The sequence below is a fragment of the Phlebotomus papatasi genome, chromosome 3 (genome assembly GCF_024763615.1).
Source record: "Phlebotomus papatasi isolate M1 chromosome 3, Ppap_2.1, whole genome shotgun sequence".
Classification (NCBI taxonomy): Eukaryota; Metazoa; Arthropoda; class Insecta; order Diptera; family Psychodidae; genus Phlebotomus; species Phlebotomus papatasi.
The window spans coordinates 87167969-87312147 of record NC_077224.1 but is presented as its reverse complement, the minus strand read 5'-3'; the positions used below and the strand labels follow the sequence as shown (position 1 = coordinate 87312147).

General features: G+C 34.3%; 8 protein-coding genes across 12 annotated transcripts in view; 4 read left to right on the top strand and 4 right to left on the bottom strand.

Moving 5' to 3' along the window:
- Positions 1 to 530: 530 nt before the first annotated feature.
- On the top strand, positions 531 to 1402 carry LOC129806219 (uncharacterized). Its single transcript, XM_055854642.1, has 3 exons — positions 531 to 781; positions 851 to 976; positions 1034 to 1402. Exons 1-3 carry the CDS (start codon positions 733 to 735, stop codon positions 1231 to 1233), a joined length of 375 nt encoding a protein of 124 aa, XP_055710617.1. The 5' UTR covers positions 531 to 732; the 3' UTR covers positions 1234 to 1402.
- Positions 1403 to 13422: 12020 nt separating this feature from the next.
- LOC129806218 (uncharacterized) lies at positions 13423 to 14456 on the bottom strand. The gene is made up of 2 exons (XM_055854641.1): positions 14239 to 14456; positions 13423 to 14157 (listed from the first exon to the last, which is right to left on the bottom strand). Exons 1-2 carry the CDS (start codon positions 14294 to 14296, stop codon positions 13829 to 13831), a joined length of 387 nt encoding a protein of 128 aa, XP_055710616.1. The 5' UTR covers positions 14297 to 14456; the 3' UTR covers positions 13423 to 13828.
- A 1238-nt stretch (positions 14457 to 15694) lies between these two features.
- Positions 15695 to 17198, bottom strand: LOC129806217 (uncharacterized). 2 transcript variants are annotated; one of them, XM_055854638.1, is made up of 3 exons: positions 17138 to 17195; positions 16925 to 17053; positions 15695 to 16870 (listed from the first exon to the last, which is right to left on the bottom strand). In XM_055854638.1, exons 1-3 carry the CDS (start codon positions 17193 to 17195, stop codon positions 16677 to 16679), a joined length of 381 nt encoding a protein of 126 aa, XP_055710613.1. In that variant the 3' UTR covers positions 15695 to 16676. The 2 variants fall into 2 exon arrangements, with proteins under 2 accessions (XP_055710613.1, XP_055710614.1); XM_055854639.1 differs by having other exon boundaries at positions 16242 to 16870; positions 16925 to 17050; positions 17138 to 17198.
- Positions 17199 to 73636: 56438 nt separating this feature from the next.
- LOC129806212 (serine/threonine-protein kinase Smg1-like) lies at positions 73637 to 122302 on the top strand. 2 transcript variants are annotated; one of them, XM_055854634.1, is made up of 10 exons: positions 73637 to 73827; positions 73891 to 73977; positions 74045 to 76736; positions 80755 to 83103; positions 86789 to 87851; positions 107007 to 107206; positions 110074 to 111370; positions 114115 to 114996; positions 118418 to 119144; positions 121735 to 122302. In XM_055854634.1, the coding sequence occupies exons 1-9, from the start codon at positions 73800 to 73802 to the stop codon at positions 119105 to 119107; spliced, it is 9288 nt and encodes a 3095-aa protein (XP_055710609.1). In that variant the 5' UTR covers positions 73637 to 73799; the 3' UTR covers positions 119108 to 119144; positions 121735 to 122302. The 2 variants fall into 2 exon arrangements, with proteins under 2 accessions (XP_055710609.1, XP_055710608.1); XM_055854633.1 differs by having other exon boundaries at positions 107007 to 107242.
- On the bottom strand, positions 91428 to 99887 carry LOC129806213 (alpha-2 adrenergic receptor-like). The gene is made up of 3 exons (XM_055854635.1): positions 98932 to 99887; positions 94090 to 94387; positions 91428 to 92303 (listed from the first exon to the last, which is right to left on the bottom strand). The coding sequence occupies exons 1-3, from the start codon at positions 99318 to 99320 to the stop codon at positions 91830 to 91832; spliced, it is 1161 nt and encodes a 386-aa protein (XP_055710610.1). The 5' UTR covers positions 99321 to 99887; the 3' UTR covers positions 91428 to 91829.
- On the bottom strand, positions 122136 to 131779 carry LOC129806215 (uncharacterized). The gene is made up of 3 exons (XM_055854636.1): positions 131622 to 131779; positions 125231 to 126103; positions 122136 to 122459 (listed from the first exon to the last, which is right to left on the bottom strand). Exons 2-3 carry the CDS (start codon positions 126053 to 126055, stop codon positions 122361 to 122363), a joined length of 924 nt encoding a protein of 307 aa, XP_055710611.1. The 5' UTR covers positions 126056 to 126103; positions 131622 to 131779; the 3' UTR covers positions 122136 to 122360.
- Positions 131780 to 132032: 253 nt separating this feature from the next.
- Positions 132033 to 136322, top strand: LOC129806216 (uncharacterized). Its single transcript, XM_055854637.1, has 2 exons — positions 132033 to 132634; positions 135707 to 136322. The coding sequence occupies exons 1-2, from the start codon at positions 132156 to 132158 to the stop codon at positions 136035 to 136037; spliced, it is 810 nt and encodes a 269-aa protein (XP_055710612.1). The 5' UTR covers positions 132033 to 132155; the 3' UTR covers positions 136038 to 136322.
- A 4114-nt stretch (positions 136323 to 140436) lies between these two features.
- LOC129806211 (keratin, type I cytoskeletal 9) overlaps positions 140437 to 144179 on the top strand; it is a 9898-nt gene continuing 6155 nt past the window's right edge. For 2 of the 3 annotated variants that reach the window (XM_055854632.1, XM_055854631.1), the window contains exons 1-2: positions 140437 to 140505; positions 140914 to 140998. In XM_055854632.1, the coding sequence (XP_055710607.1) occupies positions 140944 to 140998 (55 nt within the window). In that variant the 5' untranslated portion in view covers positions 140437 to 140505; positions 140914 to 140943. Of the gene's footprint in view, positions 140999 to 144179 lie in introns of all 3 variants that reach the window. The other variant, XM_055854630.1, reaches the window with a different exon arrangement.

The window sequence follows — 144179 nt, the reverse complement described above, 5'->3', positions numbered from 1 at the left end:
TACCGATTCGAAAGCGCGGAATATTGCTTTTGCAGAATTCTGCAGAAATTCGTCAGATTTGAAAATGTAACTGCCGAAAATTCTGCAGAATTTCTGCATTTCCCCTACAGTAGAGCCTCGCTAAAGGCCATATTTGGTTCTAGATTTGACACTTAAGTCGCACTATAGTCCATGTCATTTTTTAAAATTATCATCTACTTTTAGTATTAAAATTGCTCGACGGTTTCCACTTTCTTTGCGATTCTGGTATTTGTCCTCGCTCTCTTCATTATGGATCACAATTACCACAACTACTCAATAAAGTTTGCCAAAAATATTAAAATAATTATGACAACATTGCATGTCGCGTACTAATAAACATAACCTAACTTAAAATCAGTGTTTTGAAATCAACGGTCGATAAATTGTGGACTATAGAGCGATGGCCTATAGCGGGGTTCTACTGTATATCGAACGAATTATCACTAGATACCGGCAATAATTTATTTAAATGAAGCAAAAATACATTAAACTGTAGGAAAATTTAGCCATAAGGTATGCCTCCACCCTAAGCCCTCTGTATTCCTCAACGTTCATTATTAATCCCTTCGCTTATCATTTTATCAGGAATTTGAGGAAATTTTCCCAAAGTCTCAGACCCACACCAAAAAATCGAACAAATGTAGTCACTAACGAACCTCCATCAAGAGCAAGCAAAAAATCTAAGAAGTGCTATAATTAAATCCCTCAACCATGAAGGTTCTACTTGCATTCCTCACGTTCTCTCTGGCTGTTTCAAGTGGTAAGTGGTTCATAGTCACAAGAAAAGTGTGAGGTTTTTGGTCTAAGAAATTCTGTGAAATTCTTCCAGTTTTTTCCCTGAGATGCTACTTCTGCGTCGGAACAAATGGCACGAGTTGTGCTTATCCACCAAATCTTCCGCAACTTCAGCAAAATTCTTGCAATAATGTTTGCACAACATTAGTCTATCATTCGGGTGAGTCTTTAAGGAGTTTTTCCCCTTGGAAAATGGCTCATAAAAACAATTTTCCAGGCAATTCAACAACCACAACAATAAGGGGATGCAACCCCAACAATTTCTGCAGAAATCCTCCAATGCCAAGTCACCAAATCATCAGTTGCAACACGTGCAACAGGAATTTGTGCAATAATTCCAACATTTTGAAAGGAAATATTCTATCAGTGCTCTTCATAGGAATCACACTATTCTTCACAAAAGTCTATCTATTTTAAACATAGATGAGTAATATTGTTTTTTTATAATGGAAATTTTATTTGTTTTTCTAATTAAAAGTGAATTCAGAGTCAAAGAATTTTAATACTGTGTCTTATCATTCGGGTTCTTATGGTAGAAGAATTTAGATAAGCATTGGAAAAGCGCTTGAAAATAAATTCAAACTTCCAAATGAATCTGTCCCAATTTAATTGTTTTCTAGATTGGAAATCATACATTTGAATTTTTCAAAATTCTGATATTCTTGATGATCTCACTGCGCCGAGTTTTATTATAATGTTCATGTTCACTCTTTCTCGCAGACAGCTTTTATCCTTTAGGGTAAAATTACATAGGGTAAGTGTGCCAAATTTCGGCCAGTTTATAATTTCGGCCACTTTGAGTGTAATTTCGGCCATGCAAATAAATTAATTAATATTATGTATGTAATCTTCGAATAGTCAATGAATTCATTTTGCTTTTAAATATTTATTCATTTTAGGATGTATTAACACAAAGATCGTTAAATTTTAGGTATAATTTGAATTTAAATTGCGTTGTGTGGAATAGTCTTACAAAAAATGTGACAGATCGATTGTGTTTTTAGCAGTCTTGTGATTTGTGATGAAGTGCAGAAGATTTTCCTTCGGTGTTTTTCATGAAAATTGATTAGTTTTCATTAAAGATTGTTTCTGTTTATGTTAATAGTGAATCAATCTTTAAATTTCGGGTAAAATATCCCAGCTGGATCCTGTATTTCGCGTAAAAAAAGTATATACTTTGTGAGCGTCTCTCCGGTGAAGTAGTGTTGCCTATTCCGGCAACATCTTTTGCTTTCTTAAATTTCTTATTCGTTTTGTGTTTTTTTTTCAATTTCTGAGTTCTACAATATCCAGAGAAAAAACCATCGCTTTTATGAAAAAGATGATGTGGAAAAGGCATTGGAAGAGTTCAAGAAAGGCAAATTGCTACGTGAATCTGCGCGTAAATTTGAAATGCTACTCTCCAGGTCTTTAGGACAAATTATACGGAAGATCTCAGGTCTTGTGGGTCATATAAACGTATTAAACTAAATATTAAACTCGTTCCGTTTGACGTTTTGAAATTTTGTATCCGTTGCGTTAAAAAAGGTGGTCAGAAAAAAGGTGGCCGGTATTTCACACAAAGTGGCCGGAATACTACCCAAAGGAATGTCCATATTTTTATTAATTTTTCAATATTTTAGGAAGTGATTTAAATAAAACAAAGATGATAAACTAGTCTTCAAGGTTCCACTCAACCCTCCCGAAAAGAAAGTAACAAAAAATATCAATATGAATTAAAAATATTGCATTTCAAACTTAGGACTTCGGTGCTTATATGCAACTATGCCGAAATTTGGCACACTTACCCTAAGTTGGACATAGTGTTACAAGTTGGACAGGGACTTTTTCTTGATAAATACAGTACAAAATTTGTTTTTAAGCACAAGGCATCAAATTTATTTAACTAAATTTATCAAGAAAAAAAAGTACTGTCCAACTTGTACCACTTTACCCTACTTTGACTCCAAAAGACCTATTTTTAAAGATTTTTCTGACCTATTTTTTATCAAATTCACATAAATGAAAAATCCCCATGAAGAGTATCAAAATGAAGCAGGATTGAGATGTTTTTTCCTGGATGCTACACCTCAGAGCTACAACGTAATTCATTGGGTGCCAAGCCAATGCTGAGCACAATTTCTTCCACCCCCTGTCGATACAGAGTGACAATGACTGAGGCAATTACACTCCACAAGGGGTCGATTTGTATTCAAAGTGGCTGACACCGCCAATAAATAACATTTATTTCACCTTCACGCATGAACTTTTACCAAAGTTTTGCCATCCACAAGACCCCACTTATTTTCAAGTTATTAAACAACGTGACACTCTTCCACGAATCGTGAAGGATTTGTCACATGACATTCCACCACATGTGGCAATATTATTCTTTCTGGGGTTACACTGGGGTCCCCAGTGTGCGTGTCATCCTTTGGATGGGGGGATCTTGGGCAAAGAATGGCATTAATTTTGTCAAAAGAAAAAAATAATGGAGGAAAATATGAGAGGTGAGATGGTAAGCCTTTTGACACCTGGATATTCGCAATAAATAATGATGCGACACATTGTCGAGGGAGAAATTTAATCAGTCCGGAAAATTCCTTGGGCAAGAGGTTATGGTGAAAAAGTTGTTTGTGCGTTTAGGGATAACCAAACATAACCTAAGTCAAAAAACATTCCAGTTACATAAACAAATTGGTAGATTTATAGTAAGATGGGGTAACTGGATCGTTTTCCGAAGAGTGCTACTTAAACGCTTGTTTTTGGACTGATGAAATTCTTTTTTACTTCTTCTAAATCCATAGAAATATTCAATGTTTCATTCAGAAACATGATATAAAAAAATATCAAAAATATTAAAGAATATTTATAAAATAATGATAATACTGAAATAAGTCAGCATGCGCTAACTGGGACGCCTTTTCGCTAATTCATTTTTAATAAAACCTTTGGATTTAAAATACTTTTTTTCACAAAGGAAAAACAATAAATGTTTTCAATCAACCAGCTGTCATTAGCGAAAATATCACTGTTAGAAAATATTATATACTATACTTTACTATATTACGAAAATAAAAATAAAAATATTATTTTATTAACACCTTGCTTGTAATTTTGGACACTTTGGTTGTAATTTTGGACAGCTAATTCACCTCAATAGGATGCCCTTTGTTCTCCATTTTGAAGAACCTATCTTACAAAATCGTCTTCCCGTTTATATAAAGGAACCGTAGAATGTGATAAGGAGCCCAGAAACTTTCCATAGCATTCACTCGAGTGAGTTGACTTCGGTACACGAAGTACGCGCGGATTCGCTCATTCCGGGAGCCCTATAAGGCTTTCCTCACTACATTTCGCCCATAGAGATGAGGCTTTTTTGTTTCTTCAGACACTTGAACAACCTAGTCATCACAAAAGCCAAAAATTTCGCGAAATTTCGAGAGAAAACATTTTATTTTTAGTGTCCAATTTTACCCTCAAAGTGTCCAAAATTAGAAGCTGTCCAATATTTTGAGCTTTTCCCAAACATCTCAAAGAAATTGTTTGTCATTGATTCAATAACATAAATTCATTAATTTCCAATCATAATCAGTATTGATTTTGGAGTACTGTAGTATTATTTTTATCCAATTTTGGTATTATTAATCGTATCAAAACACTTTATTTGGTATTACAATGTAATCATTACAATGTGGCTCGCGATGGAAGAGTTTGCTGATCGTAAATCGCCCAGGAACGCCTTCCCTGTAGTGAATGCTTCTTCAATGCTCCTGAAGGTTTTTTGGCAGAGGCGGTGCAATTTATTACATTTTATCACAGTGAAAAATGTTTTTTCTCGATATTTAGATACACGAACCGGGCGGGACTCAAACTCACAGCTGTGAGAGTCGAGTCAGGGATCTCAACGTCCAAGAGCAAACGGTCTTGCCTATTGCGCCACTGAGATCCTCAATTTTGGTACTGATTTTAAAGTATCTCCGGCATTGGTTTTATTCCATTCTAGTATTAATTTTTTTCGTATTGATTTTGAGGTATATCCAGTATTGATTTTATCTCTATTTTGATATTGATTTAAGCGTTATCCGGTATTAATTTTATCCCATTTTAGTAAGTCTTCTTTAGGTATTTCGGTATTCATTCTCGGTTGTTCCGGTATTGATTGCATAGTATTTTGGTATTGAATTAAATGGTATTAAATTTAGGGTAGTTTGGTAGTGAAAAGCGTATTTTGGTATTGATTTTATCCTACTTCTGTATTGATTTTTAGGTGCTTCGTATTGAATCTATCCTATTTTGATATTGAATTAAGTATTCTTCAGTTCTGTTTCCATCCTATTGAAATATTGATTAAAGTGTTGATCCTATCCTCCGAAGGGATATAAAAAATTCTGTAGTGTTGTAAAATCAATACATCACTGGGATAAAATCAATACCGAAACACCCCAATACCGGTATACCCTAAAATTAATACCGAAGTAGGCTAAAATCAATACTGAAATACCATAAAATCAGTACCAAAATGGATCGACCCAATGCCGAGAAAACCTGAAATCAATACCAAAAGAAACTCTAAATTCAAAACCGAAATATTATGGAATTAATATCGAAACACCCTAAAATCAATACTCCAATGAGATAGAATCAATACCAGAACGCTCTAAAATTAATACCTAAATAGGATAAAATCAATACCGAAACATTATATTCCCAATACCATTTCCCCTCAGAAAATTACTTTTCAAAAATCAATACTGCAGTGAGGTAAAATTAATTCCACTATTTCTTAAAATCAATCCCAATTTTAGGTAGAATCAATGCTTTTTTTCCTAGACAATTGATTTTATAAAATTAATGTCACAAACCTCCTAAAAAACAATCCAAATTGTTCTTGGCTTTATTCCAGAATTGAAAATCAATCGAAATTCAATATATTTTTCTAAAAAATTAATACATTTTGGTATAAAAACTAATACCATGGGTATTGAGTAAGGATACTTCAAAAATTTTCTCTGTGTATGAAAGATTAAGTGAAAGACGTATTGAGTTGTGAAGTTACCTACTTCAAAACCTTTCTGTTTTTTGACAGAAAATTGATAGAAACACATTTATAGATATTGAACTCCTTTAGTTACGCCACTGAGAGGGTGCGATTAACTTTTTTTCCTCATAATTTTAACACTTTTTAGATGTAAAAATTTATCAACATTTTTTAATGTTAATTTTACACATTTTTAAGGGTAAAATTAACATGAGAAGGATAACTTTAACCCACAATACACCTAAAAATGGTAATATTTACACCGATTTTGGATCAATTAACATTTCCGGAATGTTATTGTAACTTTTTCGAATTTCTCTCAGTGGATAAAGTCGTATGTTTGATAATACATTTTGTATGAAAAAATACGATGTTTTTCGAAACGGAAAGAGTATTTAAATTGAAGTAGTCTACATTCCTTTTAAGGCAATTGATGTCATGTCAAAGCTCTTGTCTTTATTAACGTTCGATTTATTATAAACATTGAGGTTATGCCAAAAGAATTTCGGAAACTCCAGCGCCACCTGCCTAGGTAAGAGAAAGTTAAAATTTCAGCAGTATACTATCTTATTTAAAAGACTAAATAATTCTTTCAAATACAGGCAGTGTTACAAATGATATTAATAATTACACTTAAATAGTTCCGAGAATTTTCCTCATTGGCCTAAATTTTTATTCTCTCATCAGAACTTCCTTAAGTTAATTAGTTCCATTTGTAATATTTCAGTTAGTTGTCAAATTAGCATTGTTTAAAATTTTCACGGTTTAGTGAAGAAAAGCTGATGAGGATTCAGTAAATTCGAATGGATTCTGTGGAGTGTGGACATTTAAAATTAAGCTTCTGGTAGAGTCGTTTGTGATGCAGAGACTTTTTCACTCTTTGTTTAATTTTCCATTAAATTTCCAATTATCTCTAGCACAATTTTCGAGCATTTCACTCTCAATAGAGTTCTTTTTTCCATCAATTCATTATATGAGTAACTTTATTTACCACAAACTACAAATATTTGAACATTTATTAATTGATGCCCAAAAGCTCAAAAGCTCTAATGAAGAAGTTTTTCAGCCTATGTCAAGCCCCATTTTCAGTGGAGTTTAGAAATTTGCAAATTTATTGCAACTGTCTAGTATTTGGCTGTTATTGCTGTGGCGCTAGATGAGAATATTGAGTTGAATGCAACAGCATTCCCCTGGCACAGTAAAAAATACATCCACCCCCCGAGCTTTCCTCCCACAAACCATGGAGAGCTTTTTTTTCCTGGTGCAGAAACTTGGCACTCTCTGTGGCCCATCGTTAGCTTTAAAAATTAAAATTTATTCCTGTTTGCCGTTCTCATCCTCCGCTGGCGTATGTGTCACACTTGTGTTGTGTTATGCATGATAGAAATCTCCCTTGACACCACATCCCAAATTACATTTCATCCAGAAATTATTGCACACCCCAATTCTCTATGAGTGGGTTTCACATGTGAGTTTACATGTGATTCACTTTGTTGTTCTTCCAGCCTCCCAGGCTCTAGCTTTCCACAAACACACTCAGTATATTTTCCCACCAAAAATGAGACGGATGTGGAGGCGGCCTCCACAAGCTCCAACTTCCCTTTTCTGGGGTTACATATACACACAGAAAAATTTGTACACAAAATTGTTACACCGAGGGCTGCCCAGATTTGAAAAAGTGTTTGGTAAAATTTTAAGCAAGTGTTTGGTACACAATTTGTTAACTTTTGGTACACAACTTTTTACCATTGGGTAAACAATTTTTTAACATTTGGTGGAGAAATTTTTAACATTTGTTAACATTTTGCGTATTTTTTGTTTTATTTTTTTTTAACCACGGTTAATGTTTTGAGCAAATTTTAGAAAAAAATATTTTGTAAAATTGTTCGTAAATGTTTGTGAATTCCTATTGAGGATTTACTAAATGCTCATAAATCATATAACTCACTAAAATGTTTCTAAAGTATTATATTTTTTCGCAAATACTGTCTGTAACATGATCAACCAATGAACATTTTTTTTCTTTTACAAACATTTGTTCGTACATTTTTGTTTGTAAAAGAACAAAAAATGCTCATTGGTTGATCATGTTACAGACAGTATTTGCGAAAAAATATAATTACTTTAGAAACATTTTAGTGGGTTATATGATTTACGAGCATTTCGTAAATCCCCAATAGTAATTTACAAACATTTACGAACAATTTTACAAAATATTCTTTCTGTATGTAGACTAATAGCATTTTTCAACGATAACTCAGATTTTTAAATTATAGCTTCCATTGTGTGACTTATCGCTAAAAGAAACATTATTCAGTCATTACTAAAAATATTTTATTTAAATATAGCTAAAATATAACAACTTCTCTATACACATTATATATATTTTTTGGAAACTATATAATAATAAGAGTTAATTATGCAAAGTGAGAAATATTTCTTGTGTTTAATTTTGTCAACATACATATTTTACATACATATTTCTTTCTTTGTTTTTACCTTAAAAAGTTACGTGGGTCAAGAAGACTTAAAAATGAAATATTTTCTGTAATTTTTTTCAGAATTATAAAAAAAATGTAATTGAAGCTCTCAAGCATATAAAAAGTACAATATTTGAATTATATTTTCTAAATTTTTTATTTAAAGAATTTAAAAATTTAGCCATGGTAATACCTGATTTTTAGAGATTTTTTTGGAAAAAATATACTTTTCAGTGGAAAAAATTTCTCATAATTGGTTGATCTGAAATCTAAAAATCATATATTCCCTGTTAATCGATGAGTTAAACCAGTCCTTGAACGAAGAATTTTATGTTTGTTTGATCAAAACTTATTCTAAATTTTCCCTAAAATCAATTTTTTTTTCAAAAATCCTTCGTGGACTAATTTGACTCATCAGATAACAAAAAATATTTAGTTATTGGATTTCAGATGAACCAATTCCGAGAAATCTTGTCCACCGAAAAGCATATTTTTACAAAAAAGGTCTCCAAAAATCCCCAGAAAGCCCCAAAAGCTGAATTTTTAAAATTTTTGATTGAAAATGTTTGAAAATATAGTTCAAATGTTCTTTTATATGCCTAAGAGCTTGAATTAAATAATATTTTTATTATGTTGAAAAAAATTCCAGAAAAATATTATGTTTTTTTATCAAAATTATATCATTTTACTTGGATACTACAGTATCGATTTAAATATATATATTTAGATTTTTTCAGCAATTTTACTTACAATTCATAATAATTAGTGATTCATCAACTGACACATAAAAGAGCCTTATATCTAATCGTGTTCCACCTTAAATAAGTATGGTTGGAGACGATTTTGGAGTTATTTATTAATTTCCCGACTGGAATACTATAAAATCTTTGAATACTTGCTTCATAGATGGTCGCTTAGTTTCACGGCTACTTCCAGTTGAACGTAGAAGCGTTATTCAACAACTCGTATATTTCTGGGGACCATTCTGAAACAATTATTTAGAATAAGTTAATTCTCAGTCAGTCTATTAGTAACATCAAATGGAAAAGAGGAGGTAAATATGATCCAAATCAGTGAAGAAATACGTTTTCTACCATATTACTAACTTTTTGCATGGAAAACCCATTATTAAGAGTGGTTCGACAAAAATTGGTATAGAAAGTTGTTTGGATAATTAATAAATTCATTTAATTGGTTCAAGCAAATGTTTTTCTAAGAATTTCATTAACTATCGAAACATATCACATCCAGATAATTAAAAATTTGGAAATAAATGGCATAAAATTATTTTTATGTTTATAAAAATTATTTTTATAGCAGTAGTATAAAATTTCACAAAATTTCAAGAACGATCTGAAAATTTCAACATGTGCTTCTTTAAAATTTTTGAAAAGAATTAGGATAGAAAATTGTTTGAATCATGACTAAACTTATTAATTTTAAAATCTTAAACATATTATACAATAAAATTTAAAGAAAAAATTATGTTTGTTTTTTTCTTCAAAATAAATAATTATTTAATTTAATATTTCGAAAGTTTCAAATTTTTCTTGAAATTATCATATGCCTAATGCACTAACTGAAAACTTGGACACAATGGGGCCCAAATGGAGGCTTGGGTGCCGCTGTCTTGTAAGGTACAGCCCCCTTTCTAATCTAATCTGAATTGGAAACCTCGAAGAGAGTAAATTTTAAATTTAGAAAATGTGGCGGATTACCTTTACGATGAACTTGTAGAAAGGATCTGGCGATTTCATAAGAGCTGGTGGAGCCACCTCCACAGTGACTTCCAATTTACTGCCACTTTGTGGAGCAAGGGATGGCCTTGGTTAATCTCAATCTGGCAAGGGAGCAGCATTTGAAATAAATATATTTCCTGCCAAATGCTGAGAAAGTTGACGGCGTCAGTTTCAACAGACATCTTCAGCTTTCCGGAGTTATTCTCGAGCTGTAGACAAAAAAAAAACATAATAAACCGCTTCTCTGAAGAATTTCACAGATGGATGGAAAACTTACCTGCTTTTTCCAGGTCTAAAAACACTTTTCTCACGGAAATCGACACTAAACCACGCGTTTTCACCATCATATTTGATCACCGTATTTAAAACATCCGCCATGATTCGCGAGAAACTGTCAAAAGATGAGAATATTGTGCTAAATTCTCCGTACTAGTACCATGCGACTTACTTTCTCTCTCTCTTTGTGCTATGATTTGTCTCAATCTCTCTCTCGCTGAGAGAGAAAAACTGCTAGAGTACTAAATGTACACGATCTTAGCTCCTTTCGGTGAACAAATCATTGCGTACACTTTTTCGTGTTCTCTTGGTGTAGCAAATAATGTGCACAAAAAGTTATTGTTTTTATGTACAGAAAATTTTGTGTACAAATTTTTCTGTGTGTAATATAACAGGTAAATTTGCGAGGAGCAAAGCTTTTTAATTCCCAAATTCAGAGTTTGCTCTTCCTCGATGGGTGTCTTCTGTCTAAACAGACGAGAAGGGTCTAATGAGAAGTCTCAAGGGGAAAATCGATGGAAAATTGTTGGGAAAATAGAGTCATTTAGTTGTAGTTCCTTTACTAAAGTGTTAATGTAATTAGATATAATAAATGGGGAGTTACAAAGGCATCTATTAGCATAGTTATTCATGAAAGCTCGAACTACTACTTGTGACTGGATTCTGATCAATATAGAACACGTAGTGAAAAGGTTCGTTTAAACTGGGGCATTTCGAAATGTACCTCACTGTGCCTTGCACCTGTGTGGTTGGTACGAAAGTGACGAAAGATATTTTAAATACCAAATGGGTGCGAACACAAGAAAAGTTTGTTTCTCCAATAGTGTCTTGGATAAAAGGCAAGTGTAATTGTATTTACACAAAAGATCGTGATGTTCAAAGAATTCAAATTCAGTTACGAATTTTCGCACCAAAATTTTCGCACAAGTTTGGGAAAATATATGAAGCATCGCACTAAAAAGCTTGCAAAACAGTTACTTAGTGATTAAATCTCATTGATTTGTGTTTTTCTTCAGAACAAAGTGAAGACTTACACATTTTGATACTTAAGTCCTTCGAAATTTGAACAGGATGTACTTTAACTACTTTGCAGAATTATCAAGAATTAAGAATGTCTCTTTTTAGCTTTTCAAATAGATCTTCAATTTTTTCAAATTTTACTTGTGAATGATAAGAATAGAGCATTTAATCTCACAAATGTTACAGGAAGTCTCGGTATTATGCATATTATCTGGACCGAAAAAAACCACGCGAAATGCCTTTATGCTTTACGTCGCGACGTATGCAAACATTTATGGCGCCAATTTCGTTAGCTTTCTTCAGCAGAAACTGTTCGTAAGAAATACATTTCAAATTTACTGCTTCAAAAATATTTCCAGTCATTTAAGCTTGTTTTTTTTTAAATGATTCCACAAATAAGCTGCAATGGTAAGTAAATATGCATAAGGAATATTTGCATAAGAATGGTTACATAATCAACAGTACGGGGTTCCGGAAGTCGTCGGAAAACCAACAATCACTCAGGGAAACGCATCAGCTGTCTCCAGAGCTTTCGGCTTGGTCTCCAAGCTCGATAACCAATAGGCACGCATCAGCTTTATACACGCACACACTGAACACTGGACACGAGACAAGACATTGAAAAGATCTCCACGATATACACAATCTTTATTGGAGGAGATGAAATAAGTGGGATTTGATGATTTTACATCTTGATGATCTCGGCAGATCTCTGTAGAAAAACCAGAAACGAATTTAAATCACCAACGGTTGAATAGATCGTTTCCTCTCCTCTAGACGCCCAAGTATTAACAAAGGATTACTCCCGGCAGAATCCAAGAAGAAGGAAAAAAATTGTTAAAGGACAGTGTAAAGTAGTGCGCCAGTTCGCCTTAATGCCTTGTTGCAATACTGACCAAAAACCCTAAACGAGTCCCAGAGAAAAAAATTACAAGACTTGGCCCCTGTTGAAGGCTTAGAGACCGAGCCGGAAGTTCTGGAGAAAATTGATGTGTTTCCCTGAGTGATTGTATCCGGAACCCCCTACTGTTGATTCCATTTCGCGTCAATTTATTCCCACAATGAATTGTTGCATAATCCCATTATATACATCATATCAATATGCATAATCCCGGAACTCCAAGTGTCGTGCTCTTACTGTGATGTCATACTACGTAATAGTTTGAGAACTACGCAAAATTAGCTATTTATCCGAGACACATTTTTGTAATTTTAGTAATTGTGGAAGGAAGCTTACGTTCCACACCGGTTCCACATGAAGGAGTGCATTGCTCCACAACTCCTAATTGTATTGAAAATCGGTATGAAATCATCCCAAGTGGAGATTTTCTCAGAAAATGATTTCCTCCGCATGATTCTAAGGGAAATTAGGAAATTAATCGAAACACAAAAACTTTATTTTTAAAATTTAGTTCAAATGACAACTTTTAACAATTTAACGTGAGAAAAAAAGTTCGAGTTTTATTTTGAAAAATCCTAATGTAGAATAGCTACTCTCTTTTTTTATTTTTTAGATCTAACGAAAAACGAAACTAAATTTGCGAAATGCTTGAACTTAAATGCTATACCTTAACTTTTGCATTATTTACCGTTTACCGGTTCTCAACCGATTTAAACCGATTCATACAATCACTCTAAAGATTAAAAGAATAGTTTTGAGAGTAATAGAATTTTTCGAGGTCGCTACCTCTAACCGTTTGGGCTCAAGGTTGATAATAATCTTGGAGGATGCATCATGGACCCAAAGATAGAAGCCTGGGTGTAGCGGTCCCAAATATATTTTTAGTCACCACCCACTTTTATAATCTAATAAAATCTAATAAAATAATTTTGTTACCGATCAAAATTTGATATTTTACTTATCATTATTCATTTTTTACAGCCCATTTTTATTTTTTGACTGATCGCTTTTTTTGTTTAAAGAAAATTGAACTCAGCTTTTGGTTAATTGGATATTTTTTTATGTTTTTAAATTTAAAAGATAGCTAGTAATATGTTTTAAAACCTAAAAGTGTAAATTTTAAATCTTAGGAGTAGTATTTCAGTTTTATTTCGTATTAGAAGCTCTTGATTTTGATGCATTCCAAATTTTCAGAAGTATTTTATTCAATTTGGACTCGGACAGTTTATATACGAATTTGATAATTTATTAAATTTGTAAATAATATAGAGACTACCAACATGTGAGTTGTTGAGAGTAAAACCAATCTATCGTATAAGACTTTCCCTATTAAAATAGCCGATTTTTGCTTCGAAAGTCTCATGTAGAAATTTTGCGTAATAAATCATTTATTTTTTTTTCCTATGTAGCAAAATATACTAAAAATCATTTACATTTGGTTTTCTCAAAAATGCCCAATTTTTTTTACACAAAAACCACACATTATTGAAATTTTGTTGAAATTTTTGTAACAATAATTTTTTACTGTGTATTTTAACATCACTGAACACACAAACATGAGTCATAATTTAGAAAATCACACTGCAAACATTCTTCTGAGTACCTCGATAGAGGCCAAAAAGGCAGTCAGGATGACGAGAGCTTGAGAGCTTTTGAGGAAGCTTGAGGAGTTGCAGAGATCCGTGAGACAGAGGGAACAAGTGGCTATTGATTCATCGACATTTTTGCAGAAATTTGCATCTCCGCACCATCTGGATACCACTGTCTTGTCAAACACCGTGAGAATCTCCTTTGTACAGACACCTCCATTCCCACAATCCACCGGTTGCAGACTACCCGTATCCGGAGGATCATTGCAGTATTTGTTGTCACTGGAGGAGCACTCGTAACATCGGATTGCAGTAACTGCGAACAGAAAACACTCCCATTGAAACTTTTCCAACACACAAATTTGGCATCCAACAAAGCTCCCCAACCAACACTCACCGTATTCCAGGTGCAACGCAGAGAGAGAGAATAGTAAAAGAATTATCTTTGATGCCATTTCACTTGATTTATCACAACGAGAAGATACTAATTTTCGGTCGGAAAATCTATGAAATATTTCACTGGATTGGGCAGGGAAAATGGTCTGGTTAGTGTGTGGATAAATTCGACTGAAAATACCTCACATTAGAAACAGAGATAGGAGTTTATCTCTAACCAACTCAATTCGCTGATTAGATAACGAAAACGAACACATGAGAATCACTCTATAGCCATTGATTCAGCAGGAAATGGGAAAAGGTGCAATTTTCACAGGAAATTTTCCAAGAGAACTGCACATTCAACGATTGAGTCATTTGTTAATTGGAATACGAGACTGAGAATAAATTTGACTTGGGAGATTTATCATGCTAAAAATGGTATTAGTCTTTGAAAAATCGCAAATAATTCATATAAATGGTAATCTCCGCCAATCCTTCCTATTTTCTTTTTTTCAATCAGATTAAGGAAAATCCAAGAAGCTTTTGATATTAGAATATTTGATATCTAAAAAATATCCAATATATAACTTAAACCCTATTTTTGTGATTGGATATTAGTGATAATAATAATAATAAACTAATTGATATAAAGAAAACGTTATATTTTCTCTAGAAATGTAATTGATATATTTTGGTTAAATTATGGATATTTTATCCAAAAAATGACCAACATTTTATATCTTCATAAACCAGTTATTTTTAAAATATAATTAGGGTAAAGTGATATAATTTGGAATTAGTGTTACAAGTTGGACAATTCGCCGGTACAAGTTGGACATGGCTTTTTTCTTGATAAATACAGAACAAAATTTGTTTTTAAGCAAAAGGAACCAAATTATAAAACTAAAGCATTAAAAATATACAAATAAAAATGAAGTACTAAATTTATCAAAACAAAAAGCCCTGTCCAAATTGTACCATTGTCCAACTTGTAACACTGTCCAACTTGTACCACTTTACCCTACAGTGAATTTGTTTACAACTTGTGAACAATTTCAATAATATATTTATCTGACATATTTTAGGTATTATGTTGGTATTATTTCCAGAAATTATTAGGGATACAAAAAAGTTCGCGCTGTTAATCAGAGAAAGTATAGGGACAATTTTTTCAATGAAATAAGATTTTCTAATTTTGTTCAATAAAACTTGGATTTTCACGAAAAACAGCGAGAACTTTTTTCTGCTCCCAATATATTAGTTTTTTATCAATCAATGTTTTTCCTTTTAATCTTCGTATTATTTTGCTTTAAAAATGTTGATAATGATTTAAATTAGAGGTCCTGCCAGAGAGAACGCACACTCTCCAAAGACTTTTCTCTCCTTAAAATAATTGTTGAATGCATATAACTCAAAACAGATAGCAATAAACTTTAGATCAATAACAGCTTTAGATTATTAGTTAGTAAAAATTATTTAGAAAAAAATTGCTTATATTTTTTTTATATTACATTTTATCCAACAAACGTCATCCAAAAAATTGCGATTACGGTTAGGAAAATATTTCTTGAAAAGGGGCGGAAAGACAAAAAATTAAAAAATTCTACCTGTATCGTTACAAATTAATAATTTTAAATGAGAAAACTATATCAGTAAAAATGCACAATAAATGACAATTTATCAATTGAAAGTTAAAATCTCGGTATTTTCAAGTTATTTTTTCTTCAACTGAAATAGATATATTTTGGATATAAAAGTTTCTAATTCACCAAAATATCGATAGAAAAACATAGTAAAACCTTCAACATATTTTTCCTACAGTTAACCGTCCTTTCATTTACTTTATAGTAAAAAGTGCTACTTGGGGTAGGACTGAAAATCTTAGAAAAAATAACTAGGAGATTCCTGAGCCAAATTTAAAGAATTATCATAACGATTTAGAGTTATGGTGGTAGTGTTTGGTAAAATAGCATAATTGCAAGTGGAAAGAAGAACTTCATTGCATTGCCAAAAGAAGTAAAATTTATTTAAAAATCCAGCATAAAATTCTACTTATTCCGTCAAATTTCTAAAGACTTAACGCATATAATTTTAAGATAATATACTTTTATCATGTCCATATATTATATTTTTTTTTTAGAAATAGCTCAATTACGATGAAAATATATTGATTACATTTGAGATATACATTATTTGGATATCAAATGCCGCTTGGGGGTGCTCCGGTCTCCCCTACATAAAATAGTTTGAGTTTCATGTTTTTTTATTGAAAATTTGAATGATAAAATACCTTTCAGACAAGCCTAACTCATTATTCACCTTATCTTATCTTATCATTTTTACCACTAAAAAAAGATGGAAAGTTGTTTGTAACCAAATCGTCAGAGAGATTACGCCCTAAGATGTTTGTTTGATGATTGATTTCAGCGAAAAGTTTATCAGTTGTGTCTTCAACATTCATACTAAAAGTCTTTTGAGGTAAACTGCAAGTGGAAGTGTCAAGATCAGGTGAGAAATGATCAGGATTGAGCTGGAATTGCAGAGATTAGTACTGCAGACATGACATTCCGCAAATCCATCGAAAAACTCATCCGCCGTCTGACAAACTTCAGGTGGTCCACATCCTCTAATGGTAAAGTCTCCTGCGGAAGCTGAAAAATGATTTTCCTAGAAAAAGATATTCTTAAAGAAGTGAACGCACTCACAGTTTCCGATAATTTTGATGCACTCTGTGTAAACTGGAGGACAAGTCATGACACTTAGGGCGTGAATATTGGGCTGAGAGCATTCCTCGACAGTGGCATGGTCACAGGAATAGCACTTGAGTGCGTCTACTAAAGATCAAAGAGACAAAATACTTCATTTAATTCACTGTAATTAGATGCTCCGTCAACTGGGGCAGACTTCTGCAAATTTACCATGAAGTTCAAGAACGGAGAAAAGCATCCAAAGTGCCAGAAATTTGAGAGACTGCATCTTCACCTGATTTTCTCCAAAGAACACAATGGAATGTACCTCACAGTCGTTGATGTTTTGGTACTGAAGGAAATATCAGGGGATTTTCTCTACGGAAGTATAGAGCTTATCGTGCGGTTTATAGCTTCAATATGTCTCAATAATACATCAACGATAATGATATTTCATCATAACCATCACATCACATTCAGAGAAATTATTTTATTATTTTACTAAAATTGTAGTCTGAATAAATCATATTGCAGAATTATTTCCACAGAATTAATTATGATCGTAAATACTCTTTTGTACCTGGAATTTTGTAATATAAAACCGTGTCTGTTTTTTATTGAAAAATAATGATAAAGGTTGCAACATATAATAATAGAAAAAAATGTATCTGACATATTTTGGTTAAATTATGGATATTTTATCCAAAAAATAACCAAAATTTTATATCTCCATAAACCAGTTATTTTTAAAATATATTACAGTGAATTTGTTTACAACTTGTGTAAAAATTCAATAATATATTTATCTTACATATTTTAGGTATTATGTTGGTATTTTTTTCCAGGAATTAGTTAATTACTTTTCAACTCGTCTATCTTTCATGAAACACTAAAACACTGTCAAATATTTTCTTGTTTGATAAAAGGTTCATTCAAGAGAACTGCATTGTAAGAAAATGTGGTTACAAAGTTAGTACACTCAGTCCCGGCATTAAGTCACTCGGGATTATGCACCTGACGGAATTATGCACATACAATTATGCAAATTTGACTACCCTTGAGAGCCAATTTATGAAATCATTTTTGAAATACGCCTGAATGTATACTATTCTGTGGCGCGGGAAATTTGAAAACATTTTGCTACTTTTTCAGAATAAAACTTTAATTTCTTTTATTAAGGTAATTTTTTTAAAATATTCTAACCATTTATTGAAGAATTCTGGCCAAAAAGTACTGTTTGTTAATGCATTTCTATTAGACAGTTGAATCTTTTTGATTGAACTACTTTTAATCCGCGCGAAATTCGTTTTACGGCCGAATTTATTCAAAAGAAAACCCCTGAGGGTATGCAAATTTTCTCGATGCATAATGGCATTTTGCGCATTTTTTTCGGTCCCGAAAATGTGCATAATCCCGGGACTGAGTGTATCAAGTATTTGCCTCCGAACATTCAGGTTGAGAAAACCGTCATGTTTCCCAAACCGGAAAAGGCACCCAATTTAGTTAATTTAATTAATCATTTAGTTAATTATCCTGTACTTCATCACAATTTTAATTTTTGTTTTACACATAAAATAAAAGAATTTAAAATAAGTTATTTATATCTTAAAAACTAACAATAAACAAAAACAAAAGATCTTTTTGGTGAAGTATATGATGAATGATGTTTTTCAAGTTAAAAGGCACGTTCAAAGATGGGTATTTCGAAATGCACTTCATTACGGAAGTCTTGGAAAATTTCTTCCAGCGGATTGTTTCTAAGGTAAAATCTCACTATCAAAGGGTATAGTGTCCTCTAATAATGTCTCGGCTAAAATAGAAAGTCTGGCAGCAAAAAATGAAAATAAATTACAAAAAAAATTAACCTCCTTGCTAGTTATAATTTTACGAAAGTTCAATATTTCTGAGAAGACAATTCACAATCCAAAGTACATGGAGTTCCGGCTTGAGAGAAAACGGACTGAATGAAATTGATATAAATTGCCTACTATTGGGAGTTCCTTTATAAAATAATTTTTGAAATGCCCCCATATGTATGCAAATATTTTTCACGAGGTAGATTTGAAATACATTCCTTATGAACCGTTGGCGCTGAAAATAGGTTGAAAAACTGGCCCCGAAAATATCTTGCATACATCACGACGTTTCCATTACTTATCCCAAAGATATCTTTTGCAGACATGCAATTGTACTGTGTCACTGGAATTAATTCGCGGGCTTTTTGCTGTCTCGGAAAATTCTTTCAAAGCGGAACTCCCTGTATGAGAAAAATTCGAGCACCGAATGCTTGAAGTTCGAAACGTTTCGAAATAAAACAGAAAGTCTTCCAGACTTTCTATTTCAGTCAGGACACACTTGAGGAACTTATAACAGAGTTAGTAAGTGTTTGTGAATTCCTATGGGGGAGTTACGAAATGCTCGTGAATCGTATAACCCACAAACAAGTTCGTAAAAGTTTGTACTTTTTCACAAACATAGTTCGTAACATGATCACTTAACGAGCATTTTTTGTAATTTTACAAACATTTGTTCGTAAGTTATCGTAAACACACAAAAAATATGCGTAAAATTTTGTAATTTGTTCGTAAATGTTTGTTTTCCTGTCGAACATTTTACGAACATTTACGAACAAATGACAAAATTTTACTTTTCTTTTACACAAGAAGAAGATTCGAAATTTCGGCAATCAAATAGGGTCGGAGGAACGTCTGTTCGACAGGGAACCCCTATTGACACTTTTGTCAAAAATGTTGAAAATTATTTAATGTAGGATGAAAGGAACACGTATTGACACTTTAAGAACTCGGGTCAGAACCTATTGACACCTTATTCTATACGAATCTATTCTATTTCTTATTCTATACGAAATTTGAATACTTATCCTTATCGAAGAACGTATATTAATGAAAAAATGCCATATTGCTTACATTTTATTAGATACATTAAATAAATTTTAACATTTTGATAAAAGTGTCAATATGGGTTCCCTGTCGAAGAGGTGTTCATGCGACCCTATCTAGTAAAATATAAATAATATAACGATTTTTCTGTAATATACCTTTTACTATAAACAGAGATGTTCAAATTTCATATCCCAAATGGTACAGAGTAGGGTGTCAATAGGTGCTGACACGAGTTCTTAAAGTGTCAATACACGTTCCTTTCACCCTACTTGAATAAAAAAAACTAATATATCTAATAAATCTACAATGAATTAAAGGTTCACAAAATATTTTTCTTTTTTTTAATATTATGTAGACTTCATTTTAAAGCATTATTCTTCGGTGCAATCTTAACGTGCACACGCTTTAGCTAATTCAACAGTTCTTAAACACAAACAGGCCTCTATATGCAAAGACATATGCGCCGCCTTCCCGAAGTATAAACTTATGTGTAAAACTCGACTTTCGAGCTTTTATACTTGTAAATTGAGTTTTAGGCGGATGTGCAGAGCTTATGAAAAGCCCAAAGGTGTATTGTATATTATAAGTAGGGCGATAAATAAATTCCACGTAATTTAACATCTCTGCAGACTGTGTTATGAATTTGATAATGAAAGAAATGTCCAATAAAGAGCAGGAAGTCTGGAAGAAAAACTGTAGAACTTTTTTCTGGTCGTCTGAAGTGAAAAAGTTAGTGCAAATAATGAAAAGTAGAATGTTAACCCTCATTTATTCCGCGTCTTTTTGTTGCAAGGAAGAAAAAAACAGAATGACATACAGACCATATTTTACTCTCGGAAATAATTTATAGTGAAAAGTGGCAATTAGGAGTAATTTCTGACTCGCCAAAGAGCTTTCCACCATCCATAGATTATGAAAATAAACCCATTGCAGAGCAATAAATTGTGGCATATTCCTCTTGGAATTTCCCGTCGATTTCTACCGATTTCTTGGAATTATTTTTTCAACATAGCAAAGATTTATATATCAATTCAACTTGGTACTCCTCGCAAGATTTTGCATCTTTTTTGTCTCCACCTTTTCTCTCAAATTGCTTGTCTTATCCGCCCTTCCCAAAAAAAAAAGCTTTCCAGCAAACTTTTAGCTACAAAACATTCACATTTCAAAGTTTCTGAATTGCTCTCAATATTTACTGAATTATTCATCTTGCTATTGTCTTCCATTTGATTTTTTTCCGTTGAGTTGAGAAAGTTTTGCTGAGAAAGGCCGGTTGATGTTCTACTTACAGTTGCTTACAAAAACATTTTGAATATTAGTTTAGTTCCATATAATTTCGCAAAAAAACGAAGTAAAAAATAATTTTTATCGGTTGATCGGTAAAATGTTAAAGTTTTGAAGGTAAAATGAAAAATTTTCGGTTCATCTCCTTGACCTTCTTAAAATAAAAAAATTCTTCATTTTTAGAACGTTTCCCAAATAATGTCCAATATACTTTTTATACCTTTATCAATGAAAAGTGAACATGGTTTTTAGAACTTCACTGTTCTTAAGTGTTTCTGCATAATCGACTTTACTTGGTTCCTGTCACGACTGTTTAGTAGTTTTAGAACACGGAGAGGACTAGGAAAAACAGTGCAGACTGGAACCTATACAAATAAAAGTCGATATTGCAGAAGCACTTGACAACAGTAAGGTGCTAAAAAAATGTTAATTTTTCCAATGAAAAATTTCTAATGAATAGTGAAAAAGAGAAATATTTCTCCTGAATATTTTTTTTAGTACATGACTGCACTTATTGGCTTCTGCGAAAATAACTTTTTTGGTATTGCTTTTTACCACGACTGTTTTCCTAGTCCTTGTCGTGTACTAAAACTACCAGACAGTCGTGACATGAACCAAAAAAAAGAAAAGTCAATTATGCAGTAGCACAAGAAAGTAATCATGTAGCTAAAGACTAAAAAAATTGTTCATTAGAAAGATTTCCCATAATAAATTTTGAAAAGGAGAAATATTTCTCTCGAACATTGCTTTTAGTACATCTCTATTCTCGTGTGCTTCTACGTTATCGACTTCTCTTTGTGTTGGTTTTTGTCACGACTGTTTTTCCCGGTCGTTATCGTATTTCTAAACCACTAAACAGCCGTGATTAGAGATGGTAAAATTTCAGAAATTTCACAGCAGTCGCTACCTACTTTAGGCGGAAATTCATGAAATTTCTTGAAATTTACCAACTCCATCCGTGATACGAACCAATACAAAGAAAAGTCGGTAAAGCAAACTGTTTTATTGAGAAAGCACCATTACTTAAACAGAGATCTGTCGACTTTTAAGCAAAAACTTCTGAGACTATGATAATTTTATCAATCGTCCAGATGAATTTATATATCCACTTTATCATTTCTTGTGATACTATAAATTTAACACAAAAAAAATTAAAATGAGGACAAAAATTGATTCAAATAGTTGAATTTATTAATTTTTACCAATTTAAAATGTAAATAAATGTTTCATTAAAAATGGAAAAAGGCAAAGTTTGACCCAGTTTCTTGCCCAGATTCAAAGTTCTCACTACTTAAATTTCTTCTATAAGTATCTTTTGGATGGGAACCAAAAAGATGTAAGAGAGAGAACATTCTTCATGGTATTAATTAGTAATAAATTTTCCTACCTGTCATACGTACCTTGCCTGAAAGACTATCTCGTTGAGTGAATTTTGAAAAGATTCACAAAGAGAACGAGAGCTATAAATATTAAAATGCAAATCACCTCATTTTCCAGCATTTCCAGAAAAGCTGGGTAGTTGGTGTTCCTTTTGTGAGTCATGGCAAACACAATTATTCATATTTGTCTTGGGGGGTGTTGAGACAGGAAAAACAATTACATGGAGGATTTCAAATGGTGGTACATGACTAATTTACCCCATACCCCACGAATTTTCCCGCAAGAGAAAAGGAAAAAAAAACCACCACCCAGCGTGTGGCAAATGATTCTGGTACACTTTTCTCTTTTGAAGGAAAAGCTATGAAACTGCGGAAACTTATTAAATATTTATGATTTATATTGCGAATTAATTTTTGTGTCATCCCACCGACATATTGATGTCATTAGAGATGTCTTACAATTCCCAGTATCCAACTCCAACCCCATACAGATTGATGATAAATGGTGCTGGAGGATGATGTTTCTTTCGTATCTTTGACCCCCATCACAGAGATGTATCTCCAGAGAGCTTTCAAGCTTTTCACAACAATATTGCGAGACAAAGAGATCAATTTAATGCAAATGGAAAGCACTCAAGAGACCACAATCATCAAGAAGAATTTATTAATACTTCTATGCAATGAAGTTGAACTAAAAGGGGATATATGAATATAATATTAAAGTCAGTGATAATACCAAAATAAGCTTATATTAAGTAAGACTGTTAATGCAATCCAAATTGAAATGTGACTAAAGATAGTTTGGGGCTGAAGTTTTAAGATCTAATGCAAGAATTTTCCATTAAATTGTTATTAATGTTATTATTTCCATAAACGATATGTTATTGAAAATTTGAACGAAAATGAGAATGAAATCGAAATTCATGTTCTTCTCCTTTCCAAATGTATGTTTCACTCTTTAACACTCAAATTAAATTGAACAAAATTGAATTTATTGTGACGTTCAGAAGAAGAAGAGTATGAAAGAGTAGGACAAATATATGCAAAACTCTAGAAGACGGAAAGGGATGTGAATTTTGATTTTATGAAATTTGCCTGATCGAAAATTAGTATAGTGTATAAGTGTTGTGGTTAGTGGCGGTATTACTTATAGTCTCCACGCAAAAACCTTCACACTGTCGGAAAATGATTTCGAAATACCTCAAAATTAAAAAAGGACAGATAATCCTAACCGGCTTATGTAGGTGAAATTCTTAACGTGAGCTAACTCGAAATGCATGCAAATTCGATTTAGAGCTGAAGTTGGGGGACACCATTCAGTTATTGTGAATAAAATTCGTGAAATTATACAAATTTTGTATTTAAACCAAAATATCAAGGATTTGGATGAACTGGCACAAAAGTGATATATGGGTGAAATGTAGACCAGAATGTACTCTATAATTTTGCAGAAGAACTTGGTGTTATTGGTTGCTCAGGAGCCGAGATAAATAAAGTTATTTGTTTCTGAATTAAATTTTCGACCAGAGCGACCCAAGTGTTCATTTCATGAACTTCAACTATATCGAAGAATTGTTGTATTTTGTGAAACTTTCCATTTAAAACCCTATTTTAAGTGTCTTGGTCGAGTAGAAGTAGTCAAATTGGCATCTGAGTTGTTTCAAAGCATTATTATGGGAAAAATTAAGTTTTGTCACACTTAAACGACAAAATCGTTGTCGTATTGTCTGATCGAAAAATGATGTATAGACGAAATATAGACACAAATGTCCTCTACAATTATGACGAAGTAATTATTAAAATCGGTTCAGCGACAGTCGAGATAATTGAGTTTATGTGATATTGAAATTGGTTTTTCGACTGTAGCGCCCCTGATGTTGGTTCCACGAAGTTCAAGTCTTTTAGAAAATTGTGACATTTCGTGAGGTCTTTCGTTTCAGCCCTCACTCATCAAAATCGGTCAAATAGACCCGGAGATATGATTTTTTGAATTTCGTGAACTTTGATCCCTCATATGTCCGGTTCTATTACAAACACAGAAAACCTACGCCACGTTTTGGAAACGTCCTAGACTGGATTACAACATACTAAAACTCGATTAACTTGCACAATGCCGTTTTTGAGAAAAATGAGTTTTAATTTTGATGAATTTTGACGCTATCGCAGCGCCACCTGTGGTGACTTTTGAACTTTCATCTGAAAGTGCTCATTGAGACGAACCCAAAAACTCAAAATTTAGATCGAAATGTTGATTAGAACCGGAGATAGAGGCCGGTCAATATTCGAACTTTGACCACTTATAGCTCGAGTCAGGGGTTATGGATCGACGTAAGTATTTTTTATTAGATAGGTATAATCAGCGGCTATAACATACTAAAATTTCAGCCCGATGCACAAAGGAATTTTTGAGTTATGTAACTTCGAGAATTGAAAATTTTCTTTTTTAAATAGCGCCTCTAACGGTGGCTTTACGAACTTGTGATGTTAGAAGGGGAAATAGAATTTCACGAGATCTTTCCAAAATGCTGTCAGTTTTAAAATTCTGATAATTGGATTGGAACCCAAGTTATGGCCATTTTAAGAAATTTTTTTCGAACCTTATAGCTCGGGTCAGGGGGGTCGGGGGATCTTAAGTTTTGTATTAATCGAATGTATGTTATGTTATGTATGTTAAGCTATAACACACTAAAATTTGAACCCGATAGATGCCATAGGGGCGGAGCTATTGAGAAAACAAAAAAAGGGTGGTATTCAAAATGACGGAAGGAGGGGCTGGGGGTGAATGCACCGAGTTGCAATTTTCACACGATATATAACCTTTACCGGAAACCGCAAGTCTTAGTTTTAGCTTAGGAGCTATTAAGCTCCAAAGACCAGACCGGACGAACGGACGGACGGGAACGTAAAATAGCCACATATATATTCGTGATCAGGAAGTTATGAAACACATTTTGGCCAAGTTTGAGCTCGATCGGACGACATGAAATTTTGTTAGGATTATATTACGTGAGATTGTTAAGAATCTCACCTAATACCGTTGAATCATTTCTAATAACGTTTTTTTTTTTTCAAAGTCAAAGGTTAAAAAAGGCTCTTGAGAGTGTATTAAACGGACGAATGGGATCATGTTTGGGGATCGTTGGAAAGGTCTTAGAATTTCCGTCAAAATTGTACAGGTTCCAATCGGTTTTGAACCGGTAATGAACCGGTTCATAAGCGACAACTAATTTTTGTTCGAAATTCAATTATATTAGTACTAAGTTATTTTGGGCAATGTTTTGTAAATCCGGTAATGAACCGGTTATGAAACGATAAGTTATTTTTGTTCGAAAATGAATTTTATTACTCTTAAAATTATTTTTTGGGATCTTTCGAGGGATTTACAAATCGGTTTAAATTAGTTGTGAACCGGTAAACCGTAAATATTGCGAAACTATTTTTGAAGTATAGCATCTAAGTCACAAGTTCGAGCACTTTGCAAAGCCTGGGACGCTTTGCTATCCCTTTTTCTCCTTGAAAATTGAAAAATGTATGAGAGATTGTTTTAGTCTAGATTCTCTATTGATTTTTCTCCTAAAGAAATCATCTGTAATATTCAGGAATTCCCTAAGAAAGTTATTGAATGAGAATTTATTCAGCATAGTTATTCTTCATGATGAAATTGTAAAGAATTGCAAGTGATTTTGTAAATCAGTGAAGTCTGTGCATATTTCCCAGGAATAATATCCCGACGACACTCATAAGTATCACTTGATAAAAAATTGAACATGAGATAGTGAAAAAAGTCATGTATTACATTTTTGAATTCTACATTCTGACATCTGTAAAATATTTCAAGAGAGAAGAGTGGAGGTTTTGAATAAATTTCCATGAGGAAATACAAGCTGGGATTTCACCATCTACATCCCCAATGCATTGATGGGAGCACGTGTTGAGAGATAAAAAACACTCCAACAGAAAATTGATATCAATTCAGTTGAAATAAAATTTTCATTTCACCATTGAGTACAGATCGATGCTTTTTAATAAAAATCTCTGACTTATGGCTAAGAAAAACAAGGAAAATTATGAAATTATTCCGAGGAGTTTTTCTCTATTAGATTCACCTCAATATAGTTATAGGCTTTCTGGGATGGAAAGGAACCACTTGATATTCAGGCAGTGCTTTGCTATATAATCTCAGTTTGTCATTTGCTGAATCGATTTATTTACCATACAAACACCACAAGGACTCAAATGGACAAAGTTTTTGGGACAGAGTTGTGTGATTTTCGCAATTTGTGCAATTTTTCACTGCACTCCACCAAATGCTGCAATACACTGTCATGTGCCCGTACCTTAGACATCGATCGCAGTTTTAGCAATTAATCTTTTCTGAAAAGCTGCAAATGATTTCCCTGAATATGCTGTAATGGACTTATTCCCCAAAATCATTAATCTGCAGTCCTTCCAACTCTGCTACGGACAAATAAATGAAAGTAACATGACTAATTTATGAACGTGCAAATGAAGAAGAATCAACCATGGCAGCTTATGTTGCAAGTGAGAGAAATTCTTTTGTGTCACATTTCTCGTTGGAAGTCATTTGTATCAATTAGAAGGAAAAAGCTTGGGGAGGACGAATGGGGATATTCACATGCTATTGAGTACAATACACTTTTTTTCTAGACGGCCGAATAATTATTTCACTCTCATTGCTTTTCTGATTAATTATTCCAGGCATACACCTTCAATATTCATTCCCACAGACTTCCAATGATTTTTATTAATCACTCGTATTGCATTGCAATTGAGTATTATTTGTAGTATAAATCGAAATGATTGTTCGCAGTGTGGAAGGCACTAATGAAGGGAGAAAATGTGGGTGTTTTTGATGGTTATGTATGATATAACATCATGGGAAAATATGTTATCGAATGAAATTGTAACAATATTTTGGGGAAAATTGTACGAGAAATCTCTGCAATTAATCAATGTCTATTTAACTTTAATTGTTGTTGGATAAAATTTGTTATATGTTATGAGATTTCTAATATTCTCACCTGTTGAAACCGGTACTAAATTAAATGTTCGCTCATTGTGCTGAAACTCTCTCAAAGTGTTGCTCGAAACCTCTAATTACAAAAAAAAAAAGATTTGTATTTTCGGAACATAATGGTTCCGTTCAGCAATAACCTTTCGAAAAGACAAAGCCGCTGCGAAACCAAGACAAACCTATTCGAAAATCTAGCGAGAGCCTAAAATGGTTCACGTACTCGCCGCTTAAGCGCTGATTGTTCTGCCATTTCGAATTTCGATAGTCTTGAAATATCGTCAACAAAGTCAACAACAGTACGTAAACGTTTCCTGCAACAAGTGAATTTTTGTGTAGTTTTGTGGAATTTCAGAATGGCAGAGCCTTTGATTTGCAATTTCATTAAAATAAATGTCCATTTGTTCTACATTTTCAAATTTCGGTTGATAAACATTTATATTAGTTACAGGAAGTGTTATCATTTAAATTTTTCAGAATCGACAGTCTATAGTATCGAAAATAAGTTATCATGTCACTCCAGTAGGGGAATTCTGTAATTTTCGTGGCATTGTCACACGTGAGTTCGAAACGTGACAATGCCATTCGAGCTTTTTTGTCATATCATATGAGTTCGAAAATGCAATTCACTGATTTTTTAATTAAATGCCTTTACTTAGTGATATTATGCAAATACAGTCTGTCTTGGTTGATTTGTAACAACATTCATTGTCATTTTAATTGCCAGAAATCTCAAATATGTGACTTCTGACAATGTCACGTCAGTTGAAATGACAATGTCACGGCTACAGAATCACATTTTCGAAAAAGCTCTCCTGAGATTCAAACCCAAGTTGTCATATGGCATTGGCAGAGCGTTACAGAATTCCGCTACAGATGTCATTTTTTTCTTGAAAAATTAAAATAAATTTAGATTTGATCCAAACAGAAATAAATTTATTATTTTAAGGCGCTGGGACACCTTTTCAATTGAGTGATATTCAATTTATTGGAACTTTACCTCTTACTTTTCCAAACTGAAATCAGATAGCCTTCTCTTTCTGTCAAATGAAATTTAAATTTTCATTTGACAGAAAGAGATAAACGTATCTTATTTTAGTTTGAAAGAGTAAGAGGTATATTTTCAATCGATTGAATTTCACTAAATTGAGAAGGTGCGCCAGCGCCTTAAAATATTAAATTTATTTCTGTTTGGATCAAATCTAAATTTATTTTAATTTTTTAAGGAGAAAATGACATCTGTAGGGGAATTCTGTAACGTTCTAGTAATGCTATATGTCAAATTGGGTTCGAATCTTAGGAGAGCTTTTTCGAAAATGCGATTCTGTAGCCGTGACATTGCCATTTCAGCTCACGTGACATTGTCAGAAGTCACATATGTTGTCAGTACTTACCGTTAATAAATGACTTAATTAAGGACTTTGTAAGTACTTATTAAGGACTTATTTTATGGAAGTTGACGATCTCATATTTAATAGTATGGGCAATATCTTAACATTGCCCTTACACCTTGTGATACCCCGTATATGACCATTTCAGTATTTGTAGGTTATGTTAATACTTAGTGACACAAACGCCATCTAGCGTTAAAAAGAAACACAGTCTAAATGAATTCAAAATCCTGTTACATTTGCCCTACATTTTAGTTACAAGATTGTCTTTTCAGTGTGCAGAAGTACCAACTAACTTCTTAAGAATCAATAAACCCGTCCACAATAATATTTCCAAAACTTTACAATTGAATGCAAAACTCAACCAAACTCCCATGGTGAAAATTTTGTGGTGAAAATTTAGAGAAGACTTACTTGTTCCACAGGGTAGTATCTTTTAATAGAGTTGCACTAATTTGCTGAAAGTTTACATTGCTGTGAATTATTTCTTTCCATCTCCATCATACTGCAAAACTTTATCTAATTGTAAACTTTATTAATTTTCCCTTCAACATTCACTATCTAAATGGCAAAATGGTTGAAGAAAATTAGCTACAGCTTTAGACAGGGGGGTGACATTAGCTCTGAAAAATGCGACCAGTTTTAGTGTAAATTTTTTCCTGTTTTCGAACACATTTCACGAGATATCTCCAAAACTGCGTAGGTTGCCAATTTAAGATTTTCGGTTGCCTCTTCGTTATTAAATTGGCTTTTATTTTGTATTAGTATATTTTGCTAATTTATTCTACAATGACAAAAAACAGCTAATAAACTCAAAAGTTTTTTCGGCTCGCTAGAAACATATGGGAAACATAGGAAATGTCATGCCCCTGGCTTTAGATATCAATGATTTATTAGGTTATCAAATATCAAATGGAGACAATGATTTCGGAGAAGATTTCTTTCGGAGAAGAAGAGAAAATGTCAGAGTAATGAAAAATTTAATAACTCTGACTTTCATTAAAAAAAAATTGAATATAGAAAAGGGGAGTTTTATTCAAGTGGGAGATGGTTTTAAATTTTCACATCTTCTGATTCATCAATTCGTTAAATTTTAATCTCACAAATCTGCACACTCAAACATCTAAATGGGATCATGTTCCATCATATCCCATTCCCTAGCTCATCTTCATCCCTTAAACATTAACTACACAAACATCCCCTTTCATCCTCCCAGGGAAAAAAATGAGAAATGACTGAGAATCTGAAGATTGAGAAAATTCAACCAAGAAATATTCAAGCATGATCCCCGGAAAAAAAGAGACATGGGCTTCTTATAAATGAAGATATTATATCATGTCGCATATTAAATTTTCTCGAGGGTGCTCTCTAAAACATCCACTCAAGAAATTCACCCCTCAAACTACCCAATAATGTGGTTTTTTCCACGGGGATGTGTGAATGACAAAATTTCACCCAGTTAGAAAGTTGAGGTGAGAAAGGTGAAAGCTCTCTCCGGGAGTCTACATGGAAAAGTTGTGGCAAAAGGTTTCACCATGTTCAATATTCTTTAGCATTTTTTTGCAGCCACGTGTGCTTCTTTTGAAAAATCACCAAACTCAGGGGTTTTCGAGGTGTTTTTCACAGGGGAGTGTGACAGAAGAAAAACTTTCAGCAATATTGAGACACTTGAAAAGCAATTGATGCCCGTTTATCTTCAAAATACAGGTAATTTTGCATTGAAACACTTTCTAAAAGCACTTTGCTATCAGTTTGTTTGACTTTCAGAATTTTTTTTCCTCCTACCAGAAAATTTTCACTCTCACAAATTAGATATCAACTTTCACATACTTTTTCATCTGCTCGTCTCATCATTTTTCCCGCGGATTTTTCGCTGAATCCAGCCATTTGTAAAATGTCACACATGCAGAAAAATTTCAGTAAAAGAACAGTGAATAATTACGCAAGAAACTCGATATCATTGAAAAAGATCAAAACATTGATAGCCAAAACTGCAAGGGATGTCAAACACATAGACACATTGCAGAGCATTGCATTGCCAAAGCGGACTGAGAAATTGCGCAAATTGCTAGTCACTAAACTTTTGCAATGTACTCAAACAAACATAAAAGCCATCAAAACAAAGGTCGTTTAATGTTATTTTATAGTCTGGTTAGGGTAATTATTAGAGAACCGACTCATTATACTTTCGAAGTAGCGAATAACTCCCATATCTGTCGTAAAGAAATAATTATTAGAATAAAAAATTATAATATGGTAAGTTCGTGAATGGGAATTCCACGATACTTTTACTCTCTCTCCTTCTCATCCTATAGAATAATCCAGGGGCCTATCAAGCCTAATAAAAGTGAAGCTGTTTTTCATTTTTCTTGTAATATTTCGGCGAACATTATGAAATATGTATTTTCCAATAATACATATTTAGTTAATTCTCTTTAGGAAAAACTTGCCAATAGTCTTCAGTGCCTCTGCTCAAAAACGTATGGAAAAATTAAATTTCGAGAGGCCCCTGGAATAATCACATTTGACCCTTAAAATAGCAGATTTATTTTGGTGTGACCATCCAACCTTCGTGGTCGATACATGGATACATGCTTCATTTAGCTTATTATGAATTATTAACTTACCATTTTCAAGTATTCAAAAAAGTAAAAAAGAATAACTTGGCCTGGTAATCGCAAGAGAAAAGAGTTAGGGGATGGTGGGGTACTTTCACACATGCATTAATTTTGAGAATAAAGATTTTCAGGATGAAATATAATTATTTGAGAATTGTCCTGTACATTGTCAGATAATAAATACTCAAGAGAAACTAACGAAACATAATTGGATGGAAAACTGGCGTGATATGTATCGATAGAAGACCTTCCGGTGATGGCCAGTGGATTTGGAGTCACTTCACAAAGAAAAACACTTCTTCAATCTTGTCCAGAGCTTTCGGTTATGGATATGGACCTTCTTCAGTGGTCGAGTGAATCACATAATATCAAATCTGTACCTAAAAGAAAATTGCTAAAAAAAAAGTTTAAAATCTGTGAAAAAATTTCCCAAAAAACCTTCACAATTGATAACTTGAAAGTGATGATATCTCCCAATCCCACACAAAATAACGATCCTCATAAAGTACAAAAAAAAACATAGCTTAGTCGACCACTGAAGAAGGTCCATACCCAGCACCGAAAGCTCTGGGCAAGATTGAAGAAGTGTTTTTCTTTGTGAAGTAACTTCAAATCCACTGACCATCACCGGAGAGTCTTCTATCCAACGAAACATACAACATCGGCCAAAAGTTTCTTGACACATTTGAAAATGTTACTTAAATGGTAAATTTTCGTATTTGTAAAATTTTAAATGGTCAATATATGCACATAAAATTGATGACAAATAATAAGAAATAAAGTGTGTTATTGTTAATTTATATTTTAGGTCATTTACATCATTTTTTACACAGTAAAAAATCCTTTAACGTCTGATACATTTTTATCATGTAAAGTTAAAATGTAAAAAATGTAAAATTGATTGATACCCATCAAATATCAAGTTCAATTTTTTTTTTTTAATTTTTTACTCAATCAAAGATTGCGCTGTAATCAGTAAAATATTTTGCGGCTTTTTGCTGTAAAGCTTGTCGTCTAAAATTCATGATGAAATTTATTGGCCAATTCAAATTCGATTTTTAATAAAATCTGCACAGAATCCGAGTAAAAACGATCTAAATTGCTAAACGTTTCATTCGAAAGCTATGAGGATTTTATATTTAATTTTAATCGTTTTGTGTTGAAGCTGTGCGCCCTTTATTTGCAATTTTAACCCTTTCGTGTTGAAACTATGAGTGTATTACACACAAGTGAAGCTTAAGTTAAATGATTTTAGCTTAAGTTGTACGGGATTTGAACATAATATTAACCAATATAAACCGTTTTATGCTGAATCAGTGCCGGTTCTATGACTTTAACCATATTTAACTTAAGTAGTGCGAGTTTTATGTACAATTTAATCGTTTTTTACATTGCAATTATTGCAAATGTTGCAAATACACTATATCGCAAGTTCTTTCACATGTCATTATATCAAAGTCTGTTAAAAATAATCTATGTATATTAGTATAATAAATTACTAAAGATTTAGAATTTAAAAATTAATTTTAATTTAGATTTTAAAAATTATTTGATCAAGTCATACTATTTCCCTTTTTGGGAATAATGGAAAAAATTGTATTTTATGTCTCATTGTTTTACATGTTTATTAACAATATCAATTTTGGTTCTGTAATACGTTAAAGGTAAAAAACATCAAAATGTTGAGGATTTAATACAAGCAACATTATGAAATACCTATCTGTATAAGAAGAACGATTACTTAGAAAATAGTAACGTTGTTTTACCACAGAGAGTATGTTTTATGTGTTCAAAATCGTTGACTTACTTCACATCAATAGGTTTTTATAACAAAATTTTGTTCATGGCTTTCTCAAGAATGTTTTCTTAATATTCCTCGTAAGCTATCAATATTGATATTGCTTACAGGAAATGTTTAAAAGATTGAATAATGCTTAATTTTCTTGTTTTACATTTTACATATTATTTTACATTTTTACACATTTTTTATATGTAAAATGAAAAAATATTTTTTACTATGTAAAGGCACAACCCTGACTGTTCCTAACTCTTTCTGCATTATCGACTTTTCTTTGTGTGGGTTCCTGCCACGACTGTTTTCCACTGAAACCAACGCCGAGAAAAGTCGATTGCGTAGAAGCACATGAGAACTATAAAGTGATAAAATCATGTTGTTTTTTCATTGGAATAGGACCACAAGGCGTTCACGTTCACATATCACGCTAAGTAATTTTAATGACGTAAGTTTTACGATTTTTCGACTTTTTCTTTACTCATGAAAGATAGAGGAGTATATCGACAAGGTACCTGTAAAAGTAGATTGTTACTTTATAATTAATTATCTAAAGAAAAACTGAGTTTTTTGCATGATTTCGTGTATTTATTATTTAACCTAAAAATAACATGAATTTCAAGTTAAAGGACGGACAGTGCTCATAAACTACTCCAAGTAATTTGAATGACCTGCTTTTTTTACGTTTTCTTGATGTTTCTTTATAAATGAATAAGAGCAAATTGTAATCATAAACGCAATAGGAAAAACTTTCGTACTGACATCAATTTTTTATCTGTCAAATAACGTAATTTATGCAATTATTTCTAGTAAAAATAGCGTAAAATTTCGGACAAAGTATAGATAGAGCTTTGAGCAACCTGGAAGTCAGTCATATGCCAAAAATGTAAATTTTACGTTTTCTTGACGTCTTTCTTACACAAATATTTCATTGCCTATAATTTGTGAAAATTATATTTGAGTACGACTGATAAATATTTCAATGGTCGATCGAATTTCCTTTTGAGAAAAATTATAATACTCCTCTGACTAAATCTGCCCCGATCTCCCTTAAGATAAAATGGTTTGCAAAAATTTCCCAAATCGATATTCCACCTTGGGGAACATTTTAATTACCAAGACTTTCAATAGCCACTGAATTATCTTTGTAAAAAATCTCTCCAGAACTCTTCAACAATGAATTAAAAGAATTCTGTTGTAATTAATGAGGCATATAAATCTCTGTGGATGCAAAGTTAAAAAAAAAGAAATGTGAGAAAAATGTTTGGGGAAAAAGTCCCCTAAGAAACTCTCAGAAAATGAAGACCAGTTTTCTGTAAACCTGGGGGGGAACCCCCAATAAACAATGAGGGAAAATGGGGAAAATTTTCAAATATTTATCGACCATCTCTTATCACTCTCAGCACAGGGAAAACAGACAGCACAGAGATCATCATTTTCCCAATTATGAAATATATTTTGTTGAAACAGAGAGGGTGAAATACGAGAAAACTTTAAAGTTAATACAAAGTTTCCTATATCAACTTTTTTTTCATCGCCCCAAGAGCCAAACTTTTGTGCTGCATTTTGTGCTTTTCACCCAAAAAGCTCCCTTCAACCATCTGAGAGAGAGAGACTTTTCTCCATTCCTCCCCAAAATGATGGAATTTTCTTCCTTCATCAAAATGTGTTGCAAATGCTAGGGAAAATTTGCATTTTATTGCATGAAATTGAACAGGAGGACAAGTTCTCTGTGAAATTGGCTGAATAAAAAATAAATATTAAACATGCATCGATAAGGAAATTGATTATATTAAAAACTTCCTACTGTGGGGAGGAAGAAAATGCCATGAGGGAGTTTTTTTCTTTCGGGAAACTTATACGAAACAATCTATACTGGAAAATAATTTATTTTGGTAGGAGGAGGAGAAGGAAAAAAGAAATAATTTCCTTTATTAATCTCCTCTTCTGATAAAGACGCTTGAGAGAGATTTTCAACAATTCATCTTGTGAAAAGTTTTAACAAGGATTTTCTCAGATTAACTTAATCCTTTCCTAAGAAACTCTGAGAGTGTCTCAAAAGCGAGAATCATGAATATGTTTTATTAGTCAAATTTAAATAAATTCCACGAAAGACAATCTCTCTCTTCTCCATTATTCATACAAAATGACTGAGATTTTACGAATAAGTAAATTCTTCTGCAAAAGCATCTTTCGGTCATCTCAATTTCATTTCTTTTTGATAAACTTTCTATTTGTAGAGTACAGTGTATTTGTCTTAAAGTACTTCTGAAAGTTTATAGACATTTTGAGAACATCATTGCAATTTAATTCCTCAAACAGTTTTTAGTGGAAAACATGTTTTTGGAGCAATTTTCATTGTAAGTAGTTTTGCGAGCTCAATTGCAAAATCATTCTGAAAATGGTATAGTTTGTAGAGGACTATTGCCACTTTTTGCTAAATTTTAAAAAGTATTCAAATACAGTGTATGCAGTGTTTTTTAGAATAAGTACTTTATAGGGGAAAGCGCTCTACTTTCGGATAACTGAAACTTTGGACAAACCAATTTCTACGCTCATGGATTTGATCCATAGCTCTTTTCAGGAAATTTGAAGCACTACTGGACTACCTATTAAAACACAATATCACAATGGATCAAATTTTTTAAAAAATATCGAAAGATTAATTGCTCGAAACTTGAAACGTCCGAAGATACAGTAGGTGTCAAAAGTTTGTTGCCTCATGTGTGCAAAAAACGATACAAAAAATTACTTTTCAAAATTTTTCTTTTTGCAGGTTAGTTGCCTGTAATCCGTAGATCTTATTTATGTATTTCGAAAAAATTATTTTATTTTATTTCATATAAAAAAATAATTGTTTTTCAAAAGGAGTTCGTTTTTCATGCGTCAAAAGTTTGTTGCCTCATTTGAAAAGTTACTCAAAATGATCAAAAACATGCAACTAACTTAAAATAGAACTGTTACATATTGAGTTTACGTCATTTGAGAGCCAAATGATGGGTTTGGACATTTCCAAAGTTGTCAATGGTAAATACATGTGTATAAAAGTGATGATAAATAACAAGAAATAAACTGTTTTTTGATAATTCATAATTTTGGTTAAATTGGCAAGTTAAAAGGAATTAAAAGATGAAAAATCGTCCAAAGATACTGCCGGTATGAATCTGCGTCATTAATTGTCAAATTTTATGGAAAATCACGAAAGGTTATAGATAAAATATTCAAATATTATAATAATGAGGTACGAGTACATCTGAAAAACGCTACTGGCAGACCTAGGGTATCGACTCAGAGGGTTGATAACAGCATTGTAAGTATCTCTGATATTGACCCAATGATTTCTGCTCCAAAAATTCACAGTCAGTTGATTGCTGAAGGGATACATGTCCTTAATGTTACAAAAACAAGCCCATATTGAAAGAAATTTGCCTCTCAAATGTCATAAAATCAAAATGTAACCGATTTTCATAAAGTTGGTTGCATGTTTTGACCATTTTCAATTAGTTTTTCAAATGAGGCAACAAACTTGATGATCAACCAAAATGATCAACTTTTGGAAAAGAATATTTTTTTTAAATGAAATAAAATTAATTATTTTTTTATAAATATATATAAATAAGATCTACGGATTACAGGCAAATAATTTGCAAAAAGAAAAATTCGAAAAAGTAATTTTTTTCTATCATTTTTTGCAACTAGTTTCCCGGTCATACATGAGGCAACAAACTTTTGACACCTACTGTAGCTAGGCTTCCCCTAATCAAGCATAAACTTTCTCAAACTTTTTCCATTTAAAACCCATTAGAGGAAGGCTTTCAGGCTTCGTACACATTCTGGCTTCGAAATCTTCATATTTTCTCATATTTCTATAATGAATCTGACCGATCTGACCGATCTGACCTAATTGTAACGTATTTTAATAGCCGTCTTAAGTCACACATTTCCTGAATAAATAGAAGCTGCACAGTAAAAAAAAATTAACACTATTATAGTGTGTAATCTTTCACATCACACTACTATTATAGTGTTTTAAATTTGGAAAAAGTGTTTAATTTAAGATTGTTTAATTTAAAGTAGTTGAATTTCAAGTTATTGAATGTAAAAATTGTTGAATTTTCATTTCATTTCGAAGATTTTAATTTTTTTGCCTTTTTAGACATTTGTAATGTTTTTTTCCTATACTGTGAATCCCCCTTTAATGTCAGATGATTACATCTGATGCTCGAATCTTCACGATATACTTATTATGCATATATAAATATTTGATGTTCTATATTACTTTTCCCCATTGAAATGCATCTCTACTGAAGTATATGTCTTAAATGGAAATTCGAAAAATTTTACACAACTTTTGTTTAAAAATTCAACAACTTTCGTTGAAATATACAAAGATTCAGACAATAATAGTGTTAAATCTTGATCATGTGACAATAAATATCATAAAGTTGTGCATTTTTTTTCACACTATAATAATATAAAAAACTATAATCATACTATATTAGTGGTAATTTTTAAAATTTTTTCAACAGTTTTAACTCACAAAACATTGTTGAAAATTTTGTATGACTATAACAGTGAGAAATTTTACACAGATCGCAATTAAATAATTAATTTATCCGATTTCACACTATTAATAATGTTAAAATTTTACACATTTTCAAATTAAACAACATTGTTGACATTTTTTCAACTATAATAGTGGTAATTTTCAATCACGTGACAATAAATTACCAAAATGTTGTGCATTTTTAATCATTTTTAAATTAAACAACTAAAATGATCGATTTTTGCACTATTATAGTAGTAAAATTTTACACATTTTTTAATGTGTAGAAGAGTGTGAGCGAGCCTAATAGCCTTGCCCTACATTCAGAACGATTAGGGGAAAGCGCGCTACCTTCGAACGACTTAAGCTTCGGACAATTGAATTTTTTCTATATGTTCCTTACATTTTTCACAAATAGCTTTTTTCTGAAAAAATTGAGGAATTGGACTAAATATTAAAATATAATATTATACTGGATAAAATTCCTTTATAAGATATTGAAAAAAATGAATTGTTTGAAGCATAAATCGTCGAAGGTAGCACGCTTTTCCCTAGTAAACACCAATGTAAAATATCAATACAGCATTTATAAAATTATTATAAAAGAACATTTAATTAATAAATTGGCATTAATGAGATTATAAACAAAAAAGTGGCGAAATGGAAAACACTCTGAATTGAAAGAGCATGGAGAAAGTATAAATGTTAAAACACGCTTGAATGAACAACTAATTTTTTGACATTATTATAATTACTTTATTCCACTCAGGTTCTTTTTTTCATAATTTTTTGATGTTAAAACAGATTAAACTCATTCATTATGTATACGAAATGGAATTAATTGAAAAATCATTAAAATAAATAGAATAAATAAATATTGTATGAACATTACTCTTTCATCTTTGAATTTTAATACGAGTTAACAAAATATTTAATTATATTTTTCAGTTGTTCGCTTTATTACAAAATTTTGCACGAAAAATTATTTTCACAGAAATGTATAGAGTTTGGAACACTATTATGATGTAATTCCAATATTCATTAGCTTTTTTTCATATTTCTTTAAATAAACTTTCAAAGTTTTAGATGAAATTACTAAAAATAAGCCTCATATAAGTTTAAATATGTTAAATCATATAAACAAGTCATTTATTTCAATTTTTGTTCTTGGGTTTTTCTCGTTCAACGATTGTAAAATTATCATTTAGAAAACATTCCAAGTGGCATGTGGCATTTTATCTACAAATAATGTAAGCATCAAATATGTGCAATATATTTACATACCATACACCGAGAAAAATTTGGATGGTATTTTCTACAAATCGTGTCTTTAAATTCTACTGCCTCAAAAGATAGTAGAAAATACCATCCTCCATAGATACTTTCCTTTAGAATCTACCATCTTGACATTTTAAAATTTACTATCCTATGGATAGTAAATTCTAACAGCCGGATGGTAAAATCTACTATCCTCCTTTAGATTTTACATTGACCTCTCTTAGATTCTAATATCCGGGAAGTAAATTTTACTGGCCGCATATTTGATGTTAAAATTTAACTGGAAGACAGTAAATTTTAACGGAGGATAGTAATTTGGATTGAAATTACTATCCAAGCCAATAAAATTTGCCATCCTACTGTTAGAATGTCATTTTGGAATATCGTGGGTGCCGATGCAACGGTTCCCGATATGCTTTGAATACATTATAGCAATTCGTGGCGCAGCTGGAAGATGCTGGACTGTCATCACAAAGGTCGCGTGTTCAAATCTCGGCTGAGTCGTCAATGTTGGAAAAAGATTTTCACACATCAAAATGGCTTGAAATACAGAGAATGTCATCCAGGAAGGGCCCCAAGCCCTCAAACAATGGCCAAAAATGAATGAAAATAAGGAAAAATTAATTTTTCCGACATTTTTCATTCTAATATCCGGCTAGTAAAATTTACTATCCTGCCAGTAAAATTTACCATCCGGATAGTAAAATCTAATATCCGGGGATATTAGAATTTACCATCCGGCTATTAGAATTTACTATCCATGCAATAGATTCTACAATTTTTGACAGTCCAATTTAATATCGCGTTTGCTGGGTGACTTTTTTACTATCCGGCCATTAGAATTTTGTATGGAGGATGGTAAATTTTACCATCCACATTTTTCTCGGTGTAGTCATCAAACGAATAACTTAAGGGGGTTCCCCAATTTGAAGACGAAGAATTATCTGATTTCACGAATATTCTTATTTATTTATTTTTTTTTTTTGAAAGACAAAAAAATGAGATAGCACCTCCTTGAAATTTTCGGTATATCCCGTCTGACAAATTAATTTTTTTAAATACATAAATAATAATTTAACATAAACAATAATTTATTTATATTTGCACAAATATTTGGCGTATGATCTAACATTAATAGGTCAATTATTCCATAAATAAATACGAATCAGTGACAATTTTATAGAAATTCACCATTAAAACATTCAAATATTGACCACCAGTCGACACTGAGAGAAATTCGAAAAAGTTAAAATAATATTCCGGAAATGTTAATTTTTCCCTGCAGTATTGATCCGAAATCGGTGTAAATATTATGCTTTTTAGGTGTATTAGGAGTTAAAGTTACCCTTTTTCATGTTAATTTTACATTTAAAAGGGTGAAAAATTACCATTAAAAATGTTGATATATTTTTACACCTAAAAGTGTTAAAGTTCTGAGGAAAGAAAGTTAATCGCACCCTCTTTTTTTTCCCAGTGGAGTCGAGGAACCGGTCGACTCGAGGGCACATTACCTTATTTACGATTTACAAACATTTCGTAAGTTTCCAATAGAAATTCACAAACATTTACGAACATTACAAACAATTTTACTAAAATTGTTTTTCTTTGTAAATAACCGACATTTCCACCTGTTTATGGTAAAGCTCCCTTAAGGTGTCTGTCTTGAAACTTTGAAATTTTTATTCTCAATCAAACTACCATGTAGTTTATCACTTCAATGGGAAAGAAATAAGGAGTAATTTGCAAATATGTGGTACCACAGCCCTATATAGCTTCTCCTGTGTGAGCTTTTGCTCGTAGGAGCAACACCCCCACAAAAAAGGGAGACGGTTATTGTTCGTGGGAAGAAAATAAGTGTAAAAGGAGAAAACTCAATTATTCAATATGCCCATCATTACTCATTTTTGTCACGTTCTGCCTTTTAGATCTCGCCTTTCTTCCTCAGCAAAAGTCCTCACTCATCTTCTTCTCCTTCAGAATTTTCCCCGCTTTTCCACACACAATATTCCGTGAGACAATGAGTATGTTTCTTCAGGGAACAACCATCTCATATGACACGAATATGCCACCCATCCTCCACAAAAAAAACGAAGGGAAAACTTGGAACTAAGAGAGAAAAATTCATATGGGATATTTCTTATGTAATTTACTTTAAGACTCTCTCTGCCAGGCGTCAGAGGAGGAAAAATCCCCGTAATATGGGGAAGAAAAGTGAGAAAAATTGTAGCTGATAAAGCTATTTGGGTGTTGTTTTGTGGTGAGAAAAAGGTGACATATGAAGGAATAAAATAGATGATGTATTTACTTTTCCTGGCGGGCATCTCACATCATTTTTACTTGGCTTCAGGCCAGGAATATTATGTCTTTTGCACTAGAAAAATCCCTCTGTGATTCACTTTTCAATCTCAATTTTTTTTTGCACTGCACCAATCGACCTGTTTTTCCATCAAGGTAATTGATTTTTTCTCCACTAACACTACCTCATTTCAATTTGTGTCCATTTTCCCAAATTTATTTATTTTCTGCTTTGAGCAATTTTTTTTTCAGTTTATGCTCCAGAATAGAATGAGTTTACCATTCACAAATTCACACCACACAAAAGTTTATAATCAAACTGAATGCTGATGCATCTGCATTGAATTATTTTCAATATTTGCTTTGCATCATGCAGCAATAGGTAGATTTTAGTGGTATTAAAAAGCATTTTCGATATCCTAAAAATACCGCAGATATCAAAGGGGATTATTTGATTGAAGGTGAAAACTGCAGGCAATGTTTAGGTTTCGGATACACAACAGAGCACTGTAGCATGCTAGCGTGCTGTGAAAAAAATGCGCAAAATTGCGTCATAAGTCTGTACCATGTTCAACTTTAAAGTATCAAAAAATATCCAAAAGAACAATCTATCTTGAGGCATTAAATATTTCTCAAGTGCTATCCATGCTTAAATTGCAAAGTTTTCCATGGAATTACTGTAACATCCTAACTTCAATATCAGAAAGCCCCATTGTAGAGAATCCTTGGATGTATAGATCTTCCAGGGGGACTCTCAAGAATTACGAACTTTTGTGAAAGAACTTCCTTAGAACACCCTCGTAGTTCTCAGGTGCATTTCTTCGCACTCACTCAAAACTTGCCCACAATCAACATCGAGGGTGGTTCAAATAGGGGCTTTTGGAAAAAAAAACAGGCAAAGAAAAATTCGCGAATTGCTCGAATTTTGATCGTTCTGATTTTCCATTGGCCAATAAATTATACGGTATGTCTTCTAATTTTTGAACAAAATTAAACTGCTGTGACCAAGTACGGAAATTCAGTGACAGTATCACAATGTCATATGACAAATGAAAATTTTTTTGTTTGGTAAATTCGGAAGAAGTAATCTTAAATCTGATTGATGTCAGCCACTGAAAACTTCTTTGAGATTCTTAGAGTAGCCATTCGATGCTTACTGGGTTTCAATGATGCCTTGCTTATGAATTTACCACAAAAATTTATCATATGACATTGTCATAATTTTACAAAATTTCCCTACAGGTGTAGTCGGATCAGGGACTTCAAGACCTTTCAATTAAATCCAATTTTAATCAAATCGGTCGAGAAATAATCCTTTTGGAGTGGTTTGAATTTCAATTTGGAAAAAAAATCAAGAAGAAGAATAGAAGCTTTAGGAAATTGCATCTGGAAACTCCCGTAACTCCTTATGGCATTTTGGACATCAAGAAAGCATCTGCCAAATTATATTTTGACGTTTAATGATCCTTATTATTCAAGGATTAAACCTAATTACGTGTAACTAAAATTAGGATTACAAAAAGTGAAAACCAAAAGGCTTAGCGTATATATTCCTTCTGGAGTGGATTATATGGAAAATATCAGTTAAGTTCAAAAAATTTGAACAACATTCCATGGAAATCTAGCGTCACTTTCTAGTGGAAGTCCATGGCAAGTTTAAATGGAAAATTACACGTGAAATGCCCGCGGATTCCACTGGAATTTTCCATGGAATATTCAAAAAAAATTCCTATGGATTTTCCATGGATTTTACTGCAACACGCCCCCTTTTTGTAGGAATATTCCTGCTTATTTCCTGTGAAAAATCCAAGGAATAATTCCACGGAAAATTCCACTACCTTTCAATACAGTTTTCTAAGAAAATTCCACATGTTTGTTTCTTCGCTTTACTGCTAGAAAATGTTTGTGGCGCTACAAAATAGATTAATTATTTTGCTCGCAAATTTTATGCAAAGATCTTAGTGATTTCTGCGTTACCTATAATATTTATTAATAATGCGACGCTGCGTTTCGTGTAGATCATAGTGAAGTGATAACATTAAACAGACTGCGGACCTAAAATACGTGTTTTTATTTTATGAAATGTATTTTTTTAGGAAAATAATTTTTTGTACGATATCTTTTTCTTATCTAAAGTGTAAATTCGTTATCGCTGATTTAATAAAACATATCAAAATCCTCGTGAAATTTACTAGTTTTTTAATATAGGGAAATGGAAATATGAGATGCATGTGACAGCTTCATTTGTTCTCCATTTTCTATGGTGGAAAAATCCATTTTCATTCCACGTGAATTTCCTGGGAAATATTCCACGCAAAAAAATCACTATAAATCCATGGGAATTTCCTTGGAAATACACTATGGAGAATTTCCGTGGAATTTACCAAGGAAAAATTATGGAAAATTCCGAGGAATTTTTCCTTCTTATTCCTTATTTTGCTTTCTTTTGCTATGTGGGGTAGTTTTGTGGAATTTCACGACGGCTGAACGTTTGATGAACTTGCTCACTTTTGTATAAATCGTCTCTCTGATATACCTTCAAATCGGTACAGAAAAAACCTCAACCGTAGAGGGCTCTCATATCGGGAAGGATATTACTGATCGAGGGAAATATCAACCTCTCCATAAAGCTTCTTCTTCTTCACTTCATAGTTTATCCCTGTTCGGAATTCCCCTGTATGATTGCCTCATGAAAAAGCCCGTAGGTCCGTCGCAGGACCCATCTCACAAAGACCAGCAGTTTCCTTTCATTTGTATGGATCAACTATTTTTAGTATGTGGATACTATTTCCAGACTATACAATGACTGCATTCTGGCTTCAGTATGGTTCTCTATATTTTGATCTTTGTTTTGATCTCAATGTCAATGTTGATTCTGGATTGGCTGAAACCAATCTGAACCTGATAGAGTCATTGAGGAATATCAGGAACTAAAATTAACTATCTCCCAATTAAATAAATAAACAAATGGAAAATTTAATATTCAAAAACCACATGTTTTCTTCCAATAGCAATGCTATCACTTTGAGTTCGAGCAATAACAATGTAAAGATGGTGTGGGAAAATTGTTTAGGAGAATGTGAAAATGATTCCAAGTGGAGACATTTCCAGTGTCCCCAGGAATTTATTGGTTTAAGGAAAAGTCTGTAAATTTCCTTTGAGATTGAAGCAGAAATTCCTATTATGATTTGGCGTAGGTAAGGTAAGACGACTTGTTAGATATTATTGGTCAATTGCAGACAGTAAGCGAAATTACTTAGAATTAAAAAGGAGAATCTACACCTACACGCTATTGGGCACGAAATCTGTGCTTGAAGTTTCGTGAAAATCTTAAAGTTTGTTTAATGTTTTATAAAGTTAAATTGTTTTCTTTAATCTACTGATACTTCATGATACAAGTTCTCAAAGTGCCAATAGGTGTTCTTTAAACCTTCCTTTTGAATTTGAAAGAGGCAGACTCTACAAATAATTGCTGTAGTGTTTCGCCACTTGCGCAATTTTTCAGCATGTTCTCATGCTGCAATTGTTTATTATATGCCCCTGCTTCGGACATCTACAGCAGTTCAAAGATCAATCAAAGAAGTGCGAAGCATCTTATCATAGAACATCTTTCTCTATCAAATGGACAAAAATGTATTGTATAGATACATCTAAACATCCTCAGATCAGTTAAGATAGTAGTGCAATGATGAAATCGACAACTCAGAATATAAGTTGAAAAACTCGATTTTTACAAAAATCATTTTATTCGCTTTTTGGATACTTTTATACCCTCTACCTTCCCTGTGAATATTATACTTGAAAGATAATTATTTTCAAAGTTATAGAGATCTTAAATCTTGAAACTCCTATACATGTAAAATCTCAGCTTCAAATCGCTCTCCTGTAACATTTTCCTACTGCGAGTTGTTCGTTTCTCATTCTGAGCGATCGAAATATAATCTACGACAGCATTTTTGTAAATTCACATTCTCAATCCACATTTTACAAGGTATTCCTGGCAAACGTTTGCATAAATCTGCACTTTTAATTTTTGAATGTTGATTCAGCAAACATAATTCCACGTAAAACTAATCAAAATTCCATTAGGAATTAAATATTTTAATTGCCATTCATAAGCTCCATGAGACAGCCCTTGTCAGCACAATTAGATAACATTGGGATTTGAATTCCCCAAAGGGTAAAATTCAACCCTTAATTAATAGCCTAATGACAAATATTGTGATTAGCAGAGATGTTAATATTTGCATAAATGCATCTCATATCTACAATGTTGGTATTTTATAGCACAATTGTTGCTTATTAGATGCGAATTCCCAACAACGTGCCTCAAGGAAACACCCTTTGGGAAGACAACTACCTAACATCTTTCCCCAAATTTATGTCTTTCCAGGCATTTCTGCATCTCCCCAAGAATTTCACACAATCCTCCAGTCTTGGTGAAAGTTCAAAATTCCTCAGAATGTTGAATTCTCAATAGAGTTGTGGATGCAATTTTGTATTTGAATTATATTGCAGGCAGACAGTATTCACTTTGCTCTAAACTTATTTAACAAAATTTTCATGTACCATAAGGTGAATAAGAAGCTTGAGAGATGCATTCAAGAATCATGGTTAAATACCCACAAAAAAACCCTCCTTTGAACTGTAGCAAAAATCTTATGAAAATTAAGCACTTCTGTCTAATTTTCAATAAAATTCAAAATAATTTAATTAATGCACTCTGCACTAATGAACTTTCCAAACAACTTAAGCGAACGTACTTGAATATGCATAACATTTGACTGATTAATATTACATTTGCTTATTGAGCTCTTAAGAATGTTTACGCTTTCTCTCTCTCTCTCAATTTAAGCACGTTCTAAGGAAATTGTCTCTAAAAGCTCTGTCATTTAATTACTTGTAATATCGTGGATTGATTAAATGTTTAAGTGTTTCAAGAAGGTATTTGAGTAAGTTTCTCTTAAAAATTTAAAGGCAAACTAAAAGAATATATATTTGTAGTAGGATTGTTGAGCCTAGAGGAGTTAGAGGGATAAAGCCCATCCTAACGAAGACTCTTCCAAGCCAACGGTAGCAATACCAATCACTGTTCAGCTGGGGTAGTAACTTTGAGGGGTTCTATAACGGCGGCTGTCTTCAAGTTACGATATAGCTATAGTTCCGCAAGATGGGGTTGTGAGTACTCGACGAGTTATTCCGAAGGCACAATCGTGCTCACTCCCTGAGACAAGCGCTAAAAGATGCTCCAGCATGTTCTGGTGTGAGACCCGTGACAATCTTGCTACATAGGGTAGAGTCAGCCCTTTTCGCCATGTAAGCACTTTTCGCCAACTAATATAAAACAACTAATTTAAGGCATTTAAGAATAAGTAGCATTATAACACTCATAATATGTTCTGTTCTAATATCCCAATACGTTATTACGTCTCTTAATTAATTGAAATTCGTTTTAAAACAGGTGGCGAAAAGTACTGAAACGAGCATAATTGGGGAAAATGCATATTTTCCAAAGAGATTCTCTAAAATTCTCGAGACGTATCCTAGATATATAGATAGATATTGCTTCAAAGTATCTTTATACAAAAATTCATTTTAGTCTGACAAAAATATCACACCTTACGAGGCCCCTAAAGCTTAATGGTGGCGAAAAGTACTGACTCTACCCTAGTGATAATTATGATCCATAATGAAGAGAGCGAGGACAAGTACCACAATCGCAAAGAAAGTGGAATCCTTCGAGCAATTTAAATACTAAAAGTCGTTGATAATTTTAAAAAATAACATGGACTATAGTGCGACCCAAGTGTCAAATCTGGAACCTAATATGGCCTATAGCGAGGCTCTACTGTAGAAACAAGCGAAATCAAGATCTAACATTCATTATATATGTATCAATAGGTGTTCCTTTCACCCTAAAGCAGCCGAACATACTCATTGCTCAAAAATTGAAAGGACAAACAATGCCGAATTTATCCCTATTATTTATGAGTGTCGCATTGAAGTTTAAAGCAAGTCGTAGTCTCAAATTTTAAGTTACATTGTTGACCAAACAAGAAGTAATCTTAGTTGAGGGTTTATGAAGTAGAAAACCCCTTTGATTTTCTTTCGAAAAGTGATGCAGCTACGAGTGGCAACAACAACCTTCAAGAGCCACAAATCACATGAAGGAGCATGTTGAACCACAATGAGAAACCAATTTTTCCCTCATCATAAATCCTCTTCCAGTGATCTTCCAAGTCCCTCCCTGTGTTTCCTCTGCAAACCCTCTATTTATTGCCTTTTCTGAGCTTTCGTTTTTTCCTCCTTGACGGGTACTTGAGCATGGAATGAAGCTTGCAGCTATACTGAGAGTCCCTTTGAAAGTGAAACATCTTGCAAGTAAATAAATAAATTGTTCAAGACTTGCATTTGGAGAATGTAGTGTTCCCACAATATACTGACAATTTTCGCAAAGCTTTCAAAATTTGCGCAATTTTTCAGTATGTTTTTTCATGTTACAATTGTCTGCTGTATGCCCATACTTCGAACATCTGTAGCAGTTTTAGCAAGAAATATTTCTCCCATGCAATTTTGCTGGAAATCATCATTCCTAACACCACCAGTCTCTCAGTTTAATTTATGACTATTTTTCTTAGCTCCTTCGAGATGTTTTACGACTTTTTCTCCCACTTGCATCAATGTTGTGCAGAGTGAGTGCACAAAAAAGTACATACAATGTCTCTGTTGGTGCTCCTTATAGTGCAGAGGCGTGACTTTCGGGTATGGTTGCTGGGTGGAATACCCATCCTACCCCAGTATCCAACCAGTTCTACACATCGATGTCATTTCAATTTCCGCAACCGCAAGGCCCGTATCAAAATGCCAATCGGGATGTGCGCGTGTTTTGGGAGAAAATTATTCTAAGGAAAACAATATTGAAATTCAGAAGATGTTACCCCGAAGAGATGGAGTTTTCACAGGGACAGCATATACCCCCCAAAATTGCCAGACTAATGGGATGAATGTGTTTTTGAGGAAAATGGGCTGTGGATTCCAGCTTGAAAGACCCAAAATTCTGCAGATTTATTTACTTAACATTTTACTTTATTCGTACACTCGGAAAAAAGTATTTTGCAATGCGAACTCAATATAAGTAATCATTAAATTAATGACAGCAGAAAATTAAACACAAATGAAATTACAATTAGCACTTTGTGCTTCATTTTAGAACAGTATGCTAATATGTGTCACATATGAATTTCAACAAGCACATCGTTGTTAAGTATTATACTACTTTTGGCCATTTACACCATTACCTCGAATGTAGGAAAGTAATCAAGTCACTTCGATACATTTTCTGTGTTTTGGGAAATTTTTAGTTTCGTCCTTTGGGACAAAGCGGAATTTTCTATGTTTTGGGAAGTTATCAGTATGGCCTGTAGGGGGCAAAGGGAAATTTTCCGTGTTTTGGGAAATTTATAGTTTCATCCTTTAGCGCAAAGGGAAATTTTCCGTGTTTTGGGAATATTTTTATTTTCGTCCTTTAGGCCAAAGGGAAATTTTCTGTGTTTTGGAAAATTTTTAGTTTCGCCATTAGAGGCAAAGGGAAATTTCCTGTGTCTTGGGAATGTTTTTTAGTTTCGTCCTTTGGGGCAAAAGGAAATTGTCTGAGAAAAGTAAAATTTTTGGAAAGTTATAAAATATACTTGTGCAAAATTAGTCACACACAAAATTTCCGATAATTGTGCAAAATGCATAAAAGACAAAATTTCCAAAGACAAAGTTTCCAAAAAACAAAAATTACCGAAGACAAAGATTCCAAAGACAAACTGGGAAAAACAAAATGGAAAAAACGAAGATTCCCGATCCCATCACTTTTATATTACTATTGAATTTACAAGATTTTATAACAAAAAATATAAGCTGTAGGAAAATAAGCACGCCCGTGCTTAATATTAGAACAGCATGCTAATATTCGTCACACACGCATATATATTAGCGCATCATGCTGTTATACTACTATGCTACTGTTCAATATACCAGACGTTACCACATATACTTATGGGCTTATGAAAGTAACCACGTCCGTGCTTATTACTAGAAAGACATGCTAATATTTGTCATACACGAATTCCTCCCAGTGCATCTTGCTTATTATACTTTTATTTACTTAAGCACATACACTTATTGACTGTAGGAAAATGTCTATGTCTGTTCTTAATATTAGAACGGCATGCTAATATTTGTCACACGCATATAGAATAGCACGTTATGCTCTTAAGTTATTTGATTCCATTTCGAAAACAGATAATCAATCAATTTAAATTCAGCACGTCATTCTAATATTAACAATCTTTCATTCTGAATATAAGAAATATGGAACAATTTCAAAATTCGCGGATAGATCTTTTGGAGAGCTTTGCTCGTCAATGAAACTTTGAGGTAGTTTAGGATGCTTCGAAAGGAAGAAGAGGTGAAGTATTCAGGACGTGTGTCGTAAAATTTTATTCCAAAGTCGGGACTTTTTTTCAAGTTGAACACAAAGAAGATGCCTTAGGGTAGCTCTTAGGCACTCTGTGGGACACACCTTTTGACTGTTGTTGAAATAACAATAAAAATATGGTAAAGAATCGTTCCAATGGCCCAAATTCAACAACATCCCTTTTGCATTTTGAAAATGGAAGGAAGAAGAAAGTGAAAGAGGAGGAAAAAAAAGGAAAACCCAGAAAAGCTGACTAAAGGGGTATCGTGTTAATTTCCAAGACTTTCATAATGATTTTCCTCTGGCATTGTGTAAAATTCGTGACTTGACTCTTTGAGATGGTATGGCTATTTAATTGATTTAATTAAAAAGTTGAAGCTTTTCAATTGATACCTATGGTGTTCGATTGTGTAGAAAGGCTAAGATTAGCCCCAGGCTGTCCCATGGAAAATGGTAGAATATAAAGTTTTAACTTTAAATCCTTATTAGAACTTTATCTTATGGGATTGAGAATAATCCCAGTGAGTTGGATAATGTTGTTCCTTTCACAGTCTTTAATGGACAATTATAACAAATTGTCTGTTGAAACTGAAAGCTTTTGAAGAATATTAATGATCAATGTCCTTGTGAAACTGATTAATGGGGAAATGATATTAAATCATGAATTGCCACAAATCTAATTAATCAGCCAAAAATTTGATAAGTTGAGCTTGTGACTTGATTTCATTTCATCAATTTCTCCTCGGGAATTTTCAATGACCCACGAAAACTTGCCATCAGTGAAAGTCTTTTCAGAAATTCCGCGAAAGTCTCATGATGATAATTTTGCGTTGGTGGGAAAAAGTCTATATAGGGGGTCCCTGCAACACGTTCAAATTTAATAAAATAAAATTGGTAAGCAATTGGCGAGCTTTCTCCAGCATTTCACCCTCATTTCCACCCTCCGTTCATTTACATTCTGGCAAAATTTTCCCATTACAGCACAACATAAGCATAAATGTTTATCATCCACCCACCCATTTGCCTAATTCACCCACAAATGGACCAAAAGAACAAAAAGACAAGATGTACACCAGAGGAAAAATGTTGATGGGTGGGCTGAAGAAACCAATAAAGTAAAACTTTGGAATAATAGAAAATTCAGCAAGTTTACTTTTATTTTCAACCCCCGAAGCTCATCTGGGGTACGTGAAGATGGAAAATCCTGAAATGGAAAATTCATTGGCTACGTTTATACGCTAATTAAACTCAGATTGAAACGGTTCTTGGATTAAATTTTAGTCCAATGAATAGTTTGGAAAACAATTAATATTTAAGGTCATTTTTAAGACCTGAGAGACGTTATTCATTAATTCGGTCAAAGTTTGTTCTAGTTTGAATAATCTATACACAGATGTCTCCCATATCCGGCTGACAGGGGTACAAAATGATATTTGGGTTTTTTGAATCTGGTTAACGTTTTTTTTTTTCTATTTTGCACTGTGTGAATTTATTTTCTGACGAAAAACAACAGAATTTTCTTTGTGGTGCGCTTATGCTTCGTTTTGTACCACAATTAAGCATCAAAGGCTTTGATAAAGTGAATATCACATTTTATTTCATGCTGGACAAGCTGGACAATTAGTAAAAAAAAGTTTGAATTAATCAACCGCCAGTGTTTGGCAGCTGTCAGCCGGATATCTAAGTGCCGGATACCGGAGAGATCTGTATAGGAAACTTTTTTGCCAGTTGGTCATGTTCCTGGTAAACTAGAACAGTGAAACATCCTAAATCAGAACCTGATCCAAATACAATTTTTAATAAGCTTTTTCTTAATGTTGTACTAGGTTTATTAAAAGCCCCTACACTGAATGTACCTGCACTGCTGTAGTTGGAAACGTCAAAATTCTGTCAAAATGCAATTTTTCGCGAAAATTATTCCTAATCTGTAGAGGTTTTAATAGTGTTTACACAGAAGCGAATCTGACAGTTCTGACAGAATCTGACGTTTCTGCCTACAAGGATAGTGGAAATTTTCTTTAAAAAAGCGTTTTTTAAAGAAATTGCTCATAGTGTGTAGGTAGAGGCCTTTAATGTGGAAATATTTTTCTTCAAAAATTCATTCAACAATTTGTAATTATTCTTTCAAATATTTTTGAAATAATTTTTGATGAAATCACCTTATTGTAGACACCTTAAAGTAAAAAAATTTAAGTAGTTTTAATCAGTAGCAGTGAGTGGCTAACCCCGATTCTCTTTTAAGACTGTCCTCCATTCCAGAAGTAGTTCACAAAAATCACGCAATAGAGACAAAAAATTAAGTCATGATGATGTTTTTTGAATGTCAGTAAAGTTACTTCAACAGAATGCCCAAACCTTTACTACTTTGGCAGCTGTCAAAGCAGCTTTCAAAGAATAATCATGCCAGTGGAATTGTTTACATAAATGCTGTGGTTTGGTACCTTCGGAATGAAGAGGAACAATTAATTAATATAATTAATTAAATTCCTGAATAATCAGTAACCAGTCAAGAACTTATCTGGTTACGTTCGTGAATTACCTCTCAGGGGTAGAATTAGACAGTGGGCTTTTCTAGTTTGCCTTACAATGTACATTGAGCAAAGTATTATTTTTTAAAGTAGGAATACATCCTCATATTCTCTAAATAATTACAAGTGAGACTATTCTAATGGAAACTGAAATGGGAAAATTTCTCTACTAAACATATTTTTAGAACTTTTTTGCTATCAAGTATTTCTGCATTAGCGATTTTACTTTGTATTTGTATTGTCGCAACGAAGAAAGAAGTGTTCCCAACAGCTTCAAGTGTCTCAAAAGGGAAATAGGGAAATTCTGTACCGATATGACAATGTCATATGGCAAATGTTCGTAGTATATTCGAGAACAGGATAACACTAAAGTCCAGTGAGCATCGAATAATCATTCCAAGGGGTTCTATGAAACTCTTAGTGCCTAATATGAATCTGATTACCACATAAATATATTTAAAGTTACTACCAGAACTTCACCGAAGACCAGAAGTCAATATCTCTTACCGTTTGGCAGCCAGGATGGAAACAAGTTGAAAAAAACACAATTGTTAAAACCAGGGGCATGACATTTCCTATGTTTCCCATATGTTTCTGGCGAGCCGAAAAAACTTTTGAGTATATTAGCTGTTTTCTGTCCTTGTAGAATGAATTAGCAAAAAATACTAATACAAGATAAAAGCCAATTTAATAACGAAGAGGCAACCGAAAACCTTAAATTGGCAAGGTACGTAGTTTTGGAGATATCTTGTGAAATGTGTACGAAAACAGGGAAAATTTTACACTGAAACCGGTCTCATCCTTCATAGCTAATGTGGCCCCCCTGGTTAAAACTGCTCTCTCGTGGAGTTCCAGAAGTTAAAATGTTCATTTTAAATTTGAATAGCACCAAAATTCAGAATCACTAAATGAATACAAAATAAACCGATTAGCATATAAACATATCCCATGGGCTGGGATTTTCTACTCACGTGCAAATTGACTCGTGATGATGCCTACAATGGACTCCTTTTGCCTTTTTGCTGAAGTGGAAGAATTAAGCACAGATTGGAGATTTGTTTTTGCTATTTTTTTTTTGACAAATGACTGATCATTTTCAACCATTTTCTCGCAACAGAAACAAATCCAAGGAAAAAAGCACCAAATGAAATTCTCCAAATTGTTTCAGGGATATGTTGGGAAAAGCTTACATTGTAATTCAACTTTGAAAGATTTACTCTCAATCGATGAACATTCTTTGGAAATTTTTCAAACAATTCACCTTTAGCGATTTTTTTTCCTCAGTAAATTCCTTTTCGATAAATGCACCCTCAAAAGTTTCCGTTGAAGTTTTCTCATTGCATAAACTTTGTTGGAACTTTTAGAGATAAAATTGCAAGAAGAAAAATTATTTAAGTGATCAAACTTAATCATCTTCGAGAAATATTTGCCATAGGTGCATTTTTTTATTATCCCGGGTGGACTATAAAGCTATTTCAAGTATGACTTTGGTAACCACTATTTGTCAGTTATTGTATTAAAATAATTGAAAGTTTTTGTAAGGATTTGTAGCTGAGACCGCTAGACTCGTTTGAGTCCATTCTCCCAGCAGTCAATGTAGTGCTTACTGATGTAATATCTAGAATGACATTTTTAATGATTTGGCTGCATTCCGCTGTGTGGCGCTAATTGATACCTTGCCTCTGTTGCAAGTCCGCTATTTCAGGTTATGTTTAATAATAATTCATTTTATTTTTCATTTTCCATTGTTGTCGGGCTTCCGAACTGAAAGATTCTGAATTGTCAGTCAGCGCCCCAGCTCTGTACCTCCATCCGAACACTTCCAGGCCATGTTACCGACTGACTGATAGTGTCTCCTGTCAGCCAATCCCCCACACGGCGGGCAACAGAACTTTGAAAAATAGAAATATGAATTTCCCGCGAACAGGGACGGAAATTCAGCAGCCGGGCTCTATTTTGCTATCAGGACGAAAATCTCGACTCACTAAATACATTATTTAGTATTTTACTCATTTATGTTATCGAAATAAAGTCAATGCGTAAATTAGATTAACTTAGTACGAATATCCATTGTCTGTCGGGATATGGGAATTTAAAAGCTCTGAGAAATCCACAACAACAATAGACGATTTGGGATGGATTTGGAAGGATTTCCGCGGGAAAATTTACATCCGACGATGAAGAATGGGTTTCTGGGGAGTACCACAGAGAAGCTGCAAATTCATTTTCGCAACATTCTCTCGGAATTTCGAAGGATTGAGCAGCTATTTTCCTCCAGAATGGTCTCAACTAACGCAAATTTAATGTCCGCTTGGGAATTTTCTCTGGGTAGCCCCAGAGAATCCCAAAAAGATCCCTATACCTCTTCCCATTTATGGGTTACGAGTTCACCAAAGGAGAGAGAGAGAGATGGGAGCTTTAGAAGTATTATTTGTGACCCAGAACAACCCCATCGATGAGCTTTGAGGCGAGCTTATCGAATATATTGCTGGTGGTTAGACAATAAAGATTTTCATCCTGTTCACAGCAAACTTTCCCACAAATGCATTTGCCAACCTAGTACAGAGGTCTGCAAAATTAACCACTTCCTTATATGCATCCCCAAGAATTTCTAGAGAAAATCCCACACAGAGAGATTTATGAAAGCAATTTTCGATACCATGCTATACACAATACATCTTGGCACGTAGCACATTGAAGGACCTAGGATGGGTATCTCACACTCTGCCACCCAGTCAAAATCTTCCCAGGAATATCTCTCAACTTCAGATAACTTAGGGAAGGTCCAAGAGAATTTCTAATGTATGCTCTTTAAAGTCTCCTCTACCTCAATTACTCTCATCTTTTGAATAAGTTTTCAATGAATGACCATCGTTTATCATTAATGATAACAATTGATTTTCCATTATTACAACCTTCGGGATAAGTAAAGAGAAAAGCTTTTAGAATCAGTTATAGTACATTTATTAAATAAATCACACACCCTTTGCACCCTTTTATCCCTTTCAAAAATCCTGTAGAGAGTAAATGGACGTGGCTTACTCCAAATGGTGCATTATTTAAGTCTCTCCCACAATTTAATTTTTAGGTGTAGCTTTAACTTTTGAGATGTAGCCGGTGTAGCCTAATACATAGACAGTACTTATTTGAAAGTTTTAACAGGAGAAGGTGTGTCTTAATAAAAAGGGGCGAAAAAGCGTCCCAGGCTTTAAAAAGGGCTCTTTCGCATCATTTACTGTTTACCGGTTCTCAACCGATTTGAACCGACTCATAAATCATTCAAAAGCACGCCCAAAATGCTTTTAAAGGCAATGGAATAGATATCAATTTATTACCGGCTCGAAACATTGCTCAAAATACACCTCAGGGATTATTGAATTACGAATAAAACTTTGTAATCGGTTATAAACGGTTCATAACCGATTACATAAGGGAAAGATGCACGAGATCTACAAGATGACGTGGTCGTCATATTGATTTGACGTTTCTGTCCGCCATTTTGAATAACTGTCAAAACTTAAAACTTATCCTATTGGGCTGAAATTTTAGTATGTTGTAGCTCATGTAAATACCTTTTCATAATGTATCTTTGTTCCGAATGAGGCCAAGGAATAACATCAGAGGCGTGCAAGAACCGTTGAAACTGAATAAACGTCAAAAGAAACATGTACATCAATGGTCAAAACGCTAACACAACAAACTTATTTTGACGTTTATTCGGTTTCAACGGTTTTTGCACACCTCTGAATTACATAAAAACAGAGGTTAAAAGTTCAAAATTTTGAAATATTTATATTTTGGCGATCTTTATTTTCTAATTCTGAATTTTAAAATCTGAACGAAATGCCTCAGCAACCATTAAAAATACTCTTACATAATTAAAAAAAATAAACGAAAAGTGCATTTTTTTATTTTTTCATCTTTGCAAAAACAGTTTTTCAAATACTCAAATAATACGCTGTTATAAACAAAAACATTACTTTCCTTCTTGTTTGTTTGTTAGATCTCATCGCCTAACGATAGTGCTGTCTTTTTTGTGATGGTTTCGATAAAAGAAGCTCTCCGTAATTCATGAAAGTGTCAAAATTTTGAACTCGAAGCCCATGTGTCCAGACAATCGCTTGACGTAGGTCAGATTTTATATATGTTCTGAAAAGGCCTTGACATCAGCTAGAACATACTAAAATTTCAGCTCAATCAGATGAGATTGTAGTAGAATTATTGAAAGTCTCACGAACAGCAGAGTGCAAAGTCACCCCCAATGACGGAAATCTATAAAACATATCCAAAAATGAAATAAATCGCACAGCACGTTTTCGAGCAATCACGAATAATTTTTGTTACATAATAACTGAACTTTGTTTATCTGACAAAACTTTACAAACACAAACAAAATTTTACGAACACTTTTCTCAATGTTTACGAACATTTACGAACAAAATGTTTGTAGAAGAACAAAAATTACTTGTTAAGTGACCATGTTACAATGTTTGTGAAAAAGTACAAACTTTTACAAACTCTTTTGTACTCTGAAAAAAAGTCTTGTCACATTATCAAGACAAGTTTGTCAACAAAGATGTTCTTCTATAGTGAATATGGAAAAAAAGTGGTGGCAAGCGTTCCAGGCTTTGCGAAATGCTCGAACTCATAACTTAGATGCTATACCGCAAAAATACTTTCGCATCATTTACCGTTTACCGGTTCTCAACCGATTTGAACCGAATCATAAATCTCTCAAAAGATCCCTCAAAATAGTTTTAAAAGTAATAGGATAGATTTTCAGATAAACATTTTTTATCGATTATGAACCGGTTCATATAACCGATTGGAACCGATTCAGTTTTATAGGAAACTCCAAGACCTTTCCAACGACCCCAAAAATGACCCCATTTGCTTGATAAATGCGCTCTCTAGTGTCTTTTTAACGTTTGACCTTGAAAAATCGTTATTAGGAATGATTCAACGGTATTTTCGTCTAATGGCCTCTACACATTAGTAAAAATTTCTTTAAAAAATGCCTTTTTAAAGAAAATTTTCCCCTATCGTTGTAGGCAGAAACGTTAGAATTTTGTTTAAAAAAAAGGCAATTTTTAACGAAAATTGCTTCTAGTAGACACTATAAGGACGAAATGTCCGCCTGGGTAATCTCTAAAACATATCCAAAAATTAAAAAAGTGAAAAAATAGAAAATGAATAATGAAAAGTGTTACTCGGATCGTCACGTTAATACCGTGTCGGTGTTCCAGAAAAAAAATGAATTTCTAAAATTTATTAGCTACTTTTTATCATTTAAATCTCATAATAATGCACTGCATTAACTCAGATTTGATTTATAAAACAATTTTCTGTGAGACACCTGATTAAATTCGTGATGATCCAAAGTACAGAGTGCCAGTTTCCAATAACATCAATTTTTTATTACTTTATTGTAAATATTTAAAAATGAAATGCATAGATATAGTTAAATAAATAATTAATAGACTAATTAGCAAAACAAAAATACCAAAAAGTGTTTTAAGACTTATATTTTCAATTAAATATGGATCATGTCTCTAAACATTCGGATCCGTGGTGTTTTTACCTTAGTAAACATAATCTTGACAACAAATTAGAACTTTAACTTCAGTGAATTTAATGAAAGAAATGTAATATGTTAAAAAAATAAGTGTTTTACAATAGTTTTCTTAAAGGGGGCGTGGTTTAATTTACGTTGTGAGCAATGCTTACCCAGACAAGAGCTCCATTAGAAAATGGGGAGGATATTTTAACCCGAAATCGCTAATACAAGTTATAGAATTAAGATAAAAGAGGATATTACGTCAAATGAAAAGCTTGAATAAAGCTCTTGAGGAAGGCGTGGTCTAATTTTTCTTTTTTTTGGGAAAGCTGCCTAAGGACCTGTACCAGGAAAAAATAGAGAAGTACAGATTGAAAATTTTAATTACAACTTTAATTATTAAAAAAAAAATGATGATATTAAAAGATAAGTTCAAACGCTTGATATTCAAATTTAATTTTTTATAAGTTCCCAGCGAGCACCAAATGCTAACCGATTTCAATTCTGCTGAAAACTTATGTATTTTCAGCAGAATCTTGCTAATCTTAAAATGAATTCGCGAGGCTGTGCCATTTCCTTATATTGGGTTAGCACTTATTGTTCAAAACTGCTGACAAGTTATCATATTTTTCGATAGATTCAGCAAAAATATTCTGAAAACGCTGGCTTTTCTTTTCAGCTAACTGTGACCGCTGGGTCTAAAAGAAATATAACCTCTTTAAACGTATAATTGTTCTTTTTTCAATTGCATTGTGTCTATATATCTTACTAATCCACACAGAGACAAACCTAACCTATAAATTTGACAGATAAATTCGCTGGGAGTGACAATATTTCCAACCGACAGAAGCTTTTAAAAACATCAGCACTATATTTCGATAAAGACAATGTAATTTGGTTGAATTCCCATGAGGATTTTCTAGAACTGAAATGTCGCTCAAAGGATAAGAAAGTGATCCTGGTGTGAACAATATAGTGAGGTTCTCACGTGTCAAGGAAGAGTGACAAGGAGGAATTTCCAATGGTTCGCACGGAGGAATCCCTCGTAAATTGAAAAGCTCTGTTCGGTACGACAAAAAGGTGGAGAGACTCGCCTTTCCTGGGGTTGGAAGGGAATTTTTTTCCCATTCTCCTTCCTATCCCAAGAAAAATCTACCATTCTTCTCGATATCGAGGGAAATCCTTTTCTCGCGTGAAAACACGAAGAAGCACTTTATGGACCTTTTTTTCTCTAATTGATTCAAGAAAATTGTCGACAATTATTGCATTTTGTGCCTCAGGAAATTTTAAACAGAAATTTTCATTGAGAATTTAAATTAATGCCGAAAATGAGAAATAAGGTTAGAATTTTTTGAGGTTAAGGGACTAACCTTACAAGTCTTTTTGCAGTTAATAATGCGACAAAATCTCTGTATGAGACATTTCAATTAAATTTCAGGGTGAATTCGTTGCAATCGTTTAAATTTGAAATTCTCATTGGAATTTCACATTGGAAATTCCTCATTTATCAATCAATTGAATTGTAAGTGTGTACATGAAATTGGCAAGAGCTTTTGTACCCCTTTTCCAAACGCTACATGCTATTTTGTATGAAATCATGCGGCAAAATATTGCTCAATTAGGCTTGCATAATGCAAAATTGCAATTTGGCAGACAAGTGAAACACTTCCTTTGTAAATCATGCACAAAATTTAAACAATTTCAAGTAATACTTTTGAAATTTAGCAGATCTAAATTAAAATTTGATGGACTCCTCTGTGCATTCTCAATCAAAAAACGCTAAATAATATCCAATTTAAACTAAAGAGTCTAACATAACCTGAAAAATAATTCGATTGATTTTTAAAAAAATTTATAACCCTAAATAATTACCCTATATTTATAATTCATTCTTAACGTTGCATACTTCAAATTATTAACAGGAATTCAAGAATAAAAAACAGAAATATTAATTTGCAAAGTCCGGAATAATTCTCCAAAACTTTTCCAACCTGAAAGTAATTCAAAAGTAGATTTGGAAACTTGCATTGCTTTGACTGTCTACTTGGCAGATTTTAATGTACCTTAGTCGGCAAACTTAAGTCGTCCGGAAGCTTTCAAGTGACTGTGGATTTCGTACTAAGGAGAAGTATTATTTAATATAAAGCGAATCTAATTATCATTTGGTTGTTGAAGGAGAGTTTGTGAGAAAGTGTGAAGTGGCAAAATTTTAATTACTCTCCACTTCAAATGTACCATAGTTGGATTTTGGAATAATTTGCATATTTCTTGTATATGCATTTAACGTATAAAATTATCTCAGCAACATATAGAAGAAAATCAAAAATTCCACCCTAAACCATAACCTCATTTGTAAAAGTTAAGTTTTCTTTGCACAAAATGGCTATGAAAGAATTTGTTGAAAACTTAATTCAAGGGACAGACATTATGGCTGGATGTGGTGTACTGTACAGTGTACACTGTACGTGTACACCCTATAGCCAATCGGCCGCAAAGTTTCACTTTAAAAGAAAAAATCCGTGTAATTTATCTGCTATTTTTACGCGTGAGCCTTTTAGGGGGAAGTGGGGCACCTTTGAAAGCAGGGCATCTTTAAAATTGGGATTTTAAAATGTTTGCTGGAACCATAGAAATCAACTTTGATCTATATGATAGAAAATTCGCTCAGTAGGAAAACTCAAATTTGCTTAGTAAACTTCTGGCACATTATTTTAGCTCGGTATAAATTCATGAAATCAAAATTCGCGTCCCTTTCTTTCTCAAAATATTTGAATAAGTGTCCCACTCTTTCGGTCTCAATATTGGATTGAACTAAATTTAATTTGGTGTGATGTTCAAAAGAAGAAGAAGAGTACGAAAGAGTAGGATAGACATATGCAAGGCTTATAAGAAAAAACGGAATGTGAATTTTGATTTAATGAAATTTTCCTGATCTAAAAGAAGTGCCTGAGTCATAAAAAATTATTTTTATTCTTTTATTAGGAAAATTTCGTGAAATCTAATTTCTTTTTTTTCTCAAACATTTTCTACATGCGTATCGCAGTCTTTCGCAGTCATTTTCTTCTTTTTAACATCATAACAAATTGAATTCAGTTCAAAGTATTTTTGAGTACGAGAGGCATATGGACAACATTTAAAAATGAAGATGTGAATTTTGATTTCATGAAATTTTCCTTATCTAAAAGTTTGGTCAGTGAAAAATAGATAATTTCCCATGATCAAATAAATTTTAGTCAGTAAAAAAAATCAACAATTATGGTTAGGGAAAAATCATTTTTTTAGATCAGAAAAATTAAAATTGTGTAGTGGAATGCTCGATCAGCATTCCATATTGTACTTTGTGATGTATATCTGTAAATACTGTTGGAAATATATTCAGTCTTTTGGCAACCACCTCAGCGATGAGTATCACTTTCCACCAGTTCAGTACATGGCGATCCTGCCTGTATGTTTTGTCTTAAGTTAACTTGTCTTAACTGTGCAGCTATAAAGTTTAGAACTATCAATTTTTGTGGATTTTATTCAGTGAATGATGAGTGCAACAGTTTAAACCAAAAAAGGACAAAATGGGCAACAATGCGAGCAATCAGCCCACCATCGATAAAGACACTTTGGTTATAAATAATGACCACAATAGTGAAAGTGCTCCAAGAGAGGAGATGTTCGGCAGCGCAATTAGGATGTTGGAAAATATCCTCGTTCTTGTCCTAACAGTGATGATTGCCGTGGCTTTGTACTATTTGTACAACAAAATGAAAAAGGACATTGTGAAAGGGTTAAATAAACAGTTGCAAAAGGAGATTAACCCTCAAGTGATTACAAATGTGTAAAAAGATAATCCTGCCTCGATGATCATCATTTTAATGCCATTCAACATCCAGATGTCAGGACAACAAATCTGAGGCGATCCAGACAACTCATGGAACACCCGGTGGAGCTCTATAGGCACCAGAATGGCAGGCTAAAAGCCTTTTCAACGATAAGATTCACCGAATGATGATCTTCGAGTCTACAAAACAGCATCCAAATCTTCACTCATTTCACGCATTTGCTAAAATCTATCTTATTCCAGAAGCATTTTGTCAACGGCTAAATTTCATTCTTGCTGACAGCGCGTGCGCCAGAAACGCATATGTAGTCAACTGGTCAACACATTCCAGCACTGTCGATCTGCGTCATCAGACGAAACCTGAGAATTTTGTTTACCCACACACGACGATTGAACTTCAATGCAGCGTCAACTGATTTTGTGCATGATTCTTCAACTCAGCTGAAACCATGCAATTCCAAAGGTGAACTTTGCAGATTGCTGGAGAGGGTAAAACACCACTGTAAAATGCCAACTATTGGATACAGCATGGGACTCATCGTGAGTTTTTAATTAAATTTTAATTATGCCGCTAAAGTCGATTGAAAAATTAGAAAATTTGTTGAAGAAAAATCCAAATAGGCCAGTAACTAAAAAATTCATTGAATCTAAACAAGAAGAAATTAGACTAATAGAAGAATCTTTTTCGGATTACTATTTATCAAGTTTGCACGGAAACTGAAAAAGTTAAATTAAATTACCAAAAGTTAGCATTTATTGATGCTGTAAAAAGAGTTAAATTACTTTTATCAAATTTGAAAGTTAAACCACTCACGGGTTCCAATGAATCTAGTGATGATGACAATTATTGTGAGCCTGAACAATTAGATGTTGTTGATAAAAAAAAAACCGGATAATATTTCTGATACAAAAATGGGTGAATTTAACGTAGTTTCAATATTGAAAGTTGTACCTGAGTTCGACGGGACTCAAGAAAAGCTCCATAATTTTGTTGAACTTGTAGAGCTTATGAGTGAAGATTTGAGAGACGATGCTAGAATAGAGAAATTTTTAAAATTTGTTTTTCGTACCCGCATTTCTCAGAAGGCAAAAAACAAGCTTGTAGGTAATGACGAGCCAAAGACCATAGCACAATTTAGGGATCTACTCCTTAATAATTTTAAATCTGGGCGCACAGTTCAAAAAATAACTTCCGATATTAATAAACTGAAGCAAGGAAATCGATCGGTTGCAAAGTTTAGTGAAGAAATGGAAGCTTTAGTAGCCGAGCTTAATGATGTTCAAATTTCTAATCGCGGTACGAATAATTCATCAGTTATTCGATCAATAAATGATGAACTAGGCTTACTTGCTTTTACAGCTGGTCTAAATGAACCAGTGCGAACTGTTGTCAGAGCTGCCCGGCCTAAAACACTATCCTGTGCCTCGTCTATTGCGGTAGAATCAGAGACCACCCCTCAAGAAGCAAAAATTTACACCTATAAACGTGGTGGTGGCAAACATCAAAGGGGTAGAGGATCTAATAAATCTCGTGGCAATTTTTCTAATAACAACACGTCCCGAGGTCGAGGAAATTCTAACCGTGGAAGATCTTTTCGTGGTAATACGAGAGGCGGTTTTGGATCAGGACGTGGAAACTATAGACAGGACAATGGCGGTTCTAATAATAATAACAATCGAGGACGAAACTACAATCAATCGGGAAATCAATTCCACCCCGATGCGAAATTATAAGAAAAATTGAAACATTAATAGATGAAGATTCAGTAATTTTGTCCAAAGAGATCCAGGAAGGTGTCTTTGTTGCTAACAGTATCGTTCGAGGTACTGCTTATATAAAATTAATTAACACAAATGAAGAGGAAGTAGTAATTAAAGATTTTACACCAGAACTAGAACCTCTTTCGGCATACCATGTTTTTAATATAAAGAATGCCTCGGTTAATTCCTTGAAAAATACTAAAGATGAACGCATTAAACAACTTTTAAAAGAGTTAAATTTGAGCACAATACCGGATTTTGCATTGGAAAGTATTATAGATATCTGTATAAAATACCACGATATTTTTTGTTTAGAAAATGATAATTTAACAGTAAATAACTTTTACAAACAAAAAATTTCATTAACTGATACATCTCCGGTATTTATCCGAAATTATCGTGTACCAAAGACACAACTTCCTGAAATTAATTTACAAGTAGATGAACTTTTAAAACAGGACTGTATTGAAGCATCTGTCAGTAGTTATAATTCTCCATTGCTTTTGGTACCTAAGAAATCCATAGATTCTTCGAAAAAGTGGCGTCTCGTCGTAGATTTTAGAGAATTAAACAAAAGAATAATGGGGGATAAGTTTCCGCTACCCCGAATAGACGAAATTTTAGATGAACTGGGAAGGGCAAAATACTTTTCTACTTTAGACCTAAAAAATTCATTTCACCAAATTGAACTCGATGAAGAGTCACGCCCTTTAACTGCATTCACTTCAAGATCAAATCACTATCATTTTAAAAGACTTTCTTTCGGACTTAAAATATCCGCTAACAGTTTCCAGAGAATGTTATCAATAGCTTTATCAGGACTCTCGCCAGATTGTGCTTTCTTATATGTTGATGATGTTATTGTGTTTGGCTGTAATGTCAAGCATCATAACGAAAATTTGATTAAAATTTTTGAAAGACTTAGAAAGTATAATCTTAAACTCAATCCGGCGAAGTGTTCATTCTTGAACAAAGAGGTTACCTATTTAGGCCATCTTGTAACGGATAAGGGAATTCTACCCGATCCTAAAAAATTTCACGCAATAAAAAATTACCCTACACCACAAAATGCGGATGATGTACGCCGTTTTGTATCATTTTGCAATTATTATCGGCGTTTTGTTCAAAACTTTGCAAAAATTTCGGCCCCACTATATCATCTTTCAAAAAAAAACGTAATTTTTAATTGGAGTAAAGAATGCAATGACGCTTTCGAAGAATTAAAAGCAAAATTAATGTCTCCTGAAATTTTAGCCTACCCGGATGATAACCAAAAATTAATTATAACCACTGACAGTTCTCAATTCGCGTATGGTGCAGTATTGTCACAAGGGGAGATTGGATCTGACAAACCGATCGCATTTGCGAGTAAGAGCCTTCATAAACATGAGTTGAAAAAGCCTATAATTATTAAGGAACTTCTCGCGGCGCATTGGGCTATCATGTACTTCCATCCATATGTCTACGGGAAACGGTTTACTCTAGTTACGGACCATAGACCGTTAGTCGGTCTCTTTTCAAATCGTTCACTATCTTCTAAATTAAATAATGTTCGACTTGAGTTGATGGATTATGATTTTGATGTAGTCTATCGTCCTGGTAATTTAAATTGTGCTGATGCCCTCAGCAGAATTATTATTTCTTCAGAAGAATTAAAATCACTTATTCCAGTAGAACATGACGTAAATGTATTAACCAGGGCAATGGCTAAAAAAGAGCCCATTTCGTCAAATAAAGCCCCAGTGTCAGAAACAATGCCTTTTGTAGACCCTTTAGTTTGGATATGTCAATCATTGTCAGAAATAAAAAATTTAACACGTGTTGAGTTCTCAATTAAAGATTTAAATTTTGCGAGCAAGTCTTCGATTTTGATCGAAAGACATAAAGTAAAGAGTAATAACATTTTAAAAATCGAGTGCACTCAGGAGGATATAAAAAGATATTTGGGCGATATCTTTAATTCTATAAAGAATATAGTAAAGAAACAAAAGAATGCCGACTTTCGAGTAGCATTTTCAATGGATGATAAATTGTTCTCATACATAAGTGTAAGAGAATTTAAAACATTTTATGAATCGTTGCAACGAAATGAAGTGGATCCACTAAAAATCGCTCTTTACGCACCTCCTAAGGTAATTACCAATAAAAACGAAATGCTTAAGTTGATCAACGAATTTCACGATACGCCCACCGGAGGACATTTTGGCATAGCCAAGACTATGAAAAGAATAAAAAATTTTTACGTTTGGAAGGGAATGCGCAAAATGGTTAGAGATTACGTACAAGCTTGTATACAATGTGCCACAAATAAGATTCATAGACACGTTAAGGAACCTTTGCAAATAACGGAAACTCCAAGTTCTAGTTTTGAGACGATACAAGCAGATCTAGTAGGCCCGTTACATGAAACATCAAACGGTAACAAGTATGCGCTAACGTTACAGTGTGAACTTTCCAAGTTTATTGAAATAATACCCTTACCAAATAAAGAAAGCCACACAGTAGCGAAAGCCATAGTTGAAAACTTTATTTTAAAATTCGGTCACTTTAGAACACTCAAAACAGACTTAGGACGTGAGTTTGTAAACGAAACTTTTACCAGCATTTGCGAGCTATTGCACATAAACCATTCACGATCCACTCCCTATCATCACCAAACGCTAGGTAGTGTAGAAAGAATGCACCGAGTTTTAAACTCATATTTACTATCTTTTAGCGATTGTGATGATTGGGATCTGTGGATACCTTATTTTGTATTTGCCTACAATAATACGCCCCATTTAGACACTAATTACACCCCTTTTCAATTGATTTTTGGGAAACTGACATCCCTAAATATTGATGATCGCTTCTCGACACCAATATATAATTACGATGCATATGTTAGTGAATTAAAGTTTCGCTTACAAAAATCACACGAAAAAGCAAAGGAATTTCTTATGAAAGAAAAATTAAAAAGAACACAAAAAGAACCAATTTCTATAATTAACTTTAAAATCAATGATCTAGTTTTAGTTACCAATGAAGGTCGGACTAAGCAGGAAAGTCCTTATACAGGCCCATATATAATAATAAATAGACTAGGCGTCAATAGTAAACTCAGAAATCTAAGTAATGGTAAAGAAATTATAGTTCATAATAATAGATTAAAGTTTTTTAAATAATACAGTAATTGAGGCCTCAAGTACTAATAGTTATAATTAAAAATAAACACATTAACATTTGAAAAGTTGATTTATAAGTAATTACTAAATTCAAGATAAGAAATATTAACTTTAAAAAAAAGGTTTATAGTTACTTAAATATTAAGAAAAATTATATCTACCATTATAACTTCAAAAACAAAAAAAAAAAAACAAAAAAAGGGGGAAATATTGTATACAGAATGTAAAAGAAAAAAGAAAATACTAAATTCAAAATTCAAACAAAAAAAATCAAAATTCAAAATTTATATATTCTAAAACCAAATTGTAAAGATCATACTCCAAAAGGGGGTGATGTAGTGGAATGCTCGATCAGCATTCCATATTGTACTTTGTGATGTATATCTGTAAATACTGTTGGAAATATATTCAGTCTTTTGGCAACCACCTCAGCGATGAGTATCACTTTCCACCAGTTCAGTACAATTGGATTGAACTAAATTGAATTTATTGTGACATTCAAAAAAAGAAGAAGAGCGCAAAAGTGTGGGATGGACATAAGCAAAACTTTTGAAAAAAATGGTATGTAAATTTTGACTTCATAAAAGTTTCCTTATCTCAAAGGTTAGCCAGAGAAATTGCATGTAATCAAAACTTCCATCTATTTCTCTTTCAATCTTATTACATACGGCTATCTCACACCTTGGCACTCAAATCTAAATAGATAGATAGATAGATATTTATTCATCAGCAATGCTTATAAGGAACAACACAAGTACATTGTAATTATTAGCGGCCACCGCCGTCTTAGCGTTGATGACCAACCTCAGGAGTGAAAACGGTGGAAAACTCCATCACAGGTTGTATATGCCAGTCATCCATAGGATGTATAAATTTTATACAATATTTATTTTAAATTTAGAATGAATGATGTTACGAAAAAGATTTAAGAAAAAAACAGTTAATACTGCTCTGTATGATAGTGCCCTAACAAGCATTGTGAGAGGAAAATGGCTAGCTCTGACCGAGCTGTGAGCCATAGATTGAAATTGAGTTTTTGTGATTTTTAAATGAAGAAGAAGAGTTCGAAAGAATGAGATAGACATGTGCAATAAATTGGAGAAAAAAATTGTGAGAAAAAAATGAATTTGAAATTCTCCTGATTTACCAAATTTGGTTACTAATAACTCCGGCACACCTTTTAGTTCAGGAAAATTTCATGAAATCAAAATTCATATCCCATTCTTTCTCAAACGTGTGGCATAAGTCTATCTCATTCTATCGCGCTTAAAATTAGATTGAACTAAATTTAAATTTGTCTGATGTTCAAATGAAGAAGAAGAGTCCAAAAGAGTGGGATAGACTTATGCAAAATGTTTGAGAAAAAAAGACGTGTGAATTTCGATTACATGAAATTTTTCTGATATAAAAGGTGTGCAGGACCTATAAAAAATTGTTATTGTCAGAGTAACACAATTCAAATTGGGGCAGCTTTGAAATTGGACTTTTATGGCTCCGGCACACCTTTTAGATCAGGAAAATTGCATATAATCGAAATTCACAAATCTTTATTTCTCAAATGTTTTGCATAAGTCTATCTCACTCTTTCGTACTCTTATTCTTCATTTAAACATCACACCAATTTAAATTTAGTTCAATCTAATTTTGAGCGCAGAAGAGTGAGATAGACATACGCAAACCTTTCGAGGAAGAATGGGATGTGAATTTTGAACTTCAGGAAATTTTCCCGATCTAAAAGGTGTGCCGAAGCCATTATCTCCAATTTTTAAATGGAATTAAGCTCTATCATGATGAATTTTAACTTCACAAATGGTTTATGGAGCTGAATTATGTCATGAAAAAGTTCGGTTTTATTTAAAAATTGGAGAAAAAGCTCTATTTTAAAGCTGTCCCAATTCAATGCTGCCCCACTTCCCCCTATATAGACTTGTTCTGCAGTTAACAAGGTAATATCACATGCTTTTTGATACACTTTTGAAGCACTGAATGTGATGTACAGACTTTTAACCATATTGTAAGACCTTGACATAATCCTTGTTGCAAAATCCTCTGAAACATTGGCTGCTAAAAGTAATACAAATGTTCAGACATAAAATGCAATTAATGAAATTGTATAGGGAAGCACTTTGTGTGCTTCTAATTAGAATATCTTGGCAAGTAAATGGGCGAGAAAGGAAACTTTCTTCTTCTCAGCATCAAGTTTTTAACATTGGCAACTTTATTGTAAAACTCCTGCTCGTTCACTCAGTAGCTTTCCTCAGATTCACCATAACATCTCTTCACTAGAAAATTCTCTTCTCATAAGCTTTTATGCTCTCTTTTCCAGATTTCTCACTGAATTCCTGAGTGTATGAAAAATAATGCATTTTCCCTTTTTTTCGGATTTCCTCTTTTCCCAATCCTCTTTACTCCTTTTGTGAAAATATCAGGAAAAAAATAATAATTGATGAAAAATCCCAGTGAGAAAATGAAAACAAATTATTTACTGATGGAGGAAAAATGTGTAGTTTTTTCTCTTGTTTATATAAAATATAAATGAAATTCACATTTATTTGTGAAGCAAATATCAATATTTCTATATTATTTTGCTAAAATATACAGCATAGAGAAATAGAAGATTTTCAATTTCCATCACACTGCATACCATTTTCAATACCACGAGCTTGATTTGTTCTACTGCGCAAATATTAGTTTTCGATGTTTTTTTTCCATAAATTTACTAAATAAAATAGTTTTTTAAAACATTTTTTTATCATTAGGTTAGACTGAAAGTCTAAAATATGAAAGAAAAAATTATTGCCAATGATTTCAGTGAAATTTGTCAGAACTAGAAATAAATAAGATTATTTCTAAACCTCTGATTAGTTTCAAAAGCTAGTGATAAGCCACGATCGGCTAATTGTAGGTAAGATTCTTAATGTGAGCTAACTCGGAATGCTTGGAAATTCGATTTAGAGCTGAAGTTGGGGTCGTCATTCAGTTATCTTGAATCAAATTCGTGAAATTAATCGAATTCGAACTAATTTTGGCACATATTTGTTCCAAAAAGTAGCTCGTCCACGGACACCGAAAATTTTTTTAATATGGGCCAATCCATCTCAAAACGACCGAAAAAATCGCAAATCGAGGGGTCATGGTCTTAGATGTTTTTGAATTTTACATATGTTAAAGTACACGATAAAACAATATACCCCTATTTTTTTTTCGTCCGAAAAAAAATCCTGGCCGGAGATACATGGCGTCAAAGATGGCGCCTCGCGCTTCATTCCTCAATTGCGATTTTTAGCAAATATTTTAAAATGCTCTATTTCGGGAACGGGTTGAGATTTTTTCTTACTCTTTTTTTTATTTGAAAGATAATTTTATACTCTTTAAAACGATATACTTGATTTTGCATTATCTGCTTAAGTTTTTTTGTAACGGACTTTTAAAAAATTTTTGAAAAAATTTAAAAATTAATTTTTCTCAAAAACCCCATTCTCAAAAATTTTAATTTTTTTACTGTTGATCAGTAATATTGAGTACTATATTCCCTGAAAAGGCGAGCTTCCACTTTTGCACTTACTTTTTTTTAAAAAATATTTGAAAAATTACCATATTTTCAAAATTAAAAATAACCAGTTAAACTCAAAATTTTGAGTTCAACTTTTCAGGGAATATAGTACTCCACAATACTTATAAACAGCCAAAAAATTAAAATTTTTCGAAATCAAGTTTTTGAAAAAAAAAATTTTTTTTGAGTTTTAAATAAAAATATCTTTTATTGACAAAAATCAAACTTTAAGATACATTTGACACATGTGTCAATATGTAGATTTTTTTTAAACGGAATTTCAAAAAAATTTTTTTTTATTTTTTCAAAAATAATCCAAAAAATTTTCCAAAAAATTTTTTTTTTGAAAAACTAAAAGAAAACAAAAAAACATAATTAGTACATGTGTTTAATATGATTTAAAGGCTTATTTTTGTCAATAAAAGACATTTTTATTTAAAACTCAATCAAAAACTTGATTTCGAGAAATTTTGATTTTTTGGCTGTTTATAAGTATTGTGGAGTACTATATTCCCTGAAAAGTTGAACTCAAAATTTTGAGTTTAACTGGTTATTTTTAATTTTGAAAATATGGCAATTTTTCAAATATTTTTTAAAAAAAGTAAGTGCAAAAGTGGAAGCTCGCCTTTTCAGGGAATATAGTACTCAATGTTACTGATCAACAGTAAAAAAATCAAAATTTTTGAGAATGGGGTTTTTGAGAAAAATTAATTTTTAAATTTTTTCAAATTTTTTTTAAAAGACCGTTACAAAAAAATTTTGCAAAATCAAGTATATCGTTTTAAAGAGTATAAAATTATCTTTTAAAAAAAAGAGTAAGAAAAAATCTCAACCCGTTCCCGCATTTTAAAATATTTGCTAAAAATCGCAATTGAGGAATGAAGCGCGAGGCGCCATCTTTGACGCCATGTATCTCCGGCCAGGATTTTTTTTCGGACGAAAAAAAAATAGGGGTATATTATTTTATCGTGTACTTTAACATATGTAAAATTCAAAAACATCTAAGACCATGAAGGGTACCCCTATGGTCGTCTTGAGATGGATTGGCCCATATACAAATGACAATACATTTTTTTTAGATATTCTATTTCCCAAAAGTAGCTTCAGTAGTCTCTTAGGAAAATTCAAAATATGTTGATGCTCCTTCGTAAAACGCAGATAATATTAAAATATTGAAAGTATCCAAGAATATCTGGCGGTAGAAATTCAAAATATAAGCAAAATATTAAAAATATGTCTAAAAATAAATTTCTTGAGATTTTTTTATGAATTTTCCTAATTAGATTTTTCATCAGATTAAGTAAATTATTAATTTCTAAGTATGAGAAGTGCCATGAAGTGCATGAAGTACTGGAAGTATTGCAACATTTTTGAGCAAGGGGGAGATATTAGGGCGAAAATGTGTACACCACTTCCACAGTTTTTATGGAAGAGCCCTTTACACTTCCAGCATTTCGGAAGACTCCTGAAAAAGGTGCAATACTTTCAGCATTGCTTGTGCTTCATGCACTTTTCATACTTAGGAATCAGTAATTTATTCAACAAAATGAATGAACAAAATGAAATTATGAAAAGTCTAATTGAAAAACATAAAAAATTCTCAAGAAATGTATTTTTGCGTATATTTTTTAATATTTTACTTATATTTTGAATTTCTAGCGGTAGATTGTCTTGCATACTAATGGTATTTTAATATTATCTGTGTTTTACGACCAACAGAATTTCTTTCTATGGATTTTCTAAGAGACTAGTGAAGCTACTTTTGGAAAAGAGAGTCTCTTAAAAATGAATTGTCGTTTCTAATTTATTGAAACTATGTTGGAAAGTCTGTAAGAGACTAAAAGTACGAGTGCAACAACTGATTCAGTACTTCAGAAGTACAGTATCGGCCAAAATTTGTTTGACAAAGGTATATTTGAGAAATCAGATGGGAGCAATGATAAAAAAATACTTTTTAATTTTTTTTTCTTTTTGAAAATGATCTGCCTGTAATCCATAAATATTATTTATGCATTTCAAAAAAAATTAATATCGTATCAAAAATAATTGTTTACCAAGTTGATCATTTTTTGTCGGTTAAAAGTTCCTTGTCACATTTGAAAAAGTTACTTAAATTACTCTAAAAATTAGGTCAAGCGACAGGATAGCGGTCAGATAAGTGGGATCTTTTTAAGGGTAATGTCAAAACCCTATGCACCACCACGCTATTACTTCATTGCCGTTAACCCCAAAGACTTCGTACCCGTTCAACCACAGCTCATGATCCGGAAAATCCTATACTCTGGAGTATGATAGGGAGGTCTTTGGTTATAAAATTACAATAAAAAAGTACCATAATAACCCGTAATACAGTTCATACAGTTCCTACACTTTCCCTTATTCCTTTCAGTTAAAAGATGTGGCACCCATGTATCAAGGTTTTAAATACATTCAAGCTTTTCTCGCTTTTCTAAATAGCGAAATACGATTGAATTATTGTTTTTCACAATCTTAAAAATCTCTTCAAATGTTATCCATAAATTTTCTTCCACACGAATACTGAAAATATTGCCATCAAAATTATTCAAAGTCAACTGCAGTCGCTATATCATTATTTCCGAACAACTAAATGAATTTGAAACTTCTGTAAAAATTAAAGAAAATTATATTGCAATGAAAGACACATTTTTCATAAATAATAAATTGTGAACAAATTTATAACCTTCAACAGAATAACTATTTCGTCGGCGAAATTACAACAAAAATTAAGCTATAATAAATTTTAGCTTTATTTACTCCGTTTTGTTTATCATAACCAAACTTATAAAATGTCAACCAACTTTTTCGAATTAAACAGTGAAGACTTTATTTTCGGACACTCACACTTCTAAAAACTTCCAAGCACTTCATTTTCAGCTGTACACCACTTCCGACCTAATATCTCCCCCTTGTTTTTGAGAGTGTTGCAATTGGAAGTGCCTGGAAGTGGTGTATACTTTTTCAACCAAGTATATCTCCCCCTTGGTCTGTAATTATTAATTCCGATTGGACAGTTCGAGGGATCGTGCACCGTTGCAGCCTAAATGTTTATTAAATATTAAAGGGATTTGCATACATCATTTATTTGTAAATCCCATTTTTCTCAAAAGTAGACTTATATTTCCCAGTTTCCCAGCTTTTCCACAAAAAAAGATCTTTTCATTGAAAATCCTTTGCATGAATCTTAAGTTAAGAGGAAAATCCTTTTAAAAATGTTATTCCGTTGCTCATTCTAAACCATTCAAAAATCCCACGTGCTTGATTTTCAGAGGCCTCTGGCGGAAATTTCACCGAACTGCCTTTCTTCTTCTTCTTCTTCTTCCTCAGTAAGCGCTGTCAAATCGTGATAAAAAAACGCAGTTTTTCGCTGTGAAATTTTTATTGGTGATTTTGCCTGTTGCTCCTTGTGAAATTTGGTGTTTTCCTGTAGTGCTGCGAAAGAGGAAGTGTTGTAGAGTCGGGCAGAAGTGAAAAAGTGATTGTGGCTTGTGCGACGTGGGAGGAATGGAGGAAAATGAAGATGGGATGACAGGTGAGACTTTTGTTTACATTTTTGGGTGGCTCTGTTTCTGAAGCATCTTGGGGGCTCCTGCAGGTGGTTCGGGGAATGTGAGGGTGGTGAGGAAGTCCAAGGTGAACCGGGTGATGCTGTTGGAGAAGAAACACTCAAGTCCGGACAGATGTGAGTAGGAAAAGGGGGTGATTTGGGGTTGGTTTTGCGGATGCTCATGGGTTTGATGTGTCTGCAGATGGTTCAGCATCGAACCTGACCAAGACACGCAGTGATGCCTCATCCTTTGGGTTTCCCGAGGACATGAGGATATCAAAATTGCTGAGTCGATTGTGTGCAGAGAGGAATGTCGAGGGAGCGTTGGATTTGTGTGGAAAGCTCAAAGGGGTCATTGTTGATCCCACAAATGCCAATTACATCCGTCGTTCTTTCGATTCCATCCTGGAATCTTGTCTGACGGTGTTGAAGGAGGGTCCGGAGGAGTGTCAGGGGCATGTGATTGAGATTTTAGGGAAGATTGGGGTTGTAATGAGGCAAGAATTTCATCAATTTCGCACGGGGATTCTGAAGAATTTCAAAGGGAATAAGAATTTGAGGGGATTCATGATGAGAATCCTACAGGTGACTTTAGAACTGACCAGGGAGCAGGAAATTGATCTGTCTGGACAGATTCCAAAGCTCCTGGACAGTCTGAAGGATTTCCTGGAGAAAACGGACAATGTGGAGGTTTTTACGTGTGTTTCTGGGGTTATTGACACAATTGCTGGTCAGTATCCTTCCCAATTTCGTCCCTATTTCACTGACATCGTTGACATCCTGGTGGGATGGCACCTGGAGACTGAACAGACCTTCAAAGTTAAGCATCACTGTGGGAAGATTCTTGAGAATTTCCGCCCTTTCTGGCTCAGAGACATTAAATTCACTGTTAGGCTTTTGGATCAGATTATTGAGGACATTGTCCTGAACAGTGAAGATCTGGCAAGTTCTGGCCAGGAGGCGCAATCGGTTGTTTTTGCCTCCTTCGTTGGGGCTTTCAATACAATTTTAAAATGCATCAATGTGACAAATCCGGAGGCAGTTTTGGCCATTGGGGAGGATTTCCTCTCCGAAGGGTATACCAAGATCCTGGTAGCAGCCAAAACTGCCATCCTGGAGAGTCCTCAAGATGAAGAAGTTGTCATGACAATCAATGAAACTGTGGGACTTTTCTTTGATTCAAACACCGGAAAATTTGACAATTTCCGGGAAGATATTCAGGGTTTGATAGAGATTCAGCTCCAGAGAGTCGAAGAATACTCTCCTGGCCAGACTCTGAGCCTGATCTTTGTCATCTTGGGCTACCTGAGAGCCATGAAAACAAAGATTTCAATGGAATTTATTGATCTCTTGGTCCATCAGCCACATTTGCTCCGGGAGCGATTTTCCCGGAATGCCACGGTCCGGGAAGCTCTCGTGAAGCTGTGGCAGGAGATTGTGGATGTGAAGAATGTGGCCATTCTGGAGAAAACCTACTCGGAGATAATTTCTGAGCTAGATGCTGCAATGGAAGTCCTCAGGAACCCCAATGGGGAGAGGAAATCAATGACCAGGGAACGAGGGAAGTTCCTGGTGATCTTCCATCTCAACAGCCTGGCCAGATTGGCAGCGTCATCCACGTCAATAATTGCCCTGTATGCCCTCAAACCGAGTCTCCTGGAGATGCTGACTGGCAATCTCTCAGTGACTGATGAACTCTGGCAAGGATTCCCAATGGTTCATCAGGCAATTCTTGGCCTCCTTGTGGCTCACTGTACAAACAATGGGAACTTCATCTCATCCAGTGGCCTCCTCAAAGGCAAAGTCCCCCATGTCATCAATCAAATGAGCCCAGAAGATCGAACGGAGAGTCCAACTTCTGACAATTTTGAGATGATTCTCACCACAATTGATACCCTTCTCAAATTACCCTGGATACCCCAGAACTCTCTAAATCTCATCCTGGACTGGACACATCAACTGATCCATCAATCTTCAGCCCATTGCGTCCCCCTAAAAACCAATGAAATCTTTTCCGGAATTATCTTAACCATCCAGGAAATGCCAATTGGAAGAGATTCAAACATTACCATAAAGTCCGGCGAGATCTTAAGAGATTTCCTTGACAAATTCACTCAAGTGGATCAGACAATCTTCCCAGGACTCGCTGAAGTCTGCTGCATTGAGATGTGCAGCTGTGACTCAAAGATCCGGGAGATTTATTCAGAAATCTTTGGGAAGATCCCCCTAAATATCTCCCTGCGCCAAGTCAATGACTTCACAGGGATGGCCAAAAAGTGGAGCTGCCACATTCGTCAAATGCTTCAATGGCACAAGAGCACAGCAACAACCAATGAGATCTGGCCAAATCACTTCCGGGAACTCCTGGAAGGGATCAGTTTCAGTCCTTCCTCAAACTTCTGTGACAATCTCCTGCGGGAGATGTTCAAGAGAGCCTGGACGGCCAAACCATCCAGCGGGGAGTACAGTGAGGCAGTTCTGGGGGATATCCGATGCCTAGTGGCTTGGATTCAGTGGGAAGCTGCTCAGTTTTGTGTCTCCAATAAATTGAGAACGCCATTTGGGAAGCCACAGGAAACCTTCCTGAAAATTGAAGCAATTGTCAAGGAGGATGCTAGAATCCTAGATCTCAAGGAATCCTCCAAAGTGGCTGGAATTGAGACAGTGATTGCCAATCAGAGGCATGCCAGAATCCTCCTTGGATTCATGGAAGCCCTCGAGAAGGCCATCTACAATGCCACAGAAGGGACAGCTTTTGCCCTTCCGGCCACAGAAAAACCTTCCCGGAATTTCTTCCACGTGAACTCATCCACCTGCAATGAGTGGTTCAATCGCATCCGGACAGCTGTGGACCTCGTGGCGCTCCACTGCATGGAACCGGAAATGGTTATCAGGTAGGAATTCTTAGAAAACGATTATCTTTTTTTCTTTAAATTATTTTCAGGTGAGATTCTTAATGTTTTGACTTCCGATCGGGCTAAAAAATTTCAGTATTTCACACAGTATTAATTTTGTGCATTGCAGGAACAGTAAAAATTGGCTGTTTCTGAGAACAGTTTTGCTTTTGAGAACACTAAAATTTGTTGTGAATTCACTGATAAGAGAAATCCGAAATAGTTAAAATAACTTTCCGGAAATTTGTTATTTTACCCTGCAGTATTGATCCAAAATCGGTGTAAATATTAGCCTTTTTAGGTGTATTAGGGGTTAAAGTTACCCTTTTCATGTTAATTTTGCCCTTAAAAAGGTGTAAATTTAACATTAAAAAATGTTGATAGGGGGAGGTGGGGCTACTTTGAGCTGTGGGGCTAGATTGTTATACGACGTTTCCACCTATTTCCGGATGAAGCTGGTCCTTACAATTATTTTATTTAGATCCACAATTATTTTGTGTATCCAAATTACATCATGTTAAAACCCAGTTTCCATTGGAAATATGCGAAAAAGTCATAAAACAAAGTAGCCCCACTTCCCTCTATATTTTTCCACCTAAAAAGTGTTACAGTTACGAGGAAAAAAAGTTAATCGCACCCTCTTTTTTTCTCAGTGTAGAGAAGATTAACCCTTTAAGGACGATTGGAACACCGGTGTCCCATAAAGAAAATAATTTTTCCTGACTACCTAAAGTTATTTTTTTCTTATGCCAGTACATAATTGTAAAGTAGAAGGTTGAAGGATCTAGAATATTTTTTGCAAGTATCTAGGTATTTGATATGTAGTAAATATTTAAGCTCAAAAATGGCGAACTTTTAAATTTTCAAATTCATAATTGATTTTATTTATTTTTTATACTTCCAATTTTTTTAAGCAAAACCCTTTTGGCAAAATAAACTACAATACTCATAAAACGAAAAATATTATTCATTCACTGAGTGAGAGAAATCCGAAAAAGTTAAAATAACATTCCGGATATGTTTATTTTACCCTGCAATATTGATCCAAAATCGGTGTTAATATTACCCTTTTTAGGTGTTTTATGGGTTAAAGTTACCCTTTTTCATATTAATTTTACCCTTAAAAAGGTGTAAAATTAACATTAAAAAATGTTGATATATTTTTACACCTAAAAAGTTTTAAAGTTCTGAGGAAAAAAAGTTAATCGAACCCTCTTTTTCTCTCACAGTGTAGAGAAGATTATGTATCTGCGAAGGTATTTTCATTACAGAATCATTACCGGTTCATAACCGATTTTTAACCGATTCTAAGATATCATCTTCCCTTGAAAACTCTTTAGAATGAAAGCTTCCCCATTGATTTGACCTCTATGTACGCTTTTCAAGGTCAAGTGGATAAACATGTTCTAGAAAGCTCATTTTCCAAATGATTCGAAACAGTTTGGGTTTTTTTTTGAAAGGTCTTGGAATCCAGAAGAAATCTAAACTGGTTTCATTTGTTAGTGAATCGATAATTCATCGTAAATCGATTTTTAGGTGCTTCCGTTCCATTTGAACTACTTCTGTTCTCTTTCAGCTCTTGTTGAATTTTCCTCGAATATAATGTAGTGCTTCCAAATTACGAACACTTACAAAAAAAAGCGGGGGTCAATTCTTTCCCGGACTGCCGAAACCGCGATATCCCACTTCTGATTTATGTAGTGTTTATTAGCGTTTCCAATACGGGATCCCGAAATCCCGGGACTGAGACACTTTTTTTGGATCGGGATCAATCCCGAGACCAAACATTGAATTAAATGGCACCCCTGGATCTTAAAATTCCTAAATATTGCGATCCCGAAATCCCGGGATACCCCCCACGCCTCTCTAAGATTTTCCGAGTCCCGGAATTTTCGGGATTCCGAGATTTTCGGCGTCTCAAGCTTTTCTGAACCCCAGAATTCCACCCGAGATTCAGAGAGATAAAGATCCCTTAATAGAGGGATCCCGGGATATCTCCATTAAAGGGATTTTGCAGTTCCGGAACTCCGGGAACAAGTTCAAGTGCCTTTATAGTGAATGTTCTGTTCGAAAAATTTGACAGATTTTTTTTTAATTAAAATTTGATCCAGAACACAGAAGAAAACTTTTTTTTTTTAAATAAAGTAAAAGTATTGAAGTGAAATTTTTAAAATAATCCTACGATTTGTTAATGAAACTGCTATGAATACATCCTAAAAAAAATAATTTGTTTTGAATTTTATCAAATTTTTGTGAAATTCTTTTAAATTTACCTTCAAGCTAAAGTCTATGTACAGCTTTGGTTTCCCAAATTCATTTTCACTTGCCAAATTTGTTTTTCGTAATGACATTTAGTCAAGACACTTACCAATATATCTATCATAAAAACCGCAATAAAATCTGTTTTTTGCTTTAACTTTTCCCTATTACATTCCATCATTATCAAGTGAAAATAAAATTTGAAATTCCGGAAAACGTAGATTTCCCGAAGAAATATTTTGGAAGTCCGAATGTTGATAAGTTTGATAATCTTAGTATTAATATGGTAATTATGCAATTTCAAAGTAATTTGAAGGTTATTTATAATATTTTTTATCGAGTTTAAAAGAAAGCAATTTTTCGGAAAAATCTTTTTGGTCAGTAAAAAATTCAAATTGGTCAGTAAAAAATTAAATATGGTCAGTAAAAAATCAAATTCGGTCAGTAAAAAATAAAATATAGTCAGTAAAAATTTAAATATGATCAGTAAAAAACTTCAAAAAAAAATCAGTAAAAAATTAAATTTGGTCAGTAAAAAGTCAAATTTGGTCAGTAAAAAATAAAATTTGGTTAGTAAGAAGTCAAATTTGGTCAGTAAAAAATAAAATTTGGTCAGTAAAAAATTAAATTTGGTCAGTAATGGCTCCGGCACACCTTTTAGACCAGGAAAATTTCATGAAGACGAAATTCGCATCCCTTTCTTTTTCACATGTTTTGTATATGACTATCTCACTCTTTCGCATACCAAATTCGATTAATCGAAATTGAATTTGGTGTGATGTTTAAAAGAAGAAGAAGAGTGCAAGAGAATGAGATAGACATATGCAAAGAATATGTGAGAAAGAAAGGTCTTCGAATTTCGACTTCATGAAATTTTCCTGATCTAAAAGGTGTGCCGGAGGCATAAAAAATTAAATATGGTCGTATTTTAGTGCGTTTCATATTTTACCATTTCGTATTTCATATTTCGTCTTTCATAAATTTTGTACAAAAATGAAAGAGGCGCTACTGATAACTTTCCAAAGCACAGAAAATTTCCCTTTGCCCCAAACAGGCAATACTGATAATTAGAGCTTGAAGTTCGACTTTAAACTCAGACCCGAGTCCAAATTTCATTTTTTACTGATCAATTTTGATTTTTCACTGACAAAATTTGATTTTTTACCGACCAAATTTTACTTTTCTCCGACCGAATTTGATTTTTTACTGACCAAATTTGATTTTTACTGACCAAAATATTTGCTGATAAAATTTGATTTTTTACTGACCAGATTCTTTATTTTTTACTGACCATTTTTTATATTTTACCGACCAAATTTCATTTTTTACTGATCAATTTTGATTTTTCACTGACCAAATTTGATTTTTTACCGACTAAGTTTGACTTTTCTCCGACCGAGTTTGATTTTTTACTGACCAAATTTTATTTTTTACTGAATTTGATTTTTTTACTGACCAAATTTGATTTTTACTGACCAAAATATTTGCTGATAAAATTTGATTTTTTACTGACCAGATTCTTTATTTTTTGTTGACTATATTTTATTTTTTACTGACCGTATTTTATTTTTAACTGACCACATTTGAGTTTTTACTGACCAAATTTAATTTTGTACTGACCAAATTTGACTTTTTACTGACCAAAAAGTTGCAGCCCAATTTTTCAAGGTCTAAATTAGTTTGTCCGAAATTCCAAATTTTCCCCTAAATGGTGTGTGTCTCAGCTGGTTGCAAACTCAGATTGAATTTTGTTGCCTAGGTATTCGGAATCCACAATTCGGAATCTTGTGGAAGCTGGAAAGGTGTCAGAGCCCCTTTTTGAGCATACGCTGATGTCTCTGGCATGGGCTCTTCTGCGCAATGGAGAGAGTGATTCCCTGAGTGGATTGTACACGTGGACCAAAAAGGTAACAGGTAGGAGGTTGTTGTGGGTGAAAATGGCTGCTGAACAGGCGGCTGGACACCGGGAAACTGCAGCTAGAGGATATGCTGAGATTCTCGAGGGTGATCAGAAGCTCGATAGGCATATTAGGGAATTTATAGCTGATCAGTTGGTACAGTGTCTTCTGTGGTCGATGCAGTGGGTGAAATTGATGGAATTTCTGGAGCTTGAGGAAGCCCGGGAAGTGCCCAGAGTAACAATTCCTCTGATAAATATCACATCGAAGCAGATGAGGTGTCTTCTGCATTATGAGGAGGATCAGACAATTGCTGAGGAGTGTCTGTCAAATTGGGAGATTTTGAATGAGGATACTGAATTTTCTAACAATTTTTCCTATCATCATATTATTTCTTTGGCTGAGAATACGATAACTTGTGTTTTCTCGGGAGAAAGTAGAGTATCACCGGGTGTTCTGAAGACTTGCTCGAAGATCTTTCAGAATGGTCTTCAGGAAGCTCTGAGAACGCACTCGCAGGAACATTTGAATAGTTTGACTCTGCTGAATCATGTTTGTCATAAGATTGCGCGAGGGGAGGATTCTGTGGAATCCTTGAAAGTTGATAAGGTTTTTGGATCACTGACGCTCATTAAGATCCTCTATTGGGCGGAATTCTTCTCGGGGGCATGCAAGAAAGTCGATGCTGATGATTTGAATGCCATGCTGAGGCTGGATATGGTGTCTATGGCCAGGAAGGAGGGAAATCTTCAGATGTGCAAGAGAGAACTCGAGAAGTACTACTCAAAGAGTTTTGGCGTGGACAAAATCCCACTGGAGGCGGCATGTGAAGCTCTGGTGCTCGGAGCGGCTTCCGGAAGTCAACCGGATTGGTCAGTGAATCTCGGAAGGGCAGTCTATGAGACTAGCAAATGGTTGTATTGTTTTCCGGAAAAGAGAGAATTTGCTGTGCAGTTTGCAGCAGCTGCAGCTCTTGGGATTCGCAAGAGTAGCCAAGAGGCTCAGATTTGTGAGAGGGGAGCCCGGATTCTTCTGACCATCTCTGAATGGCTCATTCCGGAGGATGAGAAACTCCTGACTGGAGATAATCCTCTGAGTCAACTTCTGAAGGAACTTCCGGATTATGCGTCAAATAATGTTGTGCCCAAGGTTGACCTGGCCATTGGGAAGTTGATTGGAGCCAGTGTCCGGCAGTGTCCGGATCTGGCTAAAGCATGGAACACCTTTGGGGGATGGTGTTACAAATGGGGCAGGAAGATGGTGGAGAATCGTCCGAGTTCCGGAGATAGCAACAATCTCTTTCAACCGGAAGACATTTCGGAGATTTCCCGGGCCATTCCTCAGGCCACCCAGGAAGAAATCTCCAAAATTGTGGCAATTCTCAGTGAACATCAGGTTCCCATTGAGATTGATGACATTGAGCCGGGTGATGGGAGTTCAACGGAAATGCTGGAGAGTCATTTGCGAAAGATTCCGAGTTTGAAGCAAATCTCAGCGGAACAGCTGCAGATGATCATTGGGATCTGGAGGAGGGCTCATAAACATGTCTATGGATACTATGAGATGGCAGCTGATGCCTACTTCAAGTATCTGCAGCTGGGAACGGTCAAAGTTGATGAGGATTCAGCTAGTTCAGTCGCTGCAACTTTGAGACTTCTCCGGTTGATTGTGAAGCATGCTCTGGGGCTGCAGGAAGTCCTGGAGGCAGGATTAGCGTCCACACCGACGTCCCCGTGGAAGGTAATCATCCCACAGCTCTTCTCTCGGCTCAATCACCATGAACCGTATGTCAGGAGGAGAGTTTCTGAATTGCTGTGCAGAGTAGCTGAAGATTCACCGCATATCATCATCTTTCCGGCCGTCGTTGGAGCTGCTGAGGGGCAGAAGAGTCACCTGGAGGAGAGCAATAGCCTGAGCGAATGCTTCTACTCACTCCTCGATACTCTGTCCAATCAGGCAGCTGACACTGTGGCTCAGGTTCAGCTTCTGGTCAGAGAACTCAGAAGAGTCTGCATTCTCTGGGATGAAATGTGTTTGGTGGCAATGTCCAAGGTTTATGTGGAATCTACGAGGAAGTTTTCCGAACTGGACACACAAATCACCAAGGAAGGGATCACAGATGAAAATTATGATACTTTCGCTGAGAGATACCATCAACTGATGAAGCCAATTGTAGCTGCTGTCGACAAACTCCGGAGGACTATCTCCAGGTTAGTTTTATAACAGTTAACAGTGTTTTTCTTACAGAAAAGTAGAAAAGTCTAACCTCTCCCGATGTAATTTTTCCAGTTAAAATATAAGCCACGCCCCCTTTAAGTTTTTGGCCTTTAAATTTTTATAATCCGGACATGGCTTTTTGTCAAACTGAGCGTGATTTTTGAAAAAGGCGGTAAAAACACCAAATTTTCCTTTTGCCCACTTCCACTTCATAAAACAAACTTGTTTTTTTTTTTTAATTATTTTGTATTTTTCAAAAATACGTTCTCCGTGTCAAAAAAAGGTCGCACATTTGAACACAATTTTTGTCCCAAAAAAAGAATTGAGACGGAGGGAGCAACAAATTAATATCTCTCTTTTCCGAACACTTTTTCCAAGGTTCGAAAACGTTTTTTTTTTATATCTTTCTTTTTCAGAACGATTTTACCGGAACGTTTTTCGATACTTTTTTTTAAATACGCCTTTCAATGCTCTTTTACTAGAACGCCGCAGCGTTCCAGTAGGGAGGGCGAAGGAGTACAAAGAATGTTGGGCGCGCCGTTTCGTCTTTTGAAACTTTGCCTGTCTCGGTTTGCGATCCTTTTCCCGGAATGCTTTTTTGGTACTTTTTTCCGAAAGGTTTTTCGGTCCGTTTTCTGTTCCGTTTTACGATCCTTCTATAGGAACACTTTACAGTTCCTTTCCCGTACCGTAATGCTATTTGGTCCCTTTTCTTTCACGTTTTGATCCTTTTCTTAGAACGTTTTTGGGTCCCGTTCTCCTTCCGTTTTTCGATTCTCCTCTCGGAACGTCTTTTGATCTCTTTTCCATTCGTTTTTTGATTCTTTTATCGGAATGTTTTTCGATCCCTTTCCCGTTCCGTTTTACGATGCTTTTCTCGGAATACTTTTCAGTCCCTTTCCCGTGCAGTAACGCTCTTCGGTCCCCCTTTCCTTTTTGGTTCCGTTTTTTGATTCTCGGAATGTCTTGCAATCTTTTCCGTTCATTTTTTTTATTCTTTTATCGGAACGTTTTTTTTATCCCTTTCCGGTCCTTTTCTAAAAACGTTCTCCGATCCCTTTTCCATTCCATTATACGATTCTTTTCTCGGAGCGCTTTTTGGTCCCTTTCCCGTTCCGTAACACTTTTTCGATCCCCTTCCTTTCTTGTTCTGTTTTTTTTTTTTATCATTTTCTCGGAACATTTTTCGGTCCCTTTCTCCTTGTATTTTTCTCTCCTTGTCTCGGAACATTTTTCGATTTTTTTTTAAATGTTTTGCCATTCTTTTCCTGGAATGTTTTTCGGAACTTTTCGTGTTTCGCTTTTCCATTTTTTTTTGTCGGAATGTTTTTTGATCCTGATACTGTTCCGTTTTTCTATTATTTTCACAGAACGTTTTTCGATCCCGTTCCGTTTCTCGAACCTTTGCTCTTATCTTTTTTCTAGCCCTTTCCCATTCCGTTTTTGATCTTGTTTTCTGAGCGTTTTTCGATTCCTTTTCAGTTGTTTTTTTTGACCCTCTTCTCGAAACGTTTTTCCGTCTCTTCCTTTCTCGTTGAGTTTCTGACTAAACTTTTTTTAGAACATTTTTTGATCCTTTTCACGGAATGTTTTTCAGTTTTTTATCCTTAACGTTTACGGTACTTTTCGTATCCCGTTTTTTGATCTTTTTCTCTATCCGTTTTTGGATTACTTTTTCGTTCCATTTCTTCTTGATTCTTTTTTCGGAACATTTTTCGATACCTTTCTCGTTCAGTTTTTTTTTATCCTTTTCTCTGAGCGTTTTTCCATCCCTATCCCGTTCCACTTTTCTATTCTTTTTTCTAGGAACGTTTTTTCGATATTTTCTCAGAACCTTTTTGGATCCTTTTTCAAGGAATGTTTTCCGGTTCTTTTCCCGGAACGTTTTTCAGCACTTTTCGTGTCTCAGTTTTCGATTTTTTTGTCGGTTCTCGGAGTATTTTACAACCCCGTTCCCATTCCGTCTTGCGATTATTTTCACGGAACATTTTCCGATCCCATTCCATTTTTCGATCTTTTTGTCGGATTGTTTATCGATATTTTTTCAGAATGTTTTTCGATCCTTTTCCCGAAATGTTTTTCGGTTGTTTTCCCTGGACATCTTTCAGTCCTTTTCGTTCCCCGTTCCATACTTTTTTCGGAACGTTTTTCGATATTCTTTTCAGAACGTTTTTCAATCCTTTTCTCGGAATATTTTTCATTCTTGGAACATTTTCGTTCTTCTTTGTCGGGACTTTTTATTGATCCTTTTTCTGCTCTCTTTCGATTCTTTTCTTGTCTCGTTTTTATTAGTCTTTTTTAGGAACGTTTTTCATTTTTCCCCCTGAACGTTTTTGATTTTTTTATCCTAACTTAAATATTTTTCGATTCTTTTCCTTGACCGTTTTTTTTTATATTTTTCTGGAAACGTTTTTCCATCCTTTAACCTGAATGTTTTTTGGTTATCTTACCAGAACGTTTTCCACTTTTTTTCCGAAATGATTTTGAGTCTTTTTCCGCCCCGTTTCTCAATAGTTTTCTCGTCTTGGTTTTCGATCTTTCTCTCGGAAAGTTTTCAATCGTATTTCCTTTTACCTAAACGTTTCGAATTCTTTTCTCGGTACACTTTTCGATCCTTTTTGTTTGCTTCCGATTTTTTCGTCCCGGTTTTCGATTGTTTAATCGGAACGGGTTTCGATCCTTTTCCGGTTCCGTTTTCCGATTGTATTCCAGTCCGTTGTTTCTTTCTCTCGGAAAGTTTTCATTCCACTTCTTTTCTCCTAAACGTTTTGAATCCTTTTCTAGGTAAGTTTTTCGATCCTTTGAAAGTTTCCAATTTTTTTGATCGCGTTTTCGAAAATTTTACCGGAACGACCTTCAATCCTTTTTCGGTCCAGTTTTCGAATCTTTTTTCTGGAATATTTTTCGGTTCTTTATTTTTTCTTGAAAGTTTTTTATATTTTTCTCAGAATGTTTTTCGGTTCTTTCCTTGTTCCGGATTTCAATCCTTTTCCCGGAATGTTTTTCATTGTATTTACAGAATGGTTTTCGATTCTTTCCCTGTCTATTTTCGAGCTGTTTCGCGGAATGTTTTCAATCTTTTTCCATTTTGCTGAACGTTTTTGATCCTTTTACCGGAACGTTTTGGATTTTTTACCGGAACGTTTTTCGATTTTTGTCCCTGAACGGTATTTATCCTTCTATCTCAATGATTTTCATTTTCTCAGAATGTTTTTGATTCTTATACCGGAACGTTTTAGATTCATTTACTGAAACGTTTTTCGATTCCTGTCCTTGAACGGTATTTATCCATCTATCTCAATGGTTTTCATTTTCTCATACCGGATTTTCTCATACTCAAAATACCGGAACGTTTTGGAATCTTTTTCTGAAACGTTTTGGGTTTGTTACTGAAACATATTGTATTCTTTTACCGGAACGTTTTTCGATCCCTTTCCCGGAACGCTGTTCGATCTTCCTCCTAGAATTTGATGATTTTTGGTGCCTTTCCGGAACGATTTTAATATTAATTTTTTCCCAATGCGTTTTTTTATCATTTTCACGAAACGATTTTAGGTCCTGAGATTTTTCATTTTTGCTCGTTTTCTATAGTCAGTTCTTATTTTATGCTCTATTTCTCTTCACATTTCCCGGTTCATTTTTCATCCGGTAAAATGCCCTTTTTCCCAAAATTTCCAGGGAGGCAGAAACCAAGCATGAATCGGCTTTTCAGGAGAAATTTTCGAAGCCAATTGAAGAGTTGGCAGTGCTCCTCCGTGAGCCAATGAAAAAAGTGTCTCCGCTGATGCCCTGGATTAAGTTTAAATCACTCTGCGGAGTGTTCCAGCAGCGTGTCCAGAAGAGATCAAATTACATGCTGAAAATGAGTGATATCAGCCCAATTCTGGCCGGTTTGCGTGAAACTGTGATTTCGATGCCGGGAATTGAGAATTCCGGAAAGGAACAGATTCACATAAGATCCGTGGAGAATATGGTGCAGATTCTCAATACAAAGACAAAGCCCAAGAAATTGGCATTCTATGGGAGTGATGGGAATAGGTATACTTACCTGTTCAAGGGACTGGAGGATCTTCATTTGGATGAGAGAATCATGCAATTTCTCTCAATAGCCAATTCAATGATGAATCGAACAATTGATTGCAATGGGAATGTCAGTTCTTATAGAGCTAGGCACTATTCTGTGATTCCCCTTGGACCCCAATCGGGGCTGATCAGCTGGGTGGATGGGGTTCTGCCCATTTTTTCCGTGTACAAAAAATGGCAGCAGAGAGAAGCTGGGAAACCCCGAAAGGACAGAGAAATCAGTCAAATTCTCCGTCCTTCGGAACTTTTCTTCAGCAAACTCTCGCCGAAGCTGCAGGAACGCGGGATGAAGGTGACAGATCCGAGATCTACCTGGCCACTGGAGGTACTCAAGGAAGTCCTCCAGGAATTGGCTCAGGACACTCCAAAAGATCTTCTGTCCAGGGAATTCTGGTGCACAAGTACCACAGCTGCAGAATGGCGTCAGATTGTGAGGAATTATTCCCTGTCCCTGGCCGTAATGAGTGTCATTGGGTACATCATTGGCTTGGGGGATAGGCATCTGGACAATGTTCTGGTGAATTTGAGCACTGGAGAAATCGTCCACATTGACTACAATGTGTGCTTCGAAAAGGGGAAGACACTGCGAGTACCCGAGAAGATTCCCTTCAGGATGACGCAGAATCTGGAGAATGCCCTGGGAGTCACGGGGATTGAGGTGAGTGAACTTTTCAAAATATTGCAATTTTATTACTTCCCAAAATTACGATAAGAAAACGCGTGAGAGATTTTTTTTTTTGATGTGACTTATCAGCGAATTGGAGGATTTTTATTGGAAATTCACTGACAAATTGTATGAAGGAATTAATTAGTACATAATCCTCAGTGATAGCACGCTGAGAAGACAGATAGGCAAAAGTTCCCCAGGGGCATGTCATTCAGGTTTTTCCGGTGCTTTGAGAAAAAGTTTGTTGAATCAACAATTTTTTTGACTCATTTTATATAGAATAATAATTTTAAAATTCTCAAAAAGATGAATGAAAAAAAAATTCAATGAAAAAAAAGGTTTTAAAAATCGAAAGTGCCGGGATTCGATCTCATTACACGAACAGTGCAAAAGAGAATACAGTTTACTCGCAAAAAATGAAATGTTTAGAGTCTTTAGTATTGGGGAAAAAGTTAAATAGACAAGTTTTTTTTGGCTCATATAAGAAATTTTCTCACAAAACACGGAAACACTGTTATAATTTTGTCAAAAGTGTACAACAGATTTGACAAAATGTTTAACAAAAAACATTTTTTCTCATATTTAACGAGAATTCTAGAATTTCAATCGAGATTCAACGAAAAAAAGATTGTTAAAAAATGGAAAGTGTGGAGATTTGAACTCTTTACACAAACAGTGCAAAAGAGAATACAGTATACTCGTAAAAAATTAAATGTTTATATTGTTTAGTATTGGGAAAAAAGTTAAATCAAGATGTTTTTTTTTGGCACATAAAAGAAATTTTCTCACAAAATAACCACTTACAAATTACAACACTGAAACACTGTTATAATTTTGTCAAAAGTGTACAACAGATTTGATAAAATGGTTTAAAAAAAAAACATTTTTCTCATATTTAACGAGAATTGTAGAACTTCAATCGAGATTCAACGAAAAAAAGATTGTTAAAAAATCGAAAGTGTGGAGATTTGAACTCTTTACACAAACAGTGTGAAAGAAAATGCAAATCAACATGGTTTTGGCTCATACAAGAATTATTTCAGAATAACCACTTACAAATTCTCAGAAAAACAAACAACATTTCTTCCCATATTTAACGAGAATTCTAGAATTTTAATAAATATTCAATGAAAAAAGGACGCAAAAAAGTGAATAGTGGCGAGATTCGATCTCTACGAAAAGTGTGTGAAAGAGAATAAAAATTTATATGTACAAAAATAAAAGTTCGCACTAATTTGCAAAGTTTGCAATAATTATGTGCAACTATAAAAATTCTCATCACAGTAATAGTTTGTTTATTTCCTATTTCACTATTTTTTTTTAATAATATTTACAAAATCCAGATTGATTTACGCTTAGTTAAATCCACATAAAATTCATCATTATTGGGTATTAGCCAATTAAAACCGCTACAGACTTCTCCGAGATTACAAGACCTTTCAGATGAATCCATACTCGTCTTGCCCGGAGTTTTCGGTCCCGTTGTGGAACTTTTTCAGTGGGTTGAACGGGCATGATTTTTTATTTACAACAATTATTTTTTTTACAAAAATTACAAAGGTCATTTTTTGCACAATTTCAAACTAAATTCACTCGACTAAATAATGTTCTCGTAATTAGTCTTACTGTGTTATCACACTTGAACATTAAAATTTTAATATGATTCACATTAATTGTCGCTTGTGAGAGTCCAAATGTGTAATTTGTGTGTTTGAATCATTTTATATTCAAAATTTGATCTATTTGTTGATAAAAAGGTAGACTTGGCCCGCAAAATTTGATATAAATTGATTTATAGCATTAATGCAAAAAATTAATGCGATTTTCTCTTTAATTTTTTAATGTGAAAAATATTTATGCTTTAGGTAAATTTAAACTTATTTTTGCAGGCTAAGTCCACTTCTTTATCAATAAATAGAAAAACCCCAAATATTAAGTGACTCAAAGACACAAATAGCATATTTGGACGCTCACGAGCGACAATTAATGTCAATCACATTAAAATTTTATTGTGCAAGTGTGATTGCGCCGTTAGGGATCGTGAAGTTCAAGGAATACATATCACTCATCATGAAAAATGGATAATTCTTTACATTTTCTCATCAAAGTTTTGTTGAATTTACTAATTTTGAAAAGAAATGTTATATAACTTTTGTAAAATTTACAAATGTCTTGAAAAAATTCCTACAAATTTTTCTTCAAGATTTTTATGGTTCAAAAATGCATTTAAAATACTTTTTTGTAAGTTTGTCAACGAAACTTTTGTTAAACTTACAAAATTTTGTTAGAAAAACCTTTTTTATCTTTGTACACGGTAAAAAATTTCGGCACGTATTTGTTCCAAAAATAAGCTCGTCCACGGACACCATAATTTTTGGAATAAATTTGTACTTTCTAGGAGGAACAAAAAGATACCCAATATTAGTAACGAATTTGTTTCAATAAATAGCTTGTCTAGTGTGTCTCTCACACTCAGTCACCCGTCACCGAAGTGAAGAGGACGCCAAATCTGTGGTAATTTTCGTGCTACATGGTTTCACTTTTTTAATTCGAGATTCCCTTCCCCTCTTGCTGCCAGCACTCGCATATGTTTTCGTCATGCACGCGTCTGTATAAAACACTCTTAAATTGATTCTAATTTGATGTTCCTTATGAACTTTCAGCCACCGAAATCCATCTCGACTGAAGTATAGATCTTAACTGTAAGACGAAATCACTTACACGGATTTGTTCCCGACAATGGGAACAAAAAGATTCCCCATATGAGTAACAATTTCGTTCCAAAAATTTCCTCGTCCATGGACATCGAAATTGGAACAAATATGTTACAGATGTAGGAATAATATTGTTATAAAAAATATGTACCAATTTGTTCCTGACAGTGGGAACAAAACAGTCGAGTGCAACAAATTCTGTTCCAAATATCGGGAACGAATTTGTATAAAACGAAATCAACTCAAATTTGTAGACATTCCACTGTATCAAAACGGTTTCAAAAGAAAAGTCTAACAAAATTGTAACTGTATTTTGTAACGAAACTGTAAAGAAAACTTTTTGGAACAAACAAATATCTTCTCTAGGTACAAATTGATTCCAAAAAAATTTGTTCCAAGGAAAACTTGTTCCAATATTTTAGTCAGTGTCCAAAAGTTTTTACCGTGTACTTTACAGTCGAGTTCCTCAAATTTGAACAACGCAACGGTTGAATTCAAAATGTAAAATTTGAGGTTACGTGAAGAAATATTTGCGTTGGAGTCTGAATTAGAACCATATTTCTCTGATGTTTCTTCAATATTATCGTATTATATTAACTTCTGGAACAAATTCCATTTATTTCACAATAAATTACATTGATATATTTTCTAAAGTTATTTTCCTTAATTTAGAGAAAGTGCATTTCACATGAATTCCGTTACATTTTTGAAAATATTGTTCAAATTTGAGGAATTCTACTGTATCTTAAAAAGTCTCCGTAGTTGCACAATTAATGTCCCCTCAATCAGTGACTCAGTGTTTGCTTCTCAAAATCAATTGCTGCTTCTGGGAGGAAAATTAAAAATCTCATCATGTTGTACTTAAACTTTGACTATATTTCGTGGCGAAGAGACAGAGACAGAGAGAGAACGAGAGAAAGAGAGGGGGATATGGAGAAGAGCATAAACTTGAAGAAAAAAAAGCTTTACAATGAACTCATCTTCCATTGCCACTGGGACAGTGCACAAACATTTCACAATATTTAGAATTTTCTTATCTTCTTATTTCGGCAAACACCAAACGCAGAAAATATTGATTCAGGGAGAGATGGAATTGCATTATTCTGCGTGGGTGAAAGAGAGATAAAAGTAAGTTAGTAAAATTCATGGGAATGTCTGTGTTGAAGAGGATGCACGCGTTCTGCGCCAAATTAGCATCAAACTCTGCCCATTAGTTGATTTCCATGCGATAGTAGAGAGTTCTGGGTTGGGATGATCAGGAGACGCTCGTGCTGATGGAATTGCTGAATTTACTCAAATGCGTCGTTGATGTGTCAGAACTCTGGGCATCGTAGCTTCCACGTGTGCTCTTGTTGTGCGTTTCTGGGTCATCTTCTTCATTTTCCGGGATATCTTCCACTTGTGGGGTTGTCACTGCAGCTGGTGGTGTCTCCTGGCCATCAGCTGAAGTTTTGCGGGATTTATTGGGTACTGCAGTGTTGTTGTTGTCAATTGGGGTGAAAGAATCGGGATTTTTGCATCGAAGCAAATTGCTAAAGGCCTTCCGAAAATTGCGATTTTTCCATGCATAAATCAATGGATTCATCCCGGAATTGGCCATGGCTAGGGAAAATGCTCCCTTGTACAGAGTAGCTGAACTGTGATTCAGCATACGGAAGATTTGCGAAGTGGCAATGGCAAAATACGGTAGCCAGCAAATGGAGAAGCATCCTAGAATCAGGAGGACAACCTGGAAAAAAAGAATTACGAAATTATCAAAAACGACTTAAGTTCAAACTGGTTTAAAACGAAGACACGCCCCTAAGTCATAAGCGTGGCCTTGTCATAATCTCTTCTACCGAGAACTTTTATCTATTTTCCGGGATAATAGAGAATAGTTGAGAATTTTGCAATAGATAATTCATATTACCAGGAGGCGTGGCATATTTGAAGGCGTGGTTTATTCGTAGGTTTGGCATTATCAAACTATCCTCTCTGCAAAATTTTCAAGTAGTTTTTGAAATAGTGGAAAAGGGATGAGAATTTCCGTGTGGATAAATAATGGGAGGGGCGTGGCGCTCTGTTAGCGTGCGATTAAGGACCATCCAGTGATAACGAACTTTGAAAAGGGGCGGGGCATTACCAAACTATCCCTTTCTGCAGAACTTTCAAGTAATTTACGAAATAAAGGAAAAAAGTTGAAAATTCCCGTTTGGATAAATAATGGGAGGGGGCGTGGCGTTCTGTAAGCGTTCCATTTACAGGATTGGGCGATTAAAAAAAAAATACATAGTAAAATTGATAGATACCCATCACAGATACCCATCACATCAACAAGTTCATTTTTTTCATATTTTACTCAATCAAAGATTTCACTGTAAAATCAATAAAATATTTTGCGGCTTCTTGCTGTAAAGCATGTCGTCTAAAGTGCATTATGAAATTTACTGACAATCCCAATTCAAATTTTCTACTACCCGGTTAAACCAATATAATTGTAACCATCTAAAGTAAACGATTAATAATTTTTCAAGTTCTTTATCTACATGCTCAAGGAGTTTTTCAATTGTTCTGTGGTTTCTGCTAATCATGAATATTGTACAAATCATTGAAATTAAGATTTATTTACTGTTCTCTTCAAACCGATAATTTTTTTGGGGGATTTTGCTATATACCTTGTCTAAGACATCACATTCCCGAAAAAAATGTTCATTAAGAGAATCAGTGTCTCCTTGCAAACACTGATTCTGTGATAATGAATGTTTCTGTGATAATATTCTAAAAGCCATCGTGCTATATTATTAAAGTGAGACTAACGTATTAAACAAAAAATCACACAGAAATTATGATATTATATCGATCTTTGACAAAATCTGCACAGAATTCGAGTAAAAACGATCTAAATTACTAAACGTTTCGTTTGAAAGCTGTGAGGATTTTATATTCAACTTTAACCGTTTTCTGATGAAGCTGTGCGTTCTTGATTTGCAATCAACAGAAAAACAGAATTTTCATTGGGAGGATGGTAAAAATTGGGATGGGCGTGGCTTCTCTATGTGCGGACGTACATATTCCCTTTACAATTTTTAGCTGTTTTTTTTTTTTTTTGAAATACGAACAATGACTATATTGAGTTCTAGGTCATTCAAAAGTTTTTTCCTGGCATAGGGGTTACCGTGATCATCAGGGTAAAATTAGGTAATTTGGAACTATTTACAATTTGGGACACTTGACATTTTCTCACTGTTTCAAATGATCAAAGAGAAAACAAAGACCGCGCAATAGAAGAAAATGAAGATTAAGAAAGAAAAGGAACAGCTTCTATTCCCTTTGAATCTCTAAAACAGTGAAAACATCTCAAACGTGTCAAATTGTAAATGGTTCCAAATTACCTCATTTTACCCTAGATAAGTCTCTTTCGCTCCCATAATCGGCAAATCGATAATTCAACGCCGATTTCGTGAAAAGAAATCGGCAGATTTAAAAAATCTGTAGCGTCTCTTGTAAATTTAAAAGAGGAAAACTGTCTAACTCACTTGAACTGACTTCCAGTCAGATGGCACTTGGTTGAGATTTGAGACTGAGGAACGCATCTGCTTAACTTGACGCGATGCTTCCCGGTAGATCCGACTGTAGACTATCAGGAGACAGAGCCAGACCATGGAGAAAACTGGAGTTATTACTCCAGCCATGTACCAGGGTTTTAGGATCTCGTCAAATTCGCATTCAGTGGCAGTTTCCCAGTTGTTCCAGAAAAGTGGAACAGTTGCAATGAGGATGCCCAGCATCCATCCAATGCTCAAGAGCAAAAGGGCAACTTTCTTAGTCATATACCTGGAAAAATTGAAATTTATTTAAAAAATGATGAAGAAAAATTCCATGAATTTGATTTCCATTTTAATCAGTTCATAAATTATCAGAAAACAATCCCAATAACAAATAGAAGTTAATTAGGAATCATACATTATGATTTATTGCCATATCTGTGGCAAGTTCAAGTGTTTAATTAATTATGTGGTTGACTCCCGGATATCTTGACACTTTGTTGCAAAATTCCGCAATTACCTGAGCTGTTAAAACTCTCGAGAAAATTGATTTTTCTCAATAGCTTCTTATGTAATTTTTCATTTTAAACTTCCAATTTGACGTGCGGAATTCCATTTTACGAGATAAGATTGAAGTGAGATTGTTAAATTGACAAGTCAAACGTTGACATATCACTTTAAAAATTGTCTTCGTTACTCTGATTTCCAGATTTAAATTTCATTGCTTCAAACAGAAACTTTCAGAGAAGATCTCATTGAGTCTTATAGATCAAATAAGGAATAACTAAAATATCGTTCAAGACTGAAAAAATATGGTTTTTTGTTCTTTTAATTATTGGAGAAACGGTGTGAGATATTGACTTGGAGTTTTCAATAGACACTTTGTAAAACTTTTTAGCATTTTTTACAAAAACACTCTTGCTTTTTAATTTCTTCTTTATTCAAACTTTAAGGAATTAAAGTTTTTTTTGAAAATTAAATTTCTTTATTCAGAATTTAGTTAATTTATCAAATGTATTCATCCATTCGATCTGTTTCCTTAGTTACGATTCTGATGAAAGTTCTAAAAATTCTTCAACTTTGTTGAAGACAATCTATCTCTATTGTTGCGCGTGTAATAGCTAACAGATAATTGTTAATGTTCAATTTACAGCTTAGGCTAAAATTCTTGAGAGCAACACTTTTGGCTGAGGTACAAATGATTCTAACCTAGCTCCAGCAAGAGTTCCCTGCTCACGCTATCATATGTTCCTGTAGAACGAATATTGAATAAGTTTGCTTTACAGGGAACTTAGCTTACGCTATTAAAAATGTCTAATAAAACCACATTGTGCTTTTAAATTCCCTTTTAATGCTCTATAACGAAAAATGTGCATTTCTAGCAAATTTTGCCAAGAAAATTTTCCACATTGATTTAAGAAAAGCTGAAAAGGGAAACTGAAAACGTAAGCCAAATAAATAATCCCTTAATTATTTATGTTTTCACCTAACCTCACTCTGTGCCTTTTGTTACTTTTTACCCCAATTGATAAAAAAAAGAATGTGAGGAAAATAACTTCGGTAAATTCTTAAATGTACAGTGAATCCAAGTTATTCTGGAAACAAAATTTTGGAAAATAAATTTAGAAAAAGAAATTTGAATATTTAGAAAGGTTCATGAAAGAAAAAATCAATGTTTCTTTTTATATTTTCGGGTAAGGTGTAACTCATTTCAATTTTTTCTAGCAAGGGTTTCTGGTTTCTTGTGTTTCTCGGGTTTGCCGAAGTGTTTCTTGGACAATTGACAAGGATTCATTAGTATGAGGAACCCCTTGTTTTCGGCTTGTCTTAGTTTGCCCCATATTGTTTTACTCTGCTGAATTATATAAACAATAAATCTAGATCGAAATTTACAGGTTTCGTGACAGTTACAATTCAGAAAATCATTTTTATCCGAAGCTAAATCCGTATTGCGAGTTTTGAGACAATATACTTAAAGTAAAAAAGGATTTAAATTGATTTATCGCATTTATCGTTATCACTCATAAATAATTATCCAACGAAAATTGATAGAAAAAAATAATTTCGTGAATTACTTTTGCGCAATTGATCTGGTTTTCGAGAAAAACAATATTAGAAATCGCAAGTTTTCAATAGAAAACGCACATTATACATAGATTTTGTGATGTTTTTCACTGTTCTCGAATATATATTTTTTATTGTGTTTTTTTGGGGGATGTTAATGAAAAGTATGTTAATGGTCCCCCGATCGATTTAAAAAAGAATCTCAACATATAGGGTAAGTGTGCCAAATTCCGGCCAGCTTGCAATTTCGGCCACCTTTTTTGTTCCTCGAATTTCTATGAATTTTTAGTTTTTACATACTCTAGAGATTATAATGCAAAAGAATAACAAATAAATATAGCTTCAACAAACGAGATGACGTGAAAAAGATATTGGAAGAATTCCCGAAGGGCAAGGATATATGAGAATGAAGGTGGTCGAAATAGGGCACCAAAGCTATGTCTATATTTTTAATTATTTTAAAATGTATTAAAAATGATTTTAGAGTATATAAAAAACGATAAACTCTTTACAAGGTTCCAAGCAACACTCTCACAAAAGAAAGAATAAAAAAAGTCAATTTGTATTTAAAATATTACATTTCAAACTTGAGACTTTGACGCTTGCATGCAACTATGTCGAAATTTGGCACACTTACCCTATGTATGTTTCACATTAGTTTGAAAAGATATTTTCTCAGAAATCTTTAGGAAATTTGCTCTAAAATAAATACTTCATATTTTTGGAAAATGACAAAAACTAACAAATGAGGCATTTAGAGTGATCGGAGCGCGATGTCTTAGATGAACAAAATTGTAGTCCTAAGTATTTCTTATCGCCTGGTGTCAATGAATTTCTAATATTTTGTTTAGTTTATTTTATACAAATTTTTAAAACCTCACATTCAGACCATTTTTTTGGTAATTCTTAGAGAAACTCGAATTTTACACCCTCAAGGAGTGGTTTTACAAAGTTTTTTGTAATTATCAAAATTGAAACACAGCTAATGAGCTTTCTAGCGGATCCACACTTTTTAAATTTTGTTCACTAGAACCTGAGATATAACGGATAATGTAAGGCAAAATAGAAAAAAAATATAAAAGCATTAACACAAAAACATTGTCACGTGATGGAGCAAAACCAAGGTCAGATTCTTAATCAGAAAACTTGACTCTATCAAACGTACCATGTGAGATCTCCGTTAGCAAAACCATGTTGCAAAGTGTTATTAATAATTTAATAGATTATGATTTTTTTTGGAGAGATTTTCTTATTGTTTTAGACGGGAAAGGAGAAAAGACCAGGGGTGACATGATAACTTATTTTCGATACTATCGACTGTCGATTCTGAAAATTTTAAATGATAGCTGCACTGCCTGTAACTAATATACATGTTCATTAATATTCTCATTCTTTGAAGAATGTTTCAATGAATGGCCCAATATTCCGATATTCCGTAAAAAGTCGACATTCACTTAATCTAACAGATATAGATTTATCGATACTATCGATTTGATAGTGTCGAAAAGTTATCATTCCACCCCAGGAATAAGAACAAATCTTACACTCAAGAGCAACTCAACAAGGTTTTGGAAGCCTTTAGTCGCGGTTTCATTTACACTGTTTGTCTCCAATTAGAAAATTTCCCTTGCCTCCATTTGGATTAATTTGTTTCCAATAGAAGCATTTTACATTCGCGTATTTTTCTTGTATTTAAGAAGTTTTCAAATTATATTTAAAGAATTATCACTAAACAGTAACATCCTAGAAGAGTCAAGGAGCAAATTTGTGTAATTCTCTTCAGAAAAAATATGACCTTAATGTATTGAATCTTCTGTCAAAGTTAAAGGGTCTGGAAAAGGTTTTGAATTAGGACATTTACCTTAATACTAATCCCGCTCATTCACGGTGCCATTATAAATATTTTTACGCCAAAGAGACATAACAGACATAAAAACTCATATAGAAAGAAATTGTCTTCTTGATATCTTTGTCGGAAGACGGATAGCTGTTCACGACACATCCGTTTACTTGAATCTTCCGGAAATATGAAGAAATTAAATGCAAATATTACTTCAAATGGAAAGTTCTTAAATCGCGCGCAATTCAACTCGAGAGAGAGAGAGAGACACAAATAACTCATTTGACAAACGTCTGGTGGCGCTGTGGTTGCAAAAAATCTCTGAAATGCTATAAAATATTTTCTTCTCTATTTTATCCTTATTAGCAGGTTGTGTCCCTTCTTGTAATATGTACTTTTGCATTCCTTATTAACCAAAATAGTGCTGTACAAAAGGGTTTTTCTCAAACTTATCCTGAATTTTGGGACAGCTCAAAAGAATATGAGTCGCATAATAATTGTCGTAATATCGACAATTATTCACAATTAACCCAAATAACTGTATTCAGCTAAATTATTAAAAGGATTTTCTTGTGAAAATGACTTAACTCTAAGGAATTAAACAATTTTTCACATTAAAAAACCTCTCATTTTCTCTACGAGATTTTCACGGCATTTCGAGGAATGCCAACAGGCACCACCAAATTCACTTCGGTTTTTCCTTTACCTCAGTCCTGTTGCTTACGTGCGAAATGAATATTGAAAATATGTCTTGGCAATTGTGAATATTTATTAAAATTTCAATATTAAACATTGAGGGAGAGAGAAAAAAAAACCCATTGCTTAATGAGTGGAAAATGTTTATAAGTGAATGTGTGAGGAGGAAATGGTCTCAGATGAGAGTAAATATTGAGGAAATTTCCCAGAAAGCATTTCAATTAAGCTCTCACCTGCTGTAGTGCAGTGGGTAGATGATGGCAATGTAGCGATCCACGGCGATGGCTATGAGGTTCCAGATGGAAGTGCAACAGGCCAGAATGATGAGGAAGAAGCGCAGGAGGCACCAAATCTCAATTTTTCCCAGGGATGAACCCACATAGAAGGCCAAATGGTAGGGTAGGGTGAAACCTACGACAATGTCAGAAATGGCCAGGGAGAGGACAAAGAGATTTGAAATGGCACTCCTGAGTCTTCGACTGAATCTGATGGCCAGGATTGTGAGTATGTTGCCACCGAGGATTGCTATCACGAGGGAGCCATCGACAATTGACCAGAAAACAAGGTCAGATTTGATCTTGGTCACACGATCCCCATAGTCTCTTCCTGGAGCACGATCCATGGCTCTCTGGTAGAGTTTTTTTTTCTTATTCACACGCAAAAGATCAATGAGATGTCTAGAGGAGTGTTGATGGGATAAATTTGTCCGGAGATGCTTGGGATTTTGCACAAAAACTTACTGATGTGTGACAAAAAAATGATTAAACAAACTTTACATTCCATCTTTGTTCTATACAGTGGATTTTCTCACAAGTTTCCTCACTACTTAGTTTGAGTACTTTTGAGATTACAAACATTTTGTAAATACAAACACCTTATTTTAGTATGTTTTCATCACTCATAGTACACGACAATTTATCCACTCATGATGATTTTGGTGAAAAGACTTTTTATGGAAGTGTATTGAGAACTTTGTGTCAATCACAAATGAAAGCTCAACCAATGCACGAAATTCTCTCTTTTTTTTTGCTCAATATTTCACTGATAAATACCCGACCTCGCGGCAGATATCAAAACAGAGGAATAATTGGGAATTGATAGAGATGAGCACGCGAGCGTGAATAAATTCAACAATTTCGGGTGATTTCTCGTCTCAAACTGACGATGGTGATTTCAAGGGGAGAAGCATCAAGTGGCAGAGCTTCGTGCTGAAAGTCCAAGAGACACATACAGCCACAGGCAGTCATTTAGGAGGTTTGAAGAGAGCGCAGGAGAAATAGAGATAGACATTTCCAATGGTTGGAGCTTGATAAATTTCAGAAAAATTACTTTGAGACTGTTGGGAATGTTACATAAATGCAATAAACGCTTTTGAACCTCTTAAAATAAAATAGTTCGAAGCTAACTTCAGGTTGAACTTATAGGACCAATAGAAAAACAGATTGCGTCTTCTATGATGACGTCATTTAAAAACTAAGTTTCTATTGGTTGACATTTTTCTAAAAGAAAATTCCTTGACAAAGCTTTTGGCCCTTTTGGCAAAGTAAAATAATACTTCAGGCTGTACGGATTCATAACTAAATACAGTAGAGTCTCTCAAATCTGAATCTCTCAAATTCGAACGACATTTGGATTCAAAATGTCAATTGTGAGGTTATGTTAGAAAGTTCGTATTCTTGGTAAATGAAAATCATATTTATGTGCTTCTTCCTGAATGTTTACATACATTATGGTCGTGTAAAATGAAAAGGAAGTATGTTACCACTAAGACTTGTGAGAAAGTACGGGAATTTGATTGAAAGTACAATTTAATCTCACACAAATTTCGTTAGTTTTAAAAAAAATCGTTCGAATTTGAGAGGTGAGAAATGTCAAAAATACCCCCCGAGCGTTCGAATTTAGGAGACTCTACTGTAATTCAGAATTCGTGACATTGATGTGGTTGTAGCAGAGCTTTACCTTTAATAAGATATTAATTGAATTAGAAATACTCCCGGACAATCGTTCTCCGGCGCTCCCTCCTCAATCACAAACCTGGAATATGTAATTCTTAATGAATATACCCGGCTCGAAGAGCAAAATTTGACACAGTTTTTCTTTCAGCAACTTTATTTCACATCCACCTTTTCTCACTACAAAAATATCTAGAAAAATCATGCATTAATCTTCTTCTTCTTCTTGAATTCGTTTTTTGACACTTCTAGAAAAATTTCCCTCGTATTTACGCCATCTGCATTTGATCTCAATAACTTGCAATTAAAAAATCTCTCGACTCATTTAACCCATTTGAATCGACTCAATCTCTAATGATGAAATTAGATAAGAAATAGTTAAAGATACTCAACAGGTTGTATACCAGAAAAACGATTTCGCAATATTTGTCTTAAGTTTATTTAGCAATTCCAACTCATGGGAAAGTACTCAAAAACTTGGAGCTTCCTGCAAAATTCTTTACAACTTCATCATTATTTTTCTTATCTTTACCGTGTTTATTGATTCAAAGCAATTCAAAGTCTATTTAAACCGATCACTTCAAAATTTTCTTAAAATTGTCTAGTGGAAAGCGCGCTACCTTCGGACGAGTCAAGCTTCGGACAAGCCAATTTTTCTGGTTCTTTTCAGGAAATTTAAGACAATAATGGGTAAAACTCATTATAAACATATTGAAAAAAGGGGTGGCAAAGTGTCCTAGGCTTTGGAAAGTTCTCGAACTCGAGACTTAGATGCTATCCCTCAAAAGTATTTTCGCATCATTTACCATTTAACCGGTTCTAAACCGATTTAAACCGATTTGTAAATCACTCGAAAGATCCCATAAAGTCATCATAAAAAAATCAGGGTGTCTCCTGATAGGTCCATCGAGTATTCCCACGTGTTCCCCCAGATGGCACCCTATACGCTGAGTTTCTGCCAAGTGTAAACTCAAAACTGCCAAGCTTTCCTCCTTAATAAAGAGCGAAAATAGTGGCAAACTCAACATTACGTTTAGAGCAGCCCAGAGCGGTACTAACACTAACTACATTAGGAACCTAGTCCCCTGCGAGTGGCCTTCAAAGTTGAAGCCAATTTCTTACTTTCACATACAAATGCGTATGGGAATTTTTCTGCATTCGTGATCGTTATGTTAAATATTTAAAAAGTGAGAAGTTTTTCCGTATTATAAGAAACCTTTCCGTATGGAGGGATATATATACTAAATTTCTGTTTAAATAAATTTTTTCCTTGGAGCACTGTGAGCTGAGTCCGAGATCAATTTAGGAATTGGCTTCAAATAGCTCCATATAAAAAGGCCAACTTGCCAGGTGCTTGTTAAGAACACCGTGCAATATTTCCTACGCATGGTATATCTGAAATCGAGCCCGCAATTAGGTAGGGGAAAGTGCCCATGCTTCGTACGATCTCTAGTTTCGTAATGACTAAATATTTCCTATGTTTCTCAGTAAATACGACTCATCGCACCCATATTTTAAAAACTAGGGGAAAGTGTCCAGTTTTTAAAAGAAGTTGTGGAGTCACATTTATTCAGAAAGGAAAAAATAGTCGTTGCGAAACTTGAGATCGTATGAAGCATGCTCAATGAGAAACTTTCCCTACTCCAGAGGTGAGCAAGAACCGTTTGAAATCGAACAAACGTCACGTGAATATTGTACGTCAATAGTCAAAATTTCTTCTTCCTCTTCTTCCACTTCTTCCTCTTCTTCTCCTCCTCATCCTTCTTCTTCTTCATTATCTTCCTCTTCCTCTTCTTCTTCTTCTTCTTTTTCTTTTTCTTCTTCTTATTTTCCTTCTTCTTCTCCTATTGTTTAGGACAGAGGTGTGCAAGAATCGTTGAAACCGAATAAACGTCAAAATAAGTTTGTTCAAATAGCGTTTTGACCACTGACATACAAGTTTCATTTGACGTTTGTTCGGTTTCAAACGGTTCTTGCACACTTCTGGTTTAGGCTGTCGAACTTACTCGAGCCAACGCCATCTGGTCTAAACATTACCTAAAGAGGCTGTGTGGATGTTGAGAGAACGTCCGGCCTAAAACTTAAAGCTAACAAACTTATTTTGACATTTGTTCGGTTTCCAACGGTACTTGCTCACCCCTGCCCTACTCAAACTTCTCCTCCATTTTTCTTGACAATACAATTTTTCGAGACTTATTGGACCCTTCCTGAGGTGTCAATGGTAACTACTGGGAGTCACCACTGAACCTATTACGTATAATGGCAGACAGACTAAGAATTATCAGTTCAAAACTGGGTTTTTCTTCGATAAAACAGAATCTAATGAAAAGAAAAAGGACTGTAAAGGTCGACGTATGAAGTGGTTTGAAGACTCTAAATCCCTATCTCCAACTATTTAACCTCAAACGTCAGATCCAACAGTCTCACTTACTATAAGATAAGTGTTTAAATATTTACTTTCTCGTAATATTAAACCACTGAACATATTCGAGATTAATAATCACACAAAAAACTAACAGCTTATCTATTTTGAACCCGGATCATCGGAGTTGTAAAGATAGCATTTACCATCAACCTATTGTGGCCCTAAAAAGATTATTGCCTATAAAATGCTAAATAAGGAACAAATAAATACAGCAATCACAATGTAGGTAATTCTGAAGTACGCTAGTGAACTTTGTAAAAGATACCTACACTCGTTTGACAGCTGTCATATTTATGTCAATGAGCTGAGCTTCAAAATTTCATTGAAATTTTTCCAAATCCTTCGGAAATATTGCAGAAATCTTATCTGAGGTTCAATGTGTGGAAAAGTACGACAAAACACATAATAAAAAAAAAGAGAAGCAGGTGGAAATTCGTAGAAACTCATATTACACTAAATTAACTCATTCGCCGTCTCTTGCACACCGATTTTCGTTCAAATTGAATGAAAATAAACAAAAAGAAAGACTATTGCAGAGTGAGATTTTTACCATTTTGATTTTTCCCTCAGAAGAAAAACTTATGCAGAGTTAGAAGTTAGAACTGTTTGAAAAAATAAACATTGATCGTGCCAGAAGTTACGTCTTTTTTTTGTGTTTTTCAAGGAAGAATGATTTATTGAATTTCCTCAATGTCTCTGATAAATCATTCAGCCGGGAAATAATCACGGTGGGAAAATGCGTTGAAGCAAAAAAGTAATAAAACTATAAATCTGTCCGCGGTGCCTAATATGCATAAAGTCACCTTTATCACCGTGGCAATTGTTTCAGCTGATCATATCTGCTATCAGTTTGTGATTTGGCCGATTATCGCCTCCGCGGGATGCCCCTATCGACCTTATCTCTGAGCACTTTCGACAGGGGAGACTCAAGTATTATTGACTCCATTGCATACAAGAGAGACAGGGAGGCATGAAGCATGAAACATTGCGCATAGAATAATCATAACAATCAAATGTAACTGCCACTCATTGCTGCCACTTTCATTCTCTGCTGACTCTTCCTACCTCTGCACACAAGTCCACCGCATAATGTGTGACGATGCTATTTTAGGACTTGTGGAAAATTGATACGACTCACACCTTTTTTGTAATACTCATTGGGAAATTTCTTCCCTTCTTGGGACACATTATCACGTCTGAGTTGAAGATTTATGGAATGCCTGGATAATGTTTATTACTTTCTCTTTTATAAGTTCTTTAGGAGCTTTCCAAGACCTTGAAAAAGAGGTGTGCTAAAAACGTTTCAAACCGAATGAATGTCAAATGAAACTTGAACGTCAATGGTCAAAACGGTCAAAAACGCTCCCTTAACAAACTTATTTTGACGTTTATTCAGTTCCAAACAATTCTTGAATACTCCTGCCTTGAAGTATTCCTACAGATTCTCCGTTATTAATTTACATAAAACGTAAAGACGAAATTTGAGGTTATGTTAATGTTAGAAATCACACGAAAATAACAAAACAATATAAATTGGAATCTGAAATTCGACCTAAAGAGCATCTTGAATATTTTATAGGTTAGGTTTGGTTGGCCTGAAACAATTTTATGTCTGAAACTAACCTTAAAAAAGCACTATGTCACCAACGATGAGCAAAACTCCTTAAAATTCACTGAAATCTGCTTTCACACTTGAGGATTTTTAAGGACAATTATGGCATTCATGACAATTCAGAACACTACTAAACTTTGAATCCTAACCTTTAAATTACATAAACGTCAAACTTTAAAAAAATATCTGAAATTGTTAGTACTAGCTTCTCCCTAATGGCCTCTACACATTGGGAGCAATTTTTGTCAAAAATTGCTTTTTTGAAGGAAATTCCCTGCAGCGTTGTAGGGGGAAACGTCAAATTTCTGTCAAAAACGCAATTTTTGACGAAAATTGCTCCCAATGTGTAGACGCCTTAACGGTTAAACTTTGGTAAACGGTTAGGATTTCTCCTAAGAGTGTTCCTAGTTTTGGCCTGTGAGCTACCCCTCAGGTGGCGTATCTTAGAGAGGATTAGTTAGGTTAGATAGATGGTTAGGAGGACCGCGGAAGGTTCTGGAGAAACCTCTGGTGGCCAAGGCGCTCATCCACGTGATTGTTTTAAAAGCTCCGCCCTTACATATTCCCTGACGCATTTACCAATATCAATATTAATTCCATTTATAATACTCTAAAAATATGGCATTTAATAAACGAGCAGTTAAAAAAAAAGTCAAATTTGGTCAGCAAAAAATTCGAAATTAACAGTAAAAAAAAATGGACAGTAAAAAATTAAAAACGGCAGTAAAAAGTTAAAAACGGGCAGTAAAAATTAAAAAGAGCAGTATTTTATTAAATGCGGTCAGTAAAAAGTGAAACATGATCAAAAAAAAATGATCAGCAAAAAATAAAACATGATCAGTAAATAGTAAAAGATGATCAGTAAAACATAAGAAGTGGTCAGTAAAAAATTAAAAATGAGCAGTAGAAATACTTAAGTTGATCAGTGAAAAATTAAAAAATGATCAATAAAAAAAATCACCAGTAAAAAATAAAAATCGATCAGTAAAAAATTAAAAAGTGATCAGTAAAGAATTAAAAATGAGTAGTAAAAAATAAAAAAATGGCCAATAAAAAAATTAAAAGTTATCAGCAAAAAAATAAAAGTGAGCAGTAAAATATAAAATGTGGATAAAAAAAATAAAGAATTGATCAGTGAAGAATTAAAAATGAGCAGTAAAAAATAAATAAATAGACAAAAAAAATAAAATGATCAGCAAAAAATTAAGTGATCAGTAAAAAATAAAAATTGGCCAGTAAAATATTAAAAGTGAGCAGTAAAATATAAAAAGCGGTTCGTAAAAAATGAAAAGTGGTCAGAAAAATATAAAGTGGTCAGTAAAAGATAAAAATTGGTCAGTAAAAAAAAATTAAAAATGAGCAGTAAAATATAAAAAGTGGGCAGTTAATTTTATTTCAGTAAATTTTATTTTTTACTGCTCATTTTTTTAATTTTTTGCTGATCACTTTTTAATTTTTCACTGATCAATTCGAATAATTCTACTGATCAGTTTTCATTTTTAACTGACCATATTTTCTTTTTACGGATCGATTCGAAGTTTTTACTGACCAAATTTAACTTCTTGCTGATCAAATTTTACTTTTTGCTAACAAAATATTATTTTTTACTTGCAAAATTGAATATTTTTACAGATCATTTCGAATTATTTGCTGATCAAATTTAATTTTTTACTGTCCACTTTTTTAACTTTTTACTGACGATTTATTTTTTCCCAAAAAATATTAAATTCCTATGCAAAGAAAATTTAAAATAAAGAAACAAATAATGATATTTTTTTAGGTTAGATTTCTTATTTATTTGTATAAATCTTTTGATTTATGCCCAATGCACAATAACTTTTGTTTATTAAACATATTTTTGACATTTCAATGAGAGTGAATGAGATCTAGGTCTAGTCATCTCGTTCATTCTCATAGGAAATTTTGAAAACATGTTTACAAACAAAAGTTATTGTGCGCTGGTCATTATGGTTAACCAAACAATTGAAGGTAAATACACTTTAACGAGGAAATTAAGAGCTTTTATTTTTGATAATAACCTTAGTTTTTGCAACATGACATAACCTCAAATTCTGAAAAACCTCAATTCATATCATGGGAAAATATGGATAGTATTGACGTACAATTTTCATTTGACGTTTGTTCGATTTCAAACGATTCTTGCTCACATCTGCTCTAAATATTTCCAAACTTTCAATAGGAACTTCTTGTAGAATTTATAAATATCCTATCTAAAGGTTTTTCAACTCTAACCTCATTTTTTTGCTGAACTTGACACCCAGCAATATAAATAAATGGTGTATGAAAATTTTATTGCAGGGAACTTTCCGATTGGCATGTGAGAACGTGCTAAAGGCGCTAAAACGAGGCCGAGAGACGCTTCTGACGCTCCTCGAGGCTTTTGTGTACGATCCTCTGGTGGATTGGGCTGTGGGCGAGGATGATGACACGTCCAATGGGTTTGTGGAGTCAAAGCAAACAGCTAATGCGGTGCAGGAGAAGGAGATGCTCAAATTGCGGTATGAAGAAATAAGAAGGAACTGGAAGACTAATCGGTAGATAATTTGAGATTTTACTAATATTCCTGTGGTTTGCATGACAGAATTTCTCAAAATTAACACTACTAACAAGATTTTGGCCCAAAGAAAAGTTCTGGTAAAATGGCTTTATGAAGAAGATCTTGAAAACCTATTGAAAAATATCTATCAACAGAACTGTATCTACTGAAATTTAGAATACTCTTACAGTTTTTCATAAATTTGCGACTTCCACAAAATGCCAATTTAAAGAAATTAACATTAGCCCCTTTTATTTAGGCCACGCCCATTATTTTAGGTCACGCCTTTGTAAGGAATTATGGCTAACTAAAGCTGTAATTCTTTCATATCAATGTTTAAGTAGTAATTACTTAAACATTGTTTGTCAGTCACAGCAACTATTCTTCTCTCTCTATTTCTATATACGTCTCTTTCTTTCATTTCACATCTTTTTATATGAAATGTGTAAGTGAGAGTGCAAAAGAGAATGCTCTTCATAGGTTAGACAAAGATACCAAATAATTATGTATAATAAGAGATTTTAATTCACTTTATTTTCAATAAATTATTGTGAATAAACGAATTAAGATAGAAAATTCAAACTAAAAAGATATAAAAGAATACTAAATGTACTCACTTTTAGGCATAGTAGTTGACATATAAAATTTTCTACCAAAGTGGGAGAATTACTAGAAGATGGAAAAAACACAGAAAAATGCATAATTTTGGGTGCACTTTTTCAAAAAACCTTTAAAAATTACACTTTATTTTCATCGTAGGTTTTTGATATGTTTACAAGAGTTATAGAGGATGAAATTACGCGTCCTTTTAGCTTTATGTGACTACCACCGGATAATTAGGACCGGAGATATAAATTTTTGAATTTTAGAAAACAGCTAAAAACTAAAAATGCATATCTAAAAAAAACCTAGACGTGGCCCGGACAAAGGGATTTCAGATTTGAGATCCTTAAATGATTCTCTACCAAGTTTGTGCGATTTTCGTCAAGATCTTTTGTAAATCGATTAATTTAGTGATAAAACAGTGGACTCGAGTCACAAAAATTGGTTTAAATAGATTAAAATAGCATAAATAGGATTGATAAATTAATGAGCAAATTAATGAGAATTGAGCAAATTTATGAGCAAAATTTGCTCATTAAATTTTCATCGGGTACTACTTTATTGCAGTCTTCTGTTTTTTTCTCACAAAATCCTAATTTAATAAGTAAATCAACAAGCATTTTTACAAAGAAACAAATAAAACGAGAACTTACAATTCCGAAATCACTAATTTGCTTTCACCTGTACAACAAATGCGAGAAACTATATCACAAATCGAAAACGTTTACCTTGTTTTGATGGAGAATCGTTATGGATAGAAATGACAAACTGCAAATAGAACAGTTGCTGACAAAAAAAAATTGTGCCTTTTTTTCAGTGTATTTTTATGTTAACTGCAGAAAAATTGGTAGATAGCGCAGTTGCTGATAAATTTTTGTGACTATAGTACAGTTAGAACATTTTCACGGAAAAATATCTATGTATAGAGAAAATTCCAAACTTTTTAGATAACGTACCCTATAGCCAACGGCCGCAGCGATTCCACTGGATTTCCAGCAGCCTTTTCTGCCATGTCCGCTGATTTATCTGCTAAAAATCCGCGTGGAATTCCCTGTATTTTACCGCTCAAAATCCGCGTAAGCTTCCGAGATGGAATTTGACGCTAAATTTCTTCCTAGCGTTCCATGGACGTTTGCCGAACTCCGTATAGGACCGTCTAATAAGAAATGTCCGCGAGTTTCCGTGGACTTTTCTCTGACGAATATTTCCACGGCTTTTCCTATGGATTATTAGCGTATAATCGGCAGTAAGCCCTTTAAAAATTTGGAAAATCCTCTTTATTTCGACGAAATTCTCCGTGGAAATTTCGATGCAACGGCCTTAGAGGCTTCCGTGGTTTAATATTACGGAATTCCACGACTTTTCGAATGGATTTTTTAAATATACTTTTCTTCAAAATAATTCCAAAAATTGATTAAAAATTTCGTGGAACTTTAATAGAGAATTTCCAGAAAAAAACATCCACAAATATGGACGATCAGTGCCAATTGGCAGCTTAGAACTTGGAGAGTGTTCATCTATCAGACGAACACTCAATTGTTCTACTTTTGAATTGAAAATATTGCTACCATATCGTTCATTTGAGTATGTCTAGCTCGCAAGAATTATAGCGTTAGGGCAAAAAATAAATGCAGAATTTTCGCACTTACTTCCATGGAGTCTTGTTCGGAAAAATATCAGAAAATATTCTCGGAATATTCAAAGGAAATTTTGAATCAATTTCCAGGAAATGCTCTCAGATATGTTGCAAGAAAATTCCTCGGACTTTTTTTTCCAGGAAATCCACGCGAAAAAAAGCTGATAACTCCGCAAAATTCCAAGCGGAATATTACCGTTTATTTCCACGGAAACTCTCGCGGAAAAATAGAAGACAAATTCCAGGGAATTTTCTGTTACTGTGAAACTTTGCAGCCGATAGGCTACAGGGTAGTTTAATAGAGAAAATTCAGTAATATCAGAATATGCAAAAACCTGAAAATCGCAAAAATGCAGTTAGCACAGTTGCTGAGAGTGCTGAGATAACCGACGAATTATTGAAGCTTCTGTTTAATATTTTGTCTATAATTCTTGAAGGGGCGTGGCCTAAAATAATCGCAAGAAACCCCGTAGTAACTTTGAAGTTTGAATTTCAAACATAAAGCTCTTTTATCTGAATGTAACTTGAAGCCACGAAGAGGTTTAGGAGTTTAGGAGTTGAGATAGGTGTACTTTTTGTATCCCATGAAGGTGGTCAACTATTGATGCTCTGGAGGGATTGAAGGAGAGCGTAAAGCCTCTGGAGGAAGTGGCAAGTGAATTGAAGAGAGTGTTGGATGAGAAGTTGCTTCTCAAACGACAACTGGGATATCTCAAGACAATTAATGTATCCAAAGACACTTCGAACCTTATAATGCGTAGAAATCGCACAATAAGTGAAGTTGGTAAGCCACCGAAGCATAGTTTGGTGGTACTTGCAAACAGTAAAAGTGAACGTAAGTTGTTGCAAACGGAGATGTATTGCAATGTATTTGATTATTTTAAGGAGATGTTATTGAGTCAAGGGATGCACCAACTCTATAAAGAGGGATATGAACTGTGCAAGGAAATCAATGAGTCTACAATGAAAGAATTGTCAATATTGCAGGATATGTTTGATAAATGTGCAATTTATGTGGATTTAGGACCTTTTCTTCTGGATACAGAAATTCACAAAAAATATTTGACACGTTGTCCAGAAGGTCCGTATCCTTTGACGAAAAAGCATTTTAAACTAATAGAACGACATATATCTCCTGAGACTTTTTCACCATTCACTGAGCACATAAATACATTCATAATTAAGATTATGACACACAATGCAATTATACAACGGAATATTGATTTAGTATCGAAAACGGTCACAGAGTTTCACTACAAGTGCTCAACTGTTTTTCTTGAAAAAACTGTTGAGAATGAATATATATTTTACTTCCTGAAAGAAATGCTAATCCGAGATTTCGTCAATATTAAGATTAATCATGAAATGGACCTGAATTATGACACTGAATTTTGCAATATGTCTATCGATATACTACACGATGTTTTTGTTAAGGACGTATTCACTAAGTATAGTGAAGCTGTTGAAATTTTCAACAATCTTGACAGATCTGTGGAGATTTTTGCCAAATGCCTTCTGACAATTCTGCAGAAAATTATCAATGATGATTCGTCAATTTTGACAACAATCACAACAGTTTCTGCCCTTCAGCATGATATTTCCCTAGAACAGATAATTAAAAGTATGGAGGAGGGGATTAATGATACTGATGAGGAGGAGAGTTCCATTAACAAAATTGGCCAGGAAATTCAGGAAAATTTTGACCGTCTCATTGAGGAGTTAAGAAATAATTCTGCCAAGACTAGCGCTAAGATGCTGCTTTTGGAACTCTATGACCTACTTCCGGACATGGAAAATACCCTTTCCGAAATTGATTCCATTGCAACATACAAATGGCATGAGAAATATCAGGAAATCAAGGAGGTTGTCGAAGCAAAATCCAGAATGGTAAGTTTGCTCAAATTTTTCGTAGGCGAATGTTCGAAATTGTGTGAATGGTTTTTGTAGTGTTTTTTTGTTTTTGTTCCCAATGCCAAATTCCATTTTCAAACAATTATAGCTAGAGTAAGCTTTCATTTATCCAAGCGCCACCTGATGGTAAGTCAGGTAAATAGGCAGTTGTCATGCCAAAGTTAAATGATTTAGGCTTAGGGAGTCTAAGTGGAGCAGTTGGTAGAGTGGTATCTCTACGACTGTGAGGGCTGGGGTTTGAGCCTGGGCCGCCTGATGTTGTGTCAGGTAGATAGGCAGTTGTCATGTCAGAGTATAGTAACTTGGCATGCGATGTGAAAGTTACCAAGTCAAAGCCTAGCTTAGGCTTAGAAAGTCTCAGTGGATTAGTTGGTAGATTGGTGTCTCTACAACTCTGAGATCCCGAGCTCGAGCCTGGGCAGTTGGAGATTCTTCAGCTGTTATATCAGCCTAGAATCTGTCCAGGGATTGAATAATAACTAGTCACTAACAAAGTATCGCCTAAACAAGAAAGGTGTATTAGGTATGATTCGCGAGCCGCGAATTTTCTCGCGGATTTTGCCGGATAGCGAAATTTTTCGCGGATTTTCGCGGGTTCCGAAATTTTTCGCGGATTTTCGCAGGGTTGCGAAATTTTTCGCGGATCGCGAAATTTTTCACGGATTTTCGCGGGCTGCGAAATTTTCCGCAGATGTTCGCGGGTCGCGAAATTTTCCGAAATTTCAGACACTTTTATGCATTTCTCATCCAATTTTCTTAATTTTCAAGTGAAATTTTGCACATATCAAGCCTGAAAGAGGCTCCAAATGGATGTAAAGTTTTAGGCCTCTATCTCTCATAGTTTCCTAGATAATCGACTTTAAGGATTTTCAGACACTTTTATGGATTTCTCATTAAGTTTTCCTCATTAATAACGATAATAAATTATATACGTTTAAGAATTATTAAACGCAATTTGCATTATTTATGTATAAATATCGTTCGAGTTTGCCACAATCCAAATTTGCAATGAAGGAATCGCATCTCTATAAGCTGATCTACGCTTATCACTGGGTTTCTACTGTGATCATCAGTCCATCCTTCGTGATGGGAAATCCACACTTAGCTACGTGGACGACCCACCTCACAATCTTCTCCACGTCTCTTTTTGCCAGAAAACTGTAAAAACCTCCGTGACCTAGAGATTCTTCTGGAGATTTTCCGGAGACTTTGTTGCGGAGAATTGTGCGAGGAATGTTGTAGCTCTGGGATGCTTTACTCGTAAACATTCAATTTGTAATGGCCCTCAATGCCTCTGTCAGTCCCACTGTAGAATATTTAAGCAGTTTTTTCGGTTTCTTCGCTGGTGCCATATTTCTATGAGCGAGAAAATAGTTAAATTACGCTTAATTACGCTTGAAAACATGAACAGGTCAATCGTAAAACGGTTAAGATTGCGCTTATAAACACGCGCAGCTGGAACATAAAACAGTTAAGCTTGCGTATAAAAACACGCACAGCACACACGTAAAACGCTTAAGATTGCGCTTGAAAACACGCACAGCTGAATCATAAAACGGTTAATATGGAGCTTTAAAACACGCACAGCTCAATCATAAAACAATTGAAATCTTTACCGTTTTATGATTGTGCTGCTTTTAATTGTATTCTTTAAATCGTTTTCAATCCGTCGACTGGTTTTAAATTTATCTATTATTGGTTCAAAATAAAAGAATACTAAATTTATTTTAAATAAATCCAAAATCTTAATCTAGAAAGCAAGCTGTGAGATAATCGCGCTTGAAGTTTCCTTTTAAAGCTATATTGCCATACTACGAGTTCGGTTTATTACAGCTGTTATTTTGTATATTTTTCAAAAATATTGCTTTAAGCAATATGCAAAGTGTATTTTAAAAGACTACTAATATTAAGCAATTCAGGAATCCTTTTTAAGAATACAATACGTGAAATGATTATTGGAGACAGATCCTAGTGAAAAGTAAAATTCCTATAGTTAAAGGATTTTTTTTTGTCAAAGTGCTACAAAACTCTCTTATTTGAGTTAGAAAATAAATTAAATAAATGCATATTTTTCTTGCATATTTTATAATTTTTCGTGCATTTTTATGACGCATATTTCGAAGATATTTTTGCATATTTTGGTCAGCTCTAGTTATAACTTATGGTCATGTCTTAATTTTATAATAATTTGTAAAAAAAAGTTCTTAAAATTTACTAGCAGAAGAAAATGTAATTACTAAGGAACTAATTCTTAAAAGATAGTTTTAAATGTTTTTGGTTGAAGATATAAAATTTGGTCATCAAACGTTTTGAGATCGTTAGTAAATTTGTTAACGATTTGACGTATTTTTAATCGTTGTTTATCTAATCGTGAAGTATTTTACATAAATCAATTAATATTCTTCCGAAATATTTAAATAAGTTAGTAGTAAAGTTGCATTGAATGATAAGACATCAAATATTCCTAATTTTGTGGTTCTTCGAAATCATTTTGTGAGAAAAAAATTGAACATTTCTAAGAAGAGGCCACAAGTAAAGACTGGCCATAAGTAATGCAGTCCCCTTATGGTAACCTAGATGTTCTAAGCCCGTATCCTCAATAGAGTTAAGCAGTTGTATGAATGAATGAAAAGCTGAAAGCCCAGATATAAGTTTCTATTTTGCGTTATTAGTCTAATTTATGAATAAGTTTTGCTAACGTAGTGTTTTTATTTGTGCAGGAAATTTTCACAAATCCAAAGAAAAGGGAGATTTTACGAAGAATTTGGTCATTAAGAAAGTTAGAGTCAATAATTAAACTGTTTACCTGTACTCTACAAATTGCCTGTGCTCTCCGGAAACCTTCCGATGAATACGATAGTGAAGGTAAAAATATGTTTGAGTACCCCTTTGAGTCCTACGAAGAGTACATCACAAATTTTACTAATCAAATCATGCAGCCATTTATCAATTACTTTGGTATTTTGTGTGCTGCAAGACTCCTCGAAAATCGTGGTAATAAGAATGATAGCTTAGAGCAGGGTTTGTACGATTTGGAGGATAAAGCACTTGAACGATCACTATATCATGATGATGATACTAAACATGCAGAACTTGAAGCATGTAAAATTGTACACTATCAAATATGCAAATCCAAAATTACCGCCTGTAAAAGGAAGATGCGCCTAAACAAAGTTAAAATATGTACTCTCGAAGTGATTGGTATGGCTAACAAATGGAGGAGAAATGAAGAAAATTGTAAATGGAATAAGTCTGATAGACTTTGTTTCATCGATGAGATCAAAGCTCAGATGGAGACTATCAATGCATGGGAAGTCAGTATCAAGAAAATGAACCAAGAACTATCAACTTTGCTGGAAAGTGTGAAAAAAGTTCAGAAATCCAATAAATCCACTGTTCTAGGATTCAGTGAAAATCACAAATACGCATATATTCGAGAGAAAATTTCAAAATTGGTCAAAATAGCTGTTGAGAACTACAACGAAATCCTCGCATATGAAACTGCCTTTGATAAACTCAACGCTAATATATTCACTGAAAACTTCTCTGATATCTGGATAGAATGCCCCTGTGCACAGACCGAATTGAATGAATATGAAAAGGTGAGTTACTTTGTATTGTAATAATTCACAATAACAAAAAAAAATCAGTGTAATTCTTTCGCATCTTTTGGAACCTTAAAAAAAAAAAAACGGAATTCGGAAAACAATACAATTCATAATCAGTGGATTAGACAAAGTTCTCTTAAGTAATTTGAACTTCTAGTTTAGGTACTAAAAACTGGCGTTGTCTAGTATTTTCGATGCTGGGGGTAAATAAGTATGGTCAGTGAGTGTACCGTGAGTGGTAGATCGGCAGATCACGCGATCAGTCAACGAGATCGAACTGATCTCGCGAACAGTTTCCAAGATCGCACTGATCGCGCGAACAGTCAACGAGATCGCAATGACCGCGCGATCAGTCAACGAGATCGAACTGATCTCGCGAACAATTTCCAAGATCGCACTGATCGCGCGAACAGTCAACGAGCTCGCAATGACCGCGCGATCAGTCAACGAGATCGAATTGATCTCGCGAACAGTTTCCATGATCGCGCGAACAGTCAACGAGATCGCAATGACCGCGCGATCAGTCAACGAGATCGAACTGATCTTGCGAACAGTTTCCAAGATCGCACTGATCGCGCGAACAGTCTCCAAGATCGGTATATAAGTATGGTCAGTGAGTGTACCGTGAGTGGCATATCGGCAAATCACGTGATCAGTCAGCGAGATCACACTGCCGCGTGATCACTCTCCAAGATCGTACTGACCGCATGATCAGTCAACGAGATCGCATTGATCGCGTGATCAGTCTCCAAGATCACAATGATTGCGCGAACAGTCTCCAAGATCGCACTGATCGCGTGATCAGCTAACGAGATCGCACAGATCCCACGATCAGTCAAGGAGATCACACTGATCGCACTCAAAGTGTACCGTGAGTGGCAGACTTATTCACCCTCTATTTCGATTGTAAGACGCAGAAATACAACTTTAGCTTTCTCCCAATATTTTTGGTGCTTATGCACTTCTCCCCAATGCCAAGTGGTGTTCTGCGTGGTATCGACCTCATAATTATAGCGGTTAGAAAAAGAAGTTTGAAATTAAATTTCAAATTCCAGTCGAGTCATCGATTCAACACTTCGTGTTGAATCGATCGATATACGTCAGTGATCGCCTGATGTCAGTCAGTGTCTGATCATAGCGCTGTGAGGTGGGCCACACAGTTCGGCCAGTGCAAAATCTTGGCCCCATAAGTGCTTTTCCTCATATAAGACTCCTCAAGTCTTATACGATGTACTATTTAGAAATATTGTGGGAATAGACCGATGTGAATTGCAATCAATAGTAATACAAGGGTTACGAAAGTCGTCGGGAAACTAACAATCACTCAGGGAAACACACTTGGAAACACATCAACTATCTCCAGAGCTTTCGCCTCGGTCTCCAAACCTTCATCAGTGGTCAAGTCTTGCAATATTTTCTCTCTCATCCTTAGTTAAGTAGATGCAACGTCCCTTTAAAGGAACGGGCGTCTCTCACTAATCTCCTCTAGTCCTGGCGTCTTTCTGTTTAAGAAAACTGTCCACTACTTCCTTTCATTGTTTTCTGGGATGTTCTCTCATCTTCGTTCCTTCTGACCCACTGTTTAGTAGTTTTTCAGGCATCCTCTCAGATGGTATTCGCTTAATGTGGCCTAGCCAGATAATTTGGCGTGCTATTACAGGGGCAATGATCTCTGACTCCTTTTAAAGGAGTTCCTCATGGTTCGCCCGGATACAGTACTCTCTACTAACTGATTCTCTCACTTGGTCGTAGATCAGTCTCAGCATTCGTCGCTCGAAGATTAGTAGCGATTGTTCTTCAGATTGGGTCACCGGTAATACTTCTAAATTCTTCGACCAAAACTGGATGACGTGGAAGTCGCTCAATCGTTTGACACGGAGGGGCTTAAGCTGATCCCGATGGAACGAACGATACCGATGGCTTACTGGAGGACTACTGTCTCGACTTCAGATGACTCCTGCTTCCACTTTCCCTGTGACAGTGAAAGCAGCGCTCGCGGGAAGATCCCTCCTTTTCTTTCCTCCTCTAAAGGTCCACTGTTTTCGCTCTGCCAGCTCCTGGTCATGATGCTAGGACGTCTGGCTCCAAATATTCGCCTCGACTAACTGACCCCAAATGAACTGACGTTTTTACCGTGGTGTCTATCAAACTTGACGCAGAGCACAAAGGTACTAGAGGAGTGCTGTATTTAAAGGGTTTTGCTCAACCATTCGCCAGGAAGTAGGCAAGAAAACAAAGAATCTTCTGATCGTAGATTGTTCAGGAGTGCCTTCTTCGCAGTTTGGGTGCTTCTTCTATCACAGTGAAAACGTATTTTTCTAGACATTCAGATCTTTGCACCGGATGGGACTCGACTCACGACACTACTGTGAGTCAAGCCGGGGAACTATCTGTCCAAGAGCCAACTGAGATCCCTTATTAAGAATTTATACTTGATAAGAACCGGAATTCGTCAGTGAATTCCATTTTCGCTGTTATTATATACAACGTGTTCGTGTTGGAATAATCTGGTGATCGTAGATCGCCCAGGAACGCCTTCCTTATAGTGTGGATCCTTCCATGTTCCTTCATTGTCGCAGTGAGACACTTCAAAAAACGAAGAACAGAATTGTGATTGTAAGATAATATGCTCCCTACATCCTCTGTTATTCCCTGTAGATCATTAGATTGTCAAACAAAACCCTGGAAATTCCTTATTCACTCGACCATTGATTCGGTTTGTAGACCGACTTAAAAGCTTTGGAAAAAGTTGCTGTTTTTTTCTAAGAGTGACCCCACTTCCTGACGAATTGCAGTTCCAATCAACCGAAATTTTCAACTTCTTCGTGTATTCGAATACTTTCAAATGACCGTGAAGGGCTCCAATGATTATCAAAAACTTCCCTGCGATATCTTTGAAGATTACATGTTGATTTTTGGATACGTTTTTCGGTAATTTGATTGACATCAGTAGTTATTGCCATACAGTGTCTTTTGTGTTGTTACGGCCGGCTCAAATACGCCAAAAAATACTCTTCGGTTTTCCCACGCGATACTTTACCTTCTACCGAAACACCATTAATGTTGTAATGGTAGTCACGTGCAGAGTTAGTAAACTTGTGTATCTGTGATCTGACGGATACTCTGTGGCCTCCTCAATACTTCAGGATGTTCGTCAGAATGTACATTCTATTCACTGAAGAAGAGCCACATATTTCTTTTGAAAACGAAAGCACATTCTTACGAACACCCGAAAAAGAGGAGAGCAAGACTTCTATATCGAGTGAAAGAAACGTCAGAAAAGGCAGCGTTTTGTGACTAACTTCATTGCATTTTAAACGCAATATGGAGTTTCAACTCGGCGTCCCACATAACGCTATAAACTCCCTCTGGCGGAAATTTGACAGCTCATTACTAAAATGGCTTAATGTTCTAGGCTTTCATGGAACTACTACCAATAAATCGGGATATCGATGTTACATGGATTATAGATACAAACCGTTCATGTGAAAAGCTTTTGCATAAGATAACGGTCCAGGAGCATAATCTTGAAAGATTTCTAAGTGAGAAATGGGAAAATATGGGACAACAATCTGAGAAATTGGAAAATCTCTATGAAAACTTTATGCAGCTGTCCACGGATCTTCGTGGTTGGCTGAAGAGTAGCCTGAAGATGGAAGGGAAGCATTTGAATGCAACAAAAGAATATCTGACCAAATGGAAGAACTTCACCACAAACTACGAGAATCTCATTGAAAATCTTAAGAAGACTTCCAAAGATGTAAATGTGGTGGAGATTCTGACGCAGATTGAGAATCTGCAGCAGGCTGTTGAGGGGATCTTCGAGGGTCCGTCAGAGCTGAAGAAGTACCATCATGAGGCTTTTGCGGAGAAGAGTGAGGACAATGGGAAGTTGGTGAGGAACAAGGAAGCTCATCAGAGTCTGCAGAAGAGGAATGCTTATGCAGTTTCTGTGTGGCGGAGGATTCGAATGAAGTTGGAGGGAAGGGATCCAGAGCCAACAAAGCGCAGCACTGTGCCTGAGCAGGTGGACTGGATGATTCGAGAAGCAATGGACATTGACAATCTGGCCGTGCTCTATGAAGGATGGACGCCCTGGGTTTGAAGGAGTTCAACCCTCTGAAGGGTACTCAATGTTCCTGGTAAGTTTTACATTTACAGCATTTCAAATCCATCCCGTAGTCCTGTTTCCACTTTGTCTTAATTTCTCAAAGTGAATTTGTTTTGTCAACCCTACGAATCACTAAGAAAGTTTAACGAAACACACATTATTCAAGAAATTTCTTTGGAAAAAGCGTAACAATCGAAATGTTTTCCAAAACGCTAGAATTTCTTTTCAGGAACAAAATATAGTTTTAAAAAATAAGTGACTACAAAAGGAAATTTTGACGAAACACCAGAAACATACAAAACAATCTATCAAATGTTGAATATTTTGTCAGGAACTAGCGAAAACGTTTACGAAACCTGAGAAACATACAAGCAATATAGTAAAACTTTACATTTTGTCAAAAAACAGAACATTATTCTACTAAAAAATCTTAAAAAACATTCATAAAGTTTAGTTCCGTGCCGTTTTTCGAAACTTTGCCTGTCTAGGTTTGCGATACTTTTTCCGGAATGCTTTTTTGGTTCTTTTCCACAAAAGTTTTTTAGTCATTTTTTGTCTCGTATTTCGATTTATTTTTTCGGAACGTTTTTTGATCCCTGTCTGTTCAATTTTCCGATCCTTTTCTAAAAACGACTTTCGATTCTTTTACGTTCCGTTTTACGATCCTTTTCTCGGAACGCTTTTCGGTCCCTTGTCTTATTCGTTTCGTTTTTTGATCAATTTCTCGGAACATTTTTCGGTTCTTTTCTGTTTTACACTCCATTTCTCGGAACGCTTTTCGATCCCTTTCCCGTTTCGTTTTACGACCATTTTTTCGGAATGTTTTTCGGTCCCTTTCCTATCTCGTTCCGTTTTTGATCTTTTTCTCAGAACATTTTCTTTCTCTTTCTCCTTCCGTTTTTCGATTCTTCCCTCGAACGTTCTTCAATCCCTTTCCCGTTCCGTTTTACGATCATTTTCTCGGAATAGTTGTCGGTCCCTGTCCCGTTCCGTTTTACGATTCTTTTCTCAGAACATTTTTCGGTCCCTTCCTCCTTGAATTTTTCGATTCTTTCTCTGAATCTTTTTCCTTTCCCTTTCCCGTTCTCATTCCGTTTTTTGATCCTTTTCTCAGAACATTTTCGGTCCCTTTCTCCTATTTTTCGATTCATCTCTCGGAACGCTTTTCGATCCCTTTCCCGTTCAGTTTTACAATCCTTTTATTAGAATGTTTTTCAATCGTTTTCCTTTCTCGTTCCATTTATTTATCCTTTTCTCGGAACATTTTTCGATCCCCTCTTCCTTCCGTTTTTGATTCTTTTTCCGAACTGTTTTCGGTTCGTTCATTTCCCGCTTCGTTTTTCGATCCTTTTCTCGGAACATTTCACGGTCCCTTTCCTTTCTCGTTCCATTTTTTGATCCTTTTCTCAGAACAATTTCTGGTCCCTTTCTCCTTCCGTTTTCCTATTCTTTTCTTGGAACGTTTTTCGATCCCTTTCACCTTCCGTTTTACGATCCTTTTCTCGGAACGTTTTTCGGTCCCTTTCTCCTTCCGTTTTTCGATTTTTTCTCTGAACGTTTTTTTCCCTTTTTCGTTCGTTTGTTGATCCTTTTCTCAGAACGCTTTTCTGTTCCTTTCGCATTCCGTAACGTTTTTCGGTCCCTTTCTCCTTCCGTTTTTCGTTTTATTTCTCGCAACGTCTTGTGATCCCTTTTCCGTTCATTTTTTGATCCTTTTCTCGGAACATTTTCTGGTTCCTTTCTCCTTTCGTTTTTCGATTCTTCTCTCGGAACGTTTTTCGATCCCTTTCTCCTTCCGTTTTACGATAAATTTCTCGGAACTTTTTTCGGTCCCTTTCCTTTCTCGTTCCGTTTTACGTTTCTTTTCTCGGAACGTTGTTTGATCCCTTTTTCATTGGTTTGTTGATCCTTTTCTCTGAAAGTTTTTCAGTCCCTTTCTCGTTTAGTTTTTCGCTCCTTGTTTCGGAACATTTTTCAATATTCTTTTTGAGAACGTTTTGCTATTCTTCTCCCGGAATATTTTTCAGTTCTTTTCCCAGAACGTTTTTCGGTACTTTTCGTGTTCTTATTCGATTCTTTTTTCTGAATATTTTTCGATCCCTTTCCCATTCCGTTTTTTGATCTTTTTTTCTGAGCGTTTTTCGATTCTTTTTCAGTTTATTTTTTGATCGTCTTGAAGTGTTTTTCTGTCCTTTTCTCGTTCCGTTTTTCGCTCCTTGGAACATTTTTCGATACTTTTTTCAGAACGTTTTTCTATCCTTTTCCCGGAATGGGTTTCGGTTTTTAACCCAGAACGTTTTAAGTTACTTTTCGTATTCGGTTTTATTTATTCTGATCTGTTTAATCAAAAAATGAAACTCAGAATTTTGAATAAGAATAAAAAACTTGGGTTCCTTCAAAAAGCTTTAACTCGAGGACAAGAAAATGGTCCAATTGCTGTCAAATCTTGGCATAATATCATTTGAAAGATGGCTAATTCAAAGTTCATTCAAAATTTTTGATTCTGGCGCCAACTTTGTGTAAATTTACGGATATTCTGACCCTTTTCAAAGTTTTGCAAAACACTAAAATCTTACCTTGAGCATATAATTTTTTTAATTTTCCTCATCTGAATTTGACAGGGAAATCTCATTTGTCAAGCAAGCATCTTCATCAGCGACGTCTGCAAAAACAAAAACAAAAAACACAGTCCGTAGGTGGACTGGGGGCGCTGCAATCGTGTCCAAGCAACAAAGGATAATTTACATGCAAAAAAAACTTGCTGTCTTCAAGCTTTACGCCGCTTTTTTTCTATCCAGCTGTCAGCAGTAGGAGCTTCTTCTTCTTCTTCTGCTGCAGGTCTGATGGGGGCGGTGCCTTTGCATGTTTACATTCTGCGTTGCTGTTGTTTTACAACATTTCCGAGGAGACTTTAATTCGTCAAAAAAAAAACGTACGTATGAAAACTTCAAAATTTTCAACTTAATAAAATTCAAATGAAATTGGGTGGATAAAAGGTTTTAGATTTCACAGAAAAACAAAATTTTTACATTTTATCGGTTTTATTTCAAAGTTTTTCTTTTGCAAAATCATTGGAAACAATTCAATAGATTTATAGAGGTGTGAAAACTTTGCAAACCACCTAAAAAATATTTTTTTTTGTTTTAGTATTTAACTTGTCAAATAAATCTTATTTCCATCTCCTTGAAATTCTTCTTCATTTTTCTTATTTGTTTCGATGAGATTTATGCGATTTGAATCGGAAATTTTAAGCAGATTGTGTATCTTCGTCAATTGTCTCCTCAATGTCCTGTTCCTGTTTTGTTACTTCTTCCTCCTCAGCGGCTCTCTGAGCTGCTAATTTTTTCTGCAAAGACAAATTGCAACATTTCGAGCATTTCGACAATTTCCTTTCGCTTTATATTGGGTTTGTGCATCAGCTGACGGATAATGCAAAGTGTCTAAGCTAAAGTTATCCAACTGTTCCTAAAATCGCTTTTTTTATGACAGATTGCACAAAAACTAACACTAAGAAGACGTTAACTGCTTAAAAAATTGCAAATTCAATGTGCAAATAATACAAATAACTCCAAAACTGATAATTGACTGCGATAAATATATTGAGAACAGTTTGCGGAAACTAGATTTTCTTGGACTCCTTTCGAAAATATATTTTGTAAAATTTTAATACTTCATTTATTTAATATTTTATAATGTAGGGTAGAGTGAGCCCTTTTGGCCATGTAAGCACTTTTGGCCACCTAAAGTAAAATCACACTGTAAGGCAATTATGAGTTTATTTATAACAGGAAAATGGGTCTTATTTCGTGACCTTTAATTTAACGAATCAAAAAACCATATTTGATTTTGTATTGATTTGATTAATTCTAAGTTATTAAAAGAAATTCTCGACAAGGTAAACAATCACTAAAAAACATGGGATTCTTAAGAAACTTGTTAATGTTAAGAGAAATTGTTTTGCATTATTTCATACTTTTGAGGAAATTATTTGATGTTATTCAATGAAAGTCCATTTCTTAATTAACTAAATTTTATTGTGATATCATCCTTAATAAGATTTTCTAACAAATTAAATGAAAATCGGATGTGGCTAAAAGAGCTTACTTTTTTCAGCTGTGTAAGTACTTTTGGCCATTCATTTTCCCATCCATTTTACACGTGGCGCACCTCGCAGATTTCAGTAAAACCAATCGTGACTTTTGACGAATTTTTACATCAAATAGAAAATGTGCGCAAAAGTTTTAAATACTCTAATAATAACATAAAATTGGTGTTAAATAAGAATAGGACTTGTGCTGTGTATTTGTGAAAGTTTTCGAAAGCTATTTCTTCTGTTATTTTATTAAAATTCTATTGGAAACAAGTGGCCAAAAGTGCTTACACACAATGGCCAAAAGTACTGAATCATGCATAGTTGCAAGGGCATGACGTTTCCTATGTTTCCCATATGTTTCTAACGTGCCGAAAAAAATTTTTCAGTTTGTTAGCTGTTTTCTGTCATTGTAGATTGAATTAGCAAAAAAATATATATGCAAAATAGAAGCCAACTTAATATTGAATTGGCAACCGAAAACCCTAAATTGGCAACCTACGTAGTTTTGAAGATATCTCGTAAAATGTGTACGAAAACAGGAGAACATTTACACTGAAACCGGTCGCATTTTTCAGAGATAATGTCAGCTCCCTGCATAGTTGCATAAAATGCATTTTTCACTAAAATATCCACAAAAAAAATTGGGAATTCTCTTGGATTATTAGGAAAAAACGGCTTTAAGGTATCTTTGTACAAAATTTCATTTTATTTAAATAAAGATTATAAAAATTAGAAGCACATGAAACCTTAAAGTAGCCAAAAGTACTTACTCCACCCTAAGTAAATTTTTTTTTACTTTTTACGTGATCCCACAAATGGTCAATTATTGTTTCTTTGATCAGTTAATTTTTACTGTTCTCAGAAACAATATGGCTGAGATACTTTACAATCTCAGTTTTTTTTAATATTCCTGCAATCAGAAAAAGTTCAAAATGGGTGCAATTAAAATTAACCGTTCCTAAAAACTGTAAATTTTACTGTTCTTGAGAACAATAAAACTGTTCTTGAGAACAGTAAAACTGTTCTTGAGAACAGTAAAACAGTCTTGGGTGGTCTGATGCTTCTACGATGAAACGGGATCCAGAAGACTCGAAATACTGCTGGTTTATTCAGAAATATAGTCCATAGCAGCTTAATGGCACAGCAAATATGAACTATGCCAAGTCCTAAATGATTTTACTGTTCCTGTGAACAGTGAATTTTACTGTTCCAACACTGAGAAAAAAACAGGGGTGCGATTAACTTTTTTCCCTCATAACTTCAACACCTTTTAGGTGTAAAAATATATTAACATTTTTTAATGTTAATTTTACACCTTTTAAATGGTAAAATTAACATGGAAAGTTATCGTTTTCCTGTTTACCGTTTTACCGTTGTAAATATCATACACTGAGAAAAAAAGAGGCTACGATTAACTTTTTTTCGTGATAACTTTAACACTTTTTAGGTGTAAAAATATATCAGCATTTTTAATGTTAATTTTACACCTTTTTAAAGGTAAAATTAACATGAAAAAGGGTAACTTTAACCCTTAATACACCTAAAAGGCATAATATTATATTTACACCGATTTCGGATCAATAATGCAGGGTAAAATTAACATTTCCGGAATGTTATTTTAACTTTTTTGGATTTTTCTCAGTGAATGCACAACAAATTTTAGTGTTCTCAAAAGCAAAACTGTTCTCAGAAACAGTCAATTTTTACTGTTCCTGCAATGAACAAAATTAATATAGGAAACATAAAATTTAACTGTTCCTACGAACGCTATTTATTCTGTTCCTAAGATGTGCAAAATCTATTGGTCCTATGAGCAGTTAATCGTCAATTTCTACAATCCAAATTGTGAGAGTTGTTTTTCACTTTGAAGTTTCCTGCTTCTGCTTTTTTCTCTCTTATTCCCTAGATCAAAAACTGTTCCCATTTTTTCAACAGACACAAACCATTTCAGTTGTTAGCCAAGACTCAAACCATTTCCTCGCATTCAAATTCCCAAAAAAACCGTTCAAAGGCTTGTTACTCACCTTCCTGGCCATTCTCTTGGCATGTCGATCCCTGGCAATCTTAAACTGATGCACAACATCGTGATAGTTGGTCAGCTTTTGGGCGTATTGGAAAATTTTGAAAGAGAAGATACTCTTTCGTTCTGTTGACCGTGAAAGGGTATACTTAACCAATACATCTTCGCTGATCAGGAGGCGCATCCAATCCGTGGGGAATGACATGATGGTATCCCTGACTTGACGCACAAGCGCTGTGTCCGTGTCAAACATCTCATCGAGCTTCTCGAACTTTGCCGTAGTTGTAACCGGAAAGGCATGGAGTTTGTCTTTGGTTTCGGACGCATTGAAACTCTGGGACGTCATGGATACTCTCCCATAATCCACAATGTCATCCGGCAGATTGAGACTGCTCTCTAACTTAGCTGCCTGATCCATAACAAAGTCCAGCTTAGCCTTGAGTGGCTTTTCAATGCCCTTGATCACCTTCATGACTTCATTGGAGAAATCAATGTTGTCCTTAACGAGAGTCGTTTTGGTCGTGGGCAGATCCTCATGACCATAGTCACGGAGGATTTTGAGGAGTTTCCTGGTGCTGGACAATGAAATATTGTCTTCCATCACGAATTTTGCCAATCTCTGTTCCAATGTCTTTCCCCTCACATGCAACTTCCCATCCTTCATCCCTGTGTACAGAGTCTCATCCTCCTCACTCTCAGCATCGGAATCTACAAAGCCTTTCGGTATTTTATCCACTTCCTGTGGACTTACAATCTCCAGAGCTTCTGTTTTCAACATCTTCCTCCTGTCATCCTTTATCGGTGACCCAAGTTGTCTCTTGATACTCATTTTTGGATCACTATTCGCGTTATTCAAACTAAATGGAGTAATCTAAACCTGTCCCAAAAAACAAATAAACTAATTCAACCCGTTTGAATTTGTGGAATTTATATCGACGAATTAAAATTGGATTGGATTCAAACTGTCCCACTTGTCCCACTTGTCCCAAAAAACGAGACCGCCGATTTAATATGTAGGCAATAGGTAAATTCGAAAATTTTAGGTCACATGAAATCTAGACTAAAGTATTATAAGGTAAGTACAGTTAACTCCCTTAAATCTGTGCGCAGAAAGACAGATGACAGCTGTCAAATTTCGAGAAGTTTTCAAGGATTCCCCCTTTTGATTACATGGAACCGAGTAAAAGTGAGTCCGGAACCGGAAAACCAGGAGAGAAATGATAACTTTTGCTCTCGCTAGTATCGATTCGATACTATCGAATCTCTAGTATCGTTAGATCTCTTAGATCTACATGATGAGATGAAATTTATCTAATTCTATTTTATGTAATTATATTTTTTTTTAATGTAATTTATGATGTTTAGTAATTTATTAGTTCACCATTACCGCCATTTCAGAGATACAAAGATGGTCGCTGTAGCTGTACCGGGAACCCATGAAAATCCATTTTGTCCCTGTAAATAATCTGCTGAACGCGTCTTCTTTTTCCTTATTAATATCCAATCGATTTATGAAGATACACCTCCCAACTTCGTCTCGACTGAATTTTACGCTTATTTGTAAATTTGACTGTTATGAGCATGCTACAAGTCTTCAATAGATCCAGGTCAAATTTAAGGGAAAATGAGGGGAAATCAGGGGAAGTTGTTGCATTTTGCATGCAACGTTTGGATTGCAAAGCAGTTTTCACACAAATTTATTCAATAAGAGTAGATTTGCGGTATTGTGCTAATGTTTTAAGGTCAAAATGTGCTGTGGTATAGTGATAACGAGTGTATAATCAAGAAATAAAGAAATCACTAAGTTTTACAGCATCTTCTCAAAGAATGCCTCACATTCTTTGTCAGTAGTGCTCAAAGATCCTGATCATCTTAGTACTTAGTAGTGCGCCACTTTTACATATAAGGGTCACTGAGACTCATTCGGGAGTACTACAAGCGGTGTTTAAGAAACACAGAGTATCGTATTTTGAGAATGGTACAAGCCAAAATGAAGGAGAAAATACTTCTTGGGCGCTCCCATGATATTTTTTATAAATTAAAAAGTGTAAGTGCCACTGAAGGACAAAAAAAATAATAGTACAAATTGATAAAAGTGGATTACTTTAATTTTTTGTGGAAATCATGATATTTTTCACGTGGAAAAAAGTGTTAGTGTACTGAAAGTCTAAGATTCTTCTATAAGACTATTTGCAGAGCAAATATGAGAATCTTATAGCAGTTTTTAGTATTCTTCCATATTGTACTCATTGCGCTCTTCTATCCTAATAGAAAACTCACAGCGTAATTAAACTGTTTTCCGGTTTTATTCATAAATTGAGAAGTAATAATTGCTGTTCAAAGATGAACATGGATTGGATACACAACATTCTAATATTTTCAGAAATTGTTCAATGTACTTTAAAGCCCACTTCAAGCACATGTTAATGGTGTAGGGACTTTATCATCAAAATTTACAGCGACTCCCGATACATCCTGTGAGGGAACTATCATCAAACAAGTTCTTTAGACTAAAAAGGCAGAAAACCTTCATCTTTCTTCTCAGAATGTTGATAGGATCCGTTGAAAGACTGAACTATTAGAATAGAATATTGAATATTGCTGAGTGATTGCAATGCCCAAGGATGGGGCATATTATTTCCCTTACTATAAGGACCAAAGAAACGGAACTAGTCTCAATATATTTTCTATATCCTTAACTAATAGGACAATAGAGTCTCGTCCTTTAAGGATCCATAGTTTCCTTATTATATCAAAATCACTTTGTGCAATTTGCTCTTAAAAACTTCTAAATTTATCGATATTTGACTTGAAATTTCAAGGACTTTTGGAATGAATCCTGGAACACAAATCAGAGTATTTCTGGGACTTTTAACTCCAAGGATTCATCCATAGAATCCTAATCATCTTTACAATTTAGCTAATATTAATGGAAAAAGTTATGGTTTTCCAAATCATAAGAGCAAAATTGTACATTTTTAAGGCTAAATTTAACACATTTACAAAGGTAAATTGAAACTTTGACCTATGGCAAACTATTTTTGAACTATTCAAAAATATGTTTGCTAAATCAAAATTATAAAATTATCAATAGTTTAAGAACTATTGAAGATTAAAAATATCTTAATTTCCCATTAGTAATTGGGTCACCCGGCAATTGTGAAAAGCGACACCGGGAAGTGAAAACAAAGCATGCAATCAGTCAGCAAAATTTTAGTAAATAAGAAAATTATGTCATTAAAATTGCATATTTATGTTTAGGTCATATTTTGATATTGAATGCTTGAAGTGGGATATCAAAATTTGTATAAAAGCTTTAAAATTTTTCCTAATAAATCAGACTAAAGCCATCAATCAACAAGGTGTTTCACTACCGGCAGCAAAGTACAGCGGCATTATTCTTACAAGGGAAGTACTCGAGTCATCAAATTCAGAAAAATCTGAGGCTTTGCTCAACTACGCATAAAGGCGTCAAATTAAACGTGGTATATTCAAAAAGTGCGAAATCGGGTTAATTTTTTTTTAAAAATTCCCCAAAGTTGAAAATGACACCTTACGCAGCACATAATAAAGAAAATTCGTATGGGACTGCATGCGGCGCTGGCTCAGCGGTAGCGCACTGGGCGTTCAACGGGAATGCCGCGGGTTCGATCCCCTGGCTCCGTCTGTTTTTTTTTTCCTTTTGATATCTTTTTTTTTCAATTAAAAATTCTATTCTTTATTAAGTAGTATTATTGTAGTGTAAATTGCTTATCTAGAGTGCTGAATTAAAATCCCCAACAAATTTTTAAAAGCGATGAAAGTGCATCCCATAATTTATCAAATAATCAATTTACTAGTAGAAAAATAAAAAAAAAAACCTGTATGTACTTACAATCAGCTATCTGAGGATCGTTGTAAATATTATTTAAAGTTTTTATTGAAATTTTATAAAAGATTAGAAAGGTCGAAGACCAAACCAATTATTTTGGAAAAATTAATTTGGAAACCTGTGCTCAAATAAATGTTTAAGGCACACTTGTAATCCATATGCTCTCGTTGTGGTACTTTCTGTTTTAATCATTACCGAAATCCACAATACACGAATTAGTTTTTTTTTAAACTTATTAGTGAATATGGATTTCAGTAAAGAAATGATTAAAACAGAGAATGCAATCACAATGTGCACATCGAATGAAAGATATACTTTCACAATCAGTTTGAGTGCAGGTTTCCAAATGAATTTTTCCAAAAAAATTGGTTTGAGTCTTCGACCTTTCTAATCTTTTATAAAATTTCAATAAAAACTTTAAATAATATTTACAACGATCCTCAGATAGCTGATTGTAAGTACATACAGGTTTTTTTTTATTTTTCTACTAGTAAATTGATTATTTGATAAATTATGGGATGCACTTTCATCGCTTTTAAAAATTTGTTGGGGATTTTAATTCAGCACTCTAGATAAGCAATTTACACTACAATAATACTACTTAATAAAGAATAGAATTTTCAATTGAAAAAAAAAAAGATATCAAAAGGAAAAAAAAAACAGACGGAGCCAGGGGATCGAACCCGCGGCACTCCCGTTGAACGCCCAGTGCGCTACCGCTGAGCCAGCGCCGCATGCAGTCCCATACGAATTTTCTTTATTATGTGCTGCGTAAGGTGTCATTTTCAACTTTGGGGAATTTTTAAAAAAAAATTAACCCGATTTCGCACTTTTTGAATATACCACGTTTAATTTGATGCCTTTATGCGTAGTTGAGCAAAGCCTCAGATTTTTCTGAATTTGATGACTCGAGTACTTCCCTTGTTAGAAAGAGCAAGTGCCTTAATGACTTTGCAGCAAGCGCCTGGCAAGTTGGCCTTTTTATATGGAGCAATTTGAAGCCAATTCCTAAATTGATCTCGGACTCAGCTCACAGTGCTCCAAGGAAAAAATTTATTGATACAAAAATTTAATATATTTATCCCTTCATACGGAAAGGTATCTTATAATACGGAAAAACTTCTTACTTTTTAAATATTTAGCTTAACGGTAGCGAGTGCAAAAAATTCCCATATAAATTTAAATCGAAGTATGAGAGAGTGGCTTCAAATTTCAGGCAACTTGCCAGGAGGTTGCTTTGCAGGGCTTTTTTCTCACCATCCAGGGCCTTCCTGATCATCGGCACTTGCGTGCCTAAATAATCAACGGTCCAGCTCCAATTGCCTCCAGTGGCAATTTTAGAGTCGGCTTTCAGAGAGATTCCTAGTGAATTTTCTGCTGAGATCCTGCATTGAGGCTCCCCACAGCCGAGTTGCGTGCAGATTTTCCTGCCCTTCCCCAGAGAGGCAACTGATTGTTGCCCATAACAGGTGGCATTTCTGCCTAAGACCTGAGGCTCTTTAGCCAACCATTAGGGGCTGTCGAGAGACACCGGGGACAACTCAACCAGGATCCGCAGATTAGGAAGCTCCTGGAGCCACTCGAAGAGCAGGGAATTGTTCTGAGCTATTCAGAATAATTTCCTCCTCTAGCCTGAGCTCTGCTCAAGGCGGAGCTTGAAACAAATAACAGAAGCTCTAGAAAATATTGAGCAAATCGATAAAATAGGACTACTTTAATTTTCATTAAGAAAATGACTAATATTTTCACGTGAAAAGGATTGAACTGAAAAAAAGTCTATAAAAAGAACTTGTAGCACACCTTGAAATAAGATTTATAAGAAAATAGTTCTTAAGGCTTTTGTTCTTATAAACACATACTTTGGGCTTGATGTAAGTAAAATATTATAGAAGATATTTTCTTGAGAAATATTATCTTATAAAAAGGGTTTCGTAGGATTGTATTATGCTTCTTATGAGACTTTTATGTCTCTGCCCTATAATTCCGCTGTCAGCTGTTTAGAAGATCATTATGAGATCATTTGAAGTATTTGGTTCTATAAGGCAGCTAATTTGCTAGTTGGGTGCCCCCTCTTTGATTGCGAGCAGTAAAACTGAAAGAATTTTACTAGGAATATCCGTTTCGTTTAATTAAATGTATTCAAATTGATTAGGGACCTTCTAAATTGATTTTAAAAAATCTATGTTTAAATTCTTAGGATTAGAAAATCAAATAGAGCTTATTGACTCTAATGGTTTAAGTCCAAAATCTATACGGGGTTTAACTTTCCCGCCTGACACTTCAATATTGAGGTTATGTTTACTAAGATTTCCAAACACACCAATTAAACCCGAATTTCAATGAATTCCTGCGCAAATCCTTGCCTATTTGATTAAATTTAATCCACATATAGTTTTACATCAGATATAATGCATTAAAATTGATTATATAAGGAACATCACTTATTAAGACCCAAATAATGCTTTAATAATTTCCCTCCTAAATATCAGTGATTTTATCAAAATAACGTGGTAAATATTCTTACCAGCTCCTCAAGAAACACTTCCTGTTAAATATAGACAATTCACAACAATATTTACTTATGTTTTTCACTAAAAATCTTCAAGAATTCACTACCACTGAGCTTGTAAATAAACTAAACCCAGCTGCTTTTTGACGTTTTAATTTACCATCCTGAAGAATGTACAAACCTTTTGAACACAAACTTTCTAGTACACTGTGAAAAACAGTGTGGGGGATACAAAAATTGAATTTTTAAGTTGATTTCTGGATGTAGAAATGTATAAAAATTGCATTTTCAAGGATACAATCTCATTTCACATCCAATTTAGACAGATTATGGGAAAATTAACCCGCAATCTCTTCCAAAATATAGGCACGTGATGTACGTTATGTGCTAGAAAATTTACAAATTCAAATTTTTTGTAAACAAAAACGGCTGAATTTTGACATTTAAAATGAGAGTTAAAATTCGTGTAAACAAAATTCTTTCCCGGAAAAGCCAGTGAAAACAAAAATTGAATAACCTGAAAATAGAATTAATAAAATTTGTTTTAAAATGGGAAAGTTCAATGAGGAACAACTGAGAACAGCGCTAGATTTCATGAAAAGACATCCGGTGATGCTGCAGAAGCGCAACAAGATGAACAACAAGTCCCGGATGAGTTTGTGGAAGGACCTGGTGGACAAACTAAACAACCATGGGCCACCATACAAGTCCGAAATAGGCTGGAGAAGGTCTTGGGCCAAGAAGAAGTTCGAAATGACGAGGGTCCAGAAGCGAAGGGTGTCGGTTTATGAAGATTTGGACAACCTTCTGGCCAGAGCTTCTGAGATGTCAAAGTCTGCAGATTCTCAGGAGTATTCTGAGGCAGAAGATTCAGAAGAGGATCATGACACAACTGATGTGGATCCGCTTCAGGTCAGGAAAAGGGATTCCAAGGTTCTGACTTACGGCAGACAGAGCAATCCTGAAGTGAAGCACCGCAATTTGCCCAAAGTGGAAGTCATAGAGACTTCATATGAGAGCAATCCCAAGTAAGTGGCTGTTTAATTCCTTTCTAATGAACTTTTTTCGAGATTTAAATATCTGGGATTTAATGTTTATCCAGGGAGCCAAAACTTCTCAAATAGATTGACATGTAACTTCTATGATGACATAGACATAGAATTCCTTTACAGGGAGTTCCGGCTTAAGTGAAAACGGATTGAAAGAATTTGAAACGAATTGCCTACTATTGGGAGCTTATTTCTAAAATAATTTTTGAAATCCCCCTAAATTTATGCAGATATTTTTTTACGCAGTAAATTTGAAATACATTTCTTTGACTGAAAAATTGGCATCGAAAATGTTTTGCATACATCACGGCGTTTCAGTAACTTATTCCAAAGACCTCTTTGGGTATGCAATTTTTCTGTGTCACTGAAGTGAATTCGTTTGCTTTATTTTGGTCCTGAAAAATTCTTTCAAAACGGAACTCCCTGACGTAGTTGCGATTAACCGAAATCCACCCGAAAAAAAGGTTTGTGTCTTGGCTCAACCGAATAAGCCAGCGAATGGTTTGTGTCTTGGCTAGCCAAAAGGCACACGACCAGAAAAAATGGTGGAAGCCTTAGCTAATGAATAGGCCTTTCCGTTATTTTTTCATACAAAAGAAACCCAATCGCAAAGAAACTAAATTTAACGATAAGTCTATTTTTTATTATTTCTTAATTTTCTTCTGATTCAATCTCTTATTCACTTTATTTTTTTAGAAATCACTTTATCTGTAATCACAACCAAACCCGAAAAAAATATTTCATCTGAAAGAATACTCTAATAAATTTGCATACAGAAAATTACATTAGAATTAATTCTTTTGATTTAAAAATTTCTCTATTTCATTCAAGTGCATTTTCATGTTTATTTGTTGAAATTATTACTTGGGTATTATTACTTACGATTGGGTTTCTTTTTCATGAAAAAAATAACGGAAAGGCCTATTCATTAGCCAAGATACCCCCCATTTTTCGGGTCATGTGCCTTTTTAATGAGCTAACCATGACACAAACCTTTTTTCGGGCAGATTTCGGCTAACTTTATCTGCTTGAAAAATTGTGCAATTGTGCGTAATTCTTTCATTTAGTGCACATTTTTTTATTTAAATAGAGAAAACAGGGAATTTCGACCTGTTTCTTCTTCTCCTTTATTCTCTACCAGGTCGAAATTCCGTGTTTTCTCTATTTTCATCAAGTTATCGATCGGATTTAATATAGTTTTTTTATTTAGCTAATGAGTTTATTCGGAAAGTTTTAGGTTATGTTGAATGTAACCTAAAAAAAAAGTTCAAGGGATTTTTTCTGACATCTGTTCATCGCAGAGATATTTTTGATCAATATAGTTTAGCCACAATGAGAAGGAATTATTACAAAAAAAAAACATAAAAATTTCTTCGAAAGCCACAAAAAATCCACAATCTCCATGACAATTTCCATAGAAATATTCCACAGAATAAATTCGTGGTAAATCTCAAGGAAAAAGAGAGAATTTAATGCACGAAAATTTCCGCAAGTGATTCTCATTCCATTTTCTTTGCTATGAGGCAGGCTATTGCATGACCTTTACTCCCTTTACTGTATTATGTAACCTCAAAACTTTATTTCTTTGACTTTTGCAAACGTAACATAACCTTACTATTATCAATGTATAAAAACTTTGAGGTTAAAAAAGGTTTTCAATTTTTTTTTTCAAAAGCAATAAGTATTTTGTCAGTAAAGTTGAAGTATTCATGAAATTTTTTACACTTGAAGAATTTTGCTGGGTATAAGAAATAAAGAACTATCCCTAACCTCAAAATTTGCATAATTATCGAAAGGGAAACAAGTTCAATTAAAGACATTGGCTCCCTTTCGAATAATCATCAAGATCGGTTAAGCACGTGTCGAGATAATTGAGGTTATGTGATATTGAAATTGGTTTTTCGACTGTGGCGCCCCTGGTGTTGGTCCCATGAAGTTCAAATGTTCTAGAAAGTTGAAGCATTAGATAAGATCTTTCGTTTGAGTCGTCACTTATCAAAATCGGTCAAATAGAACCGGAAATATGATTTTTTGAATTTCGTAAATTTGATCCCTCATATCTCCGGTTCTATTATAACCACAGCGCATCTACGCCCCATTTTGGAAACGTCCTGGACTGGACTATAATACTCTAAAATTTGATGAACTTGCATAATTCCGTTTTTGAGAAAAATTAGTTTGAATTTCGATGAATTTTTACGCTATCGCAGCGCCACCTGTGGTGATTTTTGAACTTCCATCTGAAAGTGCTCATCGAGACAAAACCAAAAACCCAAAATTTAGCTCAATGTGTTAATTAGAACCGGAAATGAAGGCCGGTCAATATTCGAACTTTGACCCCTTATAGCTCGGGTCAGGGGTTATGAATCGACTTCAGAATTTTTCGTTTGATAGGTATAATCTGCGGCTACAACGTATTAAAATTTCAGCCTGATGCACAAGGGAAATTTTGAGTTATTTAACTGAGAAAATTGAAAAATCTTCTTTTTAAAAATAGCGCCTCTAGCGGTGGTTTTATGAACATTTTTTCAGTTTGGGCCCGATCGGAGGACATGAAATTTTGGTAGGATTATTGTAGGTGAGATTGTTAGGAATCTCATCTAATAATAATGAAATGTCCAACAAGTCTTTAAAAGTCCCAAGGGGTTTTTTTTTTACTGAAAATTTATTTGACTTAACCCCAAACTTTGTAAAAAAAAAAAATAGGTTTGAAATGTTTAAAATAAGTTATACTGCAAACAAATATAGCAAATGTGTCTAATTCAGGAATTCTGTAAGTTCCCATTCTGAATTGAATTTAAACCTGTTTAAAAATAACCTCAAAATTGCAAAGAAATCATGCAATTGAATTTTGGAAAAAAATGTCATGAGATTTATTGCGGACTCAAAGACCTTTCAAATTTACCCAAAATCATCCCAATCGACTCAGAAATAGGCTCAGTAGGGCCTTTTTTAACTTTTAACCTTGAAAAAAGCATTTGAAAAAATGATTCAAGGTCATTGGCGTATGGAAAATCTCGCCAGAAATCCATATGGAATATTTTTTTGCAGCGGAACCTCTTCACATGATCGAAGTTTGGTTAGAAATAGTCACAGGAATAGTCGACCTACCGAGGTTTCAAATCCCACCAATTCCTGCCCTCCTGAGTATAGTTCGTCACCTTCTCCCCATGAAATAGTGGAAAGTTCCTCCAGGAGGCAGAAAAGTAGCAGAAGTAGCCCAGAAAACAGCGTTGAGCTCTTCTTCAAGTCACTGGCGATTGAAGTGAACAGGGCAAATCTGCCCTCTGATAGGCTCTTCAATCTCGAATTGTGTGTGATGAAGCTGGTGTCAGAGAAGATTCAGGAGTACGAAAGAGCAGAAGCACAGATGAGACATTAATTTGGAAAAGCCCAGACCCAGGTGCGAGATTTCTAGCGGAATTCACAGAAGAAAGATTGAACATCAACCAAGTTCTGGGCTGCAGTGAAACCTGAGAAACTGGTTTCCCTGGTTCCCTTGATCTTGCTGATCTCTGGGGATCGATGAGTGTCGGAAGTGGAAAATTCAAAGTGAAAAATTTATTGAGAACTCTGCAGGAGATTTAGAGTGAGACAAATACTGAGAAGTTTGTAAGAAAAAAATCAGAAGAAGAATAAGAATAAACAGAAGTTGCAAAGAAAAAAATTTTGCATTAAAATGAGAAGATTAATGTGTGGAGGAAGCATGAGATGATCTTTTTTTTTACTGTCTTCCTCGTCTCTTTGAGCTCCCAGATGTCTTATTCGCGTCATATTTGTTTCTTTTAGGTGAGATTTTTTCAGTCTTACGTATGCGAATCGGTATGAAAAATTAGGTACGAGATAGGTCTAGGAATTGGTGAGGAGCTCGTCTTTGGTCCCCTGCATCCCGTTGCTTTAACTTAAGGAAACGGTGAGAGATATTAACAGACGGTTTTCAGTAAACATTAATTGATGACGATCAGTGACATCAAACCTATTTTTCCTTTGAAGAAGAACCGGATATTTATGGTTTGTTTCTGGAATAAAATCAATCAGTCGTGTGTTATAATATTTTTAAGTGTGTCTCAGCTAAAATAAGTGTCTTCGAAACAGTTCGAAGTAACGAAATACAACAAACAACAGAATACAAACGGATATCAAGTAAGTAATAAATATTAGCTGCTTACAGTAGACTCTCTCTCAATTGGGCATTTGGGGCAAAATGTCATCCGGTTTAGCGATAGAATTAAACGTCAAAGCCTTTGTAAATTCCACAAAAAGCGCTCAATTATAAAGAATCACGATAAAATAGGAAGAACTGCAGCGAATTTGAGCAAATTTGCTTCATAATTAAACGTGAAAATTGTCAACAAAATTTTTCGCCCGATTGAAAAAGACCCGATTGAGCGAGAGTCACGCCTCTGCAGCAAGAAGCGTTAAAACCGAATAAACGTCAAATGAAACATGTACGTGGATGGTCAAAACGCTACTATACAAACTTACTTTGACGTTAATTCGGTTTCAACGGTTTTTGTACACCTCTGGTCTACTGTATTTTTAAAAGGCCTTCACATCGTAACGCTTTAATCCAGAGGTGTGCAAAAACCGTTGAAACCGAATTAACGTCAAAATAATTTTGTTCTGGTAGCGTTTTGACCATTGACGTACGTGTTTCATTTGGGTCCCGGTCAAAATCCCGAACGCTAAAATCCCGAAGGCCAAAATCTCGAATGGGCCAAGATCCCGAAAGCCAAAATCCCGAATTCTTAAAAGTGTCACGGGTACTCCCACGATTGTACCCGCGCTTGATGGAGGCAAAGGGGAATCTTCTGTGTCTTGGGAAATTATTCTAAACATTTTCCTCCATATAATTTCATCCCTTTCATGATTTTGAAAATTCGGGATTTTGGCTTTCGGGAATTTGGCTTTCGGGATTTTGGCTTTTTCGGGATTTTGGCGTTCGGGATTTTGGCTGCCACCGGTTTCATTTGACGTTAATTCGGTTTCAACGGTTCTTGCATGCCTCTGCTTTAATCTTTTAGAGCAGAGCAGGTGTGAAAGGACCGTTTGAAATCGAACAAACGTCAAATGAAAATTGTACGTCAATGGTCGAAACCGTCAAAACGCTACCTGAACAAAATTATTTTGACGTTTATTCGGTTCCAAACGGTTCTTGCATACCCCTGTTCTAGAGCCTCTAACTCGACCTATATTTTTTTTGATTTCTTGAATTTGAATTTATTTCATCTCATTCTTGACCTTTCCCAGCCCCCGTCTTAGCGTTGACAAGCAATTGCTCACACTGAATTTTCAACAAGCAATTTTAACTCAAATCAAATTCAAAATTTAACGTTTTTAGTCTTAAAAAACTTCCAAAAAGAACAAATATTTAGATATAATTCATTATTCATCAAATATTGTAATAAAATCCATAATTTTAATTAATTTATTTATAGTGTCCAATTTTAACCTCAAAGAAAACTGAACCGGGGTCTCGCATTGAAACATTTGCAGGCACTTCAGAAAAAAAGCCTTTTTGTTTACGAAATAGGTAATTATTTTATTAGAAAACTTCACGTACTGTTAACAATAAAGATTAGCACTTAATTTAACTAAAATTAGCCAGAAATATGACATAAATGTTAAACAATACGAATAAACAACAGTCACCTTCCCAGCAAAACTTCGATCTGCAATTCTGCACTTTTAAAATTTTAACGTTTCTTGTCATTCAATCGGATACTTCGTGTGGCTTCGGGATAGTCGTGCGACTTCGTGAGCATCGCGAATTTCTTTCGTGTTTTCTAACCATTTCCTTCCCCTTCGTATTTTCTATTATGGATGATTTAATAATGTATAGAATTTCCATTGATTGGAGATCTCTTAAAAATAAGAGACAAGAGACGGTTGGATTTTGAATATGCATGGAGGGAGAGAGAAAGAGGAAAAAGTGGTGAATGAGATCAGCTGGAAAGAAAGTAGGGGAATGAGCGGGAACCAGTCAGAGAGTTACGTAAGAAGACTTGAAAATCAAAGAGACGTGAGGAGAAAAGTTATTAGTTTATTTAGTGAAATTTTTATAAAAATATTAAATTAAAAAATACAGAAAAACGACAGTGACGTAGAGTTAAACTGTGTTCAGTCTAGTAGTGGAGAAATTGGTGGAAATAAATAATTGGTGAAGGTGAAAATTGTGTTTCACTGCCTCAGTGGATTTGGTGAAGGGCATTTGGCGGTCATCAAGGAAACGTCTTCTGGAAAAGCCAGCCGCCTACGTTCCGGATCACTGTTGAAGACATTTACTAAAGGAATATATATTTCCAGGTAAACTGGGCAGGAAGAAGAGGGTATTAGATATCACAGAATCCTATCACAGAGAAATTATTGTTTACCACAGGTACGTGAATATCACAAACGGTAGAAGGAAGCCCAAGAAACACACAGTCCCTGACAGATTTATAACACCACAATATATTTATAGGTAATTCTCCACAATAATATTGTATTATAACATTATAATAATATTGTAAAAAAGAGAAAATTGTTGAATAAAAATTGAATTTTAAATAAATTGAAATACATATTTTTATGTAGTTAAAATAATGTTTAGAAACATTAGAAAGGGTAGAAGAAATGTAGAAATCATCTAAATACTGTAAAGAAATTCTGCCGATAATTTTAAAATTTTCTATAGAAATTCTGCAGAAAATTCTGCGGAATTTTCATACAACGATCGGATCCACCTTAGAACAAAATTCTGCAGAAATTCTGCTGAGTTTTCGGCAGTTAGTAATTCAAATCTGACGAATTTCTGCAGAATTTGCCGGGTGGGTTATTGTGTTTTTTATTGGAAAACATGGTCGATCGATGAAAAATTCGATAGTGAAAAGATACACTTTTAAATTTTCTGAGAAATTAACACATTAAAATTTGTGAATATGAATGGATTTTCGCTTTATTTGAAGCAAAATTAACTGAATAATGAAACTGTGGTATAGAAAATATATAAATATAATAATTTAGTACTGTATTTATCGTGAAAACAATTATGTTTCCATTTAGAGTAGCGAAAAATTTCCATTTGGAGCAGGTTTTGAATTAGCTTAATTTACCCTATTCGAATTTTTCAAACTCTACTTGTGAACAGTAAAATAATTGTGTGGTATGGCAAAATGCAAGTAGACAATGTGATAGGAATTTTGATTTCAAAAGGGCACTTTTGAATCAAAATTTTGATTTCAAAATTGCACTTTCGAATCAAAATACATTAATTTTGAATTCTACTTTGTTGTTCGTGTCTGTGTCTTGGCTGAAATAAAATTTATTATTTTACTTTAGTTTACGGTGCTATTCAAATGGAAAATGAACATGTTTTTTTCAGAACTTTACTGTTTTCAAGTGATTCTGCATTATCGACTTTTCTTTGTGTTGATTCCCGTTTCGACTGTTTTTCCCAGTCCTTGCCGTCAAAACCACCAAACAGTCGTGACAGGAACCAACAGAAACAAAAGTCGATAATGCAGAAGTACTTGAGACCATGTTCTCAAGCAGAAAAGTGTTTAGAAACATGTTAATTTTTAATTAATAGCCCTATTATTCTATAGAAAGATTCTTCCTGCAAAAATATTTTTTTTTTATAAATTTGAAAAAGAAATTAAAATTTCACATATTTTGAGCTTCCTCTCAAAATGAATCTCACCTACCATAAAGTAAAAGAAGCTTATCACTGGTTTCTTTTTGCTTTTTTTCCATGTCTTTGCCCAATGCTAAAAGTTTTATAAAGACGTCTGGTCAGCGAATACTCCTCTTATTCCCAGTCAGTCAGTTGTGATTCGATCATCAGGTGCTAAACAACAAAATTTACAGAGGTACATACTGGAAAAAAAATTATTAAAAAAAAAGTATTTCTCTCAGTGATTGTGAGCTTCTCCAGAGAACTTTTCGGAGCATCCTCTGCCCTCTACAATAATCGCAGATTTGCATAATTTGTGTCCAAGCAAAAAAGTTCAAGGTTTCACAGTCAAGTTGGTTGGGAGTGAAAAACATTTTTCGCGGTCGCAGATTTTGCTGCATGTGACGACATTTGACGACTTTATACACTTGTGGTGGATCTTCAGCAAGAGCTACACCAAAAAATTCATTCCTCTGTGATTTTTCCCAAGAAAAAAAAAAAGATTCGTTAGGTGTTGTGTGAAAAAAGTGCTCAATTACCGTGAACAAATTATAACCGGGCAAATTACCATTCAAAAAAAATCTATCGGAACTTTTCGTTTCAGAAAGAGCTTTATCTACGATCCAGCAGAAGAATGAGATTCTACGCGGGATTTTTCACCCTCTTCGTCATCATTGAATTGACTTTTGGTGAGTCTTAAAGAAGCAGTTTTCTTTCATATTCATAATATTGTTTTTCTGTGATAAAGACGGGTTTCCGACGAGCAAACCAGATTTGATGAGTGAGTTTGTGTTTCCTGTAATGAACATCGTTAAAAGATGTTCTTGCAGCTGAAAGAAATGATTCATTGTGCTAAGGAAAAATTTGAACAAATGTTTTTACTTCAATTAAATTAATAAAATTGAAAGTATCTTCTTGGTCTTGTCATTTTAGTATTAATGAAATTTTATTTGAAGATCGCTTAGGACGGTTAATTTAAAATGGTACAATTGGAGCAAAATTTATTTTCGTTCTCTATAAAAGAAGTTTTAATTTAAGAGAAATGTGAATTACGAAAAATGTCTCATTAATTCATTAAGATCCATAATATCATACGGAAGATCTTGTCTACTTTCAATTCAACGTGAGTTTTATAGATAATAAATTTTATCAATAGCTGTGATCGCTGTGATTATTGATCTTAGATTTGCTAATCTCTCAAAAATATATTTCTTTTATGTCCATTTAGGCGTCTTCTATACGGGGGGATTTCGAAATGCATCCCACTGTGCTATGCACCGATGAGTCTCGGGAAATCTCCCCTAGTGGTTCATTCCTGAGATAAATTTTCTCCATCCTCTATTATAAATTCTCCAATTGTGCTCTAACTAAAATAGATAGTCTGGAAGACTTTCTATTTGATTTCGAAACGTTTCAAACGTCAATCACACAGTATTTTACAATCAAAGAATTTGTTAAAGATAGGTAAAGTTAATATTTATGCCTGGTGACGAATACTTTATAACAGAGGAGTGCAAGAACCGTTGAAACCGAATAAACGTCAAATGAAACATGTACGTCAATGGTAAAAACGCTACCAGAACAAACTTTTTTTGACGTTTATACGGTTTCAACGGTTTTTGCACACCTCTGCTTTATAAGAAAGAGGAGATGGGGCACACATCCTCTATATCAAAACCGTTCTACCGCAGGATTTTATGCTAATATTGTTGCTAAATTAAGAAAAAATCGTACGTTTTTATTTTCCTATAAATAAACTTTAACAATTCGACCATTAATAAAGATTAAACGATGCATTCAGAAGAGTGATCGATATCGTGTCCCCATTTCACCTGCTTTTCGACTCTTAATAACTTTGAAAAGAGTTTACGAGAAAAACTTTTCTTGAAATACAAAAAAAAAAAGATTTAAAATTTTTGAAATGTCAAAATATTCTATTATAAACAGATTGAGCTTTCGAAGAGGTAGATTTTAAGCGCCAAAAGATAGGCAGAAATGCACCGGTCTAAACTTAGTGGGTGATGTTTGTGTCAAAATGGCGGTTTCGAAATAAAATCCCCCCGTTTAGATGCTCTCTTATACTAGGGGATTTTGGTTCGAAAAATCCCTTTCGAAATTAAAAAAAAATACTGAGTTTTATCCCGGTTTATTTTTGACTTTGACCAACTTGCCATGTGACTTTAATTTTATACAATAAACACTGTGCGACACGTTGTGGGTGTCTTTGACGAGAGTGCCAAAACTTGTTAGAGGGTCATTTAAGGATCTCAAATCTGCAATCCGTTTGTCCGGGTCACCTCTAGATTTTTTTGAAAAAGCATATTTAGTTTTTTGATGTTTTATAAAATTCAAAAATTCATATCTCCGGTTCTAATTATCCGGTTGTAGTCACATAAAGCTAAACTGACGCGTAATTTCATCCTCTATAACTCTTGTGAACATACCAAGCATCTACGATGAAAATGAAGTATATTTTTTAAAAATTTTTTGAAAAAGGGCACCTAAAATGGTGCATTTTTCTGTGTTTTTTCCATCTTCTAGTAATTTTCCCACTTTAATAGAGCATTTTATATGTCAAATAACTATGCCTAAAAGTTAGAGAATTTAATATTCTTTCATTTTCTTTTGGTTTGAATTTTCTATCATAATTCGTTTATTCACAATAATTTTTTGAAAATAAAGTGCATTAAAATCTCTTATTATATATAATTATATTAGTATCTTTGTCTAACCTACTGAAGAGCATTCTCTTTTGCACTCTCACTTACAAATTTCATATGAAAAGAGGTGAAATGAAAAAAAGAGACGTATTTAGAAATAGAGAGAGAAGATTAGCTGTTATGAGTGGCAAAAAACTATTCTTCTCTCTTTATTTCTATATACATCTCTTTTTTTCATTTCACCTCTTTTTGTATGAAATGTGTAAGTGAGAGTGCAAAAGAGAATGCTCTTCAGTAGGTTAGACAAAGATACCAAATAATTATATATAATAAGAGATTTTATTTTTATAATAATGCATTTTATTTTCAAGAAATTATTGTGAATAAACAAATTAAGATAGAAAATTCAAACCAAAAGAAAATGAAAGAATATTAAATTCTCTAACTTTTAGGCATAGTTATTTGACATATAAAATGCTCTATTAAAGTGGGAAAATTACTAGAAGATGGAAAAAACACAGAAAAATGCACCATTTTAGGTGCCCTTTTTCAAAAAATTTTTAAAAAATATACTTCATTTTCATCGTAGATGCTTGGTATGTTCACAAGAGTTATAGAGGATGAAATTACGCGTCAGTTTAGCTTTATGTGACTACAACCGGATAATTAGAACCGGAGATATGAATTTTTGAATTTTATAAAACATCAAAAAACTAAATGTGCTTTTTCAAAAAAATCTAGAGGTGACCCGGACAAACAGATTGCAGATTTGAGGTCCTTAAATGACCCTCTAACAAGTTTTGGCACTCTCGTCAAAGACACCCACAAAAAGGTAAATTTTGTCGCACCGTGAAATCAGTGACATCAGAAGTGAGCAAGAACCGTTTAAAACCGAAGAAACGTCAAATGAAAATTGTACCTGGAAAATTGTAACGCTACCTGGATAAACTTATTTTGACGTTTATTTGATTTTAATCGTTTTTTGCCATACTTGAGGAAATTATAATATGAATGACAGAAGGATTTTATCACAGATACAAAATACAGGGAGTTTCGGGCTTACGCACATTTTCAGGACCGAAAAAACCGCGTGAAATATCATTAGGGGAGACTGGGGTAGAATTAGACAATTGTAGATCAATAACTAAGCTTCACTTTTATTAATAATTTTGATTGAAAATAATATTTCATAATAAAGAAAAACCACCAA

Coding starts and splice junctions, on each gene's coding strand:
- LOC129806215 (XM_055854636.1), bottom strand. CDS start 126,055: ATGAGTATCAAGAGACAACTTGGGTCACCGATAAAGGATGACAGGAGG. Junction 122,460..125,230: donor CCAAGAGAATGGCCAGGAAG/GTGAGTAACAAG, acceptor TTGTCTTTGCAG/AAAAAATTAGCAGCTCAGAG.
- LOC129806219 (XM_055854642.1), top strand. CDS start 733: ATGAAGGTTCTACTTGCATTCCTCACGTTCTCTCTGGCTGTTTCAAGT. Junction 782..850: donor CTCTCTGGCTGTTTCAAGTG/GTAAGTGGTTCA, acceptor AAATTCTTCCAG/TTTTTTCCCTGAGATGCTAC. Junction 977..1,033: donor AACATTAGTCTATCATTCGG/GTGAGTCTTTAA, acceptor ACAATTTTCCAG/GCAATTCAACAACCACAACA.
- LOC129806213 (XM_055854635.1), bottom strand. CDS start 99,320: ATGGATCGTGCTCCAGGAAGAGACTATGGGGATCGTGTGACCAAGATC. Junction 94,388..98,931: donor TACCCACTGCACTACAGCAG/GTGAGAGCTTAA, acceptor CAATTTTTCCAG/GTATATGACTAAGAAAGTTG. Junction 92,304..94,089: donor CTGACTGGAAGTCAGTTCAA/GTGAGTTAGACA, acceptor CTTTTTTTCCAG/GTTGTCCTCCTGATTCTAGG.
- LOC129806216 (XM_055854637.1), top strand. CDS start 132,156: ATGGGAAAGTTCAATGAGGAACAACTGAGAACAGCGCTAGATTTCATG. Junction 132,635..135,706: donor TCATATGAGAGCAATCCCAA/GTAAGTGGCTGT, acceptor ATTTTTTTGCAG/CGGAACCTCTTCACATGATC.
- LOC129806212 (XM_055854633.1), top strand. CDS start 73,800: ATGGAGGAAAATGAAGATGGGATGACAG. Junction 87,852..107,006: donor TGGGAGTCACGGGGATTGAG/GTGAGTGAACTT, acceptor ATTTTATTGCAG/GGAACTTTCCGATTGGCATG. Junction 114,997..118,417: donor AATTGAATGAATATGAAAAG/GTGAGTTACTTT, acceptor TTAATGTTCTAG/GCTTTCATGGAACTACTACC.
- LOC129806217 (XM_055854638.1), bottom strand. CDS start 17,195: ATGCAGTCTCTCAAATTTCTGGCACTTTGGATGCTTTTCTCCGTTCTT. Junction 17,054..17,137: donor CTCCGTTCTTGAACTTCATG/GTAAATTTGCAG, acceptor TTTGATCTTTAG/TAGACGCACTCAAGTGCTAT. Junction 16,871..16,924: donor CATCAAAATTATCGGAAACT/GTGAGTGCGTTC, acceptor ATCATTTTTCAG/CTTCCGCAGGAGACTTTACC.
- LOC129806218 (XM_055854641.1), bottom strand. CDS start 14,296: ATGGCATCAAAGATAATTCTTTTACTATTCTCTCTCTCTGCGTTGCAC. Junction 14,158..14,238: donor TGCGTTGCACCTGGAATACG/GTGAGTGTTGGT, acceptor TTCTGTTCGCAG/TTACTGCAATCCGATGTTAC.